The sequence below is a fragment of the Cynocephalus volans genome, chromosome 11, assembly GCF_027409185.1.
Source record: "Cynocephalus volans isolate mCynVol1 chromosome 11, mCynVol1.pri, whole genome shotgun sequence".
In the NCBI taxonomy this organism is placed as follows: Eukaryota; Metazoa; Chordata; class Mammalia; order Dermoptera; family Cynocephalidae; genus Cynocephalus; species Cynocephalus volans.
In genome coordinates, this window is record NC_084470.1 from 92,173,797 (window position 1) to 92,300,321 (window position 126,525).

The 126,525-nt window shown below is 40.0% G+C and overlaps 4 protein-coding genes and 1 pseudogene across 5 annotated transcripts; 2 read left to right on the forward strand and 3 right to left on the reverse strand.

Annotated features, from left to right (window-relative positions):
* Positions 1-3,720: 3,720 nt before the first annotated feature.
* Positions 3,721-22,639, reverse strand: EMC3 (ER membrane protein complex subunit 3). The gene is made up of 8 exons (XM_063114664.1): positions 22,318-22,639; positions 14,725-14,782; positions 14,295-14,388; positions 12,640-12,744; positions 11,852-11,933; positions 9,907-9,986; positions 9,040-9,122; positions 3,721-4,908 (listed from the first exon to the last, which is right to left on the reverse strand). Exons 1-8 carry the CDS (start codon positions 22,470-22,472, stop codon positions 4,780-4,782), a joined length of 786 nt encoding a protein of 261 aa, XP_062970734.1. The 5' UTR covers positions 22,473-22,639; the 3' UTR covers positions 3,721-4,779.
* A 1,965-nt stretch (positions 22,640-24,604) lies between these two features.
* FANCD2 (FA complementation group D2) lies at positions 24,605-84,148 on the forward strand. 2 transcript variants are annotated; one of them, XM_063114549.1, is made up of 43 exons: positions 24,605-24,668; positions 27,387-27,527; positions 28,281-28,348; positions 28,527-28,630; positions 29,018-29,078; positions 30,038-30,090; positions 32,473-32,551; positions 34,790-34,914; positions 36,325-36,412; positions 36,943-37,047; positions 37,457-37,557; positions 37,907-38,015; positions 38,252-38,287; positions 40,300-40,443; positions 41,967-42,101; positions 43,290-43,421; positions 46,275-46,385; positions 48,036-48,145; positions 49,460-49,520; positions 50,542-50,661; positions 51,100-51,173; positions 51,466-51,612; positions 52,495-52,595; positions 52,995-53,110; positions 54,521-54,629; positions 55,761-55,871; positions 56,135-56,247; positions 57,280-57,423; positions 65,876-65,992; positions 66,773-66,901; positions 67,025-67,143; positions 70,357-70,467; positions 71,599-71,729; positions 72,824-72,917; positions 73,414-73,536; positions 74,369-74,462; positions 75,085-75,156; positions 75,930-75,968; positions 76,967-77,041; positions 77,922-77,996; positions 78,959-79,105; positions 81,988-82,083; positions 83,898-84,148. In XM_063114549.1, exons 1-43 carry the CDS (start codon positions 24,605-24,607, stop codon positions 83,970-83,972), a joined length of 4,359 nt encoding a protein of 1,452 aa, XP_062970619.1. In that variant the 3' UTR covers positions 83,973-84,148. The 2 variants fall into 2 exon arrangements, with proteins under 2 accessions (XP_062970619.1, XP_062970620.1); XM_063114550.1 differs by lacking the exon at positions 46,275-46,385.
* LOC134390273 (transmembrane protein 11, mitochondrial-like) lies at positions 25,777-26,353 on the reverse strand (annotated as a pseudogene).
* Positions 84,149-85,376: 1,228 nt separating the features above from the next.
* Positions 85,377-85,913, reverse strand: FANCD2OS (FANCD2 opposite strand). The gene has a single exon (XM_063113583.1). The coding sequence runs from the start codon at positions 85,911-85,913 to the stop codon at positions 85,377-85,379; it is 537 nt and encodes a 178-aa protein (XP_062969653.1).
* Positions 85,914-94,682: 8,769 nt separating this feature from the next.
* On the forward strand, positions 94,683-103,456 carry BRK1 (BRICK1 subunit of SCAR/WAVE actin nucleating complex). Its single transcript, XM_063114447.1, has 3 exons — positions 94,683-94,831; positions 102,208-102,290; positions 102,530-103,456. The coding sequence occupies exons 1-3, from the start codon at positions 94,714-94,716 to the stop codon at positions 102,554-102,556; spliced, it is 228 nt and encodes a 75-aa protein (XP_062970517.1). The 5' UTR covers positions 94,683-94,713; the 3' UTR covers positions 102,557-103,456.
* The last annotated feature ends 23,069 nt before the right edge of the window (positions 103,457-126,525 follow it).

Genomic DNA, 126,525 nt, shown 5'->3' on the forward strand with positions numbered 1-126,525 from the left:
GGCCTCAAGGCCATCCCTCTCTCCCAGACCTCACTACCATCCACTCTCACTCCAACACTCCTCACACCCGCCTCTGCCCCTCCCTGCCCAGCAGCAAATCCCTTAACTTCAGTCCCTCCCAAAGTCTCCCTGCTGCCACCACCAGATCAAGTTCCCACCTCTGCAGGATGACTTACAAGATCCTCTGCCATCTGGCACTACTGCTGCCAGGTCATGTGTTTCTTTTGTTGGTTTTTTGAAGCAGTCCTATTGAACTATAATTCACACACCATACTATACACCCATTTAAAGTACACAATCCAATGCTCATCAACGTTTATTTTCTGCACTTCAGGGTCATGCAGGTCTTTCAGTTTCTTGAAAACCACCACTACCTTTGCTATCGGTACTCTGCGCACACTGTTGTCTCTGCCTGGAATAGCCTTTCTTTATATATTTCTCTGGCACATTCCTTGTGATCCTTCACATCTTAATTGAGATGACATTTCTGCTGGGAAGGCTTCCCTGCCCACACAGCTTGGTTGGATGACCTGCAGAACATTCCCACAGCCTCCCTTGCACTATCCCTGTCCTGGCCTCCAACATAGAGGTTTGCGAGTGAGTCTTGCTCATGTGCAATGCCTTGCAACACACATTCAATATTTCTTGAATGAACAGAAAGATCTGAAAAGATCTAGCATGGCACTGAGCACATCACAGAAATCCGGTAAAGGACAGGGGCAGTACCTCCTTTTGGGAACATTCTAGACAGTTGGTGATTAAAGAGTAAAACATTATTTTTCTTGCCTTGTACCCATGCCACTTTTTTTCTGACAACAGAACCCGTTTTCCTTTGGGGAATCACTCTGTCCTGCTTCAATCATTGTAGTTTATTTTACTTTTTTATTTTTTTCTTTAAAGATGGTTGGTAAGGGGATCTTAACCCTTGACTTGGTGTTGTCAGAACCACGCTAACTGGCCATCCCTATATAGGGATCTGAACCCGTGGCCTTGGTGTTATTAGCACCACACTCTCCCAAGTGAGACACAGGCCGGCCCTAATCATTGTAGTTTACTTAGGAGAGGCTAAGCAGTTCCTGGAATATGCACATGACCCAACCCAGGTCAGTTAGATGCAATCCTGACTTTTGCTGAAAGTTTAAAGAAAGGGGCCCTTTCTTTTCACTGGGGTTACTAAGCTGGTTTCTCCATGAGAAGACAGATTGCCTGAGAATAGAAGAAAGCAGACTTGAGAAAGCAACTGAGTCATAATGACATCATTTGAGGCCATTAATCCAGTTGTGCTTGAAGCCAGCTGATCACTGGACATTTTAATTATTTTTTGTTTTTTTGTTGGCTGGCTGGTACAGGGATCAAACCTTGAACCTTGCTGTTAGCAGCACCATGCTCTAACCAACTGAACTAACTGGCCAGCCCCATTTTTTTCTTCTTAATAAAATTGTATTGATATCATAAACAGACTTGACACCCCGTTAAATTTCAAGCAATTGTTGGATATTCACAGTTTGCTTTATGTGGCATGCTTTCATTTTGGGTTTGTAATTTGGAAATTCTTTTAAGTTAGGAACGATCACCTGCTTCACCGAGATTGTGATAACCTAAAAAGAGCAAGATGGTACTCTTAGTTAAATTAGACCTCTGACCCAAACTTGGCAGTTCTCTCAGATTGCCAGGGAAAATATGTGCAGGGTTCATTTCTTTCTTCCATCATCTTGAGAGCTTGTACCCCATTTTTCTCCTCCACTGACTAACCTTCGACTTTCCAACCTGCGTTTCTTTCCAGCAGAGGCGAATAAACATTCTTGTACGTGAAGATTAAGGGCCCATGTCCCCTGCAGGTGCCCAGAAACAAATTTGTTTAGAATTAATTTGGCACCTCCAATTGTGGTTTGTTTAGGATAGGAAACCAGACAGAATTCAACAACGTATCTCGAATCTTAGGACTTGTACTTTTACAAACAAGAGAAAAAAAAAAAAGAAAGAAAGAAAAGGACCAAGTGCCAGTAACATTTACTCTTCAAAGGAAAGTTTTTGTCTTTCTGCGCCTGGTTACCTTCAAGAGTTGCAGAGTAAAAAAGAAAATTTCAGTGGAAATATATTTCTGTCTCTGATATAGAAAAGACCGTTAAATGAGTCATCGTTGACAAGAAAGAGAACACATTCTGATTTTCTGGGATTTAAGTCTTAGAAAACAAGCCAGAGTAAAAGAACACGTAGAAATGAAAAACTCATGACTCCAGGAGATGACCTGTTGTGATGACCTGTTATTTCAAAATTCAGTGGGTAGTTGAGATGGTTGAGTTATTTATTTATTTTTGGTGGGGGGAGGTAGTTACCAAGTCAATTTATATCCTTTCTATTTTAATTGCTTAAGTCAGGTCGAGTTCAGTTTCTGTCACTTGCAACTGCAATATTGCTAACCCAGTTCTTCACATATACATATGCCCATCAAAAACCTTACACACTGAACAGAGGAACCAAGCTGACTTTTGCCCCTAAGTGCACATTTACCTACTGTCCTCAAATCTAAGTTATTTTTCTGAGTTGTGCTGTACAGTTGACTATCAATATTTAGCTTTCCTTGCATAGTATTTTCTATACCATGATCAGTAAGTGGATATTTATGGTGTCCTAAATGGTTTAGGTGATAAGTCCAGGTTAGTGGGAAAGATAAAATGCTAATTTATAGCCTGTTCCAAATTGAACTCCAAGAAATACACACAATAAGCACTGCTTTCTGAACTTGTATGCTGGTTCTGGGAAGAGTCTGCGAAGACAAACTTGGCTTTTCCACTAAACCTGCTGGTACCAAGGACATGCGCATTTACCACCATTATGATGGGTCAGGAAAGTCACACATTCAACCATTCAACTTTGATACCAGGGAAAAAAGCAAACCTTGTGTGGGTGAAGAAGTAGACTCAAATGCCTTGATGCTGCCTTGTAGGAACACCACTCAGTCACTCAATCACAAGGGTGGCACCACTCAATCACCAATTACTATTTTCATTCCTGCCCAACTTTGACCTTCCCGATACATACTGTACCACTCCCCACTTCCTCAGGGTGCAATGAATTGTGGACATTTCAATCTGCAGGCCTTTGCTGATTCTGTTCCCCCTTCTTCCAAGGCCTAGGTCAAAGATCGGTTTATCTGTGAATCTTTGCTCCTTTAATATTTGGTTTAAACAGTATTTTTTTTTTTTTTTTTTTTGAAGATGACCAGTAAGGGGATCTTAACCCTTGACTTGGTGTTGTCAGCGCCACGCTCTCTGAAGTAAGCAAACCAGCCATCCTTATATAGGGATCCGAACCCGTGTCCTTGGTGTTATCAGCACCACACTCTCCCAAGTGAGCCACAGGCTGGCTCCTAAGCAGTATTTTAACTATATTTAAGGGTCAGGGTTTCTTAACCTGGGTCTGTGGGTCATTATGAATGGCCTTAGAGGGTCTGTCAATGTGCCTGGGTTACCTGGGAAATCTTTGTGTCTGGGCCCACGTGTGTTACTCTAGAGGGAAGAGTCAGCTTCAGTCAGATTCTCAAAGAGGTTCTGTGACCTCAAGAAAAGGTCACTCTCTTTTGTGTCTTCCTTTTACAAGTTCTCTGAGGGCAACGGTCACATCTCTTTCACTTTAGACTCCCCAGCACTGGTCCAGACACTCACGACTATTGGCAGAAGCCCATCAGTGATCCACAGAGGCAACACTTTCACAGGCAAAGAAGAGAAAACAGGATGGTTTAATTTGTAAAGTCAAGAGTCATTTGTTCTTGATTACAGAGCTCAACATGCAAGTTACATCCAACTCTCAGTACAGAAATGGCACCCTGCCACTTCCCTGGGACCATTAATCCAGACAGAATTATTCCCGGGCAACCCTCACCTGTGTGTTTGCCAGCAACTGCCCTCTCTTCCTTCTTACAGCGATATGTGAACACTCTCTCGTCCAGAATAACTGGGAAATGAGGTCTTTTGTTCAACTGAGTAGCCATTCACAGTACAGCACCATTGATTTGTCAATGGATTTGACATATTCTGAAGTCCGGATCAAAACCTTGTATTATTTAACCTGTCTTTGATGATCCCAAAGGCACTTTTGATAATCCTGCAGTGCCTTAGGGTCACCAATTTTCACTGGACAGTATTAACGGATATAAGAGGTTTGCTAAGTCTGTCCCGGCCTGGGGTAGTCACTCTGAAAAGAGTTTGAGTAAGGTTTTGACACTTTTGCTCCCTATGTCATTCTGCAGGCTCAAAATGAACAATGCAGAGAGATTCATTTTGCTAATCCATAGTTTCTAAGTTTTTGGTAGTGAAAATGTGTCACTTTTGTAAAGAAAGTTAAAAATACTAACAAAAAATTAAAGGTAAAAAGCAGGGTTTTTGGATTCCAAGAAAACAGGAATCTACTGTTGTTAGAAGTCAGACTGACTGTACACAGTAATTAGCTATAATTGATAATGCTTCTTCTGAGGACTGAATTTTTGCTAAATTTTTATATATTATCAGTAGCTTGAGTTTTCCCCCTTTCTCTGACTGTCATTACTAGAGTCACCAGAAGTAAAATTTAAAATATTTTTAAAATAGCCACCAAGTATACTCCTCCTATTTCCTCTAGTTTCAAACATAAAGGGGAACCCATCTCAGACAAGAACGAGCCTTGCTGCACACCCGCCAGCCCTTGCATCCTCCTTTTTATTCTGAGAGGCGCCAGCTCCAACGAAAGTTACAAGGTTAAGTGCTACTCCAAGTTCCTGCATAGCTAATCCCTGCTTGGTCTTCAAAAGATAGAGGTCTGTAATTCCTTTTTGAACATGCCTTCAAAGTGGAGGTCTTTGGCCATGAGCTCTTCTTCGACGTCATCTAGTGCCCACTGGTGATCTGTCAGCTCCAAAGCTTCCCACTCTGTCTGCAAAGAAATAGAATACCAGGGCAGGAAGAGAAGGGCTTGTTACTGACAGCTGTGGCTGACCTTTTTCAACCACCTACTCTGGGCTACACACTGGGGTAAACTATTTTATATGTATAAGTTCATTCAATCCTATGAGGTAGGTGGTGCTATCCCCTCTCCCCCCTGCCTCAATTTACAGATAAGGAGACTAAGGCTAAGAGAGGTCAAATAATTTGTTCAGGGTCACTGGCACTAGTAACTAATGGAGCTGAGATTTAAATTTTGGTCTGACTCCAAAGCCCCAGTTCTTAACTGTCGATCGGCTCATGCTCACTAAGCACCTGCTTCGTGCTCCATACTACCCTTGAGGAACATTCCACAGATAAATTAGTGCATTGTGATTCTGAGCCCTCTCATCAAGGAACTTGTCATCTGGTTTAAGTTGTGCAGGGTCAAAGATGGTTTAGCATAAGTCACTGGGAATACTTTTAAGGGCCTGAGAACATTTCCTTCAACCTTATGTCCAAATATATAATGGCATTTCACTACAGTTTGTGGTAGTCCAGTAATTGATGATTTCATTACTGGAAGCAAGACTATGATAGTGTGAACTATAAACCTGTTTTCAGTTATAATCATTTGCATGTATGCTATTAATATGCTGAGCAAAAACAAATTTGTAGAATTTTCCAAGAAATTACATTTCTCAAATATTCTATTGATCTGACTACTTTTGCCTTAAATCAGTGGTTTTTAAAAAATGCTATATGAAAGTTAATGTGCAATACAAATGTTAGGTGTGGTTTCAGATATAATTTACATACCATAAAATTCACCCTTTTAATGTGTACAATTTAGAGGTTTTTAGTATATTCACAAATATGTGCAAACATCACCACTGTCTAATTCTGGAACACTTTCAGCAGTACGAAAAGAAACCTCATACCAAATAGCAGACAGTCCCTATTACACACTCCCCCAACTACTGGCAACTACTACCTTATTTTCTATTTCTTTGGATTCATTTATTTCTGGACATAATATATGGCCTTTTGTTACTGTTTTCTTTCACTTAGCATGTTTTCAAGGTTCATCCCTGCTGTATGGAGCATGATTCAGTACTTCATTCTTTTTATAGCTTTTTATTTTTATGTATTCTGTTGTATATACAATGTACATATATTCCAAAATAATCCATTTTGTTTATCCATTCATCAGAGGATGAACATTTTGGTTATTTCTACTTTTTCACTATTACCAATAGTGCTTTGAATATTCTCATATAAGTTTTTGTGTGGATATATGTTTTCAATTCTCTTTGGTATTTACCCAAGAATATAATTGCTGGGTCATAAGGAAACTCTATTTAATTTTTTAAGGAATGGTAAAATCTGCTTTCCAAAGTGGCTGCAGCATCACCAGCAATGTCTGAGGGTTCCACTTTCTCCACACCCTCACCAACACCTGTTATTGTCCATCTTTTTTTTTTTTTTTTTTTTTTTTTTTTTTAAAAGATGACCGGTAAGGGGATCTTAACCCTTGACTTGGTGTTGTGAGCACCACGCTCAGCCAGTGAGCGAACCGGCCATCCGTATATGGGATCCGAACCCGGGGCCTTGGTGTTCTCAGCACCACACTCTCCCAAGTGAGCCACGGGCCGGCCCATTGTCCATCTTTTTGACTGTAACCATCTGAGTGGGTGTGAAGTAGTATCTCACTGTGGTTTTGATTTGCATTTTCTGATGGCTAATTAAGTTGAGCATCTTTTCATAAACTTATTGGAATTTGTATATCTTCATTGGAGGAATGTCTATTCAAAACCTTTGCTCATTTTTTAACTGGATTGTCTTTTTATGGTTGAGTTCTAAGAGTTCTTTATATATTCTGAATACTAGACCCTTATCAGATAGATGATGTGTATACATTTTCTCAAATTCTGTGGGTTGTCTTTCACTTTCTTGATAGTGTTGAGGCATAACAGTTTTGATTTCGTCAAAGTCCCATTTACTTATTTTTCCTTTTGTTGCTTGTGCGTTTAGTGTCATATCTAAGAAATCACTATCCAATCCAAGGTCACAAAGATTTACAGCTATCTTTTCTTTTAAGGGTATTCTAGTTTTAACTAAGTTTATGTCTTTGACCCACTTAAAAATTTTTATTTTTTTACACCAAGGTCAGGTGTTCAGACCCCTTATTGGCCAGCCGTTTAAAAAAAACAAAAGAAAAAGAAAAAAATATATATATATATATACACACACACACATTCATATATACCCCCCCCAGACACATATTTTTAAAAAATTTTTAAATCTTTTTATTGTAGTAAAATATATAACATAAAATTCGCCACTTTTAACTATTTTAGTTATACAATTCAGTGGCATTAATTATAGTTACAATGTTGTGTAACCATCTCTACTATTCCCAGAAATTTTCATCCCCCTAAACAGAAACTCTATACCCAGAAAGCAATAACTCCCCACTGTCCCCTCCTCCAAGCCTCTGTAACCACTAACCTATGAATTTCCCTATTCCAGATATTTCATATAAGTAGAATCATGAAATACTTAGGTCTTTGACCCATTTTGACTTAATTTTTGTACATGGTGTGAAGTAGGTGTCTAGTTTCATCCTTTTGCATGTAAATGTCCTTTTTCCAGCACCATTTGTTGAAAGAACTACTCATCCCCCACTGAACTGTCTTGGCACCCTTCTGGAAAATCAACTGATCATAAATGTATGTGTTTCTTTTTGAACTCTCAATTTCTATGCCATTGATCTAAATGTCTATCCTTATGCCAGTACTGCAGTTTCAATTACTGTAGTTTTGTAGTAGGTTTTAAAATCAGGAAGTGTAAGTCCTCCAACTTTTTTCTTCTTTTCGACATTTTTTTTGGCTATTTTGGTTCCTTTGCATTTCCATATGAACTTCAGGATCAGCTTCCGATCAATTTCTGTAAGAAAGGTAGGTGGCATTTCAATAGGATCTGTGTTGAATCTGTAAATTGATTTGGGGGGAGTATTGCCATCTTAATAATATTAAATTTTCCAATCCATGAACATGGGTGTCTTTCCATTTATTTAGGTCTTCTTTAATTTCTTTCAGCAATGTTTTGTAATTTTCACTGCAAAAATTTTGCATTTCTTGTGTTAGATTTATTCCTAAGTATTTTATTCTTTTTGATATTATTATAAGTGGAATTGTTTTCTTAACTTCATTTTCAGATTCTTCATTACCAATATGTGGAAATACAACTGATTTTTGTATACTGATCTTATATTCTAAAACTGCTGAAATTGTTTATCAGCTCTAATAGTTTTTTTGTGGATTCCTTAGGATAGGCTATATACAAGACCATGTCATCTGAAAAAGAGATAGTTTTACTTTCTTTCTAATCTGCACGACTTTTATTTCTTTTTCTTGTGAAACTGCCCTGGTCAGAACATCCAGTACAATGTTGAATAGAAGCGTCAAGAGAAAACATCCTTGTCTTGTTCTTCATCTTAGGGGAAAAGCTTTCAGTCTTTCACCACTGAGTATGATGTTAGCTGTGGGTTTTTCTTTTTCTTTTTTTTAAAGATGACTGGTAAGGGGATCTTAACCCTTGACCTGGTGTTATCTGCACCATGCTCTCCCAAGTGAGCTACGGGCCGGCCTTAGCTGTGGGTTTTTCAAAAATGTCCTTCATCAGGATGAGGAAGTTCCCTTCTATTTCTAGTTTTTATCACGAAAAATCAGTGAGATTTTGTTGTACAAAAATTATACTGGATTTTAAAAATTCCAGAATCCTTTCACGAAAAGGCTCTACGTATTGAATTTTTAAGTACAATTTACATTTGATGTCTATGGGGTCCAAAATATTCCAAATGTTTACCTGGTACCTCTGATTTGACTATTCTACAGCTTCATTTATAGTGTGGATTAAATTCGGGTGAGCATTTAAAAACAAGTAAAAGTGCTAAAAATCTCCAATTTATCTAATAGATAATTCTGCCTCAAGAAGAATCATGTAAACTATATTTTTGCTAAATTTAAATTCAAATGATGGAACCACACTACACACGCTGCATGGAATCCAATGTTAAAGTAACTCTCCAGCAACACCTTTCAGAGCCTCACCACAGCTCTGGAAAGCAAAACACGTGTACCTTGAAAGCTTTGTTGGTGTCTGCGGGCATGGCCATGGCTGCTCCAGTCATCTGCTCCTGCATCATTCGTGATTGGTCAGCGGCTGCAGCACAAGACACACTTACATGAGTGCCAGGCTCAGTAAGCACCCCAGCACTAGGGGGCCTCACACAGAACTTATAGCTGCTCAGTAGCGGGTTAGAGAACTGGACGACAAGTTCACTGACTGGCCCTGTCACCCACTGACTATATGACCCTGAGAAAGTCACTTTACCATTCCTGAAAAATGGGGATGATAACAGGAGGAGGAGAGAGATAACTGAAGGAAGCTCTAAACTTTATTTCAAATTTCAACAACAATAACAATAGCCACCAGTTATTGAGCAACTATTACAATATCCCAAGTATTTCACTAAGTGCTTTCATCTGCTCCTAACAACTCCACGGGTAAACTATGAAGGTCCTTATGTACAGATAAGCAAACAGAGGATTAGAGTGGTTAAGTAACTTGTCTGAGGTCCCAGCCATTAAATAAGAGAGCTGGGATTAGTACTGGCAAGGACTCTAGTCAACAAACTAACTGACTAAACCAGGCCTTCTTTAAGCTTCAGATTTACAGGCTTACATTGCTGGTGCTGGATCCCTCACATGAAGGTTTCAGACTTTCGGGAACCAAATATTGTTCCAGTGATTGCCAGGGAGAATTCAGATCTTAGTTTGACCCCTGGAATTTTTAAGACTCTTTCAGAGTATCTCAGGAACTTAAGGAATATTTCTTCGTATTTGACTATGCTAACAAATAGCATAACCTATATGATTTTTCTGAGTCTAGTATGGTTGATTCACCTACTGAAGTATTTGTTTACTAAACCTGACATGCTTCTTACCATTATCTTGGCCCAGAATCAGAGAGTAAATGCTCCGAAGCCCAAAAACATTGAGGAAGTACCAGGATGCAGAACTCACCCTAGCAAGGGAAAAGGGAAACAGTGTAGGTAGTTATTGTTTTCAGAAATTAATGTAGTTCACATCTTTCTACCAACTAAGGATGTTCAGTGTATGTAAAGAAATCCCCCGGGACAGGCTATATTCATCCAAACCACAACCAAAGGAAGAAATACAAGTTGTTAAGGCAGTCTTACCAATACAGAAGTATATTAAATAAAAATTGAAGGAGGCCTCCTGTCCTGAATCCCATTCTCTAGAGGAAATCATAGGTGTCAGTGTATTCCATACTTACAAGAAAGGATTAGAGGTGACTTTCAGGAAATACTTGCAACACTGAGGACTACTGCTACTGGAAGAGCCATTTCAAATTTGAACTTTATCCCCAAGGCTTCCTTAGGTTTCTTACCCTGTCCCCATAAAATAAGTATGTTTGCAAATAATAAAAACAAAAAGGAATATGAAAAATGATACATAAATGAAAGATTCTACACTTCATTTCAATACTTGGGTGACTTAACAGCACGAGTCCATTCTGGATACTCCGTCAGGCTGCAGGTGAGTAAATGACCCATCTGTATGTAATGTCATTGCTCTATCTACAACAGAACTTGTACACTGAGGCTCCAGACTCCCCTTTGTCCATGTGAGGATGCCAGTCACATACCTGCCCAGACACTGAGAAAAGATACCAACCCATGAAGTTTTTGTTTAGACTGGAAGGCAAATAAAACTGGAAGGTAAAAGTTTAACAGAATCATGCTACTCATAGAAAGCACAGCGCTTCTCCTCCAGTAGAGCTGTGTACAGCCAAGATTCTCCCAGCATCTGGTCTGTCCTGCCCCTCCCTTACAACCAGAGATGGCTCTGCTCAAACCAAGTAGTGAGTCAAGATTACCACTGGTGACCCCATTGCCTATTACTCGTCTCCTCCTCTTTTTCTTCTTCTTCTTTTTTTTTTTTTTTGGTGGCTGGCTGGTACAGGGATGGAACCCTGGACCTTGGTGTTATCAGCACTACTCTCTAACCAACTGAGGTAACTAGCCAGCCCCAAGACTTCCTCCTCTTCTTGTTTGGCTTCTTTTTATGCCCGTCTTTGGAAGGCATAGCCAGTCAGTCTGGAGAGTTCAAATGAAACAACATTACTGGGCACCAGACACTGTAGCATTGTTTTCTAAGTTTTTCATATTTTAGGTTTTATTATTTTACTATTTAAAAATACAGGTCAAGGGTTCAGATCACTAGACCAGCCAGCCAACAAAAGACCAAAAACAGCAGTGGGCTGTCTGGTTAGCTCAATTGGTTAGAGTGTGGTGCTGATAACACCAAGGTCTGGGGTTCAATTCCTGTACTGGCCAGCTGCCAAAAAAACCCCAAACACTGGTAAATAAAACATGAGTGCTGGATTTGGACAGACTTTGTGGTCAAATCTCCATTCCTCCACAGACTTCATAGGATGCTATGATCATAAAATAATATATGGAAAACAGCACAGTGACTGGAACTAACAAAAACTATTAATGTGATCATTGGTAATAATGTATTTTGGGAAAAAAAACAACCACAAATATCCCATAAGCTCCAGGGGACTGCTAAAAAGGTTTGCTTGACCAGTTTCTGGCTTAATCTTCAAACTTTCTTGGGATCAACACATCCACCCTTGCATTCCTAAACCCCAAGAAGCTAGAGAAAAGAGGCAGACACATTCTCTCCTTTTGCAAGACTCATGTTGTCATAATCCACCCGTGGCATTTTGAGTGTAGTTTTGATGAAAAAAACTTTAGAAACCTGTTCCAGTGAAGTATACAAATTGGAAATTCTAATCTTTAAGAGATACTGGTTTTAGAATTTGACTTGTGTTTTCATTAAATAAAAGAAAGCTCTTACCAGGATGCATCTAATGTGAGTAGTTCAATTCCTTGCTGTAGCATTGGCTTAAAGCGGAGGGTCAGCGGAAATGGGACCTTGGCTGCAAAGAAAAAAAAATTCACAACCACTCTGAGCTGTTTTATTTTTAGAACAGTTTAAGCACATATTCTTTCCCTGAGGAGGTGGGAACTCTGTGCCAAACAGCTTTTGGAAAATGATTTCCACAAGGAAATCTGTGGCAATTTCTGAAGAAAAAACACCAAAATGTCACTCTGCTCTAGTTTCCTTGAATAATACCAGCTTCTAGATTGCTGAGGAAGCAGGAACTCAAACTGATCTGTGACCTAAATCTGGAAAAAACTTGCACTGACCCATTAAACCCTAAGTGCAATATATACACAACAGAATTGTACTAAGAAACCAAATTGATTAAAATCAAATTGACTTATGAACAAATAGACAGAAAACTCACCCCAACACCTAGCAAATGAAGTCAAAATGGAAACAGGCTTCCCTTTATCCTATTCAACTAGAATACCAAATTAGTTTTTGGTACAAACTAGCAAGTCACTCCGAGTCTCTACTAGGAAAAAGGCATCCATATCATAAATTTAGAATCAATTTGGGACAAAAAACATAAAATTACAGCCTACTAAATTTTTTTTTTCAAAGAATGTAATCGGTTTCCACAAGAAAACATAAGACCTGTGATACTAGCCTCAGCAGCACTTGGATTTCTTTGAATAGAAACATGGGACAGGAACACTGATGAAGTAAACATGCAGTCTGCTGGGTCTGTAACTTACTTGTGACAAAGCCCGAAAATGTCATGTTGATCCATCCACCAATAAGAATCATAGGGAGGACATTTGTTACATTCCCTTTCATCATGTCTGTGAGCATAGTGGGATCTAAGACAAGAGCACAAGAGACCAGCTGATTTTACCTTTTGGCAGGGACATTTTCCTGATTTTCTGTAAATCTTTAGTTAATTAAATATTAGAAAATTAAAGACAAGTTCACTATAAAAATAATTCAAATGACATAGAAACATAGATGTAGACAGTCCCTCCGAGCCCGCTCTAAACACTTTTAACTGTTCGTTGCATATCTTTACATCTTTCTATATACATACAATAATTTATACACATACACACACACACACACACACACACACACATATACACACACACACTAAAGGAATACTATGCTTACTATTTTGATTCTCAATTTAAAAAAAATTAATATATTACGGATGGTATTTCCACATTGGTATAATATCTATCTCTTGATATGTATATATATATTTTTTGGCAGCTGGCTGGTATTGGGATCTGAATCCTTGACTTTGGTGTTATAACACTGCGCTCTAGCCAACTTAGGTAACCAGCCAGCCTTCAATATTTCAATGTCTGCATAGAATTCCACTGTGTGACTGTACCACATTTGGGTGGACCTATAAACTGTTTCCAATTTTTTTTGTCAATAAATGATGCTGGGAATAACTATCTTGTACTTAAATCTGCATGTTTATGTAAATGTTTCTATAAGAGAAATTCTTAGAAGAATTTCTGAGTCAAGGGGTTTGTACATTTAAAATTGATAGATATTGTCAGACTGTCCTTCGACAAGGCCCCACCATTTGGCATCCCCACCAGTGGTGAGAGGGCCTAACTTCCTCTGACTTTGACAACAGTGGCTTTGGTCAATCTTTTCAATTGTTGCCAATTTAATGGGATAAAAAGGGCATCTTGTTTTAATTTGTATTCTGTGGATGACTGGTGAGGTCAAATATCTTTTCATATATTTATTGGTCTTTTGTTTTCTTCAAGACTTGTTAAAATAATTCCAGTACCTTTTGTATGGATTTAAAATAGCTGGTTATCTCACCTAAACAAATGAGTCCTAAAATGAGAGGACAGTCAATACAGAACAATAAAATATTTTGTTTTTGAAATAAGCTGTTTTTTTGCATGACTGGGATCAGTGCAAGTAAGAAATCTGTAAGAGTAAAAATTGTAGGATGGACCAAGACATGACAACATGTCTGACAACGAAATGGCTGATCTGGGGAAGTATGAGCTTTTCCTCCTTCAGGCAGAAGCTGGCACAGCAATAGGATCCAGGCATTGGGTGGGAGCTGGGACTGGAATGCTTTTTCAGCCTTGCTCCACAGAGCTCTGCGTCCTGAGGAATGCAATGAGGAGAGAACTGGGAATAATGGCTCTGGCCTCCCCACTCCATTAGCTGAGAGCTTTTTTTTTAAAATCTACTTTATGCACTGGGGTTCCCAGAAGATTTATTTAAAAAGAGAATTCTACTTACTATAGATCCTGTATTAGATGATTTCTAAGGTCCCTTAGATTATTATCTTTTAAATACAACAACACTCTCCCTGGTCCCCCCACCCAAACTCATGTTAAAAATCTTCCTTAAAGATGAGAGAAAGGAATAAACATACCAGTCATAGGAGACGGGGGCACTACCTTCCTTTTAGTTTTTTTGAAAAATCCATCCTCTGGGTTGTTGAAGTAATATTTTCGTGTCAAGAAAGACTAGTAGAAAAAAAAGCTTTTTAAGTCTCAGAACTGTGACATAGCAAATTGTTAAATTACTCCCCAGAGGTTTAGTCAGAAGGCCCTTGGAATATGCAGTTACACTCAGAGCTGTCAGCCTACTTGGCAGCTGACCTGACACTTTAGCTGAGTCACATTTAAAAGCAATTTCCTAAGATGGGTGAGGTCACAATGACAGTAAACAGCACCAGGCCACAGCTTAATTACTTAGTTGCCAATCTTTAGCTTTTCCAAGAGTCCCCTTATGAAACATTCAGATATCTACTACCCTCAACAGTGAATTGTGTAGCTTTTTAATAAAAGATAAATGAGTACCTGTTTGGGAATGTATTTTCCATTTTCCCTGAGGACTCTGCTTCGAATTAGGACCTGACTGAAAAATACAACCAAGACAACGAGATTTTTAAAAGTGAAACACTAGAAGAAAATAACAGAATAAAGTAGGAGACCTATTTAAACACAAAGAGGGCCTATTTGGTAACAGATGTATATAGAAACTTCCCAAATACAAGTGTCCTTAAAACCAATATAACATAATTAATGAAAACATCAGGTTTTCAAAAAAATATTTTTCAGAAGTGACTGTTTCTGAACAAATAAAGATTTCTAAAGAGGGCACATTTGGGACTCAGCTTTTTCTTACTCCATAATGAGCTAAGAAGGAAATTTCTCTGAGTAAAAAGGGTAGCAATTGGACACTGCTTAGAAGACTTGGGGGTGGGAGGAGGGGGAAAGAATGAGGATAGAAAAAGGAAATTTTTAATACCTACACAGAAATAGCATAGGACTTGAGAGACTTATAATCTCATGGACAACAAATAGAAACTCCACCCAGAATTCAGACTGTTAGTAAGCTTTAATAAGTACTTTTTGAATGAATAAGTGAAATTATTTGGTGATATTAGAACACAGTTGATTGTGAGAGATAATAGAGTGCTATACAACAAGTGGATGTTACTAAGATACAAATACCAAACAGAAGAGATCAAAATACTAATCATTTCAGGTTTTAAAAAGTTGTTTAAAAGGAAAAATAGCCCTTAAATTAATGGAAATCCTTCCTGAAAAGTGAAAAAAAGATTCCAGACAGAAATGAACACAAGAAAACTGTGTTTGGTGCTCTCTCTCCTCCTCAGTACAAACCACCTAACTAAGCAGTCAGTAACCTCAGGGTCCCCTTGTCACCCTATACATATTCTAGCTTCTCCATATGCTGGGAGTGCTCTAGTGCCCTCTCCTTTAACAATGCTACCCTACTATGTCTTAAAATCTTCTTCAAGACCTATCTTCCCCATGAAATTCTCTCTGGTCTTCCTCTTGGCCTCATTATACTGTACAGTTGGCTACTCTGTACACAGGTCTACAAAGGTGACATACACTATGTTCTGTTCCCTGAGAGCTGGTCTAAAGCAACTCAAAGTGTGGCCTACATACCAATGCTGGTCTGTGATGAGATAAGTACAGATGTTTGAGAGTAAGGGTTTAGAAGGGGCTGGCTGGTTAGCTCAGCTGGTTGGTTAGAGCACGGTGTTATAACACCAAGGTCATGAGTTCGGATCCCATACCAGCCAGCCACCAGGAAAAAAAAAAAAGAGTAAGGGTTTAGATACTTTTATAATAATTTGGCATTGGCACACATCCACACATGTGATAAAAGTATTTTACAAAAGCATCAGTCTATAGTTGATTAGAAGTTAAAAAAACAAAAACGCCAAAAACTGCTCCTCCAACCACTGACAGTTTCAGAAGCATTGGGTCTAGAATATCAGGTAAAAATTTAAGCTCTGGGCTGGCCTGTGGCTCACTCGGGAGAGTGCGGTGCTGATAACACCAAGGCCACGGGTTCGGATCCCATATAGGGATGGCCGGTTCGCTCACTGGGTGAGCGTGGTGCTGACAACACCAAGTCAAGGGTTAAGATCCCCTTACTGGTCATCTTTAAAAAAAAAAAAAAAAAAAAAGCTCTGGAGTTAGACAGATGGGTTCAAATCCTGGCTCTGCCACTTATTAGCTATGTGGTCTTCGGCAAATCACTTTAATTCCCTAAATCTCCACTCATATTCTGTACAATAATAGATTTATTCTTTCATTGAACAAATATTTCTTGAACTTCTGAGTGCCAGGTACTGTGTTAGGTGACATGAAAAACAGTGATCAAAATGCAAATATCTCATGAAGGTTAAAGTCTAGTTGGGGAGAAAGACATTAATCAACCACAGGAATAAGTGTGAAATTCAATTGCTGTCCTAGGAAGGGAGATGCATGCTGTTATGGGAATGTATAACATGGGGAGTTGACTGAGTCTGGGAAGTCAAGGTCTCAGAGAAAGCTTTGCTGAGGATGTAGAATTAAGTTGGAATCTTAAGGATGAGGCTGGTCAGTTAGCTCAGTCAGTTAGAGCACAGCCTTATAACACCAAGGCGGATCCCTGTACGCCAGCTGCCAAAAGCAAAAAAAACCAAAAAGATGAGAGGGGATTACCTTGGCAAAGAGCTGGAGGGAACATTATGGGCAAAAGCCCTGTGGCAAGAGTAAATCTATCTCTGAGGAGCCGAGAAAAGGCCATACAGATAGAAGAAAGAGAACTCTAGAAAACATGGTAAAAACAAGGCTTGGAGCTGGACAAGAGCCAGACTATAGAAGGCCATGTGGGTGCCACTGTACTTTGATCATTAGCTTAAAAGCAAAAGGAAAATAGTGAAGGATTATAAACTGAGTTCTTCATATATATGAACCCATTTAAAGTGATATCCTAAGCACTAGATTATTTTCCCTTTCTTATTTTATGTCATACAGCAGAATGCAGGGCACATGGTAGGTCAACAATAACAACTTGTTCCTTATAAAATTCAGAACTTTTCCAGAAACTGTGATCAACAGAAATTCAGCTAGGTCTTCTATATTTACACTGCCAAACAATTTTGTAGAATTGGGGTTGAGTTATACTGTATATTCTAAACATTCAGTTTTTTGTGGGTTTTTTTGGATCAGTAAGAGGATCGCAACCCTCGGCACGGTCTGCACCATGCTCAGCTAGTGAGCGCACTGGCCATCCCTATATAGGATCCGAACCCGCGGCCTCGGCACTACCAGTGCCACACTCTCCCGAGTGAGCCATGGCCAGCCCTAAACATTCAGTTTGAGATCCACAGCTGTATTCTCCAAAGTCTACAAATTCTACAAGAAATTTTTTATTTTGTGCTTTCATTTCTATGAATATCTAAAATATCTAAAAAGAAGTCCTTGTACTGGTTATACAGATAAAATTTTGGTAATTTGCAATTGAAAGACATTTTCTTTCTTTTTTTTTTTTTTCTTTTTCGTGACCGGCACTCAGCCAGTGAGTGCACCGGCCATTCCTATATAGGATCCGAACCCGCGGCCGCTGGGAGCGTCGCCGCGCTCCCAGCGCCGCACCTTTCTTAGTATTGGAGTAAGCAGGACTGAAGCCATATTGGGACCTAAAACCACATGAGCTCTAAAAGATTTTTAAAGGACAGTTTTTTTTCTTGGCATGCATTTCTGGGTTCCCTCTTCTCTCATGTTTATTTGAGATTTTGAACCTTGGTTATAGGGTAAGATGACATTATTTACATGAACGTAAAGTTGTTTTCCAGTCAGCCTGAAGCTGCAGACTTGCATGTTCTATCCAAGGGAAACCAAGGAAGACATCAATAAAGCTATGCTGATTCCACGCCTCCAGCAGGATCCTGAGATAACAGCAAGGACAAGAGCAGAAACCAGAAAGAATCTGGGCGAGACTTTGCACCTGAGACCTTGCATGAAGCCCTTGCTGCTCATGTGCCCCTCCCTCCTGCTTTTCATTTCCCACGTTCCACTCCCAGAACCCCCTCTTTAAAAAAACCCTCAGTAAACCTGAATCATTGAGATGGCTTTAGTCTGGCCATTTTCCTTCAGATTTACCAGAGAGATAGGTTAGCTACCATCTCTCCTTCTGGTCACTGGTATTCCTGAATAAGAGTAGACTTCCATTTTCACCAACATTTGACTTTTGAGTGGTTTGCTCTTGTCTGGGGGCAGGCATCCAGACTTATGAGTTTAATATCAATTCTGGGGAGCCTCGGCTAGGAGCTGAGTGTCCCCTAAACCATTAGAATAAAACTTTAGTCAGTAATTCTCAGACCAGACTTTCATATTCTTAAGAATCCACGATGGTTTTTTTCCTTTCCAAAGAGTCAGTACATTCTCTATGTTTGAGAATCACTTTGTAGATATAGTCTGTCTCCAAATATGGCCTAATATATTTTAGCTAAGTATTTTTCATTTTTGGTTTAATACATTTTAGAAAAATTTTAGTGACGTTTTGAAGCAGTAAAAGCTTAATAACTTAAGCCAATGTCCCATTTTGTGATTACTTAGGCTAATAGAAATTTATACTGTATTCAAAGAAATGTTTTACAATTTGCATCTTTTGCCTTGGACTTAGGTCAGTTCAGAATGCATGGCATTATACCCAAGCAAGTGATGATCTCGTGGGACAAAGTCACATCATGTCAGAGCTGGCATGATCCAACCATTTCACATAGGGGATGGACCAATTATGACCAGAGACAGAGTTTTCTATGAAGCAGGGGTTCTCCATGGGGGTGGTACTGTCCTCTAGGGGGCTTTATGGAAATCTGTAGAAATTTTTTGATTGTCAAAATGATAGGGTGGAGGGGAAAAAGCATGTAACTGTCATTTGTTAGAGGTAAGAGATGCTAAGCATCGCTCAATGCTGGAGACAGTCAGTCGTGCAATGCAAAGAATTGTCCCATGTCCCACACTACTTTTGAATATCTCACCGAATTGTTTTTAATTATCTGAACCTCATACCTAATTCCTTTGGGGCGGGGGGCACAGTTTTTATATATACTAAATTACCAGGTACGCAAGCATTGAGTAAACATAGGGAAAACTGTACTTTGTTTTGTTCAGAACTTTATCAAGAGTAGTTCACCATTTAGGAAAATCACATCAAGACAGTACTGCCTTCTGTGATATTTAAGTAGCCAACACATCTGTGTCAGCCGACAATTGAACTCATCCCAATTAAGGTGATTTTACAGCTAGGTGCATGCATCTGACTTTTGCATCACACATTCTAGGATGATTGTGCACAAGCACTTACAAAACATAAGTTTTCTTATAAATTATTTTCATTTCTCTTGATTGTTACAACTTGAGCATTATGTTGTATTTTGTTTTTTTAAAAAACGTTCTTGTGGAGCTGAGCCCGTGGCGCACTCGGGAGAGTGCGGCGCTGGGAGCACAGCGTCGCTCCCGCCGCAGGTTCGGATCCTATATAGGAATGGCCGGTGCACTCACTGGCTGAGTACCGGTCACGAAAAAGACAAAAAAAAAAAAAAAAAAAAAGTTCTTGTGTGTAGACAGCACCAACTGTGAACTCCATTTTGGGGTTAGAAAAGAGTGCTTTAGGGCTGGCCCGTGGCTCACTTGGGAAGAGTGTGGTGCTGATAACACCAAGGCCATGCGTTCGGATTCCTATATAAGGATGGCCGGTTAGCTCACTTGGGAGAGCGTGGTGCTGACAACACCAAGTCAAGGGTTAAGATCCCCTTACCAGCCATCTTAAAAAAAAAATAAATAAATAAAAGAAAAGAGTGCTTTGTGTCTGATACCATTCAGAACCATTGCCCTAAAATCCCATGGTGAACCAGGGGCAGAAAATTATGGCAGAGAACTTGTGACAGCAGAAATCGTGGTTAAAAGGATTTAACCTGGGAGTGAGACCGATCTGGGTTCAAGTACAGGCACAATATTTTATTATTCTTGTTATTCTAGGAAGGCTACTTAACTTCTCCAGATTTCCTTTTCTTCAACTGTAAAAACCGGTTTAGGATTATCTATCTCAATGCTATTGTAGGGATAAGATGATAGTAATCTATAGGTATCAATAAATGCTGAATGTCTGAGTTTTCTCCACTTTCCTTCTATAGCCTTCCATTCTGTGGTAAACTGACTTATTAAGGTTAGCTCCAGGGAGTTGGCTCTGGGCAGTTCTGAAACAAATGCCATAGAGAAATAATAAAAGTGGCCACTGTGGTATAGCAGAAAGTGCCCCAGATTTGGGAACCAGAAGACTTGGCTTTAAGTCCTGAATGTCACCATGTGTGACCATAGAAACTCTTCAAGCCTCTGTGTCTATAAAATAGAACAGTAACTACTTCATAGAATTGCTTTGAGTTTTAAATAAGTTCATGAATATAAGTGCTCAGCATGGTAGCTTGTAAGTGTTTAATAAATGTTGGCTTCTTTTTCTCAGCATAATTGGGAAGGACAACTGAAAATAATAAAGCAGTGCTTCCCAAACTTCAGTCATTCTCATCCCATGTTAGGATTTTTGTCTTATTCACCTAACACTTGTATTATTACATACTTAATATTTTTTATATTACTACTCTTTTTCTACCTATACATTTTTTTGTTTTGGTGGCTAACCAGTACAGGGAACTGAACCCTTGACCATGGTGTTACAAGGCCACACTCTAACCAACTGAGCTAATCTGGCTAGCCCCCTACATGTTTTTAATTTAAAGAAATCTTTAAATTACCAGCAAATGGAAATCCAGTAATACAGTAGTCTCCCTTACCCTTGGGGGATATGTTCCAAGACCCCCAGTGGATGTCTGAAACCTCAGATAGTATCACACCCTAGCCAAGGAACCGCAAGGTGACCTTTTCACTTAAAGGAAGCACTTTGCAGTTTCTCTTTGGTATATCCAAATTGCCAGCATCACCACTTTGCGCTTTGGGACCATTACTAAGTAAAATAAGGCTTATTTGAACACAAGCACTGTGACATGGGTTGATCTGATAACTGAGACAGTGGGTGGCATAGAGAGCATGGATACACTGGACAAACATGATAAAGGGATGATACACATCCTGGGCAGGAGGGAGCAGGATTGTGTGAGATCTCATCAAGCTTCTCAAAATGGCACACAATTTAAAATATGAATTTCTGGAAGTTTCCATTTAATATTTTCAGCTCACAGTTGACCACAGGTAACCGAAACTGCAGAAAATGAAAATGCACTTGCCACAAAAAGAAAGTAACTGTTAAATACAATAAAAATAAAACATTATTAAATTTTAGCTAGATATTGTCACCAGTAGAGAGTTCTGAGCCTGAGGCTTACTCTATGTTAAAATGAGATTAATAAGTCATAGGGAAGTGTTAATGACATAGTAGCACTCACCTAAGATGGTCTTTGAAAATAACTGGAACAACTGCAAATTGTTATTTACTTCACTATGGAGGGGACACATGTCTAGACACCACCTAAAACCATTTCAAATTTCTGTCTCCGCAGATAAATATTGTAAGGAAGCATGTGAGGAAGAAGTTGTCTCCACTCCAGGAAGGGAAATGATTATTACAACTCCTCACATCTCTGAAGGTAGTTTTACAGTTTGTAAAGCGCTTTGTTACTTAGCATCTCAGCTGCCCATTACGGTAATTTGGTAGAACGGGGATTAGCACACTCACCTAACTGGAAGTTACAAAACCCAAAAGCAGTAACGCACCTGGCACTCGGCAGGCACTCTTCCCAACGAAAGGGTGCGACGGAATACTGTATAGATAAGCCCACCGAGGACAGGCAACTAGCCCGACAATATCAACAGCAACGTGTCTTTGAGTACTTAATACGTCCCAAACCCTGTGCTAAGAGCTTTACAAACATCACCTAACTTAACCCCATGAGGCAGGTACTGTTATCATTCCCATTTTACAGATGACGAAAGTAAAACACGGAAGTAAAGGCCAAAGTCACCCTGCCAGTAAGGTCGAGATGCGAACCCAGGCAAACCGACATAACCCCTGCACTTCCTTGCCCAAGGTCACGGAGCAGTGAGGTCAGCCGGAGAGGAAAGGGCGCTGACCTGTCAGACACTTGTTCCTGGGTGAGTTTCTTGTCGCTCTGCAGCAGGATGGACACGTAGTGGCGGATCATGCCCACGAAGAAGGTGATGATAACAATGGGCAGGACCACCCAGAGGCGGATGTTAGAGTCGAGCAGTAGCTCTGGCCCCGCCATCTTCACCGAAAGGTGGCTCCCGGCCGAGGGTAGCCGGGTTTCTCTTCTTCGGGGCGCCGGGCTCGTCTTCCAGTTCACCTCCGGACTTTCTCTCGCCCTTCAGTCTGACAGGTCCGGAACTCTGCTGCAGCCTCGGGCCTTCGCGCAGTCTTCAGCTGGGTCGCCCGGACGCCCACTTCCGGCGCGGAGGCTGGACGTCACGTCGAGGCGCGCCTCGGTGACGTCAGAGCGGCGTCGAGCCTGGCGGGAAAGTCGAAAGTAAAAGGCGGTGACGGCTTCTCGGCGGTTGAGTAGAGCAGTGGTCGTGGTCTCTCGAGGCCCCACGCCCCCGCAGCCTGGTCTCTAGGCCCGGGACGAGCCTGGCCCTTACCTGTGGGGCTCCGCGCCCCGAACCTCGACTTGCTCATCTGCCCTATCGTGTGATAATCCCACCAGGTACTTCCCCTGCGTCGTTAAAGTCACGAAATGAGAATGGCTTTTACCCCCAAACCCTTCCCGGATGACCTAGTCCAGGCAGTCGGCCTCATTTTATGTCTTTTAAGCTTCTCTGGAAGCGAGGCGGTATCGCAAGTTTTAGCGACGTGTGCCCTAAGTCAGACGGTCCTGACTTTAGTTTTTCCATCTGCAAAATGGCTGATAATGGTTATACGTATTAAATGATAAATAAAAAGCCTAGCACAGTGCTCGGTACGTTGTAAATGTTAACCATAAGTAGAAGTCATTACTATAGTCAAGAGTAAGTGTAGGTGGTAAAGAGCACAGGTTCTGGAGCCAGATTGCTTGAGTTAGAATCCAAGCTCTATTACTGATTACGAGAATAATTATGATACCTAACTCAGAAAGTTTTGTGAGGAATAAATGAGTTACTAACTTTAAAGCCTTTAAAATAGTTCTTGTTAACTATTAGTATTTTAACTGCCCTGCCAGCCATTCTCAGTCAGCGAATATTCTCAGAAATGTTCTATATGCCAGGTACTGTGCTGGGCACTAGGGACACTGAGATAAATGAGACCAGGGTTCCTTCCCTCAAAGAGCCCCACGGACTGGCCGGTTAGCTCACTCGGAAGAGCGTGGAGATGATAACACCAAGATCAAGGGTTCGGATCCCCGGACGGGCCAGACGCCGGAAAAAAAAAAACAAAAAAACGAGCCCCACAGTCTAGTGTAATGTGGTAAGGTCTCCTAGATGTACTCTGTGGAGCAGGGAATCTGGAGTAGCAACCTCCCTTAGGGATAGGAGGAACACTTTTCAGAGAAGATGATATTTGACTGATATTTAAGGATAAGTAGGAATTTCCAGGCAAATAAGAGCACCTTTGTGCAAAGGCACTGAGACCAGGAAGGCCATGTGGTTCAGGCCCTCCCCTACCTCTGCAGTCTCATTTCTAACTCCACAAGCTCCTTCCTGTTTCAGTATGAGTTTTTGTCTGCCTGGATTACTCTTCTCATACCTCTTCTACTGGCTAACCCCTATTTCAACCCTCAAGTCCCTGATTAAAAATTGCTTCTCAGGGAGATTGTCCCTGAGAAATTGTCCCTGCTTTTCTTTACCACCCCTACCCCCAACTAGACTAAATTTCTTTGTAAGCCCTCAAAACTATCTATACTTTTCTCTTTTATGGCACTTACACAGCTATAGTTAAGTACATTAAGAGTATTTGCTACTATATTGTAAACTTCCTGAGTACAGGGATCATGTCTTCAGGGAGTTTCCAATTGTAACTCCAGCACTTGGCACAGTCCCTAAGACAAAGCACTGAATTAATGAGTTAAAGGACAGGGGTTAGATGATGGGGTTAGATGACAGGGGTTAGATGATGAAGGGTCATGAATCTCAGATGGAGAACTCTGGATTTTATCCTTCAGCAACAGGGAAGTGGTCTGGCTAAAGAGGCAACTAGGTAACAAATCTTGCAAGCAAGGGAGTATTGGCCAGATATAGTAGTTGAAATTTGCTTAGCACCTGGATTTAGATAGTATTAATGTAAAGACTAGAAACCCTCTGGTTTTGGATAAAGCTGTTTTCTTTGAGCCATAGCTTTGACATCTCAGAATTTAGTTTCTAGAGAGTTAACTTCTGTTCTCTGATTTTGCTCTAGGAAGTAATTTAAGTGCAGAAGACTTTGGTCAAAATGGTTTCCAAAGGAAGATTGTCAAAGTCTGAGGATAAAAAGAATCTGACAGAAGGTGCTTCAAGTAAGTATCTAGCTATTGTTCCTTTATTTCTTGTAGGAAATGTGTGATGAGGCTCTTAAAGAGATGTAAAGTTCCTACTTTTCAAGTGCTGGGAGTCATCAAGGCATAATGGATAGAGCACACAGAATCTAGTATCAGGAGATTTGGGATTGAGTTTCTGCCTCTGATTCCACATATGACTCTGGGCATGCTCACAGCCTCTGAATTTCAGTCTCCACATCTATAAGAGGAATTACTATTATAGTTTTTATCTACTGTACATCATCTAGGTGCTGGGACACAAAGATAGGACACAGTCCCAACCCTTTAAAAAACTTTATGGTACCACTTCCTCCCTTAAAAAGTTATGATCTAGATAAATGCTATGATAGTGCTATATAAAAGAAAGACATCATATCAAAGTAAGCACACCAGAGGCAATGAAACAGTGCTGACTCTGCCCATCTGAAAATGTGGTTGACAAAGGCTCTAATGGTTCTGAAGATAAGGAATTGATAGTCCTTTTTATTTATTGCACTTATTTACTCTCTTAAGGCAGTTCTAACTTGTCAATTGAAGAGTTTTATTAGGTTATAGGAATTTAGGTCTGACTTTTGTTCACATACAATGAATGTTGATGAAAATGCTTGTTGATGCTTCTTGAACAGCATTTAAGATGATTAAAATTTCAAGGCCCAAACCATGTGAATATCAATAGGCTTTATTTATTTATTTATTTATTGAAATTCTCATAATTTTAATAGTCGATAGCTTCTGGTTGGCTCTGGATGGTACAGTTAAACAACATACTTAAAGACCCCCACCCCCCAAAGCGCGTTCACAGACCCTCAGCAGTGTTTGCTTTCGTCCACACTCCACTGCCCGATCGGACTTCCATAGCCTCAGACCCCCTCTTGGGTTATGGAAATCTGCATCTTAGTGTAATGAGCTGAAAAAACCCTTGGTACACCCGTGATCTGTGTTATTTTTTAGAAATAACAAGTATTAAACCAAACACCTTCCCAGGCTCCACTGTCTCACAGAGCAAAAAATGTTACTGTGGCAATCTGAATACTCTGTTGTCTCCCGTGGGCTGGGTTGTTTTGCTTCTTTCCCTATTCTGCTGAAATCATACTGCGTAGAGTTCGTAAATCTTCTTTACACAGTACACCAGGGTGGCCAGTGTTATCGTGTTGTGCAGTCTCTTTCTGCGCAGGTCGTCCTTTCGAACCAGCACCACGGGGGTAGAGGAGGTGAGTGTGGCAGAGGCAGGCAGGACAGTTTATAGGCGTCGTACTCCACTTGGTACTTGTAGCAAGGGTCAAACTGCCAGGAAATTAGAGGGCACAGCAGGCCTGGCTCAGCACACCAGCGGGCAGGGAGATGTAGTGGGAATAATCTAAGGGCAGTGCCAAGGGGGTGAAGCGGCAGGCGGTGCCCGCCAGCACGGCCTTCTTGTGCAGGCAGTTGCCCACAGGGATTCAGCAAGCCGTCTCATCACCGATGCGGATTGGCTCGATCCCAATGTACTTGTGCTGTGCTTCCAAGGCCTGCTGCAGCTCGTACTCAAACTGGTCTTGGGCGTTCTCCCTGTTGTAGATCTCGTGCATGATGTAGCAGTCTGTGGCCGACAAGCTCACCCTCTCTCGGGCACTGCTGCCACTGCTGCTGCCCAGGCCAAGACACCTCCTTCCCCAAGCAGCCATCTTGGAGACACGCCACTCGCCAACGTCTGGCCAATAGGCTTGATTTAGAAAAGGAAATTCTGAGGCTCAACAATGTTAGGGAATTGTAGAATATAGAGAAATTGGTAGAAATTTTTGAACTGAAGAGGAATAATTTAGGAAGTCACTAGAAGTAAATGTCATACTTTGGAAATACTGTTCTCCAAAAGATAAGAGACTTCTGAATTAAGGGACTTGGGTTCTTTTGGTCAGTGATGAGAAAATTAAATCTTTCGTCCTGGTTATGACTTAGTTTCTCTAAGGAAGGCGGTGGTCTTTGTTTCATTCTGCTTAAGGCTTTATTAGAGAGAGGGAGAGGAATTTGAGAAGGAAAAAAACAGTAGAATTGCATTATTAAGGGAGAGGAGTAGATAGATTTCATGCTTGGCTTCAAGTTCCTATTTGTTTTTGTTTGTTCATTTATTACATCTTATTACCTTTTGTGGGTTGAAAGTCATGGGATAAAACCAATCTGAGCTTGTACTCAGAGATGTGATGCAGGACTTCCTGCCCCATTTTGTCTACCCTTTCATACAGATCATTGATTCTCAGGTTTAGTGTACATCAGGATTATTACCTGGAGAGCTTGTCAAAAATTCAGATTCCCAGATCCCATTCCCAAAATGTTGACTCCATAGTTCTGGGATGTGGCCTGGGAGTATGCATTTTAATAAGCTTCCCAGCGATTCCAATGTAGTGGTTTGCAGACAACAGCTTGAGTGACACTAACTTGAGAGAATTTGGGTGGAAAACATTTTTATGGTTATTTGCAGATTTTGAATTCTTCAAGTGAAAATTCAATAGATGAAAATAATTCTATGTGTTGGTTGATTGATTTATTGATTTGGAAGCCACTATTACTGACCATTGTTAGAGATAGTTTATTTCACTACTGTATCAATTCTAGTATAATTCTTCAGGAACAAATAAATTTTCGTTTTAGGATTATTATCCCTGGGTTTACATTTTAATTTTTACTGTTTGTCACATTTTTGAAAATTTTGTCTATTTTCAGAAGCCAGGAAGCAACCACTTTCCAGAAGGACCAAGGAATCTCATGTTCCTAATGAGGTTGAAGAAAATGACAGTGTCTTTGTAAGGCTTCTTAAGACATCAGGAATTATTCTTAGAACTGGAGAAAGTCAGAATCAACTAGGTAATATTTTAATTTAAATCTCTTGTCCGAGTTCAGTGAAAGGGCTCAGGACTGAATCATGGATTTTCTAACTAGAGAGACAATGAAGTTTGGAAATGGGAGGACCATCCATTCTGAGACCAGGATGAAATTGCTTTTTAGAGAATATTGTTATAGTTTTTGGTCCTGGTTAATGCATGTTAAGTCAAGTACTTCTAATCTTTTTTTTAGAAAAAAATATTATATACTACTATCCCTTTGTGTTTCCTTATAAAAAAATAAAGTAATACCCAGAAAGCAATTATATCTGTGTCAGAATAATTTCAGAAGAAAATTTATAAAGCCATGTAAGGCTCTGCTTAGAGGGCACACGGTATTCTATCCTGCTAAGGTTATGGTAGGCCTTCCTTAGAACACTTAGTGGCTATCCTCTATCAAAGCTAAGTCTGGGGCCGGCCCCGTGGCTCACTCGGGAGAGTGCAGTGCTGACAGCACCGAGGCCGTGGGTTCGGATCCTATATAGGGATGGCCGGTGCGCTCACTAGCTGAGCATGGTGATGTGGAAGACACCAAGCCAAGGGTTGCAACCCCCTTGCCGGTCAAAAAAAAAAAAAAAAAAAAAGAGGTAAGAATGTTTTATTGTGGGTTGAGAAGATTTGGCTCTGAGATTAGGTTGAAGATATCTTTGTTAGTTTCATCAGGCCTTTAGGGAAGGAAAACGATGGTAGGAGATGTTAAAGACTCTGGTGACCAGTTATTCTTCTTTCCTCATAGCTGTAGATCAAGTAGTTTTCCAAAAGAAGCTCTTTCAGACCCTGAGGAAACATCCTTCTTATCCCAAAGTATGTATTTTCTCCCTAGTATTTTTGCTTTTGCCAGCAGTACTCTGGAATTGGGAATTTAAAGACCCTGGCATAAATTTGAATGGGCTGGAATGATTTTTAGGGAACTGACAGCAAATGATAAATTAAAAATCTTATTCTTCCCTTGTCTTTTTATTTTTTAAATCTCCTTATTAAGGTAATAGAAGAATTTATTAGTGGCCTGGAGTCTTACATTGAGGACCAAGACAGTTTCAGAAACTGCCTTTTGTCTTGTGAACGTCTGCAGGATGAGGAAGCCAGGTGTGGAGAGGAGGCATGAAATCTTGCTGAAATTCAGTCTGTTAAACTAACTGGATGGGGGGGAATGAGCAGGATGTAATTTTTTTGGAATTTCACTTTTGATTTATAGCTATCTTTTCTTCAGAGTTTTAACTTAGCCTTAAAATTATTAAGTTTATGGTTATGAGGCTAAGAACCAGTGTTTTCTATAATGTGACTCACCTGTGTTGATAGACTTTCAGCCCTCTGCCTCTCCCTTGCTAAAAGCCGTCTTCTCATGTTCTGTATTTCTTATCTAACAGGATAGTTTCTGTTTAAAGGTTATTTATTTAACCAATTTTATGGAGAAGGGATAATAAAAACATTAACAAGGAAAACAAAATAGAAAGCAAAATCTCTGTTTTTCAGCATTAACACATCTTACTCTAAGAGCCTCATCAAACTGCTTCTGGGGATTGACATATTACAGGTGAGACTATGCCACTTTTTCTGTGAATATTTGATGGGTGTGATTTGTGGTGTATACCCAAGTATAAGTGGCTGGAGCACAGGGTAGAGGAGGGGTTAACTGGAGAATTTGTATTTGCAGAAGCTTTGGGTTTGCAACAAGGCAATAGCCCTGTTGCTAAGACGAGTCTGGCAGGGTAATATCTGTGTCTTTAACAGTCTGATTAGCCCAGTACTTCTGGTAGTCCCAGTTATTCCCTCAGCATCTGACTCCTGCTCCTTAAAGCTTCATCTTTTGAGCTCTGAGCACCTTGTATTCTTTACTATATTCATATCTGCATCATCTCCCATTTAGCTTTTTAGTTGCTTATGTAACTTGATACTGCCCTTTTCCTCCTTTTTGCTCTTAATTTAGTGAGTAGACAATACATTGACATATTTTAAACATCTCAAATTGTATAAATGTATACACAGTGAAAAGTCTCCCTCCCACCCAGTTCTCCATCTCTTCTCCCACCAGTTCCTCTTCTCTTCTCCCCTGCTATTAATCTTCCTACACCCTTAATCTCTTCCTTTTCATTGGAAATCTTGAATATAATTTACTTAGCTTAAGTCTAAGAGCCCCCTCGTTCCTCTGAAGAGAAATCCTCTCTTCTTGTAAACCATTTGATAATCTTTCAAAGTCAGCATTTCATGGATTAACAGTTACCATATTTAATAATAATCCTGATCATCTGATTAATTTTTCCTTAATAATCATTTTACAGTTTTCCTGAAGACAAATTATTGATAAGTCTTTGTATTCCAATAACTTCTTTCAAAATATAGACAGTTATCCATGCGGATATTCTTATAAGCAGAACATCAGTTATACCAAAGTCTTTCCTCCAAGAGCTTTGGTTGGGGAGTATTCTGGCTAATTATACATTTCTGTTGTTTATTTTGAGACCATCTCCTAATTCCCTTTTTCTTCTTTTTTAGCCTGCCATTATCAAAACCTTATTTGAAAAGTTGCCAGAATTTCTTTTTGAAAAGTAAGTGGAGTTATTCTGGAATGCTCAAAGTAGCCTGGTGTACTTAAGTTTTTCTCTGAAAAGGTTACTCTGAAAGATTATTGGTTTTTTATAAAGGTCATATTTATCAAGATGCCTGGTTCTTATGTGGCTACAAAGTTTTACTGGAGTGTCTTTCTTTGAAATTTCATTTTTTTAATGTGTCCACATAAAAATAAATAGGGCCAGCTGGTTAGCTCACTCAGTAGAGTGTGGTGCTAATAACAGCAAGGTCAAAGGTTCTAATGTCCATACCGACCAGCTGCCAAAATAAAATGATAGTAAAAATGAATAAATAATATTTTTTAAAAATTGTAAAGATTATTGTTAAAAGTAATTAATATTCCAAATGCTTGTATATTCGTGGATTATCTCTAGAAGGATGCACAGTAAACTGGAAGCAGTGGTTGTCTTCAAAGAGGAGAGCCAATTGACTAGAGTCAGGTATTCTCTGAATACATACTGTTCTTTAACCTCTAGATTTTTTTTTTTTTAATTCTATGTCAGAAAAAAATGAACAAGGAAGAAATACAAATCATTAAAGTTTTTTTTTTTCTAAGTGCAATTTTGTTTTAGGAATCAAAGACACAAATTTAAAGCAATAAATGCATTTTTTCCACTCTAAAAGGCCTCTCGCTTGTTGAGTGTAATGAGCAGGTGTGCTCACACATTGCTGATGCGCATATTAGTTAGTTTAATCATTCTGAAGAGCAATCGATTCTATGTATCAAGACCTTAGATTTTGCTTACCTTTTAATCTTCAATGCCATGTCTCCTAATTTATCTTAAGGTAATAACTGTGAATGAAAACAAAGACATTACTGTTTAAAATAATAAAAAATTCTAAATGACTCACATGTTCAAGAATAGGAATATCAGGCTAGTCAGTTAGCTCAGTTAGAGTGCAGCTTAGAACACTAAGATCATGGGTTTGGATCCCCATACCAGCCAGCCACCAAAAAAAAAAAAAAAAAAAAGAATAGGAACATAGGAACATCATGTGGAGATTAGAAATTATGAAGAGGAATTTTTATTTTCAATTTTTTTTTTTTAATTGAAACATAATTGTGCATATCTGGGGTACAGCATTGAATAGCAATACTTAATATATGATATTCAAATCAGGATAAGTACTGTGTTTATCATTATACAATGTATTCATTTTTTGTGGCACTTTACCAATTTCTTGCTAGTCCCCCCTTCCACCTCTGCCTTTCTCTCCTTTGTATAAAGAGGAATATTTAATAGCATACATTAATTGAGGGAAAAAGCCCAGGTTACAAATCAGTATTTACAGTTCAGTTCAGTACTTTGTTAAAAGAAGATACAGAGTGGGCTGTGGCTAACTCGGGAGAGTGCGGTGCTGATAACACCAAGGCCATGGGTTCGGATCCTATATAGGGATGGCCGGTTCACTCACTGGCTGAGCGTGGTGCAGACCACACCAAGCCAAGGGTTAAGATCCCCTTACCGGTCATCTTATAATAATAAAAAAAAAAGAAGATACATGCACACACATACACACACAAATGTATATCTCGATAGTGTACTTCTCTGGAAGGACAGGATTATAGTTATTTTTATTTTCTTTTCAATATGTGTTTTTTTAGGATTCTGTATATAATAATAATAGTAATCTTGAAGGTTTATTTTTTTAAATTTGTGTATTAGTTAAATGGCTCATGCCAGATTCTCTGTGTCCTGGCTATGTCTTTCTTAGCTGTTTAGATTGACTGGAGTAAACAGGACCAAGAATGCTGTCAAGAAAAGGAGCTGGAGGTAGTCTAAAACTTTAGACATAGGAGGTTGGGAAGAAGGTGGAGACTATGATTTTGGGGGAAATAATAATAACTGAATCAATGTTTCTTTACCCATAAATGGTTTTCAATACTTTCATGAACATAATCTAGTTTGACCTGCTGTGTTTCTATAGCAGTATATGCTTGCCTTTTTTAGCACTTATCACATTGTTGTAATTAATTTTTTACCTTTTAAAAATATTTGCCTTAATTAATTTTTTAAAGTTTGTTACCTTTATTCTTCTTTAGAAAACTGTTTATTTTTATTTTTTTGGCAAGTATGGGGATCTGAACCTTTGACCTTGGTGTTATAACGGAGCTAGCTGGCCAGCCTATAGCCACCATTAACAGTTTATCATGTCTTCTTGCAGATATCTTTCTTAATATATAGAAGCATATGTCTCCTGTTTTTTTTGGTATTACCTGTATGTTTAGCACAATGTCCAGTGCATAGTAAGTGTTCAGGAAATGTTAATTGAATAGCTGAAATATTTTGTGCAGTATTGATGCTTGCTGTTATATACAGAAAGGCTGAGTTCCTTGTCTTCTTGTCATAATATTTCAGCACGAACAGTGATGGAATCAACATGCCTCGCCTTATTATCAGTCAACTGAAATGGCTTGAAAGAGTTGTGGATGGCAAGGTAGGCTTTGGGGCTTTATCTGTCTCTTGAATTTAAAGAGTATGTTTTCCACACTTAACCAGTCTTTTGGAATTTGTGGGTTTTTTCCTTTTTTCTCAACAGAAAAAAATTAATTTTTCCATCCATCTATTAGCTTTTTCCAGCTTTCATAATTTGAGAATCATGGGTATTTCACTCTAAATTTCTTCAAAAGAGAAGTTTATCTAGTTACAATGATTAGAGAGCATATTAAATAAATTAAATCTTTGAAAAGAAATGTATTAGTTTTTCAAAGTACAGAGATAACATAGAGTACTATGTTTATTTCTCAAAAGTGATGAGATGCCAAACCATCCTGCTTCACAGCAAATGTTTTAATTTGATTACATATTGAGGAAAATTACAGAAAGTTTTTAGAATTATGTGATTTGGTATTAAGCACCTTGGTAAAGTTGAATGTTTTTTGAGTTTAGTGCTTGAGGCCCATTTCTTTTCAGGAATTCTTAAAATCATTAATTTTTGTCAGATATTTCAAGGCTAATCTTTATTTGGAAGAACATGAATTTTGGAGTCTCATCCAAGCTGGAATTTTGGGTCTGCCACTTAACTATGTATCCTTGAGCAACTTATATCCCCACATTTTAAAAATAGTAATTGTCACACTAACTCCATAGTTATGAAGATTAAGTGAAATAAAGTGTAACACCTATAGATATTATATGAGGGGTCTTCAAAATGTTCATGGAAAATGCACATTATGAAAAAACTATGCATGGATTTCAAAAATTTTTTGCACTTAAATAAACTTATACTAACTTGTTATAATATGTCTGAACAGGGTCTAATTTGAGGCACTAAAAAGGATAAGACATCAGTTTTAGTCAGAACAAAAGGAATTCTGCCAAAATTGAAGCAAAAACAAACATCAAATTTATGATGAAGCTTGGGTGGAAGAATGGTGAAATCATTGATACTTTACGAAAAGTTTATGGGCACAAAGCCCCAAAGAAATCAGCAGTTTACAAACGGATATTTCATTTTAAGAAGGGACAAGATGATGGTGAAGATGAAGCCTGCAGTGGCAGGCCATCCATATCTGTTTGTGAGGAAAAATTAATCTTGTTTGTGTCCTAATTGAAGAGGACCAACGATTAATAGCAGAAACAGTAGCCAACACCATAGACATCTCAGTTCAGCTTACACAATTCTAACTGAAAAATTAAAGTCTAGCAGACTTTCCACTCAATGAGTGTCAAAACTGTTGTGCCCAGATCAGCTGCAGACAACAGCAGAGTTTTCAGTGGAAATTTTAAACAAGCAGGATCAAGATCCTGAAGCATTTCTTCAAAGAATTGTATTAAGAGATGAACTATGACTTTACCAGTACAATCATGAAGACAAAACACAATCAAAGCCATGCCTACCAGGAGGTGGAAGTAGTCCAGGAAGCAAAAGCAGAATGATCAAACACAAAGGTCATGGCAACAGTTTTTTGGGGTGTTCAGGCATTTTGCTTGTTGACTTTCTGGAGGGTCAAAGAATGATAACATCTACTTATGAGAGTGTTCTGAAAAAGTAAGCCAAGGCTCTAGCAGAAAAATGCCTGGGGAAGCTTTACCAGAGAGTCCTTCTCTACCATAAAAATGTTCCTGCTCGTTCCTCTCATCCACCAAAGGCAATTTTGCAAGAATTTCCATGAGAAATCATTAGGCATCCACTTTACAGTCCTGAGTTGTCTCCTTCTGACTTTTTTTTCCCTAATCTTAAAAAAATCTTTAAAAGGCACCCATTTTTCTTCAGTTAATAATGTAGAAAAGACTGCATTGACATGGTAGACATGGCTGGTATTATCCCTTACAAAAGTATCTGAACTTGATGGAGCTTACGTTGAAAAAGTTTATATTTTTTATTTTTATTTATTTTGGCAGCTGGCCACTACAGGTATCCGAACCCTTGACTTGGTGTTATAACACCATGCTCTAACCAACTGAGCTAACTGGCCAGCAATATTTTTAGCTTTTAATTCCATTTTTCTATGAATGTTTTGAAGTCGCCTCATACCATCCACCCTACATTTTTTTCTATATACCATCTCGTATGAACTTTTCTGGGCCATTTGCCTCTGAATTTATGTTGTGAGCATGAGTCTATAGTTGTCATATTGTACACAAACTAATTTCAGCTCTGTATTTCACAAGGAGGTAGTCTTTCTCTATTCTGGGTAATGTGCTACAATTCTAATAGTGTCCTCCACTGCAGGACCTCTCCACCAAGATCATGCAGCTGATCAGTATTGCTCCAGTGTACCTGCAGCATGACTTCATCACCAGCCTACCTGAAATCCTGGGGGATTCTGAGCATGCTGATGTGGGGAAAGAACTCAGGTAGATAAGCATGCTGTCACCATCCTAAGCAAGGCTCCACTGTGGGAGCTTTATCACTGCAGTATGAAAGAATAGTAGTAATATGTTCCTTTTTATATAAAAAGAGGGCGATAATACCTTCCATGAGTAGGATATGGGATTTGACTTGTTTATTCTAATAATGGATATTTATTTATTTATTTATTTATTCATTCATTCATTCATTCATTTATCCCTGTATAAAGATGACCGGTAAGGGGATCTTAACCCTTGACTTGGTGTTGTCAGCACCACACTCTCCTAAGTGAGCTAACCGGCCATGCCTATATAGGGAACCAAACCCGTGGCCTAATAATGGGTATATATTTAAATTGATCCACCTACTTTATTTTAAGTGATACACCTGTTATGAACATGAAGTCTGGCTTAGGATTAAGTATATAAATTTGGTGTATAGAGAACCTGAGCATGATCCTTTTTATTAGCATTTCCTCCAAAGGGTTCTCACTCCTGACTATACATCAAAATCATTTGTGGAGCTTATTAAACATCTTCATTCTTTGGGTCCCTAGATGATTCTAATGCACATGCCTGCATCAGGCTTTTTGCTGAGATCCATTGCTTACTGCTACTCATGAAAAATAGTAATTGTTAGGGTGGTAATTAAGAAGAGAACTATATCTGTAGGTATAGTGTTTCTCAGTGCAACTTTTTGTGTGTCCTAGAAGTAGTTAAAATTTAGTTTGTAATACTTTCTTTTCTATAGTTGTCTGCTAAGCTATCTCTAAAAATGTCCAGTGATTTCTTGCCTTTGTGCTGTTGGGCAGGATGCTTTCACTGGGTAAAGCACATCACCACCCACTTTGCCTGCCTGATGCCAGCTTGTCTTCTTGTATAGCCTTCTCTTAGACTCCATCACTGTCCTTCTCAATGCTGTGTGGCCCTGTAGCGCCCTACACATAACATCTGTCATATTTATCACACTTCACTGTGACTGTTTTGGGTTTTCTTTTTCGTTTTGTCAGGAAGAACATGTACCAAAGTCAGTGGTAGTAACATCTGGATAGTGGGGATGGTGAAGGAGGGCTTCTCGTTTCTACTTTATTAGTTGTTTGAATTTTTATAATGAATGTATTTTTTTTGTAATTCAAACAATTTTTTTTTTTTTTTTTGGTCTTTTTCGTGACCGGCCCTTAGCCAGTGAGTGCACCGGCCATTCCTATATAGGATCCGAACCCGCACTCTCCCAAGTGCGCCCCGGGCTCGGCCCATAATTCAAACAATTTTTAATGCAACATACTATAAACAGTAATTTAATGAGAACTGAATATATCCTCTCTTTCCATACTCTGAAGAGTGATTTTCTCAAGTCATTATTTGCCCAGCCCTGTTTAAACTTTTTTCGACTTTTCTCTTTTTCCCCATTCACAGTGACCTACTGATGGAGAATACTTCACTTACTGTCCCAATCCTGGATGTCCTTTCTAGCCTCCGACTTGACCCAAACCTGCTGTCTAAGGTAGGAAAGGCTCTGCTTTCCAGAAACAGAGCCAGTTTCTGACCTCCTGGTCATTGCCTTGGGAGAAATAATGTGTAATAAAAATTTTATTTTGAAACCATAGAGAATGATATTTGGTCTCTTTTTTTTTTTCCTTTTTGATGAGTTTCTGATGAGTTTCGATGAGATGTTATTCTGTGATAGATTTGCTGGTCTGTTTGTAAGCAATAAGTAGAAATTTTCTATATTGCCTTAAATATATTCTGCTTTCCATAATAACAATTTTTTATGCCTTCCTGTAGCCAGTTAAGAATTCAGGCTCCAAAATGTAGGATATCACATTTATCACCTGTCTATTTTTAAAGAAACTGTGGTGTTAACAATTGAAAGTTTGTAATTTGAGAAAAAATAAAAGGAGGTGGTTTTCTTCCAAAATTACAAGTGGGAAAACTTAGCGAGAGACTTTATTTTTCTAATTTTACCTAAAAGTCAGTACTAGGTTGAGGTAGTGACATGAAAATACTTAAGCATTTTGTGCTTTTTATTTTTAGGTCCGCCAGTTGGTGATGGGTAAGCTGTCGTCTGTCAAATTAAATGATTTACCTGTAATAATCAAGTTCATTCTTCATTCTATAACAGCTACAGATGCACTTGAGGTATGCTATTATTTCTCACCAAACCTAGTTAAAGGTACTTCAGGAAAAATTATTTAATAGGTCCCAATTGCTCTTCTCTGTCCCCAGACTAATTAATAATGCTGATTAATGCTGATAGTATTCAGGGAAGGGAATGGAGCTACTAGTCAGATTGATTATTCTATATAAGCTGCTGCAGTTTATATTTGCTATTTCTGTGTAGTACCTCAAGGAATTCTGGAATTTTGGGTGTGACATACTATGTTTGTATTAGTAATTCTCATCAACTCTCTTTCTAAATGCCTTGTCCAACCTTTAAATTTTTTCTTCCTCCATCCTTTAGGAGGTTGTTGTGGTTCTTTTGAGAGAATGGACTATGCCTGTCCCCTATGAATGAGCAGAACACATAGTTAAAATTTACTTTCTGCAGGTAATTTCTGAGCTTCGAGAGAGATTGGATGTGGAGCATTTTATTTTGCCATCACGGTTTCTTGCTTCCCAAAGCACGTTGAAAAGTAAAGGACGAGCAAGGTATAGAGCTCCTCGACAATTATTGCCCCTTTTCTCACATAGATAAGGAAAGTTATTTAATATTTATCCTGAAAACAGAACAGTTAGAACTTAATACTTACAACTGCAAATAATGGTAGTAATATATTTGCATATAATACTACATAGTTTTTCACATCATATATGTGTGTGTATATATTTTTCCTTAGCTATTCAGATTAATCCCAGATTGACTACAGTACAAGTTTATTAGTGGTTTTATACATGAGGCTGTTACCTGCTCCAGGGCATGTGGCTAGTAAGAATTAACCAGGTCTTACAAGTTTCTCTCTGGTAATTACAATAACTTTTCTCCCTCTGCTCCTTTTAGTTCTTCAGGACATCAAGAAAGCAGTGATCAGGACTGTATTACTCTCCTCTTTGATGTTATAAAGTCAGCTGTTAGATATGAGAAAACCATTTCAGAAGCTTGGATTAAGGTGAGTGAGATCTTTGGAGCTTTGAGCATCAAGAAGGAAATAGGTGGCAATCAGTGACAGAAGTGTGAGTAAGGTAGGTTGAAATAAAAGTCCAAAAAGTCATTTAAGTGGAAATGATAGATGATGGTTGCCAGATGGACAGATTGGCTTTCAAATAAGAGAACTGGGCATATCAGATAAGGTAAAATGTGTTTCAGTGATGTGTCATAATATTTTTGTGACCCTTGTTTTTCCAGGCGATTGAAACCACTGCCTCGGTGTCTGAACTCAAGGTAATGTTCATGTACTATGAATTGTAAGTATTGCAGGCTTAAAAGTAGTGACATTGGCTGGCTTGCCCTCCTGCTTTCTTTCTCTTCCTCCCTCCACTCTCCTTTTGCACCATCTGTAGTTGCTGTAATAAACATCAGCTGTGTGGGGAAGATAATCTGAGGGGGTGACCTGCCAGAAGGTCTGCCCTACTCATTAATTCTGTTAATTAAAAAAGCTTACATTATCCATAAGGGGAAATATTAGCACTCTAAACAAGCGCCGAATTTCAGTCAGAGAAGCCAAGTCCCCACTGATGAGATGAAGAATATAGCCACCTGGGTCATGAGTTGTCCCTGTATCTGATTGCCTTTCCTTCTACCTGTTGGATAATGTCAAGATAATGGCATTCCTTGTTTTACTTTATTTTGCACATGTAGACCTGAGCAGAGTGCATCAAACAGTCCATCCACTCAAGGCAATGGTACTGGGTCTGTGTCTCTTAATTCTAGGAATATCTTCTTGTGTTAGGAAGCCAGACGATTGAGTTTCTTATGTACTGACTGGTTTCCTTTAAAAATTTTTCTTTAGTTGGAATCTGTTTTGTGGAATTTTTGGTAGTTGGGTCAGCCAATTGTTGAATTAATGTCTTTAAAAATTTTTTAAGGACCAACCCATGGCTCACTTGGGAGAGTGTGGTGCTGATAACACCAAGGCCATGGGTTCGGATCCCTATAAGGTATGGCCGGTTGACTCACTTGGGAGAGCATGGTGTTTAGAACACCAAGTCAAGGGTTAAGATCCCCTTACCAGTCATCTTTAAAAAAAAAAAAAAAAATTTTTTTTTTAAAGTTTTACCATCACGTTTAATGGAAGACTATCTTAAAAGTTTTTATGATATTGAATAAAAAAATGAAAAAATATCAATAATTTTTTGTGGGGGAAAAAAAATCAAAATACCATAACACAACTTTTAATTTTTGCATAAAAGTAAATTGGCCACCTTGGGTGCCTGCATACCTACATTTACAGATTTGTAGTCATTGTATAAATATAATTTTGTATTCTGATTTTTCTCTCTTGACATTTTTTTCTCTTGTCATAAACAGTTTGCATGCTTCTGCATTGTCTTCATTGTCATTTTTAATGGCTGTATTCTGTTCTGTTCTAATGATTCTAAATTTTGATGTCTAAAGATACCATCTCTTCAGTGAAGACACGTCCCAAGTAATTTTTTTTGTCTTGCTTGTCTTTTTAACTTTTTCTTTTAAAACATAGATAATACAAGCTAAATGAGGAGAAAAATTTGCAAAGAATCTATAAATGTAGAAAATAAAGTTTCCCTTCACTCTGTCTCATTCCTCGGAGATAATCATCCTTCCAGATTTTTTCTATTCATATACAAACTTACACATGAATGCAAGTGCAGGCATACTTACTCTCATACATACACATATATGTGTACGTTGGCATATTGTTTTGCAGAAGTAGAATCTTATTGTAATTATTATTTTGAAGGTTGCCCTTTTTTTTCACTTTACTATATGTCAGGAATGTCTTTCTCTGTCAAAAAATAGTCTAGTTCATTCTTTTTGATGGCTATATAATATTCCAAAAATGACTCTATCATAATGTATTTAACCTTTCCCATATTGATGGGCATTTACATCCTTTCCAACTTTTCAAATAGTAATTTTCCTAATAATAATTGAAAATATATATTGTGCTTGGTAAGTGATTTCAAGGTTTTTTTTTCCGATAAATATGAAGATGTTCAAAGTTTTTTCTGTAGTAATATCACTTTCACTTATATTCCAATGTTTTCTTGAGAGATTAATAGTTGAGGCACTTTATTTCTCTGAAAAATATTACTGAGTTCATGAACATGTAGGAACTCCCATGGGAGTACATTGAGCAAATGAGTATCACCCATTCTTTGTTTCAATGGGAAAAAGTTGAGAGCTGCTGTTTTGTTGTAGTAAATGTACTGATTTATTAAACTATTGTCCTATTGTTGCACATTTATTGACGATAGATTTTTGACCTGGCAATGCTGCTCATCATCCATAGCACCAACCCTCAGACAAAGAAGTGCATTGAGAGGGTGCTAAGAAATAAGATTCGATCAGGCTGTGTTGAAGAACAGCTGTTACGGGGTACATTCTATATTCATCACTTGGTAAGTGTCAGACAATCAGACAACATTAGTCTGAAAGTTGTATATAGGTCATCTTAACCTTTCCTTTCCATCTTAACACAGCATAGGAATCTTAATACCACCACCCTTGCTGGGTATAGATCTTTGACAGAGAGCTCAGTGCTATATTTCAAAACATAGTAGAATTATTACCTGCCTTGATTGAGACATTATGATGTTAATAAACCAACCTAGGATTAATTTTCACTTTTTTAGGAAAAAGGTCACAAAATTGGTTTATATTGAACTTATTTGACTCAAACCCTAAATTCTTCTTTATAGGAAATGTTTTAATTCAGGACTTCTGATTCTATACTGTATAACTTGATTTTTCAATTTAAAATGGAAGCTTTTACAGCTCCCATGTAAAATTTCATCTTGTTATTTCAGCCCATTATTCAAGCCCATTGAGACTTTCAAATCTTAATTTTAAATTATTCATTTTAGTTGTCTAGATTTGTGCAATTTGCAGCTTTGGCAAACTTGCCTTGTATATCCTGTTCTAAGTAGTTTATAAAAATCCTGAGGAAAATAGAACTAGAGGAATGCCAGTAAAGACATAAATATGAATCTGTCGTACCATCCCTATTTGACTGTTTAACACTGTGAACCTTAGGTGTTGATTCCTCTCAAAAGGTAAACCATTCAAGTTGGAATTTTGTAAGCTGGAAATAGTGTTTTGCCAGCTGAATATTCAAGATATTAACAGTGTAGAACTTAGAAAACTGGATGGGCTAGTGGTTTTGGGCTTGGCTCAGGAACTAATGAGAATATATACTTGGGTCTTAAGATTTTATATTTAGGAATGAGCTTAACGTTTGCATTATTTTATCTCGCATTCTTTTCTATGTTTATTTCTGGCAGTTATATATGTTTGGGGTTGTAATTATCCAGAGGGCAGAAACCATATATAATTTTTCATTGCAGGGTTTCCCCATTAAAGCATTATATCCAGTTCAATACTTAATATAAGTATTTTTCTAAACATTGTGATATCAGTAAAGAAGCTAGACTTATTAACTGGTTATTTACTCTGGGTCCGTTAGTGTACATCTATATTTCATTATTGGTAAGGCACGATCACTCTTGATCTTCTTTAAAAGAAATGAGTTTAGTTAGCATTGAATCTTATAGACTAATTTCAAATCATAATCGAGGCAGAGCAGACCTCTCCAGAGAGGCAGTATGATTGAGTGAGGAAACTGGGATTTAGAAGATCTGGCTTCTAATCCCAAATTGGGCAGATAGGAACGGTAATATTAGGCTTGTAATTTAACTTCTTTGAGTGTCAAGGTCAATTCTTATCCATATGTAGAATCCCATTGATCCTGAGAGGAAACAAAGAATGGTAAAGGATTATTCTGAGTAAAACAAAGATTAATATTCCTTAAATTAAAAGGAGAGTTGGGGAGGAGCACTCTAACAGCCAACAGGGTGAGCAATTCTTAGATTCTGTAATAACTAAGTTTTCCCATAGCTTCTTTATTCTCTATTCTTCCCTCAAGGTTCTTGAGGATGTTTGTCCGTCCATTCTGTTGCTGGCTCAGAGTTTGTTTCACTCCGTAGACCAGCGTATAATTTCGTTTGGCAGTCTCCTATACAAATATGCATTTAAGTTTTTTGACACTTACTGCCAGCAGGTATGTTGAAATATTTATTTTGGCAAGGAGGGAACAGGGAAAAGGAAACAAATTCAGTTCCAAGTGAATTGCATGTGTTCTGGTGTTTATTTCTTGTTGGTTGGAAGGCATTGAAGGGGAAAGAACTCTGAACTGGGGTTTGGGAAGCTCAGTTCTAGTCCCAACCATGAAAAAATGAAGAGGCTGGACTGGAGGAACTAACTCTGTATTCTGAGCTCTAAAATTCTCTCTGAGTCTAAAACTTAGGTCCAGCTCCAGTTTACTTGGAATAAACTTTGGCTTAAAGGGTTGGGGTTATCAAGTGGTTTTTATAATACAGGAATGGCAGTGAAATTTAGCTGTAAATAATCAACTTCTGGTTGATCCTGGAGTTGGTTCTCTAGAAAAAAGTGTGGTGAAAAACAAATGAATGAGAAATGCCTGAGGGCCTAACCCTATTCCAGTGAACTCGAGATATAACATTTAATAGCAAATCTCCAGAGAGGGAAGGCTGCGTTTGTGGAAAGGGATTATGAAAGCAAGTAGAGGACAAAGTATCTTATTTTGTATTTTTATGTATACTATACCTATTATTGACAATGTTAAAACATATTTGAATGGAACTTTTACAAACGAATATGTGAAAAACCTTTTTAAATTTTAAGCAGAGCAGTAAATGCAGCTGACGTAAACTAGCTATTGCAATTAAGATTATAATTCTGTTATTGCTCTGTTATGGAAAGGGAGAATGGCATCTAAGACATTTTTTACATTTTAGAGGCACTGTCATGACTCGTGGAAACATGCAAGCCTAAGTTGTACTGTATAGAGAAAACCTTTAGTTCTTTGAGTGCCATCTTTTTAAGAAATTTCAACAGATTAAGCAAAACCACAGTTAAAGGGTAAAGTTTAACCCGTATGGGATGAAGAAAGAAGACGACTACACCAAGGAGCAAAATCAAGAGGGCTTAGATAGTGCTCACTGATAAATTATGGGAAATAGGTCAAGACTAGATGGTAGTGTAGTTACATTGGCATAATTCTAAGCCTCCTGAAGCCAACATTAATGAAAACTAGGTAATAGACGAGGGGATCAGGCGGGTTATGATTTTAACAAAGTAGAGATTGGAAAGGCCTCAGGCATAAACCCCTTTTGAATGGCCATACCATATTTTTGCTTCACACTGTCCTGTTGACTCTCCTGTATAGGAAGTGGTTGGTGCACTAGTGACACATGTCTGCAGTGGGAATGAAGCTGAAGTTGATACTGCATTGGATCTCCTCCTAGAGTTGGTAGTACTAAAGCCATCTGCTATGAGGCTGAATGCTGTCTTTGTGAAGGTATCTGTTGGCTCCACTGTTACATACTGAATCGCTTTTCTTTCTTGCATGTATTTGAAAATTATCTGATATCTGTTTGTTAGCAATCATTTATTTTATCCTCTTTAGGTACTGAGCACTATGATTGGTGGGAGGGGGTGGGAAGGAGGTGAGATCATGGGCAAGTAATATAAAAAATGACTAATTATCTATGTATTAATTCATTCAGCAAACACTTCTTTATAACTATCTACCAAGGTCTATTCCTTTATGCGGACATAAAGATTGGTTCTTGCCTTTGATGATAGAAACTAAAACATATAAGCAAGTCACTGTAAATACAATATGATGAATTTTTTCTTTTTTTTTTAAAAGATGACCAGTAAGGGGATCTTAACCCTTGACTTGGTGTTGTCAGCACCACGCTCTCCCAAGAGAGCTAACCAGCCATCCCTATACAGGGATCCAAACCTGTGGCCTTGGTGTTATCAGCACCACACTCTCCCAAGTGAGCCACGGGCCGGCCCAATATATGAATTTTCTAATAAGGATAAAGTGCTATTGATACAACTAAGCAGGAATAATTAAATTTGGCCTGGGGAGCTGGAGAAGTCTTCAAAGAGGAGATAACATTTAAGTGATTCTTGAAAGATGGGAATGATTGATGAGAGAAAGTAAGAGAAGTTCATTCTAGGCAGAGAACAGTTTGAACAGAAGCAAATTGATGCCCAAGTCTATGGTATGCCTGAGGGATGACAAGTAGACTAGTATGGCTGGAGAATAGGATATATGGTGAGGAGTGGTGGGAGGTTAGGCTTGTAAGACATGGGACAGGGACAGGTTGTGAAGGGTCTCAAATTCTATGCTAAAGAGTTTCAACTTTATTTTATTTTATTTTATTTTTTTATTATTATTATTATTTTTAAAGATGACCGGTAAGGGGATCTTAACCCTTTACTTGGTGTTTTCAGCACCAGGCTCTCCCAAGTGAGCGAACCAGCCATCCCTATATAGGATCCGAACCTGTAGCCTTGGTGTTATCAGCACCACACTCTCCCAAGTGAGCCACGGGCTGGCCCTCAACTTTATTTTATAAACCGTAGGAAGCCATTATAGGTTTTTACAGTGAGTTGACCTAATCAAGTCTGGGCTTTGAAAGATAGCTCTGTAGGCCATGTGGTGGGTGGATTGGAGGCCACTGAAATAAATGATCAAGGGGAGTGAGAGTAAGGGCCAAAATTAGGATCATGCGGATGGAGAAGGAATGATGACTTAAACAATTTGGTGTTAGTATTAACATGACTGCCAAGAGTACATAGCAATGAGGAACAGGGAAACTAGATTCAAGTTTTCCATCTTAGGAAACTGGGTGAGTGGTTGTGCCATTTCCTGAGCTCAGGAGACCAGGAGGGAGTGCATCTTTTGAAAGAAGTGAGACAATTTCAGTTTAAGATGTCCGTGTGTGGATGGTCAGAGGATAGTTGGAAATTCTGGTTTGGAGCCAATAAGCACCATTTGGTGGAAGGTCTATTTTCAGTATTTATAACCATATAGGTGTGAACTCAAGTGAGTCATATTTTGAGGCAGAAGATTATAGAAGCTTATGAGAGCACAGAAATTTTGAGAACGTTAATGTTTAAGTGGCAGGCTGAAGCAAACGTCCATAGAAGGAAAATGAGAAGACTAAAAGATGATTAACATGCACTAGAATGATGTGGGGTAGCAAAAGCCTAGGAAAGAGAGAGCTTCAAGAGTGAGGGGTTTGTCTACAAGGCTGGGTGCTACAGAGGATGAAGACAGAGAAGAGTCCATTGGCTTTGGCAATTAGGATAGCTCTGGTAACCTCTGAGAGAGGTATTAATTGAATAATACGGTTGGAAGCCAGAGAGCAGTGACTTGCAGAAGTAAAGACTGGGGTATAGATTCAATGTTGAGAAGCCTCAAGGAAGAGAGAATAAGAAAAGTAGCTTGAGGAAGAAGCAGGTTGCAAGGAAGATATTTTTTAGATGAGGAGGTTTGCGATTATTTGCTGGCTGAGAAGGATTTAGTGGAAAGGAACTATGGAAAAAACTTTGTAATTAATTAAAAGCGTTCAAAGCTCTTTTATTACTTCATCCTCAGACCAACTTTGGAAGGTGTTATAGCTATTATTATCCCCATGTTAGAGGTGAGAAAGCCAAGGTAAAAAAGTAAATAGTTTCCTTGTGACTCCTTTCAGATGTGTAGAGCAAGGATAAATAATTCATGGGATAGAAGCTGGGAAGGGATGGTATGGCAGGAAAATAAGGTCAGAAACATGACTTTTAATGGGATATTGTTTTCATGAAGAAAAAGAGAAGGGTGGAGGTAAAGAATATGGAGAAATGGGAGGCACATTAGGATGACTAAGCAGGAGATGTTTAAAGCCCAAGACTGTGCTTCAGAGGAAAGAGGACAAATAAGACTTTATCCTTCCTGGTGATGGTACCTAGCCTCTGATAATATGATAGATTTAGAAAGCTGCAGGGGTTGGCCTGTGGCTCACTCGGGAAAGTGTGGTGCTGATAACACCAAGGCCATTGGTTTGGATCTCATATAGGGATGGCCAGTTAGCTCACTGGGTGAGCGTGGTGCTGACAACACCAAGTCAAGGGTTAAGATCTCCTTACCGGTCATCTTTAAAAAAAAAAAAATAGAAAGCTGCAAGAGCCCTCTCAGCTTATATCCAGAATATCAAACCATTGGGCCTTGAGCATAGCTTTTAAAACTTAAGCTTTTAGAGAACTATCTGTGTGGCCATCTATATGTATGTCTCAAGGATTTTAATTTTTTTCTTTTAAAGGGAAAAAGGGTTAGGTGCTAGCCTCATTGTTGGCATTTTTTTTTTTCTCACAGAGCATTTTAGATTATCTGGATAATATGTCCCCTCAGCAAATACGAAAACTCTTCTATATTCTCAGCACACTGGCATTTAGCAAACAACATGAAGCCAGCAGCCATATCCAGGTAAGAGGTAGTATGTTGAGAAAGAATCTTTTAAGCCTCTTTATTTGGAGTTTGCTGGACAAAATAACTTCAGCCTGTGTAGTAGTAGAAATAAAGTACATAGCCACGGTCCCAGCATTTTTTCATCCTTTTCTTACCATAAACATTAAGTGCCTACTCTGTGCCAGGAGCTGAGATGCTAGGTATATCAGGTGTTCTGCCCTAAGGAAGCTTTGTCTATTAGGGTGGAGATGGATCTGTGATCAGCTAACCATGAAACTGAGAAAAGCCATTCAGGTTCAGTGCTGTGGGGACACAGAATTCCCTTGTTTCATAAGAAACATCTATGTCTAGCATGAACTTCACCTGGGCAGGCTTTCATTTGTGGATATCATTTACTGAAAAATCCAGTGAAAGAAGAAATTAGGATATAATCATAACTCACAGTTCTTTTGTATCTTTAGTGCCACCTTGTGCCAATAATCCATACTAGACTGTGACTTGGAATAACTAGCACCTTTTTTTAATTAAAAAAATTTTTTTGGCTGGGTCATATATACATGATAACAAAATTCAAAATGTATAGAAGGGTATATACAGTGAAAAGTAACTCTCACTCTGAGTCCTCTAGGCATCTGGTTTGTCTCCTAAAGGCAATTACTTTTACTACTATACAGCCTTCTAAGATGTTCTGAACATTTACAAATTTGTATTTATCTATAGTCACCCCTTTCCCCTCTTGTCCTACATTTTGCTTTTTGCATTGAGCATTATATTTTGGAGTTTGCTTCATATGTAAGTTGATATATGTAATATAAATTGATCACAGATGCAAAGGTTTATTTCTGGACTTTCTATTCTATTCCATTGATCTATATGTCTGTCGTTATGCCAGTACCACACTGTTTTTTGATAACTGTAGCTTTGTAGAAATTTTGTTTGTTTGTTTGTTTTTGGTGGCTGACCAGTACGGGGATCCCAACCATGACCTTGGTGTTATCAGCACTTGTTTGCTCTCCCAAGTGAGCTAACTAGCCAGCTCTGTAGTAATTTTGAAATCAGTAATGTGAGCGCTCCGACTTTGTTCATTTTCAAGATTGTTTTGGCTATTTTATCTGGGGTCACTTGAAATTCCATATGAATTTTAGTATGGGTTTTTCTGGTTTTGGAAAAAATGTTGTTGGGATTTTGATAAGGATTGCATTGAATCATTTTAAACAGTATTGTCATAGCAAAATTAAGTCTCTCAATTCAGGAACATGAGATATCTTTCCATTTATTTAGGTCTTTGATTTCTTTCAGCAGTGTTTTGTAGTTTTTAATATATAAGACTTTCACCTCCTTGATTAAGTTTATACCTAAGTATTTTATTCTACTTCATTATTTTATCTGAGCACAAAAATAATAGCAGCTATTATTTTTGTATATCTGTCATGTGCTGGGCACTGTTCTAGGAATTTTTCATGACTTGTCTCTAATCCTTAAAACAACCTTCCTCATTGCATAGATGAGAAAATTGAGACTCAGGGAGATGAAAGACTTTCTAAAGGCCACACAGTTAGTAAATGATAGAACCCTTCCTAGTCTAGTTTTTTTGGCTCCAATATCTATACGCTCTTTTACTGTGCCACCTCAGCATCTTCGTTTTTCTCTATCACTGTCGCATTGCAGGATGACATGCACCTGGTGATACGAAAGCAGCTCTCTAGCACCATATTCAGGTACAAACTAATTGGGATTATTGGCGCTGTCACCATGGCTGGCATCATGGCGGCAGACAGGTAGGCATGGAGACCCTGGCTTCTGTGGTTCAAGATCAATTGAGTTGCTGCCTTACAAAATAAAAGTGTTACATTGCACAGACTTCATTCTAACAGTAGACATTAAAACTGTGAGAGAAGTGAGCAACTGTGTTTTTGCTGCTTTTCCATATTCCCTTCTAATCATGACTGTATATACAGTGTATAATTGTTACAGAATTGTGATTGTAATCATTACAACATGATGGTTAAAAATAGGGATTGGACAGAGATAAAGCGATAGAAATCTTTCCACAAAAGGGGAAGTCTGATCCCTCTGCAGTGCATTTTTCTGTATCTCCTCCTGACCTAGGCACTAGACAATTTGGGTTTCTGTGTTGCTGTGGTATTCCTATCTGGAACTTCATGAATGGTACAAATAAGGTCTTCCTTGTGGATTTCCCCCTTTTGCTTTTTGATGCCCCAATTGTAACGTCTAAAGAAACATCAGATTTGGGACTTGATAAGCTGTTACCATTGGAAACTGACCTTGGAATTCAGTTCATGCTCTTTGGAAATTATTTGTCACTAACTCCTGAGACCTCAGGAGACATCCTTAGAATCAGCATTAATAATACAAGAGGCTGCATATTGTACTGATTAAGAGTTCCTTCACTGAAGCCATATTGCTTGCCTGGGGTCAAATCCTGGGTCCATTGTTTATTAGCTGAATGACCTTGCATAAGTTACTTTACACCTCTCTCTGCCTTTGTAGTCTCACATGTGTGAAATAAGGATAATAATAGTATTACTTCAATGCCCAGCACATAGTATGCACTAAAAAAGTGTTTGCTCTTATTATTATGAATTTAGCATGCCTTTAAAACATAGGTATGAGAGATTCTTTACTTTAATCCACATTTTCTTGGCAGCTGGCCAGTAAGGGGATCTGAACCCTTGACCTTGGTGTTACCAGAACCACTCTCTTCCGAGTGAGCCAAGTGGACAACCAAATCCACATTTTTTTTTTTTTTTTTTTTTTTTAAAGATAACTGGTAAGGGGATCTTAACCCTTGACTTGGTGTTGTCAGCACCATGCTCTTGACCAAGTGAGCTAACCGGCCATCCCTATATAGGGATCTGAACCTATGGCCTTGGTGTTATCAGCACCACACTCTCCCAAGTGAGCCACGGGCTGGCCCTCAAATCTACATTTTATATGGACAAAATAAATGCTCCTTCGTTCCTTCATGCACTTTTATCTCCACCACTTCCCCAAGAAAGGCAGGATTCTTAGATTTATTGTCAGTTGTTACAAAATATTGCAAAAATGAAACTAAAATTCCTTCTTTTTAGAAGCAGATCTGCTAGTTCAACCCAAGGGAGAGCCGACATGAGCAATGAACAGTGCACACAGGTGAGTTCTTATAATATAGTCATATATGTTTATGAGTAACCAAGGAATTGCTTCTTGTCACTGTCAGTTCCTCAGAAAGAATGCTTCTTTTTAAAAATGTGTCTTCCTGATCTCATTGCTTTTGTCATTTGTACCATTCTTATGGCTCTTAGAATCTCCTGGCTTAGGTTGCATTTATTTCTGTGTCTGTCTAATCTCTCTAAATAAATTGTAAATTCTTAGCAAGAAGGATAGGCCATGTTTAAAGAATAGCAGGTTGGTTGAAGCATAGAGACAAATAAGTGTATAATTGGAAAGTTAGACATAAAGCTAGTTCAGAGATAGAAAATAGAGGGTCTTAAATGTCAAGCAAGATGTTTTTATTTCATTTTTTAGGCAGAGGTAGTCCTTAGCGTTTCTTAGCACAGAAATGGCATAATCACAGCTTTGCTTCAGAAAAATTAATCTGGGGCCGAGCCTGTGGCGCACTCGGGAGGGTGCTGCGCTGGGAGCGCGGCGATGCTCCCAGCGGCCGCGGGTTCGGATCCTATATAGGAATGGCCGGTACACTCACTGGCTGAGTGCCGGTCACGAAAAAGAAGAAAAAAAAAAAAAGAAAAATTAATCTGACTGCATGTGTCTGAAGTATTAGAAAAGAAATTAGATTAGAAAAAGATAGAAAGATTACAAAGGAGGCTCAGGAAAACCTCAGATGACAGGCAGAGCTTTTCTGGTTTTTTTTTTTTGTTTTTTTTTAATATAAAGATGACTGGTAAGGGGATCTTAACCCTTGGCTCGCTGTTGTCAGCACCATGCTCTCCCAAGTGAGCGAACTGGCCATCCCTATATGGGATCCAAACCCATGGCTGTGGTGTTATCAGCACCACACTCTCCCAAGTGAGCCATGGGCCAGCCCAAGAGAGTCAGAGCTTTTGCCAGTAAGGTTGGAAAGAAAAAAACTTGCTATTGAATGGGGTGAATGGAATTTAGGAAGGGTTGGCAGCCCAAGGGTTGAACTATTCTTTCTCTTTGGCTGTTCCAGGTGACCTCCTTGCTGCAGTTGGTTCATTCCTGTAGTGAGCAGTCTCCTCGGGCCTCTGCACTTTATTATGATGAATTCGCCAACCTGATCCAAGGAGAAAAGCTGGCTCCAAAAGCACTGGTAAGGCCAGTTGTCTTTTTTTAAAAGCAATAAAGCATGAGAGCTACTTTACTGCACATGCTTCAAGACCTCTCTGTTGCAGTGTGAAAGTAGATCGTCCTGTGAGTGCTACCAAATTTTAGCTGGGAAGGCTGTTCTGCCTCACTCTGCCTCAGGGCTCTCCCGAGGCCTCCGGCACATAATAACAATAATACTAGTAACTAGGAGGAGGATGTTGTTGTTGATGATGATGTTGATAGCCACCACCTGTTTGAGAGCCCTGTTCTATGCCAGGCAGCATGCTAAGCACTTTTCATGTGTTATCTCTTTTCTACTGCCAATAATGAGGTGTGACATAAGGAAACTGAGGCTTAGAAAGGTTAACAGTAATTTATCTAGGGCTCTACAGCAAGTACACTCTGGATTATGTTGCCTTTTTTGTTTGTTTGCTTCTTGAAGGAATGGGTTAGGGAGACCATCTTTAATGATTTCCAAGATGCTTTTGTGGTGGACTGCTGTGTTGTTCCAGAAGGGTATGTACTGTTTACCTACTGGTGAAGAAGTTATGTCTGTTCTGTCAGTAGCTGATACAAACTTCAGAATACCCTTGACTTCAGCCAAGTCTGCCCACTCCCACAGCTTCTTTCCTCCCAACACCCCTGCACCCCAGCTCCAGAATTGCTAATGGATTCCCCACTTGTTCTTGCTCCTGTTTCTAATTTCTCCACATAATAGTTTTGTTTGAAATTAGTTTGTTCTAGTAGTTTCCCCCATAGCTTTGCTTACCTCTGAGCTGGGACATCATATTTTGTGTTCTTTCCACAGTGACTTTCCATTTCCTGTGAAAGCTCTCTATGGACTGGAAGAATACAATACTCGTGATGGGATTGCTGTTAACCTCCTGCCACTGTTGTTCTCTCAGGACTTTGCAAGAGATGGGGATCAAATTGCTTCACAGCAATCAAGCCAAAAGTCAGTACAGTTTTTTATTTTTTGTTTTTACTTCTGTTGGTGTTTTGAATATTCACAGGGAATTCCACAATTCTTTCAGTTTGTGGGGAACTTGAATCAAAAGGGTTTCTCCCAGGACAAGTGGTATTTGGAAGTAACCCAAATACTTCCAAATATTTGGGGGGGGGCTGGTGGGTTAGCTCAGTTGGTTAGAGGGCAGTGTTAATAACACCAAGGTCAAGGATTTGTATCCTTGTACTGGCCAGCTGCCAAAAAAAAAAAAAAAAAAAAAAACAAACCAAGGAGCAGACCCGTTGTGATTAGAGAAGATCCTAAATTTAAATGAGTATCTAGAGAGTCCTATCTGCATGTGTGATCTCAGTTGGAAGGGTTAGCGAGAATGGGGCAGATTCCTTGTTTTCTTGGACCCTGGGGTTGAGATTTGTATTGCCTTATGACAGCCAACAGATATTCTTTGAGGCTGTTTTTTCTGTTCCTTACCCCTTGTTTTCCTCCCATGAGCATTCTTGACTACCTCTGTTTCTCTTACTCCCTTCTTTTATCTTCTCCTAACACATGGATATTCACTCCACCATACCCCTGCCTTCCTACAATAACGTTCATTATTTATCACTGAGCATCTATTAAGTTCCTTGCCATTTATTCTTAAAATTAGACATTTATTTTGGGCAAAACTCTTTAATTATAGGAGCTGACCAGTTAGCTCAGTTGGTTAGAGTGTGGTGTTATAACACCAAGAGTTTGGATCCCTGTACTGGCCAACTGCCAAAAAAAAAAAACCAAACAAAAAACAAACTCTTTAATTATAAAGTTGAGCTCTCTGTAAACATGGACTAATATGTCTATAAAATATGTTCTAGAAATGGATTTTTTTCTTTCCAGATTGGTGTCTCCATTGTGCCTGGCTCCCTATTTCCGGTTACTGAGACTTTGTGTGGATAGACAACATAATGGAAACTTGGAGGAGATTGATGGTCTATTAGGTATAGGATGAAGTCAAAGATTCTTTATTCTTTGTGAACCTTTTTTGGTAAACTTAGGGAAGATGCAAATCAGTACATATTTGGAAGGAATTTTCTAACTTCGCAGAGTAGTATAGAAATAATAATGGATTTCAAAGGCAAAATACAGAATCCCATTATGTTAACAAACCAATTGTTATCATAGTTCCATTTTGCTTCCTGGCCCTTGCCTCTATAATTGATGCAAAAACTTTCTAATTATATTTGTTGATTGCTATATAATATGGGAGTATTTTTTGAGACCAATCAAAGCTTGGCCTTAAAGTAGAAAGTAAGTAGCAAGGAGAGCTAGCTCTAGGGGCATCCAGATTCTACTGGCTTGAACTAAAGGGAGTTAGAATGTTTGTTCTTTTCTCTCAGATTGTCCTATCTTCCTCACTGACCTGGAGCCTGGAGAGAGTGTGGAGTCCATGTCTGCTAAAGAGCGTTCATTCATGTGTTCACTCATATTTCTTACTCTCAACTGGTTCCGAGAGGTGAGCATATTTACTGGAACATTTTTCCTATTGTCCATAGTTTCTCTCAAAAGAAAACTACTTTTTTGGTTCTCAAAAGACTCCCTAAAAAGTCTCCACCAAGGGCCGGCCCGTGGCTCACTCGGGAGAGTGCGGTGCTGATAACACCAAGGCCCCGGGTTCGGATCCCATATACGGATGGCCGGTTCGCTCACTGGCTGAGCGTGGTGCTGACAACACCAAATCAAGGGTTAAGATCCCCTTACCGGTCATCTTTAAAAAAAAAAAAAAAAAAGTCTCCACCAAGTACTAATCCATGTGTGCTTCTCTAGGTGTTACGTCCCACCACTCCCCTATTATATGTACCTCTTGGTGTAGCCAATCAAAATACAGTACTTAGAATTCACCTCGTGTTGCCCATGCTTTACTTCCTCCAAGACCTCTTGTATTCTTACTTCTGCCTAGAATAACCTCCTCACCTTCTCACCATGGAAACACTGCTCATCCTAGCACAGGCATACCCTTACTGTTTTGATTTCAGTGAGATGAGTGAATGATAGTTACCCTTCCTTTAGAACATGTTTGTGCTTAATAATAGTAATGACAATGATGGCAACATCCACATCTCTTTCTTACTGCCTTCTTCTCTCATATTATTTCAGAGAATGTTTATGCGCTTGAATGAGCTCATTTGATTCTCACAGCTCAGCTTATATTATGATGAGGGTAGGACAAGTATTGTCCTTATTTTACATACACAGAATTTCAAGTACAGAGAGTTCAAAGTCATTAAAAGTTATTAAGCACTGTACCACGTGCTAGGCTAATTTCTTTTTTATACTACAGGTTGAGTATCTTTATCCAAAATGCTTGGGGCCAGAAGTATTTTGGATTTTGGATTTTCTTGGATTTTGGAATATTTGTAGAATACTTAACCAGTTGAGTATCTCTAACCCAAAATCTGAAATGCTCCTTTGAACATCGTGTAGGTGTTCTAGATGTTTCAGATTTTGGAGCATTTCAGATTTTAGGTTTTTGTATTAGGAATGTTTAATCTGTACTTAATTCATACAATAATTACATTCCCATTTTATAATTGAAGAAATAAAATGTCAGAAAGTTTAAAGACTCAGCCAAAGTCACACAGCTAGTAAGTAGCAGAATAGGACTTGTTTCACCAAGTGTGTGCCCTCTTGCTATTTCACCTTGTTACATAACTAGCAATAAGTAGAACTAGGATTAAAAGTCATCTCTCCTGTATTTTGGACCAGGGATTTTTTTCTCCACCCCCTTGCTGAGAACACTTGTACATCACAGATTAAACTCACAGATCCTGCAGTTCAATGGCATTTTTCAGCTCTGGATGAATAATGCAAACAAAGTTAAAATCTGAACATTTCAAAGCATGAGAATATGATTTGTACTTTATAGGTTGTGAATGCTTTCTGCAGTCAGACATCACCTGAGATGAAGGGGAAGGTGCTCACACGTTTAAAGCACATTGCAGAACTGCAGAAAATCCTGGAAAAGTATATTGTAGGTAAGGAAAGTGTCCTATACTGGTAGCCCTACTAGGTCAGTGGTGAGGGGATAAGGAACTTAGCATTTTTTTTTGGCAATTGGCCAGTATGTGGATCCAAACCTTTGACCTTGGTGTTACAATGCCACGCTCTAACCAGCTGAGCCAACTGGCCAACCAAGAACTTAGCTTTTAAACCAGGCACAGTAATAGCTGTCCCCTACTCCTCTGGGTCAAAGAAAATGTACGCTAAACAAAATTTTTAATGAGTATATCAATTTTGCTCCCATTGATAACTCCTAAAGATCTTACTACTTGAGAAAATAGAAAACATTAGTTGGGGTGTTTTAAACTTACATACCTACATTGGTGGTCAAACTTCCAGTAACCTTTGCCTTCCTGAACATAGTCATGATTCTTTTTTGTTGTTGTTGTTTGGTGGCTGGCCGGTAAGGGTATCAGAACCCGTGACCTCGGTGTTATAAGGCTACACTCTAACCAGCTGAACTAACAGGCCAGCCTCTGAACATAGTCATGAACCAGGAGTAAAGATGAAAGATCTCTTAGTATCTTCTGACCATTAAGTGAACTAGTCATTTTAAAGTGCTAGCTTGATTCTCTGGGGAATATATGTAGCCTCCCTCTGACCCTCAGCTAAAATAAGTGTATGTAAAACAAACTGCTGTGTTACCAAATAATGTTAATATCTTTAGATTTTAAGTGTAAATTTATTTTTAATCCTTACCTGCTTGGCTACTTTATATCATTATTTAGAATTATTTTATGTTGGGCCGACCCTGTGGTACACTGGGGAGAGTGCGGCGCTGGGAGCGCAGCAGCGCTCCCGCAGCAGGTTCAGATCCTATATACGGATGACGGGTGCACTCACTGGCTGAGCACAGTGTGGCCGGTCACAAAAAAAAAAAAAAAAGAATTATTTTATGTTAATTAATCATAATCAATAAATATGATATTTCTATAAGTTACCTCTGGCCATTTTGCTATGTCAAAACAATGTCAGAGGAATTGAATGTATCTTATAAACACGGTAATTTTGGAAACTAGTATTTAGCTAGTCGGGTGAGTGCGTTCCAAGTCTAATGGTGGAGTATGGTTGGTATATATTGAGCTCCTGCCTGCTCTTTGTTTCAGTCACTCCAGACTATGTTCCTCCTCTTGCAAACTTTGACTTGGAAACTTTACATATAACACCTCATACCAGTACAGCTATTTCAGCAAAAATCAGAAAAAAAGGAAAAATGGGTGAGTATATTCTTTTCTTCTTATCTAATATTTCTGTATAAGCTGCATTGAATTAACCTGAGAGGTTATGTTTATCAAGGCATCAGTAATTGGAGAGATTATGTAATTGAGCACGGTTATATATGCACTATAATTTAGGGTTATAAAATTACCTCTTCTATCTCTAGGAAGTCTTCAACAGATTATTTCCTGAGGGCAGTGATATTTGGCAAACATGATTATTGATTATTTGAGTCACTTTTTTCTTTTTGTAATAAAAGGAGGAAGGAAAAGAAAAGCAGATGGCAGCAAAACATCCTCCCCTGACACACTTTCAAAGGAGGATTATTCAGAACGTCGTGACCCTACACTGTGTGATAGAAGCCAACTGGACAAGGTATTGGAATGATGGGTATCCATGAAGATGTGTGACAGCCCAGTGAGATTGACAGGGCCAGCTTTATTCTCTGCATTTTACAAAGGAAAAAGTTAAGGAATAGAGGGGCAAAAGAAATCTCCTAGGCCTTGGAATTACCTTCTTAGTAGCAACGTTCAGGTTAGACTTTAAGTCCTTCACCCTATTACACACTGTTGTTGATTATAATTATTTTCTTGAATGTTTTACTCCCTTTTTTGCACCCCAACAGTACTTTGAATTCTCTCTTGCAGCAGTAATCAAATTCTGTCTTACAATGTAGTTTATATATACTTCTTTTAGCCTCTTTCCCCTTCTAGTCCCAGATTGTCAACTTCTCAGTGAATCGAGATAATATGAAATGCTTAGTATAGTTTCTGATACTTGATTAACAGTAGTTCTCTTTCCCTGTAACTTTGTACCATTCATAGAATAGGTTTTATTAATTTGTGAAATTTCCTGGACCACGTGGATCCCAATTATTTCTGTTTCAGCTACCATTTATTGTATATTTATTATGTGTAACTCCTCTAATCCTCCTAAAAACCCAAGCTTAGTATTAATATACACATTTAATAGATGAAGAAAGTAAGGCCCAGTGAGGATAAGTAACTTGCGCAAGGTCACACAGTTAATAACTGCTTGAGCTAGGATTTGATTCTACTTCTTTCTGGCCCATCAGCCCATAGTTTTCTATACCATACCATAATGCCTTAATTTACCTAATAGTTCATTCCTAAGTAGAAACCTACCAATGGTCTTGATGTTTGACTTATATCCCCATATTAAATTAAGTTCTCAGCCAGGTAGCAAAAAAAATAAAAATGAAACAAAAAATAAATTAAGTGCTCTTTCTCAGGAATATGTAGAACTTCGTTGAAAGGCAGTTGGTGTTGTGATGAAAATATAACTTTCCGCATAAAATGAATGCATATTTGCATTTTAGAATCTTCGTTAAAACTTAGATTAGTGTAGAAGACATTTATTTTCTTGGCTACGCTACTTTCCTCCCAGGAGTTCACAGGGAAGGAAGAAAAGACATCAGTGTCACTACAGAATTACCGTGCTTTCTTCCGAGAGCTGGACATGGAGGTCTTCTCTATTCTGCATTGTGGGCTTGTGACCAAGTTCATCTTAGATACTGAAATGCACACTGAAGTAAGTAATAAACTGGACTCTTAAGACTTAATCTTCTTTCAGAAAGTTCCTCACCTCTATTCTTATTTCAGAAAAAACACTGTGACATTGACAAGTTAAACTCTGACTTCAAAAGCCTTTATAAGATATCATGCTGATTATGTGATTCTTACCTTTGGGTTAATAGTATTATGCTACTTAGATTACTTTTATAGAGAAGCACTGTTCTGGTTTATGGAGGTCAATGCTGTTTTCACTTTTTCATAACATTTGTTTTTGTTTTTTTTTTTTTCTAATTTTTTTTTTTTAATTTTTTTTTTTAAATTTTATTTTGTCGATATGCATTCTGGCTGATTATTGCTCCCCATCACCAAAACCTCCCTCCCTTCTCCCTCCCCCCCTCCCCCCCAACAATGTCCTTTCTGTTTGCTTGTAGTATCAACTTCAAATAATTGTGGTTGTTATATCTTCTTCCCCCCCCCCAGTTTGTGTGTGTGTGTGTGTGTGTGTGTGTGTGTGTGTGTGTGTGTGTGAATTTATATATTAATTTTTAGCTCCCACCAATAAGTGAGAACCTGTGGTATTTCTCTTTCTGTGCTTGACTTGTTTCACTTAATATAATTCTCTCAAGGTCCATCCATGTTGTTGCAAATGGCAGTATTTCATTCGTTTTTATAGCTGAGTAGTATTCCATTGTGTAGATGTACCACATTTTCCGTATCCACTCATCTGATGATGGGCATTTGGGCTGGTTCCAACTCTTGGCTATTGTAAAGAGTGCTGCGATAAACATTGGGAAACAGGTATACCTTCGACTTGATGATTTCCATTCCTCTGGGTATATTCCCAGCAGTGGCATAGCTGGGTCATATGGTAGATCTATCTGCAATTGTTTGAGGAAACTCCATACCATTTTCCATAGAGGCTGCACCATTTTGCAGTCCCACCAACAATGTATGAGAGTTCCTTTTTCTCCGCAGCCTCGCCAGCATTTATCGTTCATAGTCTTTTGGATTTTAGCCATCCTAACTGGGGTTAGATGGTATCTCAATGTGGTTTTGATTTGCATTTCCCGGATGCTGAGTGATGTTGAGCATTTTTTTCATATGTCTGTTGGCCATTTGGATATCTTCCTTAGAGAAATGCCTACTTAGCTCTTTTGCCCATTTTTTAATTGGGTTGCTCGTTTTCTTCTTGTAAAGTTGTTTGAGTTCCTTATATATTCTGGATATTAATCCTTTGTCAGATATATATTTTGCAAATATTTTCTCCCACTCTGTTGGTTGTCTTTTAACTCTTTTAATTGTTTCTTTTGCTGTGCAGAAACTTTTTAGTTTGATATAATCCCATTTGTTTATTTTTCCTTTGGTTGCCTGTGCTTTTGGGGTCGTATTCATGAAGTCTGTGCCCAGTCCTATTTCCTGAAGTGTTTCTCCTATGTTTTCTTTAAGAAGTTTTATTGTTTCATGGTGTATATTTAAATCCTTAATCCATTTTGAGTTGATTTTAGTATACGGTGAGAGGTATGGATCAAGTTTCATTCTCCTGCATATGGATATCCAGTTATCCCAGCACCATTTGCTGAAGAGGCAGTCCCTTCCCCAGTGAATAGGCTTGGTGCCTTTGTCAAAGATCAGCTGGCAGTAAGTGTGTGGGTTGATTTCTGGATTCTCTATTCTATTCCATTGGTCAGTGTGTCTGTTTTTATGCCAGTACCATACTGTTTTAGTTATTATAGCTTTGTAGTATAGCTTAAAGTCAGGTAGTGTTATGCCTCCAGCTTTATTTTTTTTGCTCAGCATTGCTTTGGCTATGCGTGGTCTTTTATTGTTCCATATAAATGACTGGATAGTTTTTTCCATTTCTGAGAAAAATGTCTTTGGAATTTTGATGGGGATTGCATTGAATTTGTATATCACTTTGGGTAGTATGGACATTTTCACTATGTTGATTCTTCCAATCCAAGAGCATGGGATATCTTTCCATCTTCTTGTATCCTCTCTAATTTCTCTCAGCAGTGGTTTGTAGTTCTCATTATAGAGATTTTTCACCTCCTTGGTTAACTCAATTCCTAAGTATTTTATTTTTTTGGTGGCTATTGTAAATGGGCAGGCTTTCTTGATTTCTCTTTCTGCATGTTCACTATTGGAGAAAAGAAATGCTACTGATTTTTGTGTGTTGATTTTGTATCCTGCTACTGTGCTGAAGTCATTTATCAATTCCAACAGTTTTTTTGTAGAGGTTTTAGGCTGTTCGATATATAGGATCATGTCATCTGCAAACAGGGACAGTTTGACTTCATCTTTTCCCATCTGGATGCCCTTTATTTCCTTCTCTTCTCTGATTGCTCTGGCTAGTACTTCCAACACTATGTTGAATAGGAGTGGTGAGAGTGGGCATCCTTGTCTAGTTCCTGTTCTTAAAGGAAAAGCTTTCAGCTTTTCCCGATTCAGGATGATATTGGCTGTGGGTTTGGCATATATAGCTTTAATTATGTTGAGATACTTTCCATCTATACCTAACTTAAACTGTGGTCTTTGCCATGAATGAATGTTGAATTTTATCAAATGCTTCTTCAGCATCTATAGAGATGACCATATGGTCCTTGTGTTTGATTTTATTAATATGGTGTATCACATTTATTGATTTGCGTATGTTGAACCAACCTTGCATCCCTGGGATGAATCCCACTTGATCGTGATGAATAATTTTACGTATGTGTTGCTGTATTCTGTTTGCTAGTATTTTAGTGAGGATTTTTGCATCTATATTCATCAAGGATATTGGCCTGTAGTTTTCTTTTTTGGTTATATCTTTACCTGGTTTTGGTATCAGGATGATGTTTGCTTCATAGAATGAGTTTGGGAGATTTGGGTCCGTTTCAATCTTTTGGAATAGTTTGTAAAGAATCGGTGTCAATTCCTCTTTGAATGTTTGGTAAAATTCTGCTGTGAATCCATCTGGTCCTGGGCTTTTCTTTGTTGGGAGCCTTCTGATAACAGCTTCAATCTCCTTTATTGTTATTGGTCTGTTCAGATTTTCTACGTCTTCATGGTTCAGTTTTGGGAGCTTGTGTGTGTCCAGAAATTTATCCATTTCCTCCAGATTTTCAAATTTGTTGGCGTATAGTTGTTTATAGTAGTCTGGAATGATTCCTTGTATTTCAGATGAATCAGTTGTAATATCGCCTTTTTCATTTCTAATTTTTGTTATTTGAGTCTTCTCTCTTCTTTTTTTTGTTAGCCATGCTAATGGTTTGTCAATTTTATTTATCTTTTCAAAAAACCAACTTTTTGATTCGTTGATCTTTTGAATTGTTTTTTGGTTTTCAATTTCATTCAGTTCTGCTCTGATCTTAATGATTTCTTTCCGTCTGCTAACTTTAGGTTTGGATTGTTCTTGTTTCTCTAGTTCTTTAAGGTGAAGTGTTAGGTTGTTCACTTGCCATCTTTCTATTCTTCTGAAGTGAGCGTTTAATGCAATAAATTTTCCCCTCAATACTGCTTTTGCAGTATCCCACAGGTTTTGGTATGATGTATCATTGTTTTCATTAGTTTCAATAAATTTTTTGATTTCCTGCTTGATTTCTTCTTGGACCCATATGTCATTAAGTAGAATGCTGTTTAATTTCCATGTGTTTGTATAGTTTCCAGAGTTTCGTTTGTTATTAATTTCTAGTTTTAATCCATTGTGGTCTGAGAAGATACATGGGATAATTCCAATTTTTTTGAATTTATTGAGACTTGATTTGTGACCTAATATGTGATCTATCCTGGAGAATGATCCATGTGCTGATGAGAAGAATGAATATTCTGAGGTTGTTGGGTGAAATGTTCTGTAGATATCTGCTAATTCCAATTGGTCTAGAGTCTTGTTTAGATCTTGTGTTTCTCTACTGATTCTTTGCCTAGATAATCTGTCTAATATTGACAGTGGGGTGTTCAGGTTCCCTGCTATTATGGTATTAGTGTCTATTTCCTTCTTTAGGTCTAATAGAGTTTGTTTTATAAATCTGGCTGCTCCAACATTGGGTGCGTACATATTTATGATTGTTATGTCTTCTTGATGGATCAGTCCTTTTATCATTAAGTAGTGTCCCTCATTGTCTCTTTTTATGGTTTTTAGTTTAAAGTCAATTTTGTCAGATATAAGAATAGCTACTCCAGCTCGTTTTTCTTTTCTGTTTGCATGGTAAATCTTTTTCCATCCTTTCACTCTTAGTCTGTGTGAATCCTTATGGGTGAGGTGGGTCTCTTGTAGGCAGCATATAGTTGGGTCCTGGTTTTTGATCCAGTCAGCCAGTCTGTGTCTTTTAATTGGGGAATTTAAGCCTTTTACATTAAGAGTTGTTATTGAAAGGTGTTGATTTATTCCTAGTATTTTATTGGTTGTTTGGTTGTCTTAGGTGTCTTTTGTTCCTTGCTTTCTGATTTACTGTTTGGTTTATGTGTTTGTTGGTTCCTTAGGTTGTAGATAGTGTTTTTATTAGCTTGTTTTCTCTTCATGAATGCCATTTTTATTATACTAGCGGGTTTAGATTTTTCTTGGGTTTTTATGGCAGTGGTGGTTATTTTTCAGGAACCAAACCCAGTACTCCCTTGAGGTTTTCTTGTAAGGGTGGTCGTGTGGTAGTGAACTCCCGCAGTTTTTGTTTGTCTGAGAAATATACTATTTGCCCCTCATTTCGGAAGGATAGCCTTGCAGGGTAGAGTATTCTTGGCTGGCAATCTTTGTCTTTTAGTATTTTGAAAATATCATCCCATTCCTTTCTGGCTTTTAGGGTTTGTGATGAAAAGTCTGATGTTAACCTGATTGGGGCTCCCTTATACGTGATTTGACGCTTCTCTCTTGCAGCTTTTAAGATTCTTTGTCTTTGAGTTTGCCAATTTGACTATGACATGTCTTGGAGAAGGTCTTTTTGGGTCGAATACATTTGGAGATCGTTGAGCTTCCTGTATCTGAAGATCTGTGATTTTTCCTATACCTGGGAAGTTTTCTGCCACTATTTTGTTGAATATGTTTTCAATGGAATCTCCATTTTCCTCCCCTTGTGGAATACCCATGACTCGGATATTTGAGCGCTTAAGGTTGTCTGATATCTCTCTCAGATTTTCTTCAATGTCCTTGATTCTTTTTTCTTTCTTTTTGTCTGCTTGTGTTATTTCAAACAGCCCATCTTGAAGTTCAGAGGTTCTCTCTTCAACTTCGACAAGCCTGCTGGTTAAACTCTCCGTTGTGTTTTTTATTTCGTTGAATAACTTCTTCAGTTCAGCAAGTTCTGCTACATTTTTTTTTCAGGACATTGATTTCCTTGTACATTTCCTCTTTCAGATCCTGTATACTTTTCCTCATTTCATCATGATGTCTAGCTGAGTTTTCTTGTATCTCATTCAGTTTCCTTAGAATTATCACTCGAAATTCCTTGTCAGTCATTTCAAGGGCTTCTTGTTCTATAGGATCTAGAGTTTGAGATTTATTAACTTTTGGTGGTGTACTTTCTTGATTTTTTGTATTTCTGGTATCTTTTTTTTGGTGTTTATTCATTATGGCAGGGGGTTTCACAGTCCACCGGTTTGAGACTAATGACTAACTAGGATGTTGCTGTGGTTGCCAATTTCGTATGGCTCCCTCCGTGACTGCTCAGTTGGCCTCTAGTGCCTTGTGTGTGTGGTTGCCTCGGGTCTTGGGCTTCTCCGGGGAGCCACCTTTCTGGTCAGCTTGGACTCTGCTGGGCTGGTGGATCACGTGCCCCAGGGTTTGTGATCTCTGTTGAGCTTTCACTTCCTGTGCAGGACTTCTCCCTGTTCCGTATGCTCTGGCCCAGGCTGTTAGATCGTGCAGTGGTGACCCCACTGGGTGTGTGGTTTCTGTCGAGTCTCCGCCTCCCTGGCCGCACGTCTCCCCACTCTGTGCACACTGTGCTGGGCTGGGGTGTGTCTTCTGCACCCCTCGTCTATCAGCTGGGCCTTCAAGACCCTGCTCGGCACCGCCTCGCCCAGGAAGTCTACCAGGTTTCTGCTAGGCACAGACGACTGGTCTCTCTGGGTGCCTTTGTAGCACTATGTAGATCTTTCTCGGGTCTTGTTCACTTTTGTATCCCCCCAGTATAAACCGAGTCTAGCGCCCACCTGCAGCCTGCTCTCTGGCAGGTTCAAGCGGGCCTGGGAACTCTCCTACCACACTATTCCCAACCAGAAATTCGTTAGGCTTTTTTCCAAACTGGTGGCCACAGAGATGGTATCTGCCTCCCAGTAACAGGGAGTTTACCTGGGGCTGGAGTCCAGGGTGTGATGGAGTGACAGTCGGCCTGCCCGTACTACCTTGCCCTCCTGACACTGGCCGGGGGCGCCCCCCGCCGCCAGCCCCGCCAGAGAACTGCGGAGGGAGTGGGAGCAGAGGTCAGTCCGCAGGCTCCGGAAAGCCCCGCGCCAGGCCAAGCAAGTGGGAGGGCTCAGTGATGGCCGAGCTGGGCGGGGCTGCCCTCACCTGGGAAAATGGAGGCAGCACCGGGGCCGGTGAGTGGCCTGGTGGTGCAGGCAGGAGCCCGGTGGGCATCCACCCCCCAAACAGAGCTGTGCCAGGGGTCACTCACAGTGCTGTGCCAGGTTGGGCGCTCACTCTGTCTCTGGTTTGTTGCCTTCCCAGTTCTCAGCCGCTGCCGCCTTGGGCTGTTCAGTCGCGGCGCGGCTCGGGCGCTCCCAGGAACCTTCTTTAATGCCGGCCTGAAACCTCGAATCCTGAATAGGGCAGCTGGCCGCCTTCAGCGCGGCCCTGGCCTCCAGGATCCTGGCTGCATCCACAGCAGCCCTGGCGCCGTGTTCCCTGTTTAGAGACTTGCTTTTGCAGCTAAGAAACAGTTCTTTTCCTGCTCCACACTTCAAAGCTGTTGCCTGTAAATGAGGCAGCCTTTCCTGCCGGGGGTAAAGTGGCGGTCACCCCCCATGACCGGCCAGCAGCAGCGGTCCTCCCTTAAGAGATGGCAAGAGGAAGGTACACAAATTTCCCGGCTGCCTGAGGCCCAGTGGCCACCTTTTCCACCTCAGCTACTCTGCGCCAGCCACCGCAGCCGCCGCCATCTCAAAAAAACTCATAACATTTGTTCAGCATCCAACAGATGCTAACTAATGCCCTTTTGTGTTTGCCGCTAATCTAGACACTGGCAGTTTGTTAGTATGTATAATATGATGCTTGCTTTCAAATAGCTCATAATCTAATAGAGGAAGTGGAAATAACTAGCACCACCTTAGCATGACCTGCTCATCAATAGAGCACATATTATATTAATACACTTACTGTATTAGTGGCTAAACCAAGTACCAGTGAAACTCTGATGAGAGAATGGTACTGTATTTATAATGAAGTTGGGAGTAGATAACATTTTCACAGAAAAAGTAATTTTTTTACCTTTTTTTTTTTTTTTTTTTTTTCCGTGACCGGCGCTCAGCCAGGGAGTGCACCGGTCATTCCTATATAGGATCCGAACCCGCGGCGGGAGCATCGCCGCGCTGCTAGCGCAGCACGCTACCGAGTGCGCCACGGGCTCAGCCCAGAAAAAGTAATTTTTGATATGGGATTTCACCAGTGAGTAGAATTTCTCCAGGTTAACAAAAATTGAAATAGTGTGGATTTCCACCTGAGAGTTACAAGAATGTAGGCACCTTCAGAATAGAAAGAGTATCTCCTTTTTTTTTTTTTTTTTTTTTTTTTTTTTTAGTATTTCTGCATCAGATTGCCCTTCGGAGATTCCCCATAAGTCTGTATTGCGTGAACAGTTTGAAGTCAGACTGTATTTTCACCCATTCTGCTTCTGGCAGTATAATATACTTATAGGGATCCTGCCCAGAGTTAATAGTAGCAAAATATTAAGGTAAAGAAAGTATGAAAGGATTACTTAATGAACAGAGAAAAGTGAAATTCCCTTGAATTAGTCATCTTTTATCATAGGATATTTAGGAAATGCATCTTGGATCCACAGCTGGAAAGATACACAGAGAATTTATTTCTAGAAAAAAAGTGTCTTCTGAACTATGCTGTCACAGATTCCTTTTTTTTTTTTTTTTGGCAGCTGGCCAGTACAGGGATTGAACCCTTGACCTTGGTGTTGTAACGCTGTGCTCTAACCAACTGAGCTAACTGGCTAGCCTTCAGATTTCTATTTTAATAATTTGAAAATTTGTTTTATTTTGGAAATGTTGACTTCTTGATCGGTTGATAAAGCACAACAGCCATCCTTTGTATTAGGTAGGGGAAATTTTTCCCTTTTTTGTTAAAAGTCAGATTCTTCACCCATTGGGAAAAGTGAACATAAAATGTACAGAAAAAAATGACTAGAGGGCCAGCCCATGGCTCACTTGGGAGAGTGTGGTGCTGACAACACCAAGTCAAGGGTTAAGATCCCCTTACCAGTCATCTTAAAAAAAAAAAAATGAGTAGGACATACTTAGAATTTTTCTCTTTTTCCTCCTTGTAACAGGCTACAGAAGTTGTACAGCTTGGGCCCCCTGAGCTTCTTTTCTTGCTGGAAGACCTCTCCCAGAAGGTAGAGAATATGCTGACAACTCCTGTTGCCAGGAGAGTCCCCTTCCTCAAGGTTCGTATATGCAGAAGTATAGGACTGGGCCTTAGTTGATTAGGAAACAAGGAGGTCTTAGTGGTGAATAAATCGTCACTTTCTCTGGCATTATGTGGGTCACTGGGTGGCACGGAGGCAGTCCTATTGCCAGACTATATTCACTTTGCCTTAAAAAGGAACTCTGAAACAGAGAAAACAATAAAGGCACCCAAAACAAGAAATATATTTCTCATGCCCTGAACATTCCTGGATCCTGATCTTTGCTCAGGTTTTGATTTTAACAGCCTCCCAAACTAAGCACCTGTCCAAGCTTCAGTATAGTAATTGGCTGTCTAGAAAGGCCAGAACCTCAGATGTGTATATAGTGTACAGATGTGCACCTAGCATCTGAGGAAGCAGTTGCATGGTGCAAACAGCAAAACATGAGAGACTTGAGTATGAACATTTAAACATTAATTTATCCAGTTATTTGATTTTTTTTTCTTTGTACTCAGTATCTGCTCCATAGTCTTGTCAAATGATTTCTACTTTGTGTGAGCTTTATGTCATTAGTTATGATGGGTCTATGCTTCTCGATCAAACACTGTCCTTACTCTACAAAAGCCAATCTCTTGGTTAGCTGAAGATAGAGCAAAGTTTTTATTCCTTTGTCAAAATATAGTCTTAGACAACTCATTTCTCCCATCTGCTGCTACCTAACAGGTAGGTGACATAGGTTTAACTTAACTCCGTAATGAACTTTTAGTTTCAGAGAAGCTATCCAGCAGTTTTTTAATACCATAACTGAATTTATTATAGAATAAAGGAAATCGGAATATTGGATTCTCACATCTCCATCAGAGATCTGCCCAAGAAATTGCTCATTGTGTTGTTCAACTGTTGACCCCAATGTGTAACCATCTGGAGAACATTCACAACTATTTTCAGGTCAGAAGCCTATCTTATATTATAGAGACTTAGAAATCACTAAGTGAACATGAGATTTCGTTTTTGGCTGTGAAAAGAGGGCAATTGCTGAAGCAACTATCCTAAAATTATTTTCCTTTTTAGTGTTTAGCTGCTGAGAATCATGGTGTAGTTGATGGACCAGCAGTCAAAGTTCAAGAGTACCACATAATATCTTCTTGCTGTCAGAGGCTACTGCAGATCTTTCATGGGCTTTTTGCTTGGTAAGTTGTGGGAAGTATGGTAGTAGAGAGAAGTGAGTATATACTTGCTTTTACTTGGTGATCAGTCACCAAGGCACTGAGATATGGAAAAGAAAAGCCCAAAAGTCTTATGTAAATATGGTGCTTTACTCTTTTTGGAGTGTTTTTGTTTGTATCATTTCATTCGATCCTATACCATTCAAGTCTTATTGTTAACCTATTTGATAAATTAGGTAACTTGCTAATTAGCTAATCTTTAACAAATCTGGCCATGTGATTCTTAGCCCTGTTTCCTGTAGCAAGCCTTCTATAATAACATGAGAGACTGTTACTTAAGAAATTGTTATTTTTATTTATTTGTTTATTTATTTTAAAGATGACCGGTAAGGGGATCTTAACCCTTGACTTGGAGTTGTCAGCACCACGCTCTCCCAAGTGAGCTAACCGGCCATCCCTATATAGGGATCCAAATCCATGGCCTTGGTGTTATCAGCACCACACTCTCCCAAGTGAGCCACAGGCTGGCCCTAAGAAATTGTTATTAAATAAGTTGTAAATAAATTCCATATTATGTGACAAAGAGCTGAACACAGCTTTTCATGGAAGCAGTGGATTTTATTGGGCCGTTGAAAGGGAGCTGGCATTTAGGGAGGTAAAGAAGTTGGAAAGTACATCATGGTCAAAAGTAGAATTGAGGGAGATGTGTCCCTTAAATACTTTTGTTCCTCAAGGTTAGGCCCTGGTCCCCCTGTTCCCATTATACAAGTTTTCTGGGTAATCTTACCTAAGCTTAAATTTATGCTAAAATTTATCTCCTGAGCTATAGGCATTTATATCTAACTGCCTACTCAACACCCCTTACGTGTGTCATTGACACCTCACACTCATCACATCCAAAACAGAGTGTATCATCCTTCCCACTGCTCCCTCAGCTTTTCCTGGCTCAGTAAATGACACCACTAGTTGTGTGAGCCAGAAACCAGGAGTTATTCTTTGTCCCTCCTTCTGTTCTCTACCCTTTCTCTCTCCCACACCTGATTGCCAAATCCTGTTGATTTTATCATCTAGATCATATCTAGGTATCCCTCTGTCTCTCTCCTCTGCTTCTAGATTCCCATCACCTCTCACTTGGACTAGATCAGTTTCACAGTTGGTCTCTCCACCTCCGGTTATCCTCCCTCAGTCCATTCTTCACACAGAAGTCAGAGTGATCTTCCCAACACTGACCCAATATGATCCTATCCACATTTTGGTCTCCAATTGCTGTTTATATTTTTCTTTACTTCAAACTCTTTTGTCTGGCTTTTAAGGCTTTCTACTGTCTGACTCCTATTCCACTTACTGTCTTACACTCTGCCTCCAGCCATACTGAATTAATTTCAGGACCCTTATATAGTTTTCACCTGGAAGGCTTCACATACTCATACCAAGACCCGCACTTTCTTGATCCCCAGCCTCTTCTGGCTCATCTAATCTCTTAAGATCTGGACTTAAACTTCACTTCCTCAGAGGCAACTTCTCTGACCCCTAGGCCAGGTAAGCCTCCTTCCTGTCTCCCTGACCCCTAGTTCTCTCCTAGCACTCTGGTATCCTCTTATGATAAAACTTATCATCTTTTATTATAATTACTTGTTCATCTGTCTTCCCTACTATACTGTGAGCTCCATGAGGATAGACATCAGTCATTTTTGTATCCTCAGTACTTCAAAGCAATGCCTGACAAAAGATTTGAACAGACAGTTCATGAAGGAGATTTATAGATGGCAAATAAACACATGAAATGATGGTCATTATTAGTTGACATGGAAATATGAATTAAAAGCACAATGAGATAGCAGCACAACATACCCACTAGCATGGGGACTTAATATCCTAAGTGTTGGTGAGAATGTGGAGCCACTGGAACTCTCACATGCTTTTAGTGGAACTGTAAAATAATACAACCACTTTCGAAAACAGTTTGATAGTTTCTTAAAAAGTTAGACATACATCTACCATATGACCCAGCCATTTCATCTTTAGGTATTTACCCTAGAGAAATGAAAGCGTACATCCACACAAAGTCCTATATGTGAATGTTTTATAGCAGCTTTATTTGTAATAACCCCAAACTGGAAACAACTCAAATGTCCATCAGCTGAAGAATATATGAACAAATTGTGATATATTCATATAATAGAATACTATATGCAACAACATGAAAAAAGAATTATGCTGAATAAGAAGCAAGACCATAAGAGTACATAGTATTTGATTCCATATATATAAAATTCTAGAAAAAGTATATAATATTGTAGTGATGGAAAAGAGATCAGTGGTTGCCTAGCATTGGATGGAAGGTGGAGTACAAAGAAACTTCCAGGAGGTAATTTTGGTGATGATCTCATGGATTTGTAAGTTAAAACTGATTAAATTCAATATTTTAAATACATGCAGTTTATTATACATCAATTATACCTTTAAAAAAACGTGTGTGGGTGGGGGTAACCTGATACCTAATAGGCCCTCAGAATACTTTTGTTGAAAGGAGGGATGACTACAACTGGTGATTTGGAAAATATTTCTAGAGGAGAATAATGTCTAGAGAGGCAGATTGTGCTTGGCTTTGAAGGTCAGACAGAAGAATTTAAATGTTCAGGGAAGAAATTTTAGAATTTTATGATCACAGCCATGATATAATGAAAGTAATGTTTTAGGAAAATCTTTTTGGCAGCAGAGTGCAGGACAGATTGGAAGGAGATGCAAAAAGACCAATTAAAAGGTGTCACTGTAATCTACTCATATGATGTTAAGGGTCTGGCCTAGAGTGACGGTCAGGGCTTGGAAAGGAAGGGACAGTATGAAAAATATTCTGAAGATGGATTGTTAAGACTTGACTTATTAATGTAGAAGAAGGGATAATTTCTTTATCAAGCACCTACTATGGATTTAGTGATTTGACAAAATCATTCCTGTGTTTTTAGAAAGACTGAGATATCTCTAAAATGTAGGCAGTGAAGGAGAGCTTTTTCCCTTGAAAATAAACCTGTGAGGTCCTTAGGAAAGACTATTTTGGGCGCACTTCAACTTCTTATCTGATACTAAGGACTGTGACTGAATTTGGCACTTGACTGCTTTCAATTCTTCTTCTTTTCGAACTCCAAATGATATAGACCAGAGGCCAGTATTCTCAAATGCCATCCAAGTAACCATCCTAAAACTAAGCTAAACTATCTTACTTTGACTTTCCCTTAGGAATGGATTTTTTCAGCCTGAAAATTGTAATTTACTATACTCAGCCCTTGAGGTCCTCAGTAACCGACTAAAGCAGGGACAACGTAACCAGTCCTTGAATGAACTGCTCAGGTAGGTCCCAGAGTGTTGTACCAAGAAACTCCTAGGAACAGGATTGGGAAGATTTCTTTGAAATAACTTGAGTGTCTCTCAATAGTTGTGAAGGAAATTGAAATTTTCAGTTACTTTTCCTCAGTGTATGAACTTTCTCACCTATGTATTCTGATAAATCTTGAAGCATTAGAAACCCTTGAAAAAATCATGTTAAATCTTCATGCATACATCAGCCCATAAAGTCTGCCTTTTCGGGTAACCATTATGTGTTCTGTAGTCAACTGTTAACTATCCGGGAACCCACTCTGTCTCTCAGCAGAGCTGCATAATTAAGCAGCAGCTGGTTATCACTGATTGCCTGTTTTCTTCCCCCAGTCTTGGAGGAAGACCATATGTGACTGAAGGCTAGGCAGTGGAAGAGGAAGGTGAGAAGGTGATGTAAGGGGCGTGGCTCCCAGCCTTCCACCCCAGCTTCAAACAGAGTGACTAGGGTCTTTCTCTCGCCCTCCTTGATAGGTGAGGCTGTCACTGGGTCAGCAGTCAGTGCTTGTCATCCCTGCCTGCTGGCAGGATGTTATTTCATTTTAAATACAGCACTTTTAGTCTGTTTGATCTCCTTCTCACCAATCAATCAGGAGTTGATGCTAGTTTTATTTTAACTACAATTTTGGGTTAATTGTGATTCTTCATCTCCCATTACTTCAGTGCATTGAAAGCTATCCATATATGAGACATTTATTTAAAGCTCTGCTTCTCTGCCTTATATTATAATTTCCTTTCACATTGTCTCTATGACCCTAGATTTTTAACATTATTTTCAGTATATTGCCTAAGGCTTTAAAGAGTGAATAATTTATCCAGGGTTGCACATATTAGCAAGGTACTTGGGTTTCTTGGCATGCGTGACCCCTTCAAGGCCAGCATTTCATCAACGGCACTCTGCTGCCCTGGCCTTCTCCATACAAAGATATAGTCTTCCATGGAGATGCTTGAAAGAAGGTTGCTACTAAAGCACCTGAAAATGAAGAGGATTCTAATTAGGCAATCAAACACTTGAAGGGGACTTGGGTATCTTGTGTGGATTTAAACATATCTATAATATATGTAATGTTATTGTGTGTATGTATTTGTTTTCATATCTCATTACAGCCAGAGCTTCCGTTACTTGCAGAATTTCCATCACAGCATTCCCAGTTTCCAGTGTGCTCTTTATCTCATCAGACTTTTGATGGTCATCTGGGAGAAATCTACAGCTCCTACTCAAAACAGAGAAAAAATTGGTGATGGGCCCAGATCCTCTTTTTTTTTTTTTCTCTGTGAATAGGATTAATATCTCATACTTGTGAGCTTGGGGCTTCCTAGGACCTTGTACATTTTTACATGTAAATCCCCACATAAGCCTTAGGCATGCCCTCTTGCTATTCCAACAAGGACATTTTCCTAGAAGGAACTATGACTGATTTCTGCTGACATTGCTTAGTCTGAGTTTGGTTAAATCAGCTAGGTAGACAGTTCTCTGTTTTGCTTAAATTTAATCATGTTCTTCCTTTTTATTTATTTATTTTTAATTATCTGAAACATTTGGCAATAAGAAATAAAACAATGTAGGGCCAGCCCATGGCTCACTTGGGAGAATGTGGTGCTGATGGCACCAGGGCCGTAGGTTCAGATCCCTATATAGGGGTGGCCGGTTGGTTCACTTGGGAGAGCATGGTGCTGACAACCCCAAGTCAGGGGTTGAGATTCCCTTACTGGTCATCTTTAAAGAAAAAAAAAGAAAAGAAAAAAGAAATAAGACAATGTTAATAAAGTGGGAGAAAAAGGAGAAATCAGGATCAAGAGTAAAGGAAGTGCTGCCTCCTTCCCTTTTTCTCTGACTATCTTTTGTCATTACTCTTGGAATGTAATTCACTGATTATACATCTTAGTTGGCAGCACAAACAGAAAACAAGATGAAAATGCAAAACAAACCTTTATTATTCTCTGTTGATTAAAAGGGGGAGGGTTGATCTGAATCTGTGAGGTGGCCACTGCTATTGGCCTGCCCAGAAGGAACAAGATTGGCTTTCCTACTGCCCAGCAGCATTCCTTTTCTCTGCATGTCTGTGTATGTTCATGTTGGTGTGTTTCAAGATGGGGTGAGGAGGTGGGATGTGTTGGGTCTTAGACGAAGAAATGGGTTTATTTCTGGCAGAAGAGCCAGTGGAGCAGGAACATGAGCTTTTTTAAAATTCCCTGTTAGACCAGGAACTTCTTATTCTTAGTAAATTTAAAATAATAATCCTTTTCATCAATAATCATCCCCAAAAGCCTGAAAGACAAGAATGAAGTCAGTATCCCGTACATGAGGTGCCTTTGTCTTGTTTTCCAACAGCTTCCTTGGCCAGACGGTTCCTCTGTCGGGTGTGGCCAAGAGGGGAGAAAGAGAAGAGTAACATCTTTAATGACCAGCTTCATGCTTTGCTCTGGTGAGTTGTTTGGTTTCTTCTAACACACCAAATAACCTTTTTCCATTTTTCTACTGTTGGGATCCTTCTTCTGGTCAGAGACTAAGAAATGACCTTTGTTAAGGGGAACTTAAAAGTAATGAAGTAGGTTTAAAATGAACACAATTTGGAATATGTGGATTTTAAGATCCTCTGTTCTGTTTTACGCAGTCAGCTAATTTCTTATTGTTAAATCATAGAAGTGGAGGAGTCTGCAGTTGTATCCTACCTTGTTAATTAATGGGTCAAATATTTATTGCCTACCATATCCAGGACACATCTATCACTTCCAAGGTGTTTAACTGTATTTCTAACTGAGATTTCATTTGCCTTACCTCCTGACAAATATCTGAAATCTTTGTTGTTGAAAATAAATGCCAGTAGTTGTTTTAAAGTTTAATACCTGATAACATCTCAAGAAAGAAATCTTAACTTAGGAGTTCTGTAACATGTGTTGATACTGTGACTCTCAATGCAGTATATACCTGCAGCACACAGACAGTGTTCTGAAGGCCATAGAGGAGATTGCCGGTGTTGCAGTCCCAGAGCTGATCAACTCTCCTAAAGATGCATCTTCTTCCTTGTTTCCTACACTGACCAGGTAAGGGAGTTCTTGCCTCCACTTCTTTCCCTGAGGTAGAATCATACTGTTCAACATATGTAGTTTCCAAATACCTTATTCCATCTAATTCTGATATAGATAGTAGGTACAGTCATTCATTCAACACAAAGTTTCTACCATGCGTTCCTTCCAAGGGACTCTCAGCCAATATATGTGAAAGGACATTGTTGAGGAATGAATTTGCAGCATTTACAATCCTCAGAGGCAATGAACTTTTGGTCACCAAACTTCTCCTGTCCTTTCATCCTTTAAACTTGAGACTTTTTCCAATATTTTAACTACCTTCAGAAGGACAAGGTGATTGTTGTGTCTGATCGTTTATCTCTCACTTAGTGAGTTTGTGTCTCATGATATCAACAGTTATCTTGCACTTGTAGTCTTTATAGTTTTTGAAGCACTTTCACATTCTTTGTTTCATTGGATCCTTTTGATAATTCTGTGCGGTAGATATCATTATCCTGCTTTACTGTGGAGGAAAATAAGAGTTACAGAGGGAACTTCTCAAGCTTACTCAGGCAATGAAATAAATAGGACTCAAACTCAGATCTTCTCACCACTATTTCACTGCTCTTTTCATAATACCATGACACCTCCTTTCATAAAGTTAATTCCATTGTTTCACAGGCCATCTTCTTGGGCTTCTTTCTGAATTCTTTCTAATCCCCCATCTTCCTACAGCGGGGGACCATAGTGAAAGGACATTCAGAGAAGTGGGGAAGGTAATTACTGTTTGTTCCCTGGCTTCTTCCCAAGAAGTTCTTTCTAAGCTGTGCATGATTGTGTGGGTGTGCATGCTTTTGCCCTCTTCTAGGCACACCTTTGTCATTTTCTTCCGTGTGATGATGGCTGAACTGGAGAAGACAGTGAAAGGTCTTCAGGCTGGCACAGCAGCAGACTCGCAGCAGGTGGGTCAGATACTCCCATCGTGAGAAGTGGACTCTAGACTACTTGGAAGTTGCTGATTCTTCTGTTTCTTGGTTCCAGGGTTTCCCTTAAGCTATTTCCTTTGAGTTACCAAGATTTAGGATTTTCTTCAAAGAGCTCCTGGCTTAATTTCCTTTCACTGTAGTTGGAAGTGAGGATAGGGTTCTCTTTTCCGTGGCTAATGCCCAGTTTGCCACTTGCCAGCTGGCATGAGGTAAACCAGCCTGTTTGAGATCCTGTGGGCCTTGGCAACCTGCTAACCAGAACTGAGCTTGACTGCTGAGAGCAAGGGCTAGCGTAGGAAATCAGAGAAGCCACAGAGATCTGATGGTCAGTAGATATGTTGCAGAGGCTTTCACCTACTTGGAAATTACTGAAGATGACTCATCTTTTTGGAACGTGTCTATTAGGTACTGTTATGTTATCACAGTCTGTGCAGGCCTCAGAACCATTTTGGTTGCGCTGGTTGCCACATCTTTTTGGAAGGACAATTGGCTTGAATCTCTGAATAGCTATATAATTCAAGAACTGTGTATTAGTGGGCGTACAGTAGGAGAAGTATTTGTCTGATTAAGAGGCACCTATTTATTCGGCTGCCCACAGATTCATGAAGAGAAGCTCCTCTACTGGAACATGGCTGTTCGAGACTTCAGTATTCTCATCAACCTGATAAAGGTGAGTATTGAGACTCCTTGACTCATCTCACTGGCTAACTACAGAAACCAAGGGTCTTAGCTTCCAAAATTGGCTCTCCTTTCTCCTCTCCCTACCCTTCCTTGGGACTTGCTCTCCCCCCATCTACTTCCCTTGTCCTCATACCCATCCTGGATAACTCCTTCTCTCCCTGGCAGTATATTTCTCCTTCTCTTTCTTCCTCCTACCTGTACCACAATACTTACTATTTAACTGCACGCTCCACCTGTCATTCCCCCACTTTCTCTCATCTTGCCTTGGGTCCTCTGTGATCTAAGCACACTCCCTCTTCTGACCCTGAATGCCTTCATTAACCTTCAGACATACTCTTTGCTCTCACCTACTCTTTGATTTTGCTCAGACTGTTCCCCCAGAATAGAATGTCATTCTCTTTTCTTTCTACCTCTTTGTTCAGTTTTTCTTAAGGCTTCAAGTCAAGGTTTTGGATCTCTACTAATGCCATCTTCTCACCATCCCCGGTTGGAATCAATTTCTTGTTTCTCTTTGCTCCTTTCCCCCCCCCCCCTTTTCATTTCTTTTTTGGCCTCACCAGGTAAATAAAAATATTCCTTTTCTTGAACTTCAGTTATGGTGGTTACTTTATTCTGCTTTATAGTTAATTTAACTGTTGACATGCCTTCCTCAATTTAGAATTCTCTATAGCAGCCAGAGCTGCTCTTTGCACAGCAGAAAAGAGGATGGGGTGCTCAAAGGAACAGACCTCAGCTTTGGTTTCTTGTCTTTTACCTCTCCAGGTCTTTGATAGTCATCCTGTTCTGCATGCCTGTTTAAAGGTGAGACTTATTGGGTCCTGTTTAATATTTATTATTCCTGTGGATCACTTTACAGACGGTCTCAGCCGAGATGAACTGCTTAATTCCTTGCCCATAAGCTAGTGTCTCCAGAATTTGTGTTAATAGGCAACAGTTTAGGAAAGGCAGTGGATACATTTTCCCACAGTAATTGGATGACTAGAGAAGCCAGTTTCCTATGAGTTTGAAAGTTTTTGGTCAGACTCTTAGAACTAGGAGGAATGGCTCCAGGGCAGGCAGTTGAGTTTAGGAATAGTAGTCTCCTTACCCTCCCTGTCATTCCTTCCCAAGTGACAAGAAGGAAGGAGGAATGGATGATTCCTCATTTTTTAAAACCCATGAGGTAGCCTCATGAATGTGGGAGCTGATATCCTGATAATTGCCAAACTCCTATCCCATGGGGATAGCCTGGATTCATGCTAGATTTGATGGCAAATTCAATAGGGATATTATGGGGAGAAAGCTTCTTCCCTACTTCTGATATTTCCTTCCAAGTGGGTATCTTCTCATTCTTTTCATCTCCTGGCATCTCTCTCTACTCATCTGCCACTGTGTTGCAGTGTGGAAGATGGGTGAGTCAGGGAGAGAGATTTGTCTGACTGGGAAATTTGTAAATTGCTCATATGCTTCCTCAGGTCTACCCAGTTTTTGCCTCTGGGAAGTTAGTTATCCTCAGGGAGCTAGAGTTCCCCTCTGCTCCTCCGTTTTCTCATTCTTAAGCTGAGCAAGGCCCCTGTCCACTGGCTGTGTCTGGGGTAGTTAAGTCTGCCTAATTCTGAGGCTTAGTTAGCAGGCCTATTTAGTTTTCACATTAAGCTACATTCTCCAAATTAACCTTTTAGACCCCTCACAATTTATTTTTTACATATAAAAATAAGAAGATAAAACCCTTGGGCTGGGTAATGCTATGTTGCCTCATGCCAGGGCCTTTCAGGAGAAAGATCTCAGCTAGAGGTCACCAATGTGTCTCTTTTCTTCAGTATGGACGTCTCTTTGTGGAAGCATTTCTGAAGCAGTGTATGCCACTTCTAGACTTCAGTTTTAGAAAACACCGGGTAAGAGCTGAGAGCAGAGAGCAAAGATGTGCTCTGAAGAGTTGCTCAGAAGATAAGTTCTTAGTGACACCTGGGTTTGGGCTGGGGGTGGGAGCAGTCCCCTTGCTCATGTTGTGGGCCACAGTTCTACTTGGGCACCTCTGGTTCACTTCAGTTATAACCAAAAGTGCCCAAATAGGACTGAATATTCCAAACTAGGCTGAACTCCTCAGACCCACCCTAGTTCAAACCCACCTTTCTACTTCTACTCCAGATTGGAGGGTGGTTATTCCTTTCAGCTTAATGTTATTGTGCTGTTGCACTTCCAGGACCTCATATATCAGTGTGTCGTCTGCTTATTCCTTTGTGCTTCTCTAGGTCTACTCTCAGGAATAATAATAATTTCTTAAAGAACTCATTTGTCATAAAACTCTTGGCTGTTATAATGAACAGTCTTGATAGTTTTTTTCACCAAGTGGCACCCAGGGCTAGAGTAGCAAAGTAAGGATAGAAACACAGATGATTTCTTATACATATTTAATAAGTTGAACTTTGTAAAATACTCTCACAATATTTGGTTGGTCCCTCAAAACCCTGAAGGAGAAAGGGGAGATAGTATTTTACCCTAATGTTGCAGATGGGAAACCTGAGACATGGCAGCTACATAAAACTAAAATCCGGGTGTTATTACTCTAATTTACACAAGGAACAGGAGTGGGAGGGTTGAGAATGAGAGTTAGCCAGCACAACTCCTATTTGAGGACCAAATTAAGATGATTATTAGCATAAGCTGGAACCCACAGAGTTTATGCTCTTCGGAGCCTTTGCTTGCAAAAATATCTTGTATCTAAAATAAAATTAGAACATTTCGTATAGCATTTATGAATTTTATTGGTTATAGGAAGATGTTCTGAGTTTACTGGAAACCTTCCAGTTGGACACGAGGCTGCTTCATCACCTGTGTGGGCATTCCAAGGTAAGACAGGAAGCAGGTCATGTCACCAGCCTACCTATTGGTTTAATCTGCAGTTGTTTTTGAGAGATCTATGGGCTCCAGTTACTTCTTCCTCTTTTAATCCTTTTTGGGCCTTTATATTGGGACTCTGTCTGCCCAAAGGCAAGTTTATTCAGAGTAGTGAAATCTTAAGTCACTGGCTAAGATTGGGCAATCATCTAGAGGGGAATTTTCTGCATCTGAAATTTGACTCAAACTCTACAGCCCCTATTTCCTCTAAAAACTCTTGGGTAAGAGATATAGAATGCTGATGGATATATTACAGCTATGAAGTACTCTGGGTGGGAGGAATATTATGTAAGTGATGACTGAGATAAGAGATGGTTCTAAAGCAGCCATCTGTAGAACTTTTCAGCTGTACTACTTGTCAAGAAATACATCTGTCTTTTCTGAGAACATTTTAGCATTAAAGGATTTTTCTACTTGAAGCCTTCTTACAGTTGATGAACCTTTATGACTTTGTCTGAAAGAACACAGAACCCTAGGTAGGGTTCTGTAGACACTGGCAAAGCAAATGATTCTTAGATCCAGTTCCTATTGTTCACTTCTCCTGGTTCTAAATTTAGAAGGTACAGAGTAGTGGAATTTTAAGGACTCCCTCAGCTAAACAGGGGTACTCTGTTCAAAACTGGTATATGTTCAAGAATATTTTCAGTAAATTCATTAATTGGTCGATGTAGGTTCTTCTTCATAACCTCTAGGTATTGGTGGTACATATTCTAGGATTTGAATTTTTTAGCTGTCATTCTCTTCAGAGTATTCTACCAAACTACTGCTGTTTTGGAACATGTCTCTGGCCCATCTTGGCAGGGCTTGGGCTCTTATTCAATGTTCGAGGTGTCAGGAATTCAAGTTTCACATATAGGAAATGTGAAAGCATGATGATACACCCAGATGAGATGGATGTATTTATTTCCATCCAGATTCACCAGGACATGAGACTCACCAAACACGTGCCTTTGCTCAAAAAGACCCTGGAACTGTTAGTTTGCAGAGTCAAAGCCATGCTTATCCTCAACAATTGTAGAGAGGCTTTCTGGCTGGGTAATCTCAAAAATCGGGACTTGCAGGTAAGCCTTGCACACTGCTGGTGATGATCCCCCACTCCCATTCTTTTTGAGAGCATCAGAATTTATGTAAGGGAGGTCACCTAAGCCCTGCTCTCTCAATAAAACTACTTTTCCTCTTAAGTCTATGGCTGTTTAGCTCTTAAAATTAAGGTACATTGCTTATGGGCCCTGGTCACAGGCTGCACCCCCCATCCCAGGCAGTGAAGGTGCCAAAACATGCCATTGATATCTTATGTTTTTTGGCAGCTGGCCAGTTTGGAGATCCAAACCCTTGACCTTGGTGTTAACAGCACCATGCTCTAACCAAGTAAGCTAACTGGCCAGCCAGTGCCATTGATATAAACAAGGCTTCAGAGAGGAGCCAGATTAGTACAAACCTCTTTCCACAGCCAGAGGGGCACCTTTAAGCCCTACTGTGGGTAGATTCATAATAATATTTTTATATATGGACAAACTTTTTTTAATTTTTTTAAAGATGACTGGTAAAGGGATCTTAACCCTTGACTTGGTGTTGTCAGCACCACACTCTCCCAAGTGAGCTAACCGGCCATCCCTATATAGGAATCTGAACTCACTGCCTTGGTGTTATCAACACCACACTCTCCCAGGTGAGCCATGGGCTGGCCCCTGGACAAACTTTTTTTGTTTGGTAATTTTTTTTTTTTTTTTTTTAAAGCTAGTCTGTCTTGTTCTTGAAATTACTCTCTGACTAAGGTTTCTAAGGTTTTTCAGTTGTATGATTGGCTGAAATCTTGTGTTGCTTACAGAGAATTAGCTTCCTTTCTTCACATCAACCTTACAAAGTGGATACTATTGTTTCTGTGAGAAAATTGAAGATTAGAAAAGTTAAGTAGTTTACATAAAGTCATTTAGCAATAAGTGAGTAGAGCCAGAGTTTAAGTCTAAACAGTCCTGATCCAGAGTTGATGTTTTTAAACCACTTCACCATACTGTCCTTCAGCCTCTGCTTGGTCATTCATGGTTGTTGTGTGAGTGCTTAAATACCTTAAGGTATTTGGGAAATTTTAGAACCAGGTTCAACATTAACTGATTGTAGCATCACCGGTACAATCTGGCTTTATAAATCTAGTATGGTACTAGAATACAAAGATGGACCTTTTGTAGAACTATGTATTATATCAGAGCCACAGGCATCTGAAATCTGGGGTTGAGTATCCCTTCTCTAGATGCTAGATCACAGGTAGTGTCTGTTTTTGACCATGTTTTGAATGGCTGTAATGTCTTCCTTTGTTTTTTATTTATTTATTTATTTATTTTTTAATTGAATCATAATTGATTATACATATTTTTGAGGTTCAATGTTGACATATATTGATTAAATCAATATTACTAGTATATATATTGTTACAAATTGTACTTATTCTTTATGCCCCTTGTCCAATCTCTTCCTATCCCCCTCTCTCTCCCCGATCCCACCACTGATAACCCTAGATTTCTTCTCTCCCTCTGAAAGAATAATGGTTACTTTATTCATTCATTGCCTACATGATCTGTCCAATGCTGAAAGGTGTGTTCAGGTCCCCCAGTATTATCATAGAGCAGCTGCTTCTTCTGTCACTCTGAAATGGCCTTTGTGGAGAGAGACATCTTCTTTTCTTTGGTCTCTGCTGGTGACTCTCCTTGTGTCAATGCACTCCAGTGGCTGGTGGACCATCTGCATGGTGGTTGTGATGTCTAGCCACTTTCGCAGCAGCTGTGGTTATGGTGGTGGCTGTGGTGGACCACCCACATGGAGGTGATGTTTTTGGCATGCTCCTTGGTGCTGGTGTTGTGCCTGGTTGTAGGGGGTGTCTGGTCCCTGGCTTTATGCCTCAGGACTCTGGGCAGGCCCTGAGGCACTGGCGGAGTGCCTTGTTGTGGGCAGGGGGGAGGTCCCATCCGCAGCTCCATGTCTCAGGTCCTCTGGCAGCCCCAAGGAGCTGGTGGTGTGCCTGGGCCGGAACTAATTTTTTTGTCCTTTGCTTCTAACATAGGGGAACTTCCTGTAGGAGCCAGCACTTCAGCTGTGTGGTTGAGCTAAATTGCTGCTTTGATGCTGTTTCCCTAGGGAAGGTTTTTTGTGCAGCTCAGGGTTTAATGGTTGACCTTATAGGTACTTCCAGCTCTCCAGAGACCCAGTGCACCTGGGTTGTGTAGAAACTCTGACTGGGCCTCAGTTTTTTCATCAAACTGCACCCCATGCAATTCTGCATTCTCAACTAGTCTCCTCTGAGTAGTCCTGATTGGGGGGCAGATCAGTTGTCCTTGCTGTGTCCCAGTGTTTTCCTGGTAGGCCTTTCTCCCCCACTGCCAGTGCTCCAAACACTTCCCATGGGATGGGCCCTGTGCTGGTCCCTTGCAACAACTCACTGGCCTCTGAATGGCTCCCCTTTTTCAGCTGTTCTGGCTCCTCACTCCTGCGTGGGTCCACGGGAACCCTATTAGTGGTCTTGCTGTCCTGGGGGCCACCAAGGCCATCTTCTCTCCTGCTGCCTCCAAGTAACTCCATCTGAAGGGCACAGCTGCAGCTTCTGCCGGCTCCTGCTCCATGTGCTCAGCAGCTCCAGCCTTAAAGCCATGGCCTGAAACGCTCAGAGCAGTTTTTTCTTTCTCTCATCATGGTTTCTCCCTCCTTCATGAACTCCGTAGGTCTCTCCTCCTCTTCCCCTGAGCTCCAGTGGCCCTAGCTTGGCTATTACATTTTTATAGTTGTAAATTGGTTGATTTGTGGGAGAGTGACGCTGGGGACTGTCTATTCTGCCATCTTGAATGGAACTCTCTAATGTCTTTCTTTGTATTGCCTGTAAACTCAGCCTTTTTCCCCTGAGACTCCAAATGTTATCATTATAACCCACCATTTGTCTTGGTCCATCCATATTTAGGGTGAAGAGATTATGTCCCAGCATTCCCAGGAGAGCACAGCAGATGAGAGTGAGGATGACATGTCATCCCAGGTCTCCAAGAGCAGAGCAACGGAGGTACCTCAGCAAAAGGCACCAGAGTCACATTGACAGTTGTATTTTGTTAACTGTTCTGAGTTGGTAGAGAGTGCAGAACTTTGCCTGCTTATGTTTATCATCAGATAACTTCTATGCCCATCTCTGTTCCCTCCAATAAAAACTACTGTGCTTATATGAATTCTGTGGGGCCCAGAAAAAACAATCACTCAATCGTAGAATCGCTCTTGAGTATCTCGAGTTGTAGCATATGTTATGGAGTTGAAAATTCCCTTCCAATATAGCCTCCTATTTTCCATGAATTTATATCTGAAACCATTTTAGAAGGAGAAAAGTAGAGGTCAAAGTATTCTCTGAGTGCTGAGAAGAATAAGTTAAACCTTTTAAACATGTTTGAACATATGAAAACAGAAATGTGAAAGTATTTGGTGAAAGCCAAAGCACAGAGTCAGCAGCTGCCACCACAGGGGAATAAAATAAGGATAGAGATTTTTATTCTTTTCTGTGGCACAGATGCTTCTGAGAATTTAAAGAAAGCTAAATAAAAATGTGTACATTTATAAAATTTTGCTACATTTCAAGTGGGTTATCGATACTAAGAAACTCAGCTTTAAGGCTGGCCAGTTAGGTCACTTGGGAGAGCATGGTGCTGCTAACACCAAGGTCATGGGTTCGGATCGCTATACTGGCCAGCCACCGAAAAAAAAAAAAAAAAGCTCAGATTTAAGAACCCCTGCTGTGGGCCCTCTCTGTAGCACAATTGGAGGCTGATGCAGAAAGACTTAAGTATGAAAAGTCCCTTTATGTGCATGACTTTCAGTTTATTTTTTGTTTGTTTTTTGCAGATGGTCAGTGTGCAGATTGGAACCATGACTTTGAGGTTGTAAGGCCGCGTTCTACCCACCTGAGCTAACTGGCCAGTTCATGGTCCTCAGCTTAATTAACATGCCTTCTCTATCTTGTTCTCATAAAGAATTTGAGGCAGACAATATCCTATTAGTTTGATACTTTCTCCTAAGCAAACCTTCCATACTAGAGTTGCAAACCAGACAAAATTATGTGCAGGATTCCTATTGGGATACACCAGTACTTTTAACAAATATTTCATTCTATATTGAGTGCCCATTTTGTAGAGCAGCAGTAGAGATTTAGGACCATGGCTTATTTAAAGGTCAAGTAGAGCTGGCCGGTTAGTTCAGTTCCAGCCAGCTGCCAAAAAACAAAGCAAAAAACCATGCAAATTTGGTTCAGTTGCAGAATGGCATGAGTCAATATTAAAATGACCTCTCTGGGGCCGGCCCGTGGCTCACTCGGGAGAGTGCGGTGCTGATAACACCAAGGCCCCGGGTTCGGATCCCATATACGGATGGCCAGTTCGCTCACTGGCTGAGTGTGGTGCTGACTACACCAAGTCAAGGGTTAAGATCCCCTTACTGGTCATCTTTTTAAAAAAAATGACCTCTCTGTGTGGTCTTGGCTTAGAGTTTATGGTGTCAAGAAGAATGGGGAGCCTCTGATTGATTTTACAAATGAATGGTTTAAAATCTATCATTGGGGGCCGGCCCATGGCTCACTTGGAAGAGTGTGGTGCTGATAACACCAAGGCCACGGGTTCACATCCCATATAGGGATGGCCAGTTAGCTCACTGGGTGAGCGTGGTGCTTACAACACCAAGTCAAGCGTTAAGATCCCCTTACCGGTCACCTTTAAAAAAAAAATCTATCATTGGTTTTAACAATGATAACAGGACAGTTATATACATCCTGTGGGAGATGTATTGCAATTCATGGGGTCACCCAGAGTGGTGCTAAAATATTTGTCATTTGTCCCTTAGAATGATGAAGAAGATGAAGCAAGTGCTGGAGAAAAGGAGCAAGATAGTGATGAGAGTGATGGTGACTCCGATTAGACCCCACAGAGACTGTTGCCCCCTTCCCCGATTTCTGCCAGCCTCTTAACCATTTTGTATTCTGCTCTCTGCCTTTCTAACTGGAAGCATCCTATTTTGTCCTTAAAAGAGAGGGCTTTATTTAATTAACTTAATTGTGGTAGATTATCTAACATTGTTAAAGTCCCTGGCTCAAGATTCCAGTGTAGCATTATTTATTGGTTTGGATAAACATGGCAGTGCTATGCTGCAGAGTAAAAAATTTGAGTCGCAATTCTGGGCTTTCGGAGCTGGTTTTGAAACTCTTTGATGTATTCTAGAATTTAGATTTGTACCAGTTTTACAAATAAATCCTGTTCTGAATTATACCTTGGCTACCTCATTCCTCTTTGTGGATTTTCTTTATGATTCAAGGATTAGATGGAATTGAGTTTTGTGCAGAGAGATGATGGAGACTAGTGCCAACGTAGTTCTAGTGATTAAATCATGTCTCCTATAATAAGGACCATCTTCACTTGAGATGAGCAGATCTTTGTGATCTTTTTGAAGGAGTGACTTGAACAAGAATGTCAATGCCTAAAGAAAGTCAAAGGAATATTTTGGCTGCTTTTAAAATTTCTTTGGTCATTGTGTTAGTATAAGACAAAGGGGAAAAAGGCAGCATCATACTCAGGTTGACTTTGTATACGTAATGTTTATTTCCATAGTATTATGAGTTATACCTATAATCTAGTTGTAAGAATGCTACAAAATTACTTGTAGTTTGTTAGAAGTAGAGCATTAGGAGTACACTTCAGCTAAAAGGGGGGACTTATGTCTTCTGCCAGAAAGCGCAGTTTCAGTGCTGCTACCAAGTTTTCTTGCCAGGCTGTAAATATTGTTTAATATTCCTTAATATTTCTACCCCCTTTTGAACTCTCCAGTGGTATTAGGGTATGGCTGCTTAGAGTTTGTTATTGTTTTGGAGGGCGCGTGGGGGTGGAACGACTTTGTTTTTTAAACTAATCTTTGACTCACATGTACATTTTTATCCTTTATCTTCTGGTACATAAAAATCCATACATCTTCTTCCTTGACACCCCCGCCCCCCTGCAAATCATTGTGGTCTTATGTGTTTAAGTGAGTTCACACTAAGTTCATTGATTTATATGGTTTGTTTAATGGTTCTTTAGCACATGTACATGTCAATGCTAGTTCAGCTCTCTTTTACATGGTTGTTCAACTTTACATTGGAAACATTCTCCCTTGCTGCGTATCACTGGTCCTTTTTTGGAGGGAAAGAGGCTCCTGAACTGTCACTGCTTAACAGAACAATAAGATGGCTAGGGTGTTGTCACAGTCTCATTTACATGGATGGTTTTCTGTAAGCTTCAGGTACATACCAAAGGACATGGTGTGAAGAACTGGGGAACAGATGGGGAGCCTTTACTTGGAGTGTTGCAAGGCAAAGGTGCACTTTTTGTACGTTGCATACAGCAAGAGGATAGAGCGCAGCATCTGTTTGCACATAGTCACTGTCATCTGAATCTGAGGCTCCTTAAGTCCAGTGGGCCACTGGTGCTCCCTGCTGATGATTTTGCAAAAGGCTGACTTGTCTGAAACTCTGAAGGTTCCAGTCCACTTTGGTGGCTGAGCTGTGATGACCCTACCAAAGACAGAATCCACTCCATTGAGGCGGACAGGCTTGGGCCTCCTGACCAGTCCTTTCTTGTTGTTCATGGTTCGGAGGTCTGACATGTGGCAGGGTAACTTGGGACTCACTCCAGTTTCCACAAATGGGCTGTCAAGGACTAGAGTAACCTCCTGAAAGCATAGCTGCACTTCAAGGTCAGAAGGGGTGTGTGGGAAACGGGGGGAAGCCCTAAAGGGGTGCTTGGAGGAAGGTGTAGGTGTTGTGTGACGCAGCCATTGGAAGCTCTCGTCTAGTGGGGTCCATGGTGACCAGAGCTGGTATCCTGCCATTGACAGCCCTAAAAGAGAAGAATCAGAACATGGAATTTCCCTGGCATGCTTTTGGTGAGGGTATGGCCGATCAAATTCGCATCTCTTGTCTCATTGACTTAAACTTACTCTGTAGTTCTCAACAGATAAAGAATTAGTAATTCTACAAAGGGTAATAGGAGATGGTAACTAGTATTGAATCTGGCAACTGCTATGTGTATTAAAGGTTTATTAAACCTATCATAAGCCTCTGAAGGTAATTAATTCTTAACCCATTTTACAGATGAAATGGATTTGTCCGAAATGGAATATCCCAGTCCACCATTAGGACCCATGCTGTGTTGGTAACTGCTAAAGGCAGAATCTATGCCTCTGAGTTGGCAGAGGCTGCTGGTACTTCATGATGAGACCTTGTTATTTCATATTAGAAGACACTCAGAAAGGCCATGTCTTAAAAATGTTTGTGACTCTAACCCCATGTACTTTACACCAATGGTTCTCAAAGTATGATCCCTGAACTAGTAGCTTCATCATCATTTGGGAACCTGGTAGAAATGCAAATTCTTGGGCCCCACCCTAAACCTACAGAATCAAATTCTGGGAGTGGGGCCCAGCAATCTGTATTTATACAAACCCTCTAGGGGATCTGTTGCATGTTGTAGTTTGAGAACTCATGCCATTCCTTTTTAGCAACTCTAGCTTTCACTATTCGTTATGGAGACAGTCTCCTTTTGTCCTTAAGAGCCTCTGTGTTTTTTTTTTTTTTCTTTCTTTCTTTTTTTTGGCAGCTGGCTGGTACAGAGATCCGATTCCTTGACCTTGATGTTACAAGGCTGTGCTCTAACCAACTGAGCTAACCGGCCAGCCTCAAGCCTCTGTTTCCTGACACAAAGCAGCTCTTGCAGAGCCCTGGGCTATGCACCACCTGGGATACGTACCGCCGCAGAGGAGTTATACCAGGTTGGGAGGGAAAAAAGTTTCCAAAGGTCAGTCTTTTAAAATTGTTAGTTTTTGTTTTTCTAAGTTTGGTTTATTTTTTTGTTTGGTTTTGTTTTCATCTATAGGAGACCTGCTGGTTAAAATCTTGATTTTTTTTTTTTTTCCTTTGAAGATAAAGGAAAGGGCTAGGAGGATATTGGTAACTCAAAATTTATCCAAGCAGAATTTGGATTTTCCATCATTATTCTTCAAAATTGCCAGTGTATAAGGGGTTTTACTGAATTTGGGAGAGGCTAACGTTTTTTGGGCACCTACCTATTATGTTTGAGGACATAGCAGGTCCCTCTTCTTTCCGGCCAAGTATATTCCTCTGCCCCTTCTCACTTCTCCCACAAAAGGTAATGGCAGATCTGATCCCATCCCATCCAGTAATTGCCCTGAAAATGCTGTGAAAAGTTGACACCTCCACCATAGCTTGTGAGACAGTAAGGTTTTAAAAAAACTGTTGGTGACATTTCAAACCAGAAGATCTGCCCCTGACAATAGTTAGTATAAAGGAGATTTGTTGATTTCCTCCAACTAGTATGTTTCTCATGATCTATGCAGGCCCTTTGCAAATTATTAAGTGTTCAAATATCAGGGCTGCCTTAGGATGAGAAACTGACACCCAAGGGACAATTATCTATTCCAAACAGCCTATGAAAGGCACTGATGCTTGATATCTTGATATTACCAGCATATATCCAAAATCAGGGCTACTCTGGTATACCACCATGGCAAGGTGGGGGTGGAGGGTATCAATTCCTCTGAGCATATGACCAAATAACGTATTTAGCCCCAGGATCCTTTTCTTGGCTCATCGTCTAAGAGGAAATAGAGCCAGAGGTAAAAGCCTTTGTCAGATGTCCAGCCTAACCAACATGGGACAAGAGGGTTCTGACCTTAGGTCTTTTTTTTTTTTTTTTTTTTTTTAAAGATGGCCGGTAAGGGGATCTTAACCCTTGGCTTGGTGTTGTCAGCACCACGCTCAACCAGTGAGCTAACCGGCCATCCCTATATAGGGATCCGAACCGTGGCCTTGGTGTTATCAGCACCGCACTCTCCCGAGTGAGCCACAGGCTGGCCCTTATGACCTTAGGTCTTTTCACCCCTGCACATGAGGCTTAAATAAAGATGGTTCACTACAGTGGAGTGAGATGGTTCACTCCAGGAGGAGTTGAACTTAGGAGGTCTGTTCAGGCTACTTCAATAGCTCCCAGAAAAGGGGCTCCTAGTTCCTCTGGCCAAAAAGACTTCCCTTTCATTCCACTCCTCCCGTGCCAAGACCCTGTACCTCAGTTTCCCCACCTGGGAACGGAGAAGGCAGCGCCGAAGTGCAGCTGAGGTTCTCGTGTATTGTAAACCGAGATCCAGAGGGGCTAGAGCTTCCTTGAGTGCGGAAGGCTCCCCCGACCCTCTGGAAAAAGGGGCCTGTCTCCCAGGGGTCCTTACACGGTGGCGGGGACCAGACGGCTCTGGCCGAGGCGGAGGCGGCGGTGGGAGCCCGGGGCTGGTCCCATTATGCGGGCCGGGGGCTCACCTAATGAACGCCGCGGGTCGCACGCTCCATAGTGGCGGACGCTGTTCCCGGGCCGCATCTTTTCTCCGCCGGGCGCCTGGCAACTGCCTTTGTGACCCAAGACAACGGTGGGGGCGGGGAGCCCAAGCAGCGGCAGGGGGCTGGGGGCTCGAGATGCCCGCCCCTATCGGAGGCGTCAGGGCTGGACTCCCCACCCCCAACTCATTAAAGCGCCTGGTCCAGGACACAGGCTTCACGAAGGTGAGTTCGAATACCGTCCCCTCTGTTCTCCCCACCCTGCCATACCTGTGTGCCCTCGATCATTTCACAAAGGACAGACTGCTCCACTTCAAGGGCTGTAGTCAGGAACCGTCGTAGAAGTCCCAGGACCTATAGTTTGTGTTATCCTGCTCCGTGGGTAGTTGGGCTGAGTGACCCAGAGCCCTGAAGGCCATTATTGCTGTACCAGAATGATCCCAGCGCAAGAAGACAATTTACAAATGCTCACCTATCAAGAGCAACAGGAAAATATACATGTCTTTCCTTGACTTCTTTATAGAAAACCTTTCTCTGCTTTCTGGTAAATCTCAAAAAGGACAATTCTGTTCCTTTCTTGTTGCTGAAAAACTGGCACTTTCACCATTGTGAAAATGGTTTCATAATTTTGTAATCATCACTTCAAACAATTATTACCCTGGACGGCTGAGGGAAGGGAGGAGTCTACCCACTGCTTCCTGTATGCCCAGTGCCTGGCTATTGCAGTGCCTGGCAGTGTGCATGCCCTCTGGAAGTGAAGGAGAGTTTAGACAGAGAGTCAGAAACTGGAGAGGGACAGAGAATGATGAGACTTGGAAGAGACAAATGATTTTTTTTTTTTTTTAAGATGACCGGTAAGGGGATCTTAACCCTTGACTTGGTGTTGTCAGCACCATGCTCAGCCAGTGAGCGAACCAGCCATCCCTATATGGGATCTGAACCCAGGGCCTTGGTATTATCAGGACCGCACTCCCGAGTGAGCCACGGGCCGGCCCAAGAGACAAATGATTTTGAATTATAAAACTTTTTTCTCAGTTTATTTTTATTTTCCTCTTGAATAAAAAATACACCTGTTCTTAAAAAAGTAAACAAAACAGTAATTTTTTATTTAGTTTTTATTGCAGTGTTTTTTTTTTTTTTAATGAAAGTCCCCAAAGCAAAATTGAATGATTAAAAATTACTGGATATGTACCATCCAGCAATAAATAAATAAATAGAGAGGACTTCAATCTGTACCACAGTCCTCTGTGCATTCTGCCCAGCTCTGGGGACATGTTCCCAGAAGTACCATTTGCCATCAACTCCAAGTCTGATATCCAGCTCCATATGGAAAACTAGAATCTCCAATACTACACATTACTGATGACCTACAACATTGGCTTGGTCTGTATCATGCAGTGGTCAACATTCTGGTTGCACTGTTCAGGGAGTCTCATGACAATAGCCTCGTTTTGCTCTGCCAAAAGCTAACAGTTCTTTCAAGGCAGCCAGCAACATTTCTATGGTGTATGCACACTGTATCCAACCTTAGATGTCTCAACATGTTACATTTATCCATTTATCGTGGCACAACCATGGTATCACAAAGTGTTAGTAGGAATTCTAAGTACTGAATTGATAGGCCCAGGTACACAAATGATGTTCCAAGTGCATATGATTGCAAAGGAGGCTCAAATGACCAGGCTTAAAGCAATTGACATATTTCTTTGAAAATTTTATTCCGCATTGATTCTTACACCTGGAGTCATTGACAAGATCCCCAAGTTCCGTGACGAGTATGACCAACTCAAAGCAAAGACAGGGACCCAGTTCCCCTATGTTAAGGCGATCTGCTACCTGGAAACACTCCCTGTTGCACCAATAGCATTCCCAAAGCTGGACTCTGTAGCCCTGCAGCATGCGTCAGAAACAATTCCTATTATGAAGAACTACTGTGCTGGCAAACCCCTAACTGGAGGGCTTCTTTGATAGCAAGCTTTGAAAGGTGTTCAGGAAAAAGCTTCAGCTGAACATTTTTCACTCCATAACAGCATCGTATCCTTGAGTGGTTTGGAATCACGGGAGATCCTGGGACAGGTGTACAGAAAGTCAAGCAAAAAGACAAGAGCTGAGTCTGACTCATCCGTGGAAGATGATTAATCATTTTTTTTTAAAAGTTGGCTTTCTGCATAATAAAGTGTAAACTGATCATGAGTGCGTGCTTTGTGAGGAGCTAGGCACTATAGTGTTATACTTTTTCTCACATAATCCTCCCAACAATCCTAACCCATCCAAGTTGTTATCTCTGTATTACACGTAAACCAAACCTCAGAGCAGCAAATTTACTCCTCAATGGTAGATTTGACGTTTGGAACTGAGATTCACTACCTTTAAAGGTAAAGCAGGTCCATCTTACTACTTTTTGCTTTTTTTTTTTTTTTATTGTCGCCCATTACCGAAACCTCCCTCCCTCTTCCCTCTCCGCCCTCCCTCCCAACAATGTCCTTTCTGTTCGCTTGTGGTATCAACTTCAAGGAATTGCAATTGTTATGTTTTCTCCCCCCCCCCCAGTTTTTCTGTGTGTGTGTGTGTGTGTGTGTGTGTGTGTGTGTGTGTGTGTGTGTGTGTGTGTGTGAATTTATTTATTTATTTTTAGCTCCCACCAATAAGTGAGAACATGTGATATTTCTCTTTCTGTGCCTGACTTGTTTCACTTAATATAATTCTCTCAAGGTCCATCCATGTCGTTGCAAATGGCAGTCTTTCATTCTTTTTTATAGCTGAGTAGTATTCCATTGTGTAGATATACCACATTTTCTGTATCCACTCATCCGATGATGGACATTTGGGCTGGTTCCAACTCTTGGCTATTGTAAAGAGTGCTGCGATGAACATTGGGGAACAGGTATACCTTCGACTTGATGATTTCCATTCTTCTGGGTATATTCCCAGCAGTGGGATAGCTGGGTCATATGGTAGATCTATCGGCAATTGTTTGAGGAACCTCCATACCATTTTCCATAGAGGCTGCACCATTTTGCAGTCCCACCAACAATGTATGAGAGTTCCTTTTTCTCCGCAAACTCGTCAGCATTTATCATTCTGAGTCTTTTGGATTTTAGCCATCATCACTGGGGTGAGATGGTATCTCAGTGTAGTTTTGATTTGCATTTCCCGGATGCTGAGTGATGTTGAGCATTTTTTCATATGTCTGTTGGCCATTTGTATATCTTCCTTAGAGAAATGCCTACTTAGCTCTTTTGCCCATTTTTTAATTGGGTTGCTTGTTTTTTTCTTGTAAAGTTGTGTGAGTTCCTTGTATATTCTGGATATTAATCCTTTGTCAGATGTATATTTTGCAAATATTTTCTCCCACTCTGCTGGTTGTCCTTTAGCTCTGTTAATTGTTTCTTTTGCTGTGCAGAAGCTCTTTAGTTTGATATAATCCCATTTGTTTATTTTTCCTTTGGTTGTGCGTGCTTTTGGGGGCGTATTCATGAAGTCTGTGTCCAGTCCTACTTCCTGAAGTGTTTCTCCTATGTTTTCTTTAAGAAGGTTTACGAAAAAAAAAAAAAGAAAGAAAAGAAAAGGGCCGAGCCCGTGGCGCACTCGGGAGAGTGCGGCGCTGGGAACGTGGTGACACTCCTGCCACGGGTTCGGATCCTATATAGGAATGGCCGGTGCACTCACTGGCTGAGTGTCCGTCACGAAAAAGACCAAAAAAAAAAAAAAAAAAGTTTTAATGTTTCAGGGTGTATATTTAATTCTTTAATCCATTTTGAGTTGACTTTAGTGTATGGTGAAAGGTATCGGTCTAGTTTCATTCTCCTGCATATTGATATCCAGTTCTCCCAGCACCATTTGCTGAAGAGGCAGTCTCTTCCCCAGTGTATAGGCTTGGTGCCTTTGTCAAAGATCAGATGGCTGTAGGTGTGTGGGTTGATTTCTGGATTCTCTATTCTATTCCATTGATCAGTGTGACTGTTTTTGTTTTGTTTTGTTTTGTTTTTCAAAAGATGACCGGTAAGGGGATCTTAACCCTTGACTTGGTGTTGTCAGCACCATGCTCACCCAGTGAGCTAACCGGCCATCCCTATATGGGATCTGAACCCGTGGCCTTGGCGTTATCAGGACTGCACTCTCCCGAGTGAGCCACGGGCCGGCCCCCAGTGTGTCTGTTTTTATGCCAGTACCATACTGTTTTGGTTATTATAGCTTTGTAGTATAGTTTAAAGTCAGGTAGTGTTATGCCTCCAGCATTATTTTTTTTTGCTCAGCATTGCTTTGGCTATGCATGGTCTTTTGTTATTCCATATAAATGTCTGGATAGTTCCTTCCATTTCTGAGAAAAATGTCATTGGAATTTTGATGGGGATTGCATTGAATTTGTATATCACTTTGGGTAGTATGGACATTTTCACTATGTTGATTCTTCCAATCCAAGAGCATGGGATATCTTTCCATCTTCTTGTATCCTCTTTAATTTCTCTCGGCAGTGGTTTGTAGTTCTCATTATAGAGATTTTTCACATCCTTGGTTAACTCAATTCCTAAGTATTTTATTTTTTTGGTGGCTATTGTAAATGGGCAGGCTTTCTTGATTTCTCTTTCTGCAGGTTCACTATTGGAGAATAGAAATGCTACTGATTTTTGTGTGTTGATATTGTATCCTGCTACTGTGCTGAAATCCTTTATCAACTCCAAGAGTTTTTTGTAGAGGCTTTAGGCTGTTTGATATACAGGATCATGTCATCTGCAAACAGGTTCAGTTTGACTTCATCTTTTCCAATCTGGATGCCCTTTATTTCCTTCTCTTCTCTGATTGCTCTGGCTAGTACTTCCAACACTATGTTGAATAAGAGTGGTGAGAGTGGGCATCCTTGTCTAGCTCCTGTTCTTAAAAGAAAAGCTTTCAGCTTTTCCCCGTTCAGGATGATATTGGCAGTGGGTTTATCATATATGGCTTTAATTATGTTGAGATACTTTCCATCTATACCTAACTTAAACTGTGGTCTTTGTCATGAATGAATGTTGAATTTTATCAAATGCTTCTTCAGCATCTATAGAGATGACCATATGGTCCTTGTGTTTGATTTTATTAATATGGTGTATCACATTTATTGATTTGTGTATGTTGAACCAACCTTGCATCCCTGGGATGAATCCCACTTGATCATGGTGAATAATTTTACGTATGTGTTGCTATATTCTGTTTGCTAGTATTTTAGTGAGGATTTTTGCATCTATATTCATCAAGGATATAGGCCTGTAGTTCTCTTTTTTGGTTATATCTTTACCTGGTTTTGGTATCAGGATGATGTTTGCTTCATAGAATGAGTTTGGGAGATTTGCGTCTGTTTCAATCTTTTGGAATAGTTTGTAAAGAATCGGTGTCAATTCCTCTTTGAATGTTTAGTGAAATTCTGCTGTGAATCCATCTGGTCCTCGGCTTTTCTTTGTTACTTCTCTTTGAATGTGAGCAAAAGACTACTCCAACAGAATCACTTAGGATATACAGCCTCGAATGGCAGGGAGCCTACTGGATTTCTAGGGTTCTCTAGTTGTTGATATCCATTATTTATTGTAGAAATAATTTGTATGATTATTTAGGAGATCTCAGACAGACTCTGACCTGTTTTCAGAGTGGTACAGTGAAAACATAATGGAGTCTAGAATCAGCTGGTTAAGGTCCACTACTTGTATTCAAAGGGGCATTTTTTTTTTTCTTTTTCAATGATTTTTTAAATAAAATAATTAGGTCAAAAGGTTTGAAATTTTTTACAGCTCTTATATCAATTTACAAATTTCCCTATGAAAGGATTATGACAGTCTGCAGTGTGACCAGCTATTTACAAGCTTACCAATTTAGCCTTAGCCTCTCCATCACTGGGTATTAGTGTTACAAAAAAACCCAGGGTCATCAGGTTGCGTCCTTAACAGGCATTTTTATAACGACTCCTATTTAGCGTGGTTTAACCGGATGTACCCATGTTCTTGCCGACCTCGAAACAAGAGCTGAGGAGGAGGTAGAACCCAGCGACCCGCAACCTCCATAACCCCGGGTGACGAGCGTGGGTGTGTTGCTCTTGGCGCATGCGCTCTCCACCCTTCCTGCCGAAGCTCAGGCATCTGTTTTCCCGGGTGTGGGAGCCCCGCGAAAACGCCGGCGAGGACGTGACGTCGCGCAGGCGCACCACAATGCCAGTGGATTCGTGGGGGCCGAGGGATGGGTGTGGGCTGGCGGCGCAGGCGCACTGGCGGCCTATAGGGTCGGGGCGTCTGCGCAGTCGCTCTTCCTTAGGCGGCGGCCATGGCGGGGCAAGAGGATCCGGTGCAGCGGGAGATTCACCAGGACTGGGCGAACCGGGAGTACATTGAGGTCATCACCAGCAGCATCAAGAAAATCGCGGACTTTCTCAACTCGTTCGGTCAGCGGGGGTGGCGGGGAGGAGGGTGGGCGGGGGAACTGGAGAAGTTTTGAGGGACTCTCCGCGAGCCTTGGCTCTGGCTGGTTTTCGCTTCCTCCTGCCAGCCGCACTTTCCTCCTCGCGCCCTGACCTTCACGCTGGGCTGTCTCTGTGGGGTTGTCCTGCCCCGAGCGGAGCTCATCGGCTCCACTGCCACCCGCCGACCCACTAACAAGTCCTTTCCCAGACTCCTCAGGCAGCCCTTTCCAGCCTCGGCGTGTTTTCTTCTTTTCAGCGGCCTCCACGCCTCTTTCGTGTTCCACTTTCATTCCAGTCCCCACTTGGCACTTCAAGGGCGCAGCCCTGACCGTGTCACTGGACTGTTTCAAGACTCTTGACGCTTCCAGGGCGGGCCGGTTGGCTCAGTTGGTTGGATCCCTGTGCCCGCCAGACGCTAATAAAGTCTCCTGACGGGTCCCCCATCTCCTTCAGTTTCAAGTCGAAACACGTCAGCGCTGTGCCTTTTGGGCGCCCTTCTCAGCCACTCTGCAGTCCTTCCTGTCACCCACGCATGCTGTGCTGAGGGTGGTGGGAGATGAGGTCCGGATCGTGTGGGGCCTTGGAAATCCTCTCCGTATTGCTGGTATCTAGCTTGTAAGTGTTCTGTCCCCTTCTAGCCCATTCCTCAGAGCGAACATAGGGTAGGTGCCTTGAATAGAGAGGCAGCTTTACCGAGATCTCTCCTAGGCATGGCCTGCTTGCGACAGTCTTAAACTCTTTCTGCACTGTTTGTATCCTTGTGGACAGCAAGCCCGTAACAGAGACTCCTACCCATGTTCTCCTAGTGTTTCTTTAAGAGAACTAGGCACTGGGTAGACTCTTGTGTGATTACAAGGTGCAGGGATGGACATCTAATGGTCTTTTTCCAACTTGTGTTCTTTGGTTCCACTATTTCAGCAGCATTAAGCACTTAATATTAAATAGGGGAAACTGATGTATTAAAAGTATTTTTAAATGAATTATTTTCTAGCTAGAGGACTGATGAGCCCTAAGGAGTATAAAAGTGACAGAGCAAGTGTTTTGTCAGAAAGCATCAGCAAGAGAAACTGGATCTTAGCACAAGGCTCTCTCTTAAGGTACTGGGGAGGAGAGGAAACACAGAATAAGAACCATTTCCTACATTCAAAGAATTTCTAATCTCGAAGATGAAATGATGAAATAATGACAACGACAAAACAGAACATCGTTTTTGTATTAATATATTTACACCAAGGTCAAGGGTTCAGATCCCTATATTGGCCAGCACTCCCCCCCCCAAAAAACCCTATGTATTAATGTATTTACATATAAGGTGTATAGGACGGTAACCTTGATATGACTTGGTATAGCGGATTTCCTTACCAGGGTATAGGGATGAAGGTAGTATTAATGAGAGAAGAGAATCGTATAAATGTCCATGTCAGCATACACATTCATACTCATAAATTGCTGTGGGGGGTTGTAGGAGGGAATGGTAATCAAGAAATCGTAGATCTCATGTATCCTGAAATTTTTTTGACAAACATAAGTGAAAACATAGTGGAAAAGACAAGTGGGTTTGGAGTTAGGAGACCCAAGTTCAAAGGGGCTAGACTGATTCATTTTAATGAACTGAGAATATTTGAGAAATATTGACCCATTTGCTCTGTTACTCAGTCTGGATTTTCTGAGATTTCTCAGAAAGCTTTTTTTTTTAAGTTCTGTACAAACTGTTTCAGTGTTTTTTGTTTGCTTTTTAGTGGCTGGCCAGTATGAGGATCCAAAACCTCGACATTGTATTTATCAGTACTATAAACTGTTTCAATGTTAGTTCTCATAATTGGTTTTTCCTGCTTTCCTAGAGAGCTGATTTTTTTTTTTTTTTTTGGCAGCCGGACAGTACTTGGATCTAAACCCATGACCTTAATGTTATAAGGTTCTCTAACCTGCTGATCTAACAGGCTAGCCAGAGCTGAAATATTATTGGCGGTTCTTCACAGCATTCTTTACTCATAACTTTCCCTCAAGGGAATGGCCAGATAGGAGAAACCAAAGTATTTCATGCGAGGGGACAGGATGGACTGATGACAGGATCATAACTTTGTGGCTTTGACTTAGTACGGAGAGGCAGTGGAAAGCAGCTGGGAAAATCAATGACGGAGGGTTTTAACTTTGTTTTTAAAAACAATTAAAAGACTTCATTTTTCTGGTATGGGTTAATATCTGATATGTACCAATAGAATATTCAAGCACACTATATAGAAGGTCAGTTCAATTAGTAAAGCATTGAGAATAATAAGTCAAACTGGGACTGCTTTTCCAAATTTAAAAGGGATCTAGCATTTTAGTCCCCCAATTTGGACCCTGGTAATGTAATAACTTCATTTCTGAGCACAGAATTGTATTAGTAAACTTTTAGTTCATGTACATTTATCTTTGATGTCAGTCTTCTTGGCATATCACACCCACTACATTTATAATGGATGAGTCTTGGAACTAACTGAAAATTGAAGAGTTTGCAGTTCAGAGAAAAACTGTTGCTTTTTCTTTATAAGCAAGGAAATATCTGCTCTGAAATTTTTACATCAAATATGTGTGAGTTACACTTTATGATCAGCGAGAGAATAAAGACTTTTCTTTTTACTTTGGATTTCCAACAAGTCCTGAGGAAATACATATACAGAATTCCAACCTTTAGGAGCCAGAAGTGGTGGCTTCCCTTAGCATAGGCCATTATCCTTCCTCAGAGTGATGATAATGGCCAAATGTTTGGAGTAATTACTTGGTGGTTTTTGAAGAAAGTAAGGAAGAACAGAATTATGATGCAAGATAAAAAGTTAAAGCAGTTTGACTTAGCAGTTAGGTGTGCCTGAAGCAAGTTCCTGAAGATTGACTATATTATGAAACAAGAGTTTAGACAAAGGCCAACAGGCTGAGAAATTGGATAAATCATAAGAATAGACTTGAGAACATTGTCTTGGCATTGGATGATTCAGAATGAATGTGTGGGGGCTGTATTTTCCCATTCTAAACCCTTAGCATGACTCCTCAGTATATCTGTGGGTCTTATACTGTGTTTATGATATGATTTTGGTGGTGCAAATATTCAACAGGAGTTTACTGTGAGTGGACATCTGGGGTTCTTTGAAAATGGCAGCAATCCTGGAATCTTTATCCTGACTACAGAGTGTGTATAGGCCATGTGTTTTGGAGAGGGAACTGTTTTTCCAAGACAGCTAATGACACTCTGAACAGCTTTTACTCTGGGATCACAGCTGGTGAGAGGAGAGTCATGATCTTTCTGTGGTTTTTCTCTTTCAGTGTTGGAAGTGTTGGGAGACCACCTGAACCTGAGGACACACACATTATAATTCAGTGATAGCATCCTTACACTAGGCCTATTCTGTACTTTGGAATTGGTGAAGTTTCTAAAAATAGACTGTCAGAGGTTATAGCTTTTCAGTTTTAGAAATAAAAATTACTGTTATTTATTTATTTTTTCTGATTTTTAAAGCTTATATGCTCAGGGAAGTATAATGAAAAAATAAAGAATGTGGCTATTTAAAAAACCTGTTTTTGTACTTAGTAACAAATATACCATGCCTGTTGTGACCCCAGCTTTGTGTCAGATGCTGAAAGAAATAAATAGGAATAAATGGACATAGTACCTAGTCCTAAGAAATTTAGAATTTTGTTGGAGAAATAAGACTTACTTGCAGAAACAAGAAAGGCAGTGTTGATTTTTGTAGTGCTATGGTTATATGCAGTAAGAGTTCAGAGAAGGAGCTGTCTGATAACTGATGTTTGTCAGCAGGTGATGATGTATACACACCGGTAAGCTGCTGATGAGATTTGACATTTTCAGTTTTACTCTGGTGATATGGTACACATAAATGCATTATGGTTACAGATTTGTCCAGCTGCAGAATGCTTTCCCAGTGTTTTTAAATGAACCAGTATATACTTAATGGGATCTGAAATATGACCAAAGTTTTTAGAATCGAATATTTTGCATTCCTTAACAGTGCTTATTAATGTAGGCCAGTGGCATAGTATTGTTCTTGGATTGTTTTTTTTTTTTTTTTTAGGCCACTGACCAGTACTGGGATATGAATCCATAACCTTGGTGTTATAACACTGTGTTCTAACCAACTGAGCTAACTGGCGAGCCTGTTCTTTGATTCTGATTTATCACCAGATTGACAGAACAGAACAGCCATCCTAGAAGGAATGCATCCTCTCACCTCCCTGCCCCCATAATTTTGGTGCATCTCTTTTCATGGGAAATGACAGGTTGTCAGAGATAATATTCGTGCTCTTACTGAACAGCATACATAATATGCTATTGAGCTTCCAAAAACCAGACTGAATAGATTTGGTCCCATTGGGCTATCCTCACGGAAAACGGCAATGTATTTAGGAAAAAGGGGGTGCTGAGGTGCTCATATTCAAGCTAGACCAGGGAATTAGAGGAAGTAGCACTAGAAGATAAAAAACAAGATTAAAAAGAAGAATGAAGAATGTCAACAATAGGCAAATTCAAAGAGACGAAGATTAGTGGTTTCCAGGGACTGAGGAGAACAGAATGGGAAGTGACCCTACTAACAGATACGAAGTTTCTTTTAGGGATGAAAAATGTTCTAAAATTAGATTTTGGTAAATTCTATAAATAAAAAACATTGAATTGTATACTTTAACCAGATGAGCTTTATGGTATGTAAATTATATATCGATAAAGCTGTTTTTAAAAAAGAATAATGTAGGGCCGAGCCCGTGGCGCACTTGGTAGAGTGCTGCGCGGGGGGCGCGGCAACGCTCCCGCCGCAGGTTCGGATCCTATATAGGAATGACCGGTGCACTCACTGGCTGAGTGCCGGTCACGGGAAAAAAAAAAAAAAAAAGAATAATGTAATGATACAATGAGGTACAGTAAAAAATAATTCAAGAATATTGAAGAGTAGCAATGAAAATGGATGTGTGGGAAAGAATAATATGGAAAAAAAATCAATAGAAAGTGGAAGAGTTGGGCTATAAGCAAATTTTAAGAGATGTGTGGAATAAATTACAGCCCCAGTGGCTCAGAAGGATGGTAGCAGTGTGCAGTGGGACATTGTGATAGGAAAGAATACCATAATGGCCAGTGAGAGAACTGGGTTCTGAAGTCAGCTCTGCTGCTATTTCATCCCGTCAGTGACCAAAGATGGGCCCTAAGCTCATCTAGACTTTGATTTCCCCAGTCGTAAGATGAATAGAGTCATGCTAGCGTTAATCTTTTGTTCACTAACATACCAGAATCCATGTTTTTTCAATAAACATTTGTGTACCAGGCAAGATGCTAAGATTGCAAAGATTAATAAGAGGCAATGTCTGTCTCCTTTGATTAACTCATTCTAGTGGTGAAATAGACATATAAATTACAAATACATAAATATAATTTGGTTATGTAGCATGAACATTTCCCCATGTCGTTACATCTTCTTTAAACTTGTAATTTTTAATGGCTGTTTTAATAGTCCCTTATTGATATGCCATACTTTATCAAAGCATTCCTCTAATGGTTAGCATTTGGTTTTGATTTTTCACCATCATAAATAATAGTGATCAGTATTCTTACTTGTGAAATCTTTATCCAGTGGGGAAATTGATAACCAAAGACCAAGTGACTGAGCCTTCTTGAAGGGAAATGTTTAGACAGGCAAGATGAGTAAGATTTGGATATGATAAAATGAAAGTTGAGGCAAGATCAGAGTGTAGGAAGATTTATCAAAATGGGTGCTGAAGTGCTTTTGCAAAACAGCCAGGGAAGAGAGAAAAAGGAAAGTTGTTAGTTAAGTGTTAAATCATTGTGTGGGAGAGTGTTTCAGAGAGCAGATATTTTAGACTTAAAAAATGAAGATTATTGAGAGATGACTGAGCAGCTGTTTTGGAGGAGGGAATAGGGAATAATCACCATTCTTAGATACCTTTTTTTCTCTTGTATGTTGAGAATAGTTGGAAAAGGGGGGGACTGGCAGGTTAGCTTGCAGTCTTATAATGCCAAGGTCATGAGTTCAGATGACCATACTGGCCAGCCACCCAGGGAAAAAAAAGAGTAATTGGAAAAAGAGTAGTTTTTGTTAAAGAAGTTTGTAGAGGAAAAGGTGTTTTAGGGAAGTCTAGCTTTCATTTTGGGTGAGGTGGTAAAAGAAGATTAGAAAAGGTAGAAGAAGGAAAGGAATTTTGGCTGTTTTTTTGAGTGGCTGGCTGGTATTCGGGTCCAAACCCTTGACCTTGGTGTTATTAGCACTACGCTCTAACCAAGTGAGCTAACCAGCTAGCTCTGAATTTTGGCTGTTTTTCACAGATGGAATGTGGGTTCTACAGGATGTTTGATGTTCTCCAAGCTTTCTCTAGTTCTACAAGGCCTGTGTGGATATTGATAAAGCATTAAGAACCCTCCTAGAACAACAGTAATGACATGGCTTCTGTGAATTTAGAAACTTAGACACCTTCCCTACTCCTCATAGTTTCTGCTGCTTTCTTGGCCTTCAGTTTCCTCCCTATTCTTTCTCTTGTCATGTCCCCTCTCTTGAAACTCTTAGTTTGCCTGTCAGCAAATGGTTATTTGTACAGTGTATTGGTTTTCTATTGCTGGCATAACAATTTACCATGAATTTAGCAGCTTAAACCACAAAAATTTACTATTTTACTGTTGTGTAGGTCAGAAATCTGATTGCTGGGCTAAAATCAAGATGTCAGCAGGGCTGCCTTCTTTTCTGCAGGCTCTAGGAGAGGATCCATTTCCTTGCTCATTGGGTTGTTGGCAGAACTTGTTTTCTTGCTGCCGTAGGACTGAGATCCCTTTTTCTTTGTTGGCTGTCAGCTGAATGTTGTTCCCAGCTTCTAAAGATCGTCTGCATCTGTTGGCCCCCTTCCTTCATCTTCCAAGCCAGCAATGGCAGGTTGAGTCCCTCTCACACTTCAAATCTCTTCTTCCATCTCATCTCTGATCCCCTTTCTCTGTCTTTCTCATCTACATTTATGAACTTGTGATTAGATTGGGCCCAATTGAATAAACTAGGATAAACCCAAGATCTCAACCTTAGCCACATCTACAGAGTACTTTTTGCCATGTATGATACATATTCGTAGGTTCCAGGGATTAGGGCATGGACGTCTTTGTGGGGCCATTATTCTCTGCCTACCACACTGGGTAGTAATGTCAGCTCCCACTCTAAGCAACTGTGCTCCTAAGATACTTCTCACTTTATCCCCTCCTCTCCCATTTGTACTTCGCATGGTATATTATTCCTCTTCTGCAGCATAGGGGTTGTGTGTGTGTGTGTGTGTTTCTGTGTCTGGAGTGACGTTAATTCTGAACATCAGTCTCCTTTTACCAGATATGTCTTGTCGTTCAAGACTTGCAACGCTAAACGAGAAGTTGACAGCTCTTGAACGGAGAATAGAGTACATTGAAGCACGGGTGAGTATGATGGACAAGGGTTGTCAAAGAGAGAATGCACATTTCCACTTAATGCTGAAACAAACCTGATAGCAGAAACATTCTTAAATATTTTGCTGGATCTGAACCAGGTTTCTGTGATTCCAAGGCTATCTATCTTCTTTTCTCCCATTTCTCACTGCCTAGTATCTAAAATAAGATTTTTTTTTAGATCCTTCTAATCCTTCTAGTTTTTTCTAAATGTCAATTTTCCTTTACAGGTGACAAAAGGTGAGACGCTCACCTAGAACTACACCATGTTGCTGCTGGGAAATTGCTTTACAGAACACAGGCCACATGCGAAAGGCCCCAGCAGCCTTCAGCTCCTTCCTGTCTCCTTAAGAATACAACAGGGCTTATTCTTATTTTTGTTTTTTCAAAAGTGTGGCCTTTGGGCTCTGCCATGTACATCTGGGGGTGTGACGTGACATGTGGGAAGAAGTCCAGGGGAACTCTTGGAAACAATATTAGGCATTTTACCTTTTCAGTAACATTTTATAGAACTACTTGTCAATATATTTGAGGCATTCAGAGCCAAAAGCCTGGGACTCTTTGTAAAGGTCCTCCCCACCTTTCTTTCTTTCTCTCAGACTTTCCTTACAGCTCTCATTGCCTCTGCATAGATTATATAAAGTCTTTTTCTCCTCCCAACCTATGGTGGTGGGAAGGGGGACAAGAGGAGAGCATTGTGGCCAAGACCATTATGCCCTGGCAATGTGAATGCCAGAGAATGTTGTTGCTAACCCACTAGTTTCTTGTTTTAGGAAGGTCAAGCCAGGCCCCCACTTGCCTTGAAGGGACATTTTCAGAGTTTTCTTTCTGTCACCTAGGGTGTCTGTGCCTCTCTTATTTCCCTAATAAATTCCTCAGCTTTATCTGACTGCTGTGATTGTGGTGGGAAGAGGATCTAGAGATGGGCTTACCTATTCCATAGAAATGTGATGTGTGGGATTGTTATTCTAACATAAAACTTTCAGATGTAGCTTTTTGATTCAAAGCCTAGGTGGTTTACCAGCCTGAGCCCTCACGTTTGGACTTTCATCTGACTAATTCACCCTGGGAATCATTTAGTCATTCAGCAGACATTTACCAAGTACTTACTATGTAGGTATGTTATACTACAATAAAAGATACAACGTTGAATCAGACATGATGCTTACAGTCTGTTGAAATACCAGAACACAATTTAACTGCAGTCAGGGGCAGACTATTAGTTTCATAAGGTAAAAGCTAAATGTCTGTTTCTTTTGAATAGCAAATCATTTAAACAGAAGAGTCTAAACTTTTCATTCTAGTATCCAAAGTTTACTATAAACTTGTGCCAACCTACTTCTAAAGGCTTATCCCCTATATGGAATCTCCATTTTAGTCTCATAGAAGTCATTATGTCTATACACTAATTTTGCCCCATTCAAATCTTATTTGCCATTCAAAGTCTAGCTCAAGTCAAACCTCCCCCAGAAATTTCTCCTGGACTTTACTTTTCCATGGAGTACTGCCCTTTTCCTTTCTCAGTTTCTCCCATCCTACCATGCTAATGCTAAACTTCAGCTCTGGATTTGATCTTGTTATGAATCATTCTCTGATTTAGTGTATGTATCCTGGGATATATATGAGTCCTTTTCTTGTACTACCCAGCTGTGCAAGTAATGTAGCCAATAAATAACAATTGAAACAACTTGTAGAGCTCAAGCTACTTTACACTCTGGTGTCATTTTTAGAACGCTTGCTTAGACCTTTGGAAGACCATTTAAGTAGTACCTTCATTTAAAAATAGGATCTTATAATGGAGACAACTTACATCCTTTACTGTGGTGCTGTTTTCAGCATCTGTAGAGTGCTTTTAATAGTCACTTGAATTTATTATTCATAAAAAGTTCCCCTAATAATCCTTTCCAGGATAATGAAGTAAGTACTTTTGAAGTTCAAGTTTTAGGTTGGTACTCTGCCGTCAATTTAATAGACATTGAGTTCCTGCTATCTGCAAGGACTTTTATATGATATAGTAAGAGGCAAATGTGGTGATAACCTACTTTTTCCTAGGCAGGAAAAGCCCTTTTTATGAGACTACATGTGTAAATGCTTAATAAATTTTTTATCATCTTAATAGATACTAATCTGTTCATTTATTGATATTAAAGGAATGAATGTTTTAAAAGAGTCAGTGCCCTAAATAATACCATGTTGCTAATGGTAATCTGCTGGTTGGAAAGAAAGCAACTGCTAACATTTGGTGTGGGAAACTAGTGAACCCAACCTCCTTCAGGAGTAGTAACTCCTTTATCTTACATGGTGCTTTAAATTGTAGAGAGCTGGGCTGGCCTGTGGCTCACTTGGAAGAGTGTGGTGCTGATAATACCAAAGCCACAGGTTCGGATCCCTATATAGGGATGGCCAGTTAACTCACTTGGGAAAGCGTGGTACTGACAGCACCAAGTCAAGGGTTAAGATCCCCTTATCGGTCATCGTTTTTAAAAATAAAATTAAAAAAGTAAATTGTCGAGAGCTTTCCTGTGTTATCACCCCCTTTTTATTTTTTATTTTTATTTTTTGGTGACTGGACAGTATAGGGAACCAAATCCTTGACCTTGGTGTTACAAGGCTGTGCTCTAAACCAACTGAACTAACTGGCCAGCCCCTTTATCCCCTTTTTAAATGAGGCCCACACCCTCAAGGATATATAACTAGTAGTAGTGCCTGTAACTTATTGATTGTTATGATGTGCTAAGTGTTTTATGTACTTTCATTTAATTCTCAAACCTATGAGGTAGGCATTATGTCTCCATGTAATAGTTAAGAAACAAGTTCAGATAGGCTAAAACTTGCCCAAAGTTATAAAGTAAGGGAAGGTGATTTGATTGGAACCCAGACCTACTTGACTCAGACTGCTCTAACCATTTTTCTACTTATGAATGTGATATAACCAGATCTGAAACTGATTTTCTCGTTCCTAGTCCAGTACTGTTTCACTCTACTTGCATTTGATACTTTAAGCCATTACATGCTCATGTTAGTATCATATGTCCCCAAACCATCATTCATTTTGTAAAGAAGGCTTCATGGGTTTTTCCTTGCTGTCTTGGGAAAACAGTGTTTGCATTGATTATCTAAGCTGTCTGATTTCACTTCTGCCACTTTTCTTTCTCTGAAGGTTTTAACTATGTTATATTTTCTGAAAGTCTTCCCCTAGGAATTTAATTCACTCTAGCATTTCCTCTAGCTATCCCTGGGTTAGAAATGCTCCTGGAGCCAGAAGCAGCAGCTACATTCATGATTCAGAAAGGCCTTATTTGGTCAGGCTCCAGGAACTAGGATTTTACTCTCAAGTCACACACACCTTTACTCACAGCTCATTGCAGTCCATAAATAGTGCTATGCTAAACCACCATTTATTTTGTCCTCAAGGTGTCACTTCTTCAACTTATGCAGTTATAGTTCTGGAATACTAACATTTGCCTTCACTGAGGATGATAAAATTGGATTTTACATTTTAATATAGGTTTGCTGAATCACTCTATTTTTTAAAACATAATGTTTAATCCTTATAACAAAGCTGTTGACAAAGCTGTTGACTGATTATTTTGATTTGAACTATAAATAAGGAGACTGAGTTTCAAAGAGGTTAAAGTGTACCCAGATTTTCTGAATTCAAATTGTTCTCAGTTGCCTCATCATAATGAGACATTGGACTGAGTTCTTTTTCTTCTTCCTAGGTTAGGCAATTTAGAGAAGTTATCAACATTGCACCTCTTCCTTTCCTCATGAAACCTTAATAGTTTCTCAAGATAATTCTGAAAAGACTTTTCTATTTCCTAATGTAAGTGACAAATGAGCTAACTAACAAAAAATCTTGTGAGTGGAAAATAAACCATATATTAAAATTTTTCTCTCAGCCATTCATAGGAGCCTTCAGGGGAAACTTCTTAATTCTTTATGCTTAAAAATGTTTTCTACCCTATAATTTAGTTTAATTCACTTATTTATTAAAAAACTAAAAAGCAAAGGGTTGGTACCAGTGAGCTATTAGGCATAGATTACAAGTCTCTTGATAATAAAGTAGTTTTCAATCAGATTTTTAAAACTAAGCTTGAATTGGATTTCACAAGCCGGAAAAAACAGGAAACTGATTGGCATTAGAAAAGTATCTATGACATCTTACTGTTGTTGCTCAAAACTAAGCTACCCATGTTTATTGACCAAGCTAAAGAAATATACTCCTGTAAGCCACACCAAATGGGGTGAAATCCTGTTGTTCATCTCTAGGGTACTTAGTTTTATACTGTTGCCTGCAAAAAAGATCACACCCACTTACCTCTGCAGAATGTGATTAGGAAACTTGCTCGGACAGACAGTGCTGCCATTAGTAACTGTATGACAGATTTCTAAAGGCAGTGTGGCTGTGAAATAGACTATACAACAAGAAAATTGGGTTGATTTAGGGTGATTAGTTTTATTTTCTAAAGATAAGCTACTCTGTACACTAAGTTGTCAAAAGGTTAGGATCAGCTAGAATTAAAACTTAGAGAACACTGGGGTAGAAAGAATCTTAGAGATAATCTATTCTATTCCTGCCATTCTAGAAATGAAGAAGGAAACCCATTGAGTGACATGCCCACCCTGGTTACAAAGCCAAAATTAAAACCCAGGTCTCTTTATTTCCAGGTCAGTGCAGAGCCATTCAAGGTCTTGTAAGTTGGTTTTCTGTTTTCTGTACCATGCTGGTCCTCTATCTGCCTCGCTCTGCATCTCTTTGACAACTTAGAGAGGGCAAAAGGGTAGTTCTTACATTTAGCTAAATGGTGTCCATTGGCATCGACATTTGTATTTGAAAAAAATCTAGGACAAGGTTACCTTTGTCACCTTCGGGCTTGTTGCGAAAACCAAGTGCAAGTTTGGTATTGTGTCTTAGTCTGCATTCCCAGCCATAACATTTAAAAAATAATAATTTTATTGTGAAACAATTTTCAGACTTATAAAAATGTTGCAAGACTAGTACAGAGAGTTTCTATACATTAATCACAAAACATTTTTGGACTAAGGTTATCTTATCTGAGCTCATTCATTGTGACAAACCTGTTACTTTTAAGAGTACATTTAAGAGATAGTAAGAGTTTGTCCTAGTCCATTTCTGTTGCTTATAATAAAATACATGAAACTGGGTATTTTATAAAGAAAATGAAATTTATTACTTACAGTTTTGGAGGCTTGGAGTCCAAAGTCCATCTGGTGGTTGACAGTGACCCAAGGGTCTCACATTGCAAGATGGTGGAAGCAGAGAGAGAGCAGAGAGACAGACAGACTTTCCTCTCCTTTTAAAGCCCTCAGAACCACACCCCTGACCACCATTTTTAATCCATTCACTATGGCATGGTCCTGTGATCTAATCACCTCTTCAAGGCTCCACCTTTCAATTACCATTATAGGATTTCCCACCCTCTTAACAGTCACAGTGGGGGCTGAGTTTCTAATACATAATACTTGGGGGACACAATTCAACCTTCAAGGAACTTTGGGAGGACATTATTCAATGTACTACAAGTGGATTATAAGATGAAGCAGATTTTATTAATATAATGTTTTTAAAGTATAATGTTCCAATTTAATAAATGATAAATAATTCAGTTTGGCTTTGACAAGCATTTTCCCTGAGAAGTCGTTTATTAACATCAAATACGTTGTATGTCTACTATGTGTGAGGCACTGGAGATAAAATGAGAAACAGACACAGCTGCTATTCTCTTGGAGCTTACAGTGTAGTCATTATTCACTATATGTTCCCAAAGAATCCTAAGGACACCAAAATGACATTTGTATAAGATCCTCAGGAAAACAAAAAGTACATATACACAGGAGCAATGCAATATCAACTTCATTAAACAGGAAAGATATATATCAGGCCAAAATTTTATTGTATGTGAAAATCAAGTTTTTTGTTTTTGTTTTTTTACCATTATAAAATTAATATGTTACTACATGTAGATTATGGATACACACAAGTATTTGAAAAGCATTAAAATTTGGCCTGGATAAATACAGTCATGCATCACTTAATGACTGAGATATATTCTGAAAAATGCATCGTTACGCAAATTCATTGTTGTGTGAAACTTACAGAAACCTAGATGGTACAGCCTACTACACACAGCCTATATGGTATAGCCTATTGCTCCTAGGCTACAAACCTGCAGAGCATGTTACTGTACTGAAAACTGTAGGCAGTTGTAACACAGTGGTAAGCATTTGTGTATCTAAACATATCTAAACATAGAAAAGGTACAGTAAAAATATGGTACACCTGAATAGGGCACTAACCATGAATGGAGCCTGCAGGACTGGAAGTTGCTCTGGGTGAATCAGTGAGTGAATGTTGAGTGAATGTGAAGCCTTAGGACATTACCGTGTACTACTGTAGGCTTTATAAACACTGTACACTTAGTCTACACTAAATTTATGAAACTTTTTATTTCTTTAATAATAAATTAACCTTAGCTTACTGTAACACTTTTTCTTTATAAACTTTTTAATTTTTTTAACTTTTTGACTTTTGTAATAACACAGCTTAAAACACACATTGTATAGCTATACAAAAATGTGTTCTTTATATCCTTATTCTAAAAACTTTTTTCTATTTAAAAAAAATTTTTTTTAAACTTTTTTGTTAAGAAGCCTGGCTGGTTAGCTCAGTTGGTTAGATCATGGTGTTATAACACAAAGGTCAAGGGACTGGATCCCTGTACTAGCCAGCCACCAAAAATAAAACTTTTTTTGTTTTAAAAACTAAGACACCAACACACTAGTCTAGACCTGCACAGGGTAAGTATCATTAATATCATTGTATTCCACCTCCACATCTTGTCCCGCTGGGAGGTCTTCAGGGGCAATAAAACATGGAGCTGTCATCTATGATCACAATGCCTTCCGGAATACCTCCTGAAAAACTTGCCCAAGGCTGTTTCATAGTTCACTTTTTATTTTAGAAACAGAAGGAGTACACTCTAAAATTTAAAAAAGTATAGTGTTAACAGTAAATACTTAAGGCTACTGTAACATTATCATTATCAAGTATTAGGTACTGTACATAATTTTATGTGCTATACTTTTATACAACTAGTAGCACAGTAGGTTCATTTACACCAGCATGAGCACAAACAAGTGAGTAACACATTGCGCTAGGAAGTTGTAATGGCTACAACATCACTAGGCGATAGGAATTTTTCATCTTCGTTATAATCTTATGGGGCCACCATTGTGTATGAGGAGGGAGACATCCTGCAGGAGAAGGGGAAGCTGCGCAGAGACCACTCGCTCTGCGGTGCCTCAGCACATCCCAGCAGCCCGGGCCAGAGTGCATGGAACAGGGAGAAGTCCAGCACGGGAGGTGGAAGCTCAGCAGAGACCACACACCCTGCGGTATCACCCCATGATCCAGCAGCACGGCCAAGTCCAAGCTGACCAGAGAGGTGGCTCCCCAGAGAGGCCCAAGACCCGAGGCAACCACACACACAAGGCACTAGTGGCCAACTGAGCAGTCACTGAGGTAGCCATACCAAATTGGCAACCACAGCAACATCTTAGTCAGACAATAGTGTCAAACCTGTGGACTATGAAACCGCCTGCCACAAAGAATAAACATCAAAGAAAAGATACCAGAAATATGAAAAATCAAGAAAGTACACCACCAAAGGGAAATAACTCTCAAGCTCTAGATCCTATAGACCAAGAAGCCCTTGATATGACTGACAAGGAATTTCGAGTGATAATTCTAAGGAAACTGAATGAGATACAAGAAAACTCAGCTAGACATCATGATGAAATGAGGAAAAGTATACAGGACCTGAAAGAGGAAATGTACAAGGAAATCAATGTCCTGAAAAAAAAATGTAGCAGAACTTGCCGAACTGAAGAAGTTATTCAGCGAAATAAAAAACACAATGGAGAGTTTAACCAGCAGGCTTACAGAAGTTGAAGAGAGAACCTCTGAACTTGAAGATGGGCTGTTTGAAATAACACAAGCAGACAAAAAAAAGAATCAAAGGCATTGAAGAAAATCTGAGAGAGATATCAGACAACCTTAAGCGCTCAAATATCCGAGTCATGGGTATTCCAGAAGGGGAGGAAAAAGGAGATTGCATTGAAAACATATTCAACAAAATAGTGGCAGAAAAATTCCCAGGTATAGGAAAAATCACAGATCTTCAGATCCAGGAAGCTCAATGATCTCCAAACGTATTCAACCCAAAAAGCTCTTCTGCAAGACATGTTATAGTCAAATTGGCAAACTCAAAGACAAAGACTCTTAAAAGCTGCAAGAGAGAAGCGTCAAATCACGTATGAGGGAGCCCCAATCAGACTTACATCAGACTTTTCATCACAAACCCTAAAAGCCAGAAAGGAATGGGATGATATATTCAAAATACTAAAAGACAGAGATTGCCAGCCAAGAATACTCTACCCTGAAAGGCTATCCTACCAAAATGAAGGGCAAATACTATATTTCTCAGACAAACAAAAACTGTGGGAGGTCACCACCACACGACCACCCGTACAAGAAATTCTCAAGGGAGTACTGGGTTTGATTCCTGAAAAATAACTACCACTGCAATAAAAACCCAAGAAAAATCAAAACCCACTAGTATAATAAAAATGGCATTCATGAAGAGAAAACAAACAAACAAAAAGGCCATCTACAACCTAAGGAACCAACAAATACAGAAAACAAACAGTAAATCAGAAAGCAAGGGAAAAAAGACACCTAAGACAACCAAACAATAATCAGTAAAATGCTAGGAATAAATCAACACTTTTCAATAACAACTCTTAATGTAAAAGGCTTAAATTCCACAATCAAAAGACACAGACTGGCTGACTGGACTAAAAAGGAGGACCCAACTATATGCTGCCTTCAAGAGACCCACCTCACCCACAAAGACTCACATAGACTAAGAGTGAAAGGATGGAAAAAGATTTACCATGCAAACAGAAAAGAAAAATGAGCTGGAGTAGCTATTCTTATATCTGACAAATTAGACTTTAAACTAAAAACCATAAAAAGACAATGAGGGACACTACGTAATGATAAAAAGACTGATCCATCAAGAAGACATAACAATCATAAATATGTATGCACCCATGTAGGAGCAGCCAGACTTATAAAACAAACTCTATTAGACCTAAAGAAGGAAACAGACACTAATACCATAATAGTAGGGGACCTGAACAGCCCACTGTCAATATTGGACAGATCATCTAGGCAAAGAATCAGCAGAGAAACACAAGATCTAAACAATACTCTAGCCCAATTGGACTTGGCAGATATCTACAGAACATTCCATCCAACAACCTCAGAATATTCATTCTTCTCATCAGCACATGGGTCATTCTCCAGGATAGATCACGTATTAGGTAACAAATCAAGTCTCAACGAATTGAAAAAAATTGGAATTATCCCATGTATTTTCTCAGACCACAATGGATTAAAATTAGAAATCAATAACAAATGAAATTCTGGAAACTATGCAAACACATGGAAATTAAACAGCATTCTACGTAATGACATATGGGTCCAAGAAGAAATCAAGCAGGAAATTAAAAAATTTATTGAAACTAATGAAAATAATGATATATCATACCAAAACCTGTGGGATACTGCAAAAGCAGTATTAAGGAGGAAATTTATTGCATTAAATGCTCACCTCAGAAGAATGGAAAGGTGGCAGGTGAACAACCTAACACTTCACCTTAAAGAACTAGAAAAACAAGAACAAACCTAAAGTCAGCAGATAGAAAGAAATCATTAAGATCAGAGCAGAACTTAAAGAAATTGAAACCCAAAAAACAATACAAAAGATCAATGAATCAAAAAGTTGATTTTTTGAAAAGATAAATAAAATTGACAAACCATTAGCATGGCTAACAAAAAAAAGAAGAGGGAAGACTCAAATAACAAAAATTAGAAATGAAAAAGTTGAAATGAAATAAATCAGTTGATATTACAACTGATTAATCTGAAATACAAGGAATCATTCGAGACTACTATAAACATCTATACGTGAACAAATTTGAAAATCTGGAGGAAATGAATGAATTTCTGGACACACACAAGCTCCCAAAACTGAGCCATGAAGACGTAGAAAATCTGAACAGACCAATAACAATAAAGGAGATTGAAGCTGTTATCAGAAGGCTCCCAACAAAGAAAAGCCCAGGACCAGATGGATTCACAGCAGAATTTTACCAAACATTCAAAGAGGAATTGATAGCGATTCTTTAAAAACCATTCCAAAAGACTGAAACAGACGCAAATCTCCCAAACTCATTCTATGAAGCAAACATCATCCTGATACCAAAACCAGGTAAAGATATAACCAAAAAAGAGAACTACAGGCCGATATCCTTGATGAATATAGATGCAAAAATCCTCACTAAAATACTAGCAAACAGAATACAGCAACACATATGTAAAATTATTCAACACGATCAAGTGGGATTCATCCCAGGGATGCAAGTTTGGTTCAACATACACAAATCAATAAATGTGATACACCATATTAATAAAATCAAACACAAGGACCATATGGTCATCTCTATAGATGCTGAAAAAGCATTTGATAAAATTCAACACTCATTCATGACAAAGACCCTCTATAAGTTCGGTATAGATGGAAAGTATCTCAACATAATTAAAGCCATATATGCCAAACCCACTGCCAATATCATCCTGAATGGGGAAAAGCTGAAAGCTTTTCCTTTAAGAACAGGAACTAGACAAGGATGCCCACTCTCACCACTCCTTTTCAACATAGTGTTGGAAGAACTAGCCAGAGCAATCAGAGAAGAGAAGGAAATAAAGGGCATCCAGATAGGAAAAGATGACGTCAAACTGTCCCTGTTTGCAGATGACATGATCCTATATATGGAACAGCCTAAAGCCTCTACAAAAAAACTCTTGGAGTTGATAAATGATTTCAGCACAGTAGCAGGATACAAAATCAACACACAAAAATCAGTAGCATTTCTATTCTCCAATAGTGAACCTGCAGAAAGAGAAATCAAGAAAGCCTGCCCATTTACAATAGCCACCAATTAAATAAAATACTTAGGAACTGAGTTAACCAAGGATGTGAAAAATCTCTATCATGAGAACTACAAACCACTGCTGAGAGAAATCAGAGAGGATACAAGAAGATGGAAAGATATCCCATGCTCTTGGATTGGAAGAATCAACATAGTGAAAATGTCCATACTATCCAAAGTGATATACAAATTCAATGCAATCCCCATCAAAATTCCAATGACATTTTTCTCAGAAATGGAAAGAACTATCCAGACATTTATATGGAATAAAAAAGACCACGCATAGCCAAAGCAATGCTGAGCAAATAAAATAAAGCTGGAGGCATAACACTACCTGACTTTAAACTATACTACAAAGCTATAATAACCAAAATAGTATGGTAATGGCATAGAAACAGATACACTGATCAATGGAATAGAATAGAGAATCCAGAAATCAACCCACACACCTACAGCCATCTGATCTTTGACACAGGCACCAAGCCTATACACTGGGGAAGAGACTGCCTCTTCAGCAAATGGTGCTGGGAGAACTGGATATCCATATGCAGGAGAATGAAACTAGACCCATACCTTTCACCATACACTAAAGTCAACTCAAAATGGATTAAAGAATTAAAGATACACCCTGAAACAATAAAACTTCTTAAAGAAAACATAGGAGAAACACTTCAGGAAGTAGGACTGGACACAGACTTCATGAATACAACCCCAAAAGCACGGGCAACCAAAGGAAAAATAAACAAATGGGATTATATCAAACTAAAGAGCTTCTGCACAGCAAAAGAAACAATTATCAGAGCTAAAAGACAACCAACAGAGTGGGAGAAAATATTCGCAAAATATACATCCAACAAAGGATTAATATCCAGAATATACAAGGAACTCAAACAACTTTACAAGAAAAAAACAAGCAACCCAGTTAAAAAATGGGCAAAAGAGCTAAGTAGGCATTTCTCTAAGGAAGATATACAAATGGCCAACAGACATATGAAAAAATGCTCAACATCACTCAGCATCCGGGAAATGCAAATCAAAACTACACTGAGATACCATCTCACCCCAGTGATGATGGCTAAAATCCAAAAGACTGAATGATAAATGCTGGTGAGTTTGTGGAGAAAAAGGAACTCTCATACATTGTTGGTGGGACTGCAAAATGGTGCAGCCTCTATGGAAAATGGTATGGAGGTTCCTCAAACAATTGCCGATAGATCTATCATATGACCCAGCTATTCGACTGCTGGGAACATACCCAGGGGAATGGAAATCATCAAGTCGAAGGTATACCTATTCCCCAATGTTCATCACAGCACTCTTTACAATAGCCAAGAGTTGGAACCAGCCCAAATGTCCATCATCGGATGAGTGGATACAGAAAATGTGGTACATCTACACAATGGAATACTACTCAGCTATAAAAACGAATGAAATCCTGCCATTTGCAACAACATGGATGGACCTTGAGAGAATTATGTTAAGTGAAACAAGTCAGGCACAGAAAGAGAAATACCACATGTTCTCACTTATTGGTGGGAGCTAAAAATAAATAAATTCACACACACACACACACAGAAAAAAAAATGGGGTGAAGAAGACATAACAACTACAGTTCCTTGAAGTTGATACAACAAGAAACAGAAAGGACATTGTTGGATGGGAGGGAGGAGAGGGAGGAGGGAGGGTGGTTTCGGTAATGGGCCACAATAATCAACCACATTGTATATCGACAAAATAAAATTAAAAATTAATTAATTAATTAATTAACTAATTAATTATTTTTAAAAAGTAAACAACCTTATAAAGAAATAGACAAAAGATTTGAACTGACACATGGAAGACTATAAAAGAATGGCAAACAAGAGAGTAGATCTTAAATGTTCTCACCACAAAAAAAATATGGTATGTGAGATGATAAGTTAATTAGCTTGATTCTAAAAAATGGCAAGCAAGTTCATGAAAAGATGTTCAATATTATTAGTCACTAGAGAACTACAAATTAAAATTTCAATAAGATACCACTGTACATCTAGTAGGATGGCTAACTTTTTTTTAAAAGAACAAAACCGTAAACTTGATAAGACCAAGTGCAGAGAAGGATGTGGAACTACTGGGAAAACATACATTGATGGTGAGGATGTGAAATGATACAGCCACTCTGGGAAAACAGGTTAGCAATTTCTCATGAAATTAAACTTACGCTTACCATATGACCAAGCAGTCTCACTCAGGTGATTCTAACCCAAGAGAAATGAAAACTTACGATTACTAAAAAACCTTTATGCTACCAGGAGAGTCTCACATGGATAAAAAAGTAAAAAGAAAAACTTATATGCAAACTTTTCTAGCAGCCTTATTTACAACTGCTAAATACTGGAAACAAGTGTCCTTCAGTTGGTGAATGGATAGTGGAACACCATTCGGCCATAGAAAGGAATAATCCATTGGTACATACTACAACATGGATGAATCTCAAATGCATTAAGCTAAGTGAAAAGCTGGACTGAAAAGGCTATGTACTATATGATTCTGGAAAAGGCAAAACTACAGGAATGGAGGACAGACAAATCCGTGGTTGCCAAGGCTTAAGGGTGGAGTTAGGGTTTGACCACAAAGGAGTTTCTGGGGTAATGGAATATTCTTTATTTTGATTGTGGTGATGGTTATACAACTCTGTGCAGGTGTCAAAACTCAGACCCATACACCAAAGAGTTAATTCTACTATTTATAAATTTAAAAATAAATTTAGGACAAATGGCCTGGATAGATATACCTCAAACTCATGGGTTTTGCCTCTGGGGAAGAAGAAAGGGAAGAGGACCAAGGTGAAAGTTAAAAGGGGATTTTAGCGTCATCATTTATGTTTTCTTAAAGAAGAAAATAGATGAAAAGGAAGTAGATATGACAACATGTTTGCTTTCTTATTGCATTCCTCTGTATTTTCTTAACTGGTCAAAATATAAACAAGGCAAAAGATACCCTTTTTAAAGAAAATTTAGAAAAAACAAAAGTAGAAAGGGGAAAGATCACCAGTTGTCTTAAAGCATTTGGGTGTATTTTCTATTCTCTGCGTTTTGTTTTTTTTTTTCATAGTGGAAAATGTACTATAAGAATAGAGCCTGTGGTTTTACTTAAAACATGTTATATTCTAAATATGTTTTTCCTTGCTCTTAAATGATCTTTGTAAACATCATTTGCAATGATGCAATATCAATCTTAAGGCCTGCATTTATCTAAACAACTGGTCTCATTTTATGAATGCAGGCATTTCTGTAATTATGTTTCACCTGACTAGCCTGGGAGTACAAATGAGGACATTTTTGCGTGAATTCTGTGAATTATGATAGCTCTGAGCCATTGTAATTTGATTAACAGAAGTTCTGTCCTGGGGTTTTCCTTCACAATGTTTCCATGTTAGTGTTCAATGAATCTAAAGGTTCAGCTCCATTGATGGTCACTTAATCCTGCTGGTGGCCACCAGGATATGTCATTTCTTTGTATAATGCACTGTTAACGAGAGCCCTTGGCAAAATACATAGGTACAGGGAGTTAGTGCCTTTGTAGAGATGTCTGACTCCTTAGGTTACTAATACTGTTATTTTCTCCTAAGGCACCAGATGAATGATGAGCCCATCCGATCCAGCACTCCCTCTGACCACACTCTTCACACCTTTGTATACCCTTCAGTTTCCTTAGTTGTGAAATGAGGATAATGATAAAGCTTTACTGCACATGAAATGCTTAGCACAGTGTCTGGCACTTGGTAGATATTTTCTTTCTCCTTGAAGTTCATCTGATTAAAATGAAACCCTCTGCACTCTGCTCTGAGCTGCTTCTCCACTTAGAGTCTATTCCACATCACTGAACATTTAATTGCACAGAACTGTGTACCATCTTCCTTGACCACCACATCTCCAGCTTTCCATAGCACCATGTCTCTCTCCTTTGTTGAGCTAGTCATAATTGCAATTCGTTTTTAATCTGTTCCATTCATTACTGTATGACCCTCTTATTGAAGTGCTGTGAAGGCCAGAAACATGACTGTTCTTTACAATATTCTCAACACTTAGTATAGTACCTGGCACATAGTAGGCCCTCAGTAAATATCTGTAGAATGAACGAAATTAATGAATGTTTATTTTTGGGCCAGCCCGTGGCTCACTCAGGAGTGTGGTGCTGATAACACCGAAGCCATGGGTTCGGATCCCTATATAGGGATGGCCGGTTAGCTCACTTAGGAGAGCGTGGTGCTGACAACACCAAGTCAAGGGTTAAGATCCCCTTACTGGTCATCTTTAAAAAAAAAAAAAAAGAATGTTTATTCTTTGTAGTTTTAATTGCTCCAAAGTAAATGTCTTATTTCCCAAATTTTCACCATAGTGCTCTCCACACAGTCGGATTGATTATTTTTTCCTATTCAACATTTATCCATGCCTTTTAAGAATTCAGGTTAGTTGTTCTCATAAAGGTAAAAGAACTACATTCCAGAAAATGAGGGGGAACATTTGCATATATTTTATATAAATGTCATCACACTACACATACAATTTGATGACTTTTCTTCCCTTATTTTTATTTAATTTCCATATCCTAAATAAGTCTTCCCTCATTTTAATGGGGCTTGTATTTTCCAATATGGTTTGTGGAGAAGGGTTTGCATTAGTCTTGTTAGGCAGTGGAAGAAACTGAAAGGAAGTTGCTCAGATGGGTTAGCTGCAGATTTAATTAAGAACAGCTGCTCTCCTGCTCATGCCATTCTTTGCCCTGAGTTGCCACCCAGGCAAAAGCCCCTCACTAGACACTCCCCTTGCACTGTGGACTTCCCAGCCTCCAAAACTGGCTTTCCTTGGCTGTGGACTGTGCAGAACACACTACCGGTCTCTTGTCCTCTATTCACCATAGCTGCTTCTGATACAAGTGAAAGAACTGGAGAAGCTGCCTCAGGCCAGGCTTTTGACCTGATTCTCAGCCCTGGGTCAAAAGAATCCAGCCCATTCACCCTTTCCCCTCCAAAGAAGAAGGATCCTTCCCTGGAGGAAATTCAGAAGAAATAAGAAGCTGCAGAAGAATGCACGTCCCACAAAGCTGAGGTCTTGAAGCAGCTTGCAGAGAAACGACAGCACGAGAGAGAAGTGCTTCAGAAAGCAACAGAAGAGAACCACACTTCAGTAAGCTGGCGGAGGAGACACTGACCCACAAAGTGGAAGCTAACAAAGAGAACCGGGAGGCGCAAGTGACCTGCAAACCAGAGCCTTTGCGAGAGGACAAGCACACTGAAGAAGTGCGGAAGAACAGAATCCAGAGCCCCTGCTGTTGAGACTGAAGCTGACTAATTTGTTCTGAGAACTTTCTACCCCACCCCACCCCCTCCTTCCTAAATATCCACAGACCGTACTGGCTGGTGTCATTTTTATTTTTACCCTCCTGATAAATATTCTAGAAGCTGTTGTAGGAATATATAGGTAGATCCAGCTGTAAGATGTTGTTTGAGGGGCTATAGGGGAGAAACAAAAAATGTTTTACTCTTTTTCTAAAGTGTTGTTCTTTCTAATGTAGCTATTTTTCTTGTTGCATTTTTCTACTTCAGTACACGCGGTGTATTGGGTTAATGGCTAGTACTGTATTCGCTGTGAAAACGTTTGTGAAAAGAGTGTGTAGTGGCTTCTTTCAAACTGCTCGATGCTGAATATCTGTTCAGTTTTCAATCCCAGTTCTGTCCCAATCTTTCCAGGTGCTATTGTACTTGAATGGTTAATAAAAGTGTACATGTGTATGTTCCTCTTTGGCCTTGGCCACCAGATGGGATTTCAGTAAGTGATAGGAATTCTGGGCTCAGAGGCAGTGGGTATAAAATAAATGAGAAGGAAACTGGATTGGAGAATCAGTGTGGACTGTGGGATCTGTCCATCTCCTGATGGGCATAAGCCCTGATCTGATATCCAGGCTGGATATTTGCATGGTGAGAGTTGGCAAGGAAAAACTGTTAGTTTTTCTTAAAAGTGCATTTCTGCTATAGCTCCTCCAGAAGAGGCTTATCCTATGGTCTGAATGTTTGTTTCTCCCCAAAATTCATATGTTAAAACGTAATCCCCAATGCAATGGTATTAAGAAGTGGAGCCTTGGGCCGAGCCCGTGGCGCACTTGGTAGAGTGCTGCACTGGGAGCGCGGCGACTCTCCCGCCGCGGGTTCGGATCCCACATAGGAATGACCAGTGCACTCACTGGCTGAGTGCTGGTCACGATAAAGACAAAAAAAAAAAAAAAAAAAAAAAAGAAGTGGAGCCTTAAGGAGGTGATTAAGTCATGAGGGCAGATCCCATATGAATGGGATTAGTGGCCTTATAAAAGAGGCACAAAGGAGCTTTTTTGCCCTTTCTGCAAGTACATAGCAAGAAGGCACAGCACAGTCTTTGAAGCAGAGAGTGATCCCTCACCAGACACCAAATCTCTTGGCACCTTGATCTTGGAGTTTCCAGCCTCCAGAACTGTGAGCAATAAATTTCTAATGTTTATAAATTACCCGGTCTAAGGTATTTTGTTATAGCAGCCCCAATGGACTAAGACATCGAATCTAATTTTTTTCAGGTCGAGCTAGTCACCTTCCACCTGCTCTGTTACAACCAATGTCACGCTGTACTACAACAACATGTCTTGTATGCTTGCCCTGTGAGCATTTTGATGGCAGAGACAGTGTATTTAATTTATTATAATAACTGCTACTATTTGCATTGTGCTTACTACGTGCTAGGTACTGAACACTTTTATATTCCAGTTAATCCATACTTTTATGTCAATTAATCCACACTTTTATGACATACATACTTATTTTATTTTTGTGGCTGATTCGTACAGGGATTTGAACCCTTGGCATTGGTGTTATAACGCTGTGCTCTAACCAACTGAGCTAACTGGCCAGCTCACATAGGTACTTTCTAAAAATGCCAATTTCAAAGATGAGAAATTTAAGGCTCAGAAAATTTAAATTGTCTTGCCCAACATCACACATCTGAAGCTAGACCTGGAATGAGAATGCAGGTGGGTGTGATTCCAACTGCTTCATCTCATGTCTGGCTGGCTCTCAACAGACACTCAGTGATTATGGGGGTAATGCAGCATTTCTCACTATGTTATGAGATTGAATTTCAGAGGGCACACAGAATGCAATGTGAAAAGTTATTCCTTTTTCAGTTTCCTTTATTCCTAATTTCCAGCAGAAAGGTAGTTTGGTATTGGAAGTTCTTTAACATCTAACACTTGGCAAACCCTTTTGAACCAAGAGAGAACAGGTTCAGAGTCTTTAACAGGCAATAGATAAAATTTAATAACTGTTGTTTTTCTTTTCTTTTTTTTTAAACATATATTTGTGGTGTACAGTGTGTGTTTCAATACATGTGTATACTATACGTTGACTCACTCAGAGTAGATAGAATAACTTTGTATCTTTTAATTCAACACTCCTCTGCCCCCCTCCCCTTCCAGCCTCTGGTAGCCATTATTCTACTCTCTACTTCTATGAGAGCCCTTTTTTTTTTTTTTAAGATTCCACATATGAGTGAGTTCATATAGTATTTGTCTTTTTGTGCTTGGCTTATTTCACTTAACATGATGGTCTCCAGTTCTATCCATGTTGCTGCAAGTGACAGTGTATTAGTTTTCATTGCTTATAACAAAATACCTGGAAATGGGTAATTTATAAAGAAAATGAAATTTATCGCTTACAGTTTTGGAGGCTGGGAAGTCCAAAGTCTAGAGAACACATCTGGTGATCTTACACAGAACCACATCTGTGTGGTCTTATCCTGGTGGTGACCTCAGCAACTCAGGGTATCACATGGCGAATATGGTGCAACAGAGAGAGACTGTCATGTGCTCTCCTTTTAAAACCCTCAGAACCACATCCATGACCACCATTATTAATCCATTCATTAGGGCATGGTCCTCAGAATCCAATCAGTTCTTAAGGGCCCCACCTTTCAATTACCATAATAGGGTTTCCCATTCTCTAAACAGTTACAGTGGGGATCAAGCTTCTAATACATAACACTTGGGAGACACAATTCAATCCATGTCAGACAGCATTTCATTTTTTTAAGTAGCTGAATGGTATTCCATTGTGTGTGTATATATATGTATCACAGTTTTTAAATCCATTCATCTGCTGATGGACATTAAGTTTGAAGTGTTGCAATAAACATGGGAGTGCAGGTGTCTCTTTGAAATATTGATTTCATTTTTTTTGGATAATGAAATCCCAGTAGAGGGATTGCTGGGTCATAGGTAGTTCAATTATTTGTTATTTTCTGTCTTTGTGATAATAGCCATTCTTACTGGAATGAGATGATCTCTCAGTGTGGTTTTAATTTGCATTTCCCTGATGTTGTTGACCATTTTTTCATATGCCTCTTGGGCATTTGTATGTCTTCTTTTGAGAAATGTCTATTCAGCACATTTGCTCATTTTTTTATTGGGTTGTTTGGTTTTTTACTGTTGATTTGTTTGAGTTCCCTATGTATTCTGTGTTCTGGATGAAAGGACGAGTCGACACCAGTTGACGATCCACCGCAGAGAGCTCGTTTATTAGGCAGCACACACACATATATATAGGGCTTTAAGGGAAGGCTGATTGGCTTAAAATACAATCCCTACTTAGCATACCGCATGGGGCTTGGGGTGGGTGTGGCCGAGAAGGATCAGGGTGTGATCCCTTGGGGCATTTGGATTCTTACATTCCTCCCTTTTTCTTGTTTTAGGAAAGGGGACATTGAAGTCATTGAGCTACTTCCTGCTGAACTGGGGCGTTGTGGGGGGGCAAAGGGAGGAAGGTACATAAATACCCATTATGAAACCCCAAAGGAGGGTGGAGAAACAAGTAATTTCAAAAGGGGAAAAGTCCATAAACGTTCCTTGAAGCCACAAGTCGAATATGCACCGGTTCCATTGTTCATAGTTGGAGACTAGAGGGAGCAGCCAGGCGTCGGTGGCGAGGGCGTGTAGGAATGCGTTTCCTCTGTAAGGTGGTGTCTCTTCAGCATCGGCTGAGGCGCTCACGAGATGAGGCGGGGGGTTCATCGGTACCTAGAAGCTGGTAGTTTCTAAGCAAAAGTTGGTTAAAGGCCTGATTAGGGATTTTTCCCACTTGGGTTTGAAGAAACCTAATGATGCAGGGCAAGAAAAGGCAGGTTATGAGGATAATGATTAGAGGTCCCAAAATGGGCCAAATCCAAGTTAGGATAGGGTTTAAGATAAAAGAAGAAAAGGGGTTAGAACTGGATGTGGTTCGTAGGCTGGAAGCTAAGTCGGTGAGTTTGATGATGTTTGTTTCTACTAGACCAGATTCATTGATATAATAACAGCATTCTTCCCTAAGGAAGATGCAAGTAGCTCCTTTTTCTGCGGTGAGGAGGTCTAGTGCTCTGCGGTTTTGGAGGGTGACCTGAGCTAAAGAGGTGATCTGTCTCTGTAGAGAGGAAAGAGATTTGGTAGTGGAAGTCAGAGCCCCTTCAAGTTTAGCATTTATGTCTTCGACCGCCCATAAACTGTGTCCTAAGGCTCCTCCCGACAGCTGATGTTGTTAGGAAAATACCAACCATGATCGGGAGGAAGGCGGCCCTTTTTTTGCCTTGAGGGGGGATGAAGAAGATCGAACAGTTCTGAACTGGTGTACAGAGTGAGTTGAGGGACGATGGTGACAAGAAGGCATGGGGCAGTAAGATTAGGCAGGATGGAGGTAGAGAGGGTTCCACTGCACCAGAAGAAAGAGCCTGGTGGGGCGACGGTGTGGGTATGAATGGTTGTGTTAAGATTACAATAAGACGGAGGAAAAGTTAGGGAGGAAGAGTTTCTGATGAAACAGTGACGGGGCAACAAAGTGTTATTGTGTTTGTTTTTGGGTTCCCAGAGAGGGACGTCCGGAAGGTTAAGGGGTTCTGATGATGGGGAGGAGGTAACATCGAGAGGAAGGGAAGCATTTAAGGGGACGGCTGCCAGGAGCGGTCGCATGAGAGAGGCGCAAAGAAAACAATTTCCGGAAGAGAGAGCCGGTGAGGTGTGGTTGAGCCATATATAGGAAAGGGTCTGAAGGCTCCCTGGGTGAAGTGAAAGGAACAGGAGAAGGCCAAGGAGAAGGTTCATGTCTCCGGAATTGGGGGTAGGGCTGAGGTCTGGGATAGGTGGAGTTTGAGAGGGTTGGTAGGATGAGGGATACACTTTACCTGGCAGGGCAAGTTTAGCAGCAGTTGGAGTGCAAAGGATGACAGGACATGGGCCTTCCCACTTAGGGGTTAGGGGGGGTTTTAGGTTCCGGGGAAGTGTAGAATACTAATTGGCCTGGGCTGAGTGAAAGGTTATTTTTGGAAAGTGATGGATCTGGAAGTAGCCAGTCCTGGTACTTCCATAGCTCGGTGCGAAGGTAGGAGAGCAAAGGTAAAGCCATGGCAGGTGGTATGGGTCCTTCAGTTGCTGTGATCCCCGGGGGTAGGAGGGGCCTACCATACATGACTTCAAAAGAGGAAAGATTGGAGGGCCTTTTTGGGAGAGCCCTGGTCTTGAGTAGAGCGAGAGGTAGAAGACGGACCCAATCAAGGGGTAATTCCAGAGACAATTTAGTTAGTATGTCCTTTAAGGTTCTGTTGGTTCTCTCTACCTTTCCGGATGCCTGAGGTCGGTAAGGGCAATGTAAGTGCCAGGGGAGAGAGAGTGACTGGGACAGTTTCTGTATTACCTGGGCGGTAAATTCAGGTCCATTGTCAGATTGAATGGAAGTGGGCATCCCAAATTGTGGGATGATTTGGGAAAGGAAAGTCTGGGCTATGGTGGAGGCCTTTTTATTGGATGTTGGGAATGCCTCTACCCATCCTGAAAAGGTATCAACAAACACCAAGAGGTATTTGAGGCGCCGGACAGAAGGCATGTGCATAAAATCGACTCGCCAGTCGGCCGTGGGTGTGAGACCTCTGGCCTGGTGGGAGGGGTATGGCCCAGGTTTGAGAGGGGTGTTAGGATTGGTACGTTGGCAAGACTGTGCGTGAGGAGGAAATTTTTTGCAAGAGGGCTTTGTCAGATGGGGTGACTGAGGAGAAGGCTTGTAAAAACTGGGATAAAGCTTGGGGGCTAGAATGAAACAGGTCATGGAGCAAGCGAAAGAGAGAGGACTTATCATCATTAGGCGGTTGAGGCTGAGAGGGTGTCTGTGAACCTTGGGAGCCGTATGGAAGAATGGGAAGTTGGTTTTGTATCTGTGGGTGCCGTGCCGCAGTGCGTGCGGTGAGGTCAGCCTTACAATTCCCGCGAGTGATTGGGGAATCGTCCCTCTGGTGGGATCTGCAATGAATGACTCCTAATTTACAAGGTAAATGGGATGCCTCAATTAATGTGGAGATTAAAGCTGAGTTGGTGATTGTGTTACCCTTGGTGTTAAGCAGACTGCATTCTTTCCATATGGCGGCATGAGAGAGAAGTATATGAAAGACATATTTGGAGTCAGTGTATAAGTTAAGAGTTTTTCCTTCAGCTAGAACGCAGGCTCGCGTGGCAGCGATAAGTTCAGCCTGCTAGTTGGTAGTACCCTTGGGTAAAGGTTGGGCTTCTATAACCGAATCAAGGGAGACTATGGCATAACCTGCGTAATGAGTGTTTCCTTCCTTGAATGAGGACCCATCCGTGAACCATGTGAGATCAGCATGAGATAGGGGTCCCTCAGTGATGGAAGAGCGGTAAGGTATAAAATTTTGAAGGCTTTCTACGCAGCTGTGCAAAGGGGTGTTGGGGGAATCTGGTATAGGCAGTAGGGTAGCCGGATTTAGGGGTGGGCAGGTAGTGAAGGATAGGGCAGGATTTTCCAGAAACAAGGATAGGAGGGTTAGGATTCTGGAAGGTGGGAGGGATTGGAGAGCCTTATAGGTAAGGAGGTCTTTGAGGTGATGTGGTGAGAGAATGGTGAGAGGTGCCCCAAATGTTAATTTGGATGCCTCCTTATGTAGTAACTGCCCCGCTGCTAGGGCTCTTAGACAGGGTGCCCAGCCTCGTACAGTGGGGTCCAACTGTTTTGATAGGTATGCTACGGGGGCAAAGGAGGGGCCATAATTCTGTCCTAGGATGCCTAGAGTTTGTCTCGTATTTTCATGAACATAGAGGAAAAAGGGTTTAGTTAGTTCAGGGAGATGAAGTGCAGGGGCTTTTAGAAGGGCCTGTAGTGACGGGAGTGGGGGTCAGTCCATGTGAAGGCAAAAATGTCTTGAGTATTGGTTTACAGAGAGTATGGGAGTATTGAAAGGGGAGCGAGTGGGACAGAGATACCCCTTTTTTAATAGGTCCTGAATGATGGGGCTTAACCTGAGGAGGGCTGCTGTGGTTAATGGATACTGAGCCTGACAAATATATTTGGAGGGGTCTTTTAGTTTTATGTGTACAGGGGAACACTGGGCCAGAGCGGGGCTGGCAGTGTCCCAAACTGTGGGGTTAATAGGGCGCGTTAGGATCTTGGGCTTGAACTAGCGCTAGGAGGAAGGAAACGGGGGAAGAGGAAGAGGACAGGGGCAAAGTAGCATGACTAGAAAGGAATGGGAGAAAACGGATTGAGTGCCTTGAAGGCAGCAGGTTAAAAGAGGGGTTTTTTGGGGAAAGATTTGTTTACCTCCTACCCCGACTATAGGAGAGCTGCTGGAGGTGGTGGGGCCTTTATATTCCCTTAAGACCGAAAAGGTGGCTCCAGTGTCCAGGAGGAAAGATATTGGGTGGCCGTCCACAACCATGGATACCCTGGGCTCTTGCTTTGTTATGGAGATGGTCGGGAAGGGCCCAAGGCTCCTTCAGTCCTCCTCAGCGAGGCCCACCATAGGTGGTGTCCACGGTTCGGGGGACTGTGGGGCAGTTGGTCGCTCACCCCTTCGGGCAAGGGGGCAATCAGATCCCCAATGTCCCTTCTTTTTGCATTTTGGACAAGGAGTGGTGGGTGGCCTTGGGGTGGGGCAAGCCTTTGCCCAATGCCCTTCCTTTCCACATTTAAAGCAGGCTCCAGGTGGAGGCTTAGAGGTGGAGGCTGTGGGAGGGCGCCCAGGGGGTTTGATAAGCCGGGCCAACATCTGGAAGTTGGCGTGGTCGGCCTTTTGTTTTCGACGTTCCTTTTCCTCTTCCTGATTATGAAAAA

Excerpts from the sequence above, each read along its gene's own strand:
- EMC3 (XM_063114664.1), bottom strand. The coding sequence starts at position 22,472 with ATGGCGGGGCCAGAGCTACTGCTCGACTCTAACATCCGCCTCTGGGTG. Across the intron at positions 11,934-12,639 it reads ATTTTCGGGCTTTGTCACAA|CCAAGGTCCCATTTCCGCTG; the intron begins GTAAGTTACAGA and ends TTTTCTTTGCAG. Across the intron at positions 9,987-11,851 it reads CTCACATTAGATGCATCCTG|GGTGAGTTCTGCATCCTGGT; the intron begins GTAAGAGCTTTC and ends TTCCCTTGCTAG.
- FANCD2 (XM_063114549.1), top strand. The coding sequence starts at position 24,605 with ATGGTTTCCAAAGGAAGATTGTCAAAGTCTGAGGATAAAAAGAATCTG. Across the intron at positions 66,902-67,024 it reads ACATTCACAACTATTTTCAG|TGTTTAGCTGCTGAGAATCA; the intron begins GTCAGAAGCCTA and ends TTTCCTTTTTAG. Across the intron at positions 71,730-72,823 it reads TCAAAACAGAGAAAAAATTG|CTTCCTTGGCCAGACGGTTC; the intron begins GTGATGGGCCCA and ends GTTTTCCAACAG.
- FANCD2OS (XM_063113583.1), bottom strand. The coding sequence starts at position 85,913 with ATGGCAGGATACCAGCTCTGGTCACCATGGACCCCACTAGACGAGAGC.
- BRK1 (XM_063114447.1), top strand. The coding sequence starts at position 94,714 with ATGGCGGGGCAAGAGGATCCGGTGCAGCGGGAGATTCACCAGGACTGG. Across the intron at positions 94,832-102,207 it reads GGACTTTCTCAACTCGTTCG|ATATGTCTTGTCGTTCAAGA; the intron begins GTCAGCGGGGGT and ends TCCTTTTACCAG. Across the intron at positions 102,291-102,529 it reads TAGAGTACATTGAAGCACGG|GTGACAAAAGGTGAGACGCT; the intron begins GTGAGTATGATG and ends TTTCCTTTACAG.